At 36.1% G+C, this 144,179-nt stretch overlaps 3 protein-coding genes and 2 long non-coding RNA genes across 7 annotated transcripts; all 5 read left to right on the forward strand.

Moving 5' to 3' along the window:
• The first annotated feature begins 18,404 nt into the window (after positions 1–18,404).
• LOC105442937 lies at positions 18,405–33,409 on the forward strand. Its single transcript, XM_030977723.1, has 5 exons — positions 18,405–18,759; positions 20,641–20,778; positions 21,722–21,928; positions 31,070–31,128; positions 32,287–33,409. The coding sequence occupies exons 1-5, from the start codon at positions 18,499–18,501 to the stop codon at positions 32,468–32,470; spliced, it is 849 nt and encodes a 282-aa protein (XP_030833583.1). The 5' UTR covers positions 18,405–18,498; the 3' UTR covers positions 32,471–33,409.
• On the forward strand, positions 22,370–30,149 carry LOC105439972. Of its 2 annotated transcripts, none has more exons than XM_030977721.1 (2): positions 22,370–22,579; positions 28,650–30,149. In XM_030977721.1, the coding sequence occupies exon 2, from the start codon at positions 28,675–28,677 to the stop codon at positions 29,671–29,673; it is 999 nt and encodes a 332-aa protein (XP_030833581.1). In that variant the 5' UTR covers positions 22,370–22,579; positions 28,650–28,674; the 3' UTR covers positions 29,674–30,149. The 2 variants fall into 2 exon arrangements, with proteins under 2 accessions (XP_030833581.1, XP_011673248.2); XM_011674946.2 differs by lacking the exon at positions 22,370–22,579 and adding an exon at positions 27,811–28,430.
• Positions 33,410–37,823: 4,414 nt separating the features above from the next.
• On the forward strand, positions 37,824–46,166 carry LOC115920933. Of its 2 annotated transcripts, XR_004062618.1 has the most exons (4): positions 37,824–37,930; positions 41,733–41,812; positions 43,782–44,199; positions 46,063–46,166. It is a non-coding gene; the product is annotated as an uncharacterized LOC115920933 (long non-coding RNA). The 2 variants fall into 2 exon arrangements; XR_004062619.1 differs by lacking the exon at positions 41,733–41,812 and having other exon boundaries at positions 37,836–37,930; positions 46,063–46,165.
• Positions 46,167–47,988: 1,822 nt separating this feature from the next.
• On the forward strand, positions 47,989–50,741 carry LOC115920934. The gene is made up of 2 exons (XR_004062620.1): positions 47,989–48,513; positions 49,821–50,741. It is a non-coding gene; the product is annotated as an uncharacterized LOC115920934 (long non-coding RNA).
• A 1,599-nt stretch (positions 50,742–52,340) lies between these two features.
• Positions 52,341–65,885, forward strand: LOC105442936. The gene is made up of 4 exons (XM_030978537.1): positions 52,341–52,364; positions 53,124–55,073; positions 55,436–55,500; positions 64,550–65,885. Exons 1-3 carry the CDS (start codon positions 52,341–52,343, stop codon positions 55,460–55,462), a joined length of 2,001 nt encoding a protein of 666 aa, XP_030834397.1. The 3' UTR covers positions 55,463–55,500; positions 64,550–65,885.
• The last annotated feature ends 78,294 nt before the right edge of the window (positions 65,886–144,179 follow it).

Genomic DNA, 144,179 nt, shown 5'->3' on the forward strand with positions numbered 1-144,179 from the left:
ATGAAATATGAAATCATATCTCCGATTCATACTCTATCAAAATATGAAAAAAAACTTGGGGTCACCTTGCATCCTAAAGCACTACAATGGATTTTGTACAGGCATGTTTTTGCCCATGTATGCTATGTATTACAAAAGCTCGCGCGCACGGTAATTATCTTAAACGGACGCTCATTCCGTTATTAATGGGCAGAAAAAGTTGAACAAGGTATCAAAATGCTTGAAAAAATGTGCCAAATATGATGAAAGAAAAAATTTGGCGATTCTATGTTGGAAGATGCAATTACGCGCGAAAACGCGCGCGCATGTCCGTGCGCGCGTTTTTTTTGCAAAATGCTTAAAATGGCCTGAAACGTATGCAAAATTAATTTTAAACGAATCGGAGCATTATACAATTTTGATGCGCGCGTACGTGCGCGTCGAGGTGCGCGCGCGGAATTTGTTGACATTTTTAGTTGACCTTTGACCTGAAGTTGATGTATACTAAATATGGTTTATTTTTGATGACTCGTTATTGAGATATGATAATGACCTGATTTTTACAAAATGGCGCCTGGATGACGTCACGATGACCTAATGACCTTGAAAAAGTTGATTTGACTTGAAATCATAAGGCTTGATGACTGACAGAAATTTGAAGGAAATTGACCATGTCGATTTCGAGTGAACGTGTGTACAAAAAAGTGTACGGAAGAAATAAAAATAAATAAAGAAATAAAGAAATAAAATTCTAGCGAAATCAATAGGTGATCTGTCGTTGACAGACCACCTAATAAATAAATAAATAAATAAATAATAAAGGCAATTCTAACGAAATTATAAGGTGGTCTGTACGTTATACAGCCCACCTGATAAAGGCAATTTTAACGAAAACATAAGGTGGTCTGTATTATATACAGCCCACCTGAATAAATAAATAATAAAGGCAATTCTAACGAAATTATAAGGTGGTCTGTACGTTATACAGCCCACCTGATAATAATAATAAATAAACTAGATTTGTAATACTTGTTTGGAACAAGTAAAGGTGGGCTGGTCGAACTAAAATTTTAGACAAAATAAAGGGTACATTTGAGATAGCTTATTGTCTCAGCTACAACATACTTGAAGTTCAGCGTAAACAAAGCTAAACGACAGAGATATTGCTCGCGAAAGAATCCAGTTTTGAGAAAAACTCATGTCCCATAGAGAATACACGCAAAATGTGAAAAATTGACATGCCTTTTTTAATCGCAAAAATTCGCCCTGATGCCTTTGTCAAAATGAAAATTTGGGCCAATTTTATTTGTAGAAATTGTCTCAGCTAAAACATATCAACATTTTGAAGACAATCGATCAATATTTACAGAGAAACAATCAATTTTCCGTAAATATGTTGACGTCATAATATGCAAATTGAAATTTTGAGTTTGGAGGCCATTATGATGACGTAATGAGTTCATTGAGGGTCAAATGAGACATGAAATCATATCTCCAATTCATACTGTATCAAAATATGACCCAAAAATTGGGGTCACCTTGCATCCTAAAGGGCTACAATGGATCTTGTATAGGCATCTTTTTGCCCATATATGCTATGTATTACAAAAGCTCGCGCGCACGGAAATTTATGTTAAACGGTCGATCATTCCATTATTAATAGTCATAAAGAGACAAGCATGGTATCAATTTGTTTGTAAAAATATGTGGAATATTATGAAAGAAAAAAAATGGCGATTCTATGTTGTGTAATAGTTTTACGCGCGAAAACGCGCGCGCCGCACGCATGCGCGTGTGTGTGGGCGATTTTTTATAAAATGCTTAGAATGGCCTAAAACGTATGCAAAATGATTTTGAGACGATTTTGAGCATTTTAAATTTTTGCGCGCGTATTGACGCGCGGACGTACGCGCACGTGCGCGTTTTTTTACCTGAAATTGACCGGACCAATATTGACCTTGATCGTGCAAACTATGAATTAGAAATTACTTTCCGTTATGAAGATATGATCATAAGTTAAAATTCACAAAATGGGGCCTAGATGACGTAATCAGTCAAGGTCAAGGTTGAAAACGTTATTTTGATTTATTTATATGCCTATACATATGTGTGTCAAATTTCAAGGCATTTGATTGAGCCATTCTCAAGTTATCTTGCTAACAAAAAAGTGGTTAGAAATAAGAAAAATATTTAATAATAAATAAATAAAGGCAATTCTAACGAAATTATAAGGTGGTCTGTACGTTATACAGCCCACCTGATAATAATAATAATAAATAAATAAAGGCAATTCTAACGAAATTATAAGGTGGTCTGTACGATATACAGCCCACCTGATAATAAACTAGACATATAATACTTGTTTGGAACAAGTATAGGTGGGCTGGTCAACTAAAATTTGAAAAACAAAATAGAGCAAAAATAAGCGAGATACTGCTTAATTTTTTTTAAAAACAATATCATGTAGATTCATTACGTGAACGAAATTCACCTTCTATAGTCATGACACGCAACTAAAGAAATTTCTGATATGTGCCCTTTAATCGTAATTTTTACTCTGATGACGTCATCAAAATGAAAAATGGTTATTAAACTTGTAAGGAATTATTGTAGCTACAACATATCGAAATTTGGAAGAAAATTGATCAATATTTACAGGGATACAGTCAATTTTCCATAAATATGCTGACGTCATAATATGCAAATACGTATTTTGAGTTCCAAGGCCATTATGATGATGTCACGATACACTTAATGGGCAAATGAGACATGGAATCATATCTCCGACTCATACTCTATCTAAATATGAAAACAAATTGAAGGTCACGGTTCATTTCAAAGAGCTATAATGGATTTTGTATAGGCATGTTTTTGCCCATATATGCTATGTATTAAAAGAGCTCGCGCGCACAGACATTTATCTTGAATTGACGCTCATCTTGTTATTAAAGGTCATAAAGAGATAAACATGGTATCAAATTCCTCGAAAAAATAAGAGAAATATCATAAAAGAAAAAAATGGTGATTCTACGTTTTGTAATGGTGTTACGCGCGAAAACGCGCGCGCATGCGTGCGTGCGCGATTTTTTATAAAATGCTTAAAATGACCTGAAACGTATGCAAAATAAATTTGAGACGATTTTGAGCATTAAATTTTTTTTGCGCGCGCACTAACGCGCGGACGTACGCGCACGCGCGCGTTTTTGGACATGAAATTGAACGGACTGATATTGATCTTGATCATGATAAACATGAATGAGAAATACCTTTTGGTTTTGAAGATATGATCATGAGTAAATTTTCAGAAAATTTCACAAAATGGCGCCTAGATGACGTCATCAGTCAAGGTCAAGGTTGAAAACCTTACTGTGTTATGTCCATATGCCTATACATATGTGTGCTAAATTTCGAAGCATTTGAATGAACCATTACAAAGTTATCATGCTAACAAAAAAGTGGGTCGAAATAAGAAAAATAAACTAGATTTGTAATACTTGTTTGGAACAAGTATAGGTGGGCTGATCGAACAAAAAATTGAGACAAAATAAAGGGTTCATTTGAGATAGCTTTTTGTCTCATCTACAACATACTCGAAGTTCAGCGTAAACGAAGCTAAAACGACGTAGATATTGCTCGCGAAAGACGGGAATGTAGAATCGAGTTTTGAGAAAAAGTCATGTCCCATAGAGAATACACGCAAAATGTAAAAAATTGACATGCCTCCTTTAACCGCAAAAATACGCCATGATGCCTTTATCAAAATGAAGAATAATAGGAACTGCATTTGTAGAAAATTGTCTCAGCTAGAACATATCAAAATTTGGAAGAAAATTGATCCATATTTACAGAGATACAATCAATTTTCCATAAATATGCTGACGTCATAATATGCAAATTGGAATTTTGAGTTCGGAGGCCATTATGATGACGTCATGAGTTAATTGAGGGTCAAATGAGACATGAAACAATATCTCCGAATCATACTCTATTAAAATATGAAAAGAAATTGGGGTCACCTTGCATCCTAAAGAGCTACAATGGATTTTGTATAGGCATGTTTTTGCCCATATATGCTATGTATTACAAGACCTTGCGCGCACGGAAATTTTTGTTAAACGGTCGCTCAATCCGTTATTAATAGTCATAAAGAGACAAACGTGGTATCAATTTGTTTGTAAATATATGTAGAATATTATGAAAGAAAAAAAAGGCAATTCTATGTTGTGCAATTGTTTTACGCGCGAAAACGCGCGCGCATGCGCGTGTGCGCGATTTTTTATAAAATGCTTAGAATGGCCTAAAACGTATGCAAAATGATTTAGAGACGATTTTGAACATTTAAAAATTTTGCGCGCGCATTGACGCGCGGAAGTACGCGCACGCGCGCGTTTTTTGACCTGAAATTGACCGGACGGATATTGACCTTGATCATGGTAAATATGAATGAGAAATATCTTTTGGTTATGAAGATATGATCATGAGTTGATTTTCGTAAAATTTTACAAAATGGCGCCTAGATGACGTCATCAGTGAAGGTCAATGTTGAAAACGTTATTGTGCCTTGTACATATGCCTATACATATGTGTGCCAAATTTAAAGGCATTTGATTGAGCCATTTTTAAGTTATCTTGCCAACAAAAAAGTGGTTAGAAATAAGAAAAATATATAATAACTAGAATTTAATTCGTCACGAGGACGAATAAGGTGGTCTGCCTTCAAGTTATATAGACATGTAAACAATGATGATCATCATGATGATCATGATGATGATGATCTTGATAGTAATTGTGATGACGAATATGATGATGATGATGATCATGATGATGTTGATGATTATCATCAACAGACCATGATGACATCAGACTGAAAAAAATGAGAGAACATTGAGATAGTATATAGTCTCAGCTACAACATACTCAAAAATCAACAAAAATCAAGCCGAAATAACGGCGATATTGCTCGCAAAAGACAAGAATGTAGAATCCAGATTTGAGAAAAAGTCATCTCCCATAAGGATTACACGCAAAAAGTAATGGATCAAGTGATAATAGGGTAATAATAAAGTAAATATGGTTGTTTATTACATTATTTGCGATTGTATGTGTTTTAATATTCAAAGGAGATGGTACAGTGAAAGGTCAAAAAGAAAAAAAAGTGAAGAAAAAAAATTGTTGGAGACGCCCGGACTCGAACCAGGGACCTCGAGGTCGGAAGTCAAGTGCGTTGCCGATATACCAAAACATTTCCTATAGAGATTACACGTAAACGGAAAATGTAATTCTCAAATCCCACTTTGTAAGTGAAATATGAGCATGATCCCGGCACCTGATCGAAAAATAAAAGGCACACTTGTGATAGCTTATTGTCTCAGCTACAACATACTCAAAGCTCAGCGTAAACAAAGATAAAACGACGGAGATATTGCTCGCGAAAGACGAGAATGTAGAAACCAGTTTTGAGAAAAAGTCATGTCCCATAGAGAATACACGCAAAATGTGAAAAATTGACATGCCTCCTTTAATCGCAAAAATACGCCATGATGCCTTTGTCAAAATGAAATATCGTGGTGACTGCATTTGTAGAGAATATTCTAAGGTAGAACATATCAAAATTTGAAAGAAAATTGATCAATATTTGCAGAGATACAATCAATTTTCCAAAAATCTGCTGACGTCATAATATGAAAATTGAAATTTTGAGTTCGGAGGCCATTATGATGACGTCATGAGTTAATTGAGGGTCAAATGAAACATGAAATCATATCTCCAACTCATAATCTATTTAAATATGAAAGAAATTGGGGGGTATCTATCCATCCTGAAGAGTTACAATGAATTTTGTATAGGCATGTTTTTGCACATGTATGTTATGTATTACAAGAGCTCGCACGCACGGTAATTATCTTAAACGGACGCTCATTCCGTTATTAATGGGCAGAAAAAGTTGAACAAGGTATCAAAATGCTTGAAAAAATGTGCCAAATATGATGACAGAAAAAATTTGGCGATTCTATGTTGGAAGATGCAATTATGCGCGAAAACGCGCGCGCATGTCCGTGCGCGCGTTTTTTTGCAAAATGCTTAAAATGGCCTGAAACGTATGCAAAATTAATTTGGAACGAATTTGACCATTTTAAAATTTTAATGCGCGCGTACGTGCGCGTCGAGGTGCGCGCGCAAATTTTTTTGACATTTTTTGTTGACCTTTGACCTGAAGTTGATGTATACCAAATATGGTTGATTTTTGATGACTCGTTATCGAGATATGATACTGACCTGATTTTTACAAAATGGCGCCTGGATGACGTCACGATGACCCCATGAACTTGAAAAAGGTTTCGGGAACTTCATATCATAGGGCCTGATGACTAGCAGAAATTTGAAGGAAATTGACCAGGTCGAGTTCGAGTAAACGTATACACAAAAAAAGTGTACGGAATAAATAAAAATAAATAAAGAATAAAGAATAAAGAAAGAAAATTCTAACGAAATCAATAGGTGATCTGTCATCGACAGACCACCTAATAAATAAATAAATAAACTAGATTTGTAATACTTGTTTGGAACAAGTATAGGTGGGCTGATCCAACAAAAAATTGAGACAAAATAAAGGGTACATTTGAGATAGTTTTTTGTCTCAGCTACAACATACTCGAAGTTCAGCGTAAATGAAGCTAAAACGATGTAGAAATTGCTCGCGAAAGATAGGAATGTAGAATCGAGTTTTGAGAAAAAGTCATGTCCCATAGAGAATACACGCAAAATGTAATAAATTGACATGCCTCCTTTAATCGCAAAAATACGCCATGATGCCTTTGTCAAAATGAAAAAAAATAGTTACTACATTTGTAGCAAATTGTCTCAGCTAGAACAAATCAAAATTTGGAAAAAAATCGATCAATATTTACAGAGATACAATCAATTTTCCATAAATATGCTGACGTCATAATATGCAAATTGGAATTTTGAGTTCGGAGGCCATTATGATGACGTCATGAGTTAATTAAGGGTCAAATGAGACATGAATCAATATCTCCGAATCATACTCTATTAAAATATGAAAACAAATTGGGGTCACCTTGCATCCTAAAGAGCTACAAAGGATTTTGTATAGGCATTTTTTTGCCCATATATGCTATGTATTACAAGAGCTCGCGCGCACGGAAATTTTTGTTAAACGGTCGATTATTCCGTTATTAATAGTCATAAAGAGACAAACATGGTATCAATTTGTTTGTAAAAATATGTGGAATATTATGAAAGAAAAAAAATGGCGATTCTATGTTGTGCAATAGTTTTACGCGCGAAAACGCGCACGCATCGGCGTGTGCGCGATTTTTTTATAAAGTGCGCGATTTTTTATAAAATGCTTAGAATGGCCTAAAACGTATGCAAAATGATTTTGAGACGATTTTGAGCATTTCAAAATTTTGCGCGCGAATTGACGCGCGGACGTACGCGCACGCGCGCGTTATTTGACCTGAAATTGACCGGACAGATATTGACCTTGATCATGGTAAATATGAATGAGAAATATCTTTTGGTTATGAAGATATGATCATGAGTTGATTTTCGTAAAATTTTACAAAATGGCGCCTAGATGACGTCATCAGTAAAGGTCAATGTTGAAAACGTTATTGTGCTTTGTACATATGCCTATACATATGTGTGCCAAATTTCAAGGCTTTTTATCGAGCCATTTTTAAGTTATCCTGCCAACAAAAAAGTGGTTAGAAATAAGAAAAATAAATAATAATAAATAAACTAGAAATTAAATTCGTCATGGTGACGAATTAGGTGGTCTGTTTTCAATTTTATGATCATTGAAAAGTCAAAAAAGAAAAAAAATGAAGAAAAAAAATTGTTGGAGACGCCCGGACTCGAACCAGGGACCTCGAGGTCGGAAGTCAAGTGCGTTACCGATATACCAAAACATTTCCCATAGAGAATACACGTAAACGGAAAATGGAATTCTCAAATCCCTCTTTGCAAGTGAGATATGAGCATGATCCCGGCATCTGATCGAAAAATAAAAGGCACACTTGTGATAGCTCATTGTCTCAGCTACAACATACTCAAAGCTCAGCGAAAACAAAGCTAAAACGACGGAGATATTGCTCGTGAAAGACGGGAAATAGAATCCAGTTTTAAGAAAAAGTCATGTCCCATAGAGAATACACGCAAAATGTGAAAAATTGACATGCCTCCTTTAATCGCGAAAATACGCCATGATACCTTTGTCAAAATGAATTATTGTGGTTACTGCATTTGTAGAGAATATTCTAAGGTAGAACATATCCAAATTTGAAAGAAAATTGATTAATATTTACAGAGATACAATCAATTTTCAAAAAATCTGCTGACGTCATAATATGCAAATTAATATTTTAAGTTTGGAGGCCATTATGATGACGTCATGAGTTAATTGAGGGTCAAATGAGACATGAAATCATATCTCCAACTCATGCTTTTTCCAACCATGATATAAAAGTTGGGGTCAATTGAATATCTGAAGAGCTTTTTTGATTTTTAAAATAAGATGTTTTTGATCAAATTTGCATTATATTGCCTATAGCAGCACGCGCGGATTTTGAACTTTGACGCGCGCTCACGGCCTTATGAAAGGTCAAGAGTGACTGAAATTAATGTAAATTGTCATTTACGGTAAGAGGAATCTAAATCATGTAAAAAAAATTGAATTTGACCTTTTCCGCGCGTTGTGAGCGCGCGCACCGCGCGCGGGGACAAGTACGGACGGAAATTTTTGAAATGCTTAAAATGACCTGATTCGTACTCTCCTTTAATAGTTAAGTGATTTTGAGCATTTTTAAATTTTGACGCGCGCGTACGTGCGCGTCATGACCTTTATGTGACCTTTGATGACATGACTTGTTGACCCTTGACCTGAAGTATATGTGATATGAATATGAATGACCTTTGCTTATGCATCATGAAGATATGATGGATAATGGGATTTCACAAAATGGCGCCTGGATGACGTCACGATAACATGATGACCTTAAAAATGTTCCTGTCACGTCTCATGACAATGACCTATGACTGTGCTAAAATTGAATGAAATTGACGAAACCGAACTTGAGTTATCCTAGGCACAAAAAAGTGTAGGAAATAAAAATAAAGAAATAATAATAACTAGATTTTAATTCGTCACTTTGACGAATAAGGTGGTCTGTCTTCAAACTTATTAATTTGAATATTTACTATATAGAGAAAGGAAGAGGTAATATAGACATGTAAACAATGATGATCATAATGATGATGATGATGAACATGATGATGATCTTGATAGTAATGGTGATGACGATGATGATGATGATCATGATCATGATGATGTTGATGATTATCATCAACAGACCATAATGACATCAGACCGAACAAATGAGGGAATATTTAGATAGTATACAGTCTCAGCTACAACATACTCAAAAATCAACAAAAATCAAGCCGAAATAATGGCGATATTGCTCGCAAAAGACAAGAATGTAGAATCCAGATTTGAGAAAAAGTCATCTCCCATAAGGATTACACGCAAAAAGTAATGGATCAAGTGATAATAGGGTAATAATAAAGTAAATATGGTTGTCTATTACATTATTTGCGATTGTACGTGTTTTAATATTTAAAGGAGATGGTACAGTGAAAGGTCAAAAAGAAAAAAAAAGTGAAAAAAAAAAAATTGTTGGAGACGCCCGGACTCGAACCAGGGGTCTCGAGGTCGGAAGTCAAGTGCGTTACCGATATACCAAAACATTTCCCATAGCGATTACACGTAAACGGCAAATGGAATTGTCAAATCCCACTTTGTAAGTGAAACATGAGCATGATCCCGGTATCTGATTGAAAAATAAAGGACACACTTGTGATAGCTTATTCTCTCAGCTACAACATACTCAAAGCTCAGCGTAAACAAAGATAACACGACGGAGATATTGCTCGCGAAAGACGAGAAAGTAGAATCCAGTTTTGAGAAAAAGTCATGTCCCATAGAGAATACACGCAAAAAGTGAAAAATTGACATGCCTCCTTTAATCGCAAAAATACGCCATGATACCTTTGTCAAAATGAACAATCGTGATAACCGCATTTGTAGAGAATATTCTCGGGTAGAACATATCAAAATTTGGAAGAAAATTGATCAACATTTACAAAGATACAATCAATTTTCCAAAAATATTCTGACGGCATAATATGCAAATTGAAATTATGAGTTTGGAGGCCATTATGATGACGTCATGAGTTAATTGAGGGTCAAATGACACATGAAATCATATCTCCAACTCATGCTTTTTCCAACCATGATATAAAAGTTGGGGTCAATTGACTTTCTGAAGAGCTATTTTGATTTTTAAAATGGGATGTTTTTGATCAAATTTGCATTATATTGCCCATAGCAGCCCGCGCGGATTTTGAACTTTGACGCGCGCTCACGGCCTTATAAAAGGTCAAGAGTGACTGAAATTAATGTAAATTGTCATTTACGGTAAGAGGAATCTAAATCATGTAAAAAAAAATGAATTTGACCTTTTCCGCGCGTTGTGAGCGCGCGCAACGCGCGCGTGGACACATACGGACGGAAAATTTTGAAATGCTTAAAATGACCTAATTCGTACTCTCCTTTAATAGTAAAGTGATTTTGAGCATTTTTAAATTTTGACGCGCACGTACGCGCGCGTCATGACCTTTATGTGACCTATGATGACATGACCTTTTGACCCTTGACCTGAAATATATGTGATATGGATATGAATGACCTTTGCTTATGCATCATGAAGATATGATGGATAACGTGATTTCACAAAATGGCGCCTGGATGACGTCACGATGACGTGATGACCTTGAAAAGGTTCCTGTCACGTCTCATGACAATGACCTATGACTGTGCCAAAATTGAATGAAATTGACGAAACCGAACTTGAGTTATCCTAGGCACAAAAAAGTGTAGGAAATAAATAAAAATAAAGAATAATAATAATAATAAAGAAAATTCTGACGAAAACAATAGGTGATCTGTTTTCAACAGACCACCTAATAAAGAAAATTCTGACAAAAACAATAGGTGATCTGTCGTTTACAGACCACCTAATAATAAAGAAAGAAAATTCTGACGAAAACAATAGGTGATCTGTCGTTGACAGACCACCTAATAAAGAAAGAAAATTCTGACGAAAACAATAGGTGATCTGTCGTTGACAGACCACCTAATAATAATAATAACTAGAAATTTAATTCGTCATGGGGACGAATTAGGTGGTCTGTCTTTAATTCTTATGATCATGCTTATCTTAAATTCAATTACCCCATGAAATGATGTTAAAGTAAAATGATGTATTAAGATATTATTTGATGAATGAAGTACTGATAAACTGATGAAATGATAAATTGAACTAATGTAAAATGAACTGAATTGATGAGCTAAACGGATGAACTGATGAACTGAACTAAACTGATGAGCTCAACTGATGAACGAAATATTGAGCAATTATCATGATGATGCATAATTAAGTAATATTGACTGCCTTCTGGGCAATACGACGTATATCGCCCGAACCGAAGGTGAGGATGATATATGGCAAGTCATATTGCCCTGAATTAGGCAGTAAATATTACTAATATTAACCACATCAGACATATACAACAAACAAGAAACTCTTACTATCTTATGAATTATAAATTATAAATTACTATCTTATAAATTATGTAGCCTACACTGCCCAGGATTTCCTAGCATTAGAAGTTGCAAAAACATCGTCAAACAAGCACTGTGCACCAAGTGCTTGACGAATTTTCGATACACTGCAAACAGTGTGCCAAGGGTCTGATTGTTACGTCACAATGGAGTTCGTGCATGGTGCGCATGTTGTTATACGCGTAATATACATTGTCATTGTCACAAGCAGCTGGTGCGCGATGTTATTTACAACTGGCTCGATTATTTCTCACGAGTTTGACACGCAAAAAATTGTGGGGTCAACTTGCATTCTAAAGAGCTATAATGTATTTCGTATAGGCATGTTTTTGCCTATATGCTATGTATTACAGGAGCTCGCACGCACAGACATTTACCTTGAACGGGCGCTCATTTCGTAATTAATGGTCATAAAGAGATAAACATGGTATCAAATTGTTCGGAAAAAAATGAGCAATACTATGATAGACAAAAAACGGCGATTCTAGGTTGCGTTCGACCATTACGAACAAAAACGTGCGCGCAAATTTACGTGCGCGGAAAGGTGTGCGCACGCAAAATTCTCGAAATGCTTGAAATGGCCTAAAACGTACTCTAATTTGATCAAAAAGTGATTATGAGCATTTTTTTTTTGCGCGCACCGACGCGCGGACGGACGCGTACGCGCGCGTTTATTGACCTAAAGTTGACCGGACGGATATTGACCATAATCGTAATAAATATGAATGAGAAATGATTTACGGTTATAAAGATATGATCATGAGTTGATTCTCAGAGCACTTCACAAAATGGCGCCTGGATGACGTCACGATATTTTGATGAACTTGAAAATGTTCCTGTCACGTCTTAAGATGATGACCTATGACTGTGTTAAATTTGAAAGGAATCGGGCGGTTCAATTTTGAGTAATCGTGCACACAAAAAAGTGGTCACAAATTTATTTTAATTGAATTGTGTTTTTGTACAAATTCAATTAAAATACTAGAATTTAATTCGTCACGTAGACGAATAAGGTGGTCTGTCTAAGTCTTATGAGAGATTTGAGAATGGGACAAGTTATATAGACATGTAAACAATGATGATCATGATGAACATGGTGATGATCATGATAGTAAAGGTGATGATGATGATGATAATGATAATGTTATATGACAATAAAAACGATAAAGTTAATGATGATGATGAGCAAAAGCATGATCCTGACAACTGATTAAAAAAATTGAGGAAATATTTAGATAGCAAATAGTCTCAGCTACAACATACTAAAATTTGGAAGAAAACTATTGAATAACAATCGAGATCCTGGTCAAAACACCTTGTCATGCAGATTCATGTTTTGAAAAAAGTGACCTCCCGTAGACATAACACGTAAATATGACAAATTATGCATTGTCACCTTTAATCGAATATTTAACTATGATGACGTCATCTAAATGAAAAATAAATGATATATTTTGATAGAAAAATATCTCAGCTACAACATATCGAAATCTGGGAGAAGATCAATTACCGATAAGTGAGATAATCACCAATAAACAAAGACAAAAATGACGTCATCAACAAAATACATTTGTTTGAGTTTGGATGCCAATATGATGACTTTATTTCACTTTGTACGAGTCAGGGTGGTATGAAATCATATCTCCAACTCATGCTTTCTCCAACCATGATATAAAAATTGGGGGTCAATGGACTATCTGAAGAGCTATTTCGATTTATAAAGTAGCATGTTTTTGATCAAATTTGCATTATATTGCCCATAGCAGCACGCGCGGAATTTGAACTTTGACGCGCGCTCACGGCCTTATGAAAGGTCAAGAGTGACTGAAATTAATGTAAATTGTCATTTACGGTAAGAGGAATCTAAATCATGTAAACAAATTGAATTTGACCTTTTCCACGCGTTGTGAGCGCGCGCCCCGCGCGCGGGGACAAGTACGGACGGAAAATTTTGAAATGCTTCAAATGACCTGATTCGTACTCTCCTTTAGTAGTTAAGTGATTTTGAGCAATTTAAAATTTTGACGCGCACATACGCGCGCGCCATGACCTTTATGTGACCTTTGATGACATGACCTGTTGACCCTTGATCTGAAGTATATGTGATATGAATATGAATGAACTTTGAGTACGCATCATGAAGATATGATGGATAATGTGATTACACAAAATGGCGCCTGGATGACGTCACGATAACATGATGACCTTGAAAATGTTCCTGTCACGTGTCATGACAATGACCTATGACTGTGCTAAAATTGAATCAAATTAACACAACCGATCTTGAGTTAACCGATAAACAACAAACGGGAAGAAATAAAAATAAATAATAATAATAATAAATAAAGAAAGAAAATTCTGACGAAATCAATAGGTGGTCTGTTGACAACAGACCACCTAACTAGAAATTTAATTCGTCACGAAGACGAATAAGGTGGTCTGTCTATGTCTTATGATAGATTTGAGAATGGTAGAAGTTATATAGACATGTAAACAATGATGATCATGATGAACATGATGATGATCATGATAGTAAAGGTGATGATGATCATGATAATGATAATGTTATATGATGATAAAAACGATAATGTTACTGATGATGATGATAATGATCATGATCATGGTGATGTTGATGATCATCATCTTCAGACCATGATGATGATCATGATGGTGACATTGATGATGATGATGATGATGATAATATTGATGATGATGATGACAATGATGAATATGAGCATGATCCTGACATCTGATTGAAAAAATGAGGAAATATTTAAATAGCAAATAGTCTCAGCTACAAAATACTAAAATTTGGGAGAAAACTGTTGAATAACAACCGAGATACTGGTCAAAACACATTGTCATGCAGATTCATGTTTTGAAAAAAGTGACCTCCCATAGACATAACACGCAAATATGACAAATTATGCATTGTCGCATTTAATCGAATATTTTACTATGATGACGTCATCTAAATGAAAATAAATGCTTAATTTCTGATAGGGAAATATCTCAGCTACAACATATCGAAATCTGGGAGAAAATCGATCACTGATAAGCGAGATAATCTCAATTAAACAAAGACAAAAATGACGTCATCAACAAAATACATTTTCTTTAATTTAGATGCAAATATGAAGATTTTGTTTCACTTTGTACGAGTCAGGGTGGTATGAAATCATATCTCCAAGTCATGCTCTTTCCAACCATGATATAAAAATTGGGGGTCGATGCACTATCTGAAGAGCTATTTCGATTTATAAAGTAGCATGTTTTTGATCAAATTTACATTACATTGCCCATAGCAGCACGCGCGGAATTTGAACTTTGACGCGCGCTCACGGCCTTATGAAAGGTCAAGAGTGACTGAAATTAATGTAAATTGTCATTTACGGTAAGAGGAATCTAAATCATGTAAACAAATTGAATTTGACCTTTTCCGCGCGTTGTGAGCGCGCGCACCGCGCGCGGGGACAAGTACGGACGGAAAATTTTGAAATGCTTAAAATGACCTGATTCGTACTCTCCTTTAGTAGTTAAGTGATTTTGAGCGTTTTATAATTTTGACGCGCGCGTACGTGCGCGTCATGACCTTTATGTGACCTTTGATGACATGACTTGTTGACCCTTGACCTGAAGTATATGTGATATGAATATGAATGACCTTTGTTTATGCATCATAAAGATATGATGGATAATGTGATTTCACAAAATGGCGCCTGGATGACGTCATGATGACCTGATGACCTTGAAAAGGTTACTGTCACGTCTTATGGCAATGACCTAAGACTGTGCCAAAATTGAATGAAATTGACGGAACCGAACTTGAGTTATCTATGGCACAAAAAAGTGTAGGAAATAAAAATAAATAATAATAATAATAACTAGACATTTAATTCGTCATGGGGACGAATTAGGTGGTCTGTATCTATTTTGAAAATGTTTGCCTTTGCTCACAAAACATAAAAATTAGAACATGATCGTCTGGGAATATGGATATGGGATGATTTGATTTTGTAGTAGATGTTTAATACAAAGTTATATAACCATGAAAGTTTACATGTCATCGATAATGGAATTTCACGTAGTGGTGCATGGATGACGTCACGACGACCTTGCGACTTTGAAAACGAATTTGACCATCTCCCTATCATGATGATAATTGTAATGATTATAATGATGATAATGATGATGGTGGTAATGATAATTTTCATCATCAATATCATAATGACACTGCCATTCATCAAAATCATCCTGTTTATGAATGCGTTAGCTATATATTGAAATGTTGCCTGTTGAGATAACACGAAGATGGAAAATGGGATTCTCATATGTTGTTTCAGCTATACAACATACTCGAACCTGGGCGGAATTTGAGGATGTATGACGGAGTTCATGCATTAAGAAGACAGGAATGTACATTCAAGGTTTCAATAAAGGGCCTTTTCCATAGACAATGCGTGTAAAACGTTGCAAATTGATAAGCCCATATATATCACAAAATTAGACCATAATCGTATTATTAAACTGAAAAATAGTGAACATTAATCTTGTAGAAAATTTTCTCAGGTACAACATATCAAAGATTGGGCGAGGAATGATTGATATTCACGGAGCTAGAGTCAAATTTGCATAAATTTTATGACGTCATAACACGCAAAATAGTAAATTAATTTTGAGTTCTGACGTCATTTTGATGAGGTATTGATATTTTTTAGGGTTAAATGAGATAAGCATGAGACAGTCTGGTCAGTGGCTTTGATATGCGGACATTATTTTAAAGAATTCTTGACAATGTTTAAATCAGAAATATTATTCATATTTCATTTATACGTACAGCCTATGATCATTATTATTATCATTTTTTGTTTGGAGGGGGGGGGGGGTGGGAGGAGGTGGGATGTCTGTACTGAGATAGGGGGTTTGAATGAGATAGTGGAATGCATTGCACAGTGCTCTAGTCCAGATTTAGGGGTTTTCCAAGGCAGGTAAACCCGCGAAAAGCATGCGAGGCCGGGGTGGGTCATACATGTTGGCTGCCCTGAGATAGGGGATTGTTTGTAAAGGGAAGGAACGAGCAAGTACATACCCGAAATAATACTGAAGGGGTGCCAGAGGCAGGAATGTAAGAGACATTTCCTCCATTGGGCGAGGGTACCCTTGTACCTTTGTACCCCAAATTATATGATAATAAACTTAAGTGTAGGCATATTTAAAAAAGAACAAAGGGCGTTTTATTCCCACCCCCCCCCCCTGGGAAATTCCCTTTAAATTATTTAACATATAAGCGTACTATTTTGCGATATAGTCACAAGTATCAAAATTATGATCAAATACGAACCAATTGAAGAGCAAGAGCATTCACGATGTGATTGCGAAACTTAGAGAGAGATTAGAGAGAGGCCTGGAGGTCGAAACTCACGGTGCACCATGATCAAGCAGAATGTTGAAATGAGGTTATTAGGACTGCTCTTATTTTGTATGCGAGTGTGTAAAAATAGTTTCTAGATCAAATCCGGTCGGTTGGTTGGTTTGCTTTATTAATTTGTATGTTCTTATATTCAGGGAAGCCTTAGTTCAATTCATAATCGTTCGATATAATTGTATATCACAAATCTTAATCAACTATTGATTGAAATGAAAATGATTGCCAAATATGTATTTCTTTCTTGACATTATTGTCAATTAAGATCATCTCAATGAAAACAAGAACAAAAATATTCAAAAGGGGGGCTCACAGTCAGCAGCCCCCCCCCCCTTCAACTTGCAGCAGCCTATCCGTTCAATTTCAGGTAACTATGCACTAACGAATAATTAATATATACTTGGAATCAGAGGGGGATTATATCACGATATAGAATTCCTTTGACAGAACATATATTATATAATACCCTATAAATTTAAAAACGCATCGATAAAACTTGCACACATAAAGAACGATTATCACAAATGCTTATTATCAAAGTAATTTAAAAGCCACCATGCCATTTTATCTCCAAGTGACCTTCATCTGCTCATGCGCAAATTGTAATTACGAAATGGCTTATTGCTTTATTATTACGAGTATGTAGATATTACCGGTAAATACACCCCCCCCCAAAAAAAAAGGGGGGAGAAAAAAAAGAATAGTAATAAATAAACAAAAACACTCTTGTTTATTTCTCTTTTTCTTTTCTAAAAAAAAAGATAATAAAACGCAAACTTGTGGCAAAAAATAGTCAATTATGACTGATTGCTATATAATACCAAAACAACAACAACAACAAATACGTACCGCGTGTATTATTACGCCGGCCGCGTTATTTTTTTTATGCGGCACAGATTGGGGCATGGCGCGTGTTAAACCTATGGGAAGTACCTTCTTTCCCTTCTGAATAGTGTCTGCACGTACGTGAGACTAGTCATGTTCGCTAGCGGATTAGCGCTGCGAAGAAGTTTGTATATCCATCGCGAACTATGTGTTTAGATAACATTCCAATTCGTTTAAGTTAGTTAAGTTTCATTGACTAATTATTGTGATGTTCTCCTTATCGACGTGCTGCCTCTTCTTCAGATTTCCAATTTGATTTTAATTGTTGATGTAATGATTTTCCATGCGGTAGTGGATTACATGTAACACCATCAAAAACAGACCTCTACTACTTATACTGTCTATAGTACAGTCTGTAAATCAAGACCCCTTTAAAAAAAAAGCCCCAATCTGTGCCGCATAAAAAAATAACGCTTCCCGGCCATGTGACTCGATCTCCACCACAGGCTCTCGATCTGGTGATGGTTTGAACTTTGAGTAGGTCCTAGGCTAAGACAGCAAGATGTCGAGCATAACAAGATTATTGCTTGTTGGGCAATTTACAACGAAGAACTTACAAAGTGGACGGAGCTTCATGCATGGGACCGTTGGAGTAGAACAATGCCCAGAGAGTTTGTTTGACATATATATCAACAATTTGAATTCCATGCAAGGGGATGTGTTGAGAAAACTCGAGGACATGCCATCTCGTACTACATTTGGTGCTAAGAGGGTCGTAGTGGACAAGGTAGCACGGAAAGTAGTGGTGACTCACAATTCGAAGGTTGGTAGACCCCTAACTACAGCTATACAGGCAGCCGCTAATCGGTCTAGTAGACCCCTATGTTGTATAAGTGGTATATTTAAGAATGTTTTCAGTTTCAGGAAATCTCAATAATTGGTAGCTAACCTATCATTGTTGTCAGCATAATTGAATTCCCATTTTTAGCCATGATAATGTAGTCAAATTGTTGTTTGTTATAAATGGAAAATGGGGGGGGGGGGGGGGGGGGGCTGGGCTGATGTTTTTTTTTGAGGGGGCCGCGGACCAGATAATTTTTATCAAGGGGGCAGATTTACGGCCTATTTGAGCCCCCAGGCTCTGTCTCTGAAATCCCATTACAAAATTGTATTGATAAACACAACAAAAGTGTCATGTGTTTGCACAGATCGAGTACAACAAGTCTTCGTAGACTAGCTACTATATACTGCAGACTACAACCTGTTCCCATCTATTACCTTAGATGTTTGTATACTTTCCAGAAATGTGCATATTTTTTTTAATGGTGATTTTTTTCTGTTTTAGATTTCCAAATGTTGATATTTCTTATTTCCAAGTGAATGGATAAAATAGTGGGCCGGAAAATTCTAAGCTGCCATACAGGAGTTGTAAGATTTCAGAATGTGGAAAATAAGCACCCATTTTTTTTTGCAGTCAAGATGGATTCTCCACATCTGCCTATTGGGCCAACTCTATAACTCAATGTGGTCATACATGTCAGAAACATGTCAGAAAAATGATATGACATTGAGTTTCCTAATATAGAGCTAAGCATTGCCTATGGCTATGTCTAGGCCCTGAGAGCAGAGGGTCATCTTTCAAAAGGCCTTAATTTTCCACATTCTCAAATATTACAACTTATGCAAGTTGGCTTGGAACTTTTGTAATTCCCATTCAATCAGTCATTAAAATTTAGGTATTGAAAATAGAATGTAAAAAATCAACTTTTTAGATAATTTGCACAAATAACTTCAAATTGCAACACATGTAAAGAAGTACATGGGACCACATCAGCATGTGACCCTAGCAGACAGCATTTCCAGGTGTCGTCTGCTAGAGTCTCCCTATGGACTTCTCTACATGTGTTGCATTTCATGAAAAGTTTTTTTTTTTTACAAATTCTATTTTTAATTTTTAAATTGTAATGACTGATTGAATGGGAATATAATCATTGCCAAAGTTCCAAGCTAACTTGCATGACTGAGTTGTAATATTTGCGAATGTGGAAAACTAAGGCCTTTTTGAAAAACAAAATGGTTCTCTCCACAGGGCCTATCATAGGCAATGCTTATAGCTCACTGTTGTAGAATGATATATGTCAGAAATTGATAATGATGTACACCAACAGAGAGCTAGGTTAGCTAGAATGATATACTGTATGTCAGAAATTGATAACCAACAGAGAGCTAGCTTAGCTAGTATGACTAGATGTAGAAAGGATCTACATGTACGGGAGATTTACAGTACACACGTTAATAGAACTTGGGTGCATTGCTTTCCAGGAGTAGTTGTATCCATATAGTTATGAAAAATCATGAAATAAACCACCTCTGTTCCATAACCTCCTTGGTTTTCACAATATATGCATCAAAATGCACAGATGATTGCTTTTCTAATTTGTTCTTAGTAAATATGGTCCAACAATCATAACTTCTAATTTTCTAAACAATTTATGAAATATAACTAAAGTTCTTGAACTTTTGAAGTTTAAATCACTATCTTGTCTGGGGTGGATATGAAATCTATCTTGACAATGGACTTAAGTGTACAACTGTAATTTTGGTTGTGAATGCTTTTGACAATTTTAACTAGTTTGGGGACTGTCATTGGTGATATGATTGGGAAGCTGATTTTAATTGAAATTTTTGGATGTTTGTTTTTCAGATTTTCTACAAAGTTGCAGATTTCGAATTTCCTGAAGAGTTGGTAGAGAACTTTCTTCATCCTCCTGTAATGAGTATTTCAGAAGTGAAAGCATCTCCGTCAAAGAAGAGGGTTAGTGTGACAGGAAATGTGGGAGAGGTAAGCCTTTATTTTCTTGTGTTATTCATTTGTAAATTTCGTCATATCAAGTCGTTACTCATTTCAAGTGAGTCTATTGAAACAACAATGCCTCTATAATATAGCAGTCAATCCCTAATTCTTGTTTGTGGGGTGAATTATAATGGTATTCACAATTGTTAGATTTGGGTTGATCTTTGTAAATGGTGTTGTATTGTAGTACATGTATGTATGCTATGAAAATCAGCCCCAAAATGAGAAGGTGTTCCCCAAAAAACGATTTGGGTGAGAGGGGGTCTTTTATTTCCATATTTGGCAATCCAAGGTTGTGTTGGGGGAGGGGTGTGATAAGATATAATATGTAAATCATCAATCTGTGTGTATCTTATCAGTAATTAATTCAGAATAGATGCATATCATTGTGTACTACTGCAGGTGGATTTACAGAGTATTTCTTTTATCCCAGAGTCATGAATCATTAATGAGCCTGGGTACAACAAAAGGTTGTCATAAATTAATGGAGTAAATCACAATGGCATTGTTGCTTTCTGAATTCATTCAATTTTGACAAAACCTATGCTGCAAAATGTGTGTCTCAGTAATGAATTTAGAAAGCAACAATGTCATTGTGATTTGCACCAATAGTTCATAAAACCTTTTGTTGTACCCAGGCTCATTAATGATTCATGACTCTGGGATGAAAGAAACACTCTGTAATTCCATCTGCAGTACATAATGACATGCTTCTTTTTTTAATTAATTAATGATACATACAGATTGATGATTTACATATCCCCTTCAAAGTACATGGCATGAGATCCATTTCAAATGGAAATATCAAGAGTGTCCATATTATCTTTGGTTACATTGTATATTTTAGATGTAGGTCTGTCTACAAGTCTTTACTTGCTAGTATATTTGAGCTTTGGGTGAGTTTTGTTGTTCAAATTTTGTATTTGTGTAGATTGGTGATGTCAGAAACGTTTCAGGCGGTAAAAGGCTCAGGACAGTAACGCTTAATGACGGGGATGAGGCAATCAGACTGAGTTTGTGGGAGGAACACACTGATATTCCTTTTGCAGTCAATCAACAAATCAAGGCTGAGTGTGTGGTTATCACCGAATGGAATAACACCAAACAACTAGAGTCAACACCAGCTCTCCATGTTGAGGTTTGTACAAATGCATGCAATAGTTGTATAGCTTAATTTATCATGGATATGATATCAAAAGCATGGATTTTTCACAAAGGAATTATTATGATTAAGTTGGTTTAGTTATGATGTGCGTTTTTATTATACTTTGGTATGTTTCAAATGTTTTGACAAGAAGGGGTAATTATGATTTGATTATAACATAGTGACATATCATAACCATATAAAAACTTATAGAATATGGCTATGGTAGTGTTGCTGAGGCATTTTCCATGACAGAGATATGTTTTTGAGCAGTGGCACGTACGTACTGCAGAGTTTTCAGAAATGTGTGGTAAAAAAAAGAAATTGTGCTTGTACACTTAGGCTAATGAAATAACAATAAAATTTATATTTGCTTTTGGAGTGTCAATTATGATATACATTACGTGGTGTAAATGGAGATTATTATTATTGTTAGTGTAACGGAGTTGTTTCAACGTAGCGGGCGCATGTGGGTCAGTGCATGCGGGTGGGCAGTTAGGTATTAGGCATGAGCAAGAGAGGACGTGTTCGGGCAGGTAGCTAGGGAGGGCAGGATAAGATAGGTGAAACAGGGTGAATCGGAGTACTGCTACTAGCTGTTGAAGGGAAGTTACATTGTAAAGTTGGAGTTCTTCGTGAATAAAGGCAAGTACCTTTTGATGTAAAATGACACTGTGTTTCCGTGTATTATAGAAAAGTAGCGTGATCTGAGTGCGATCGATGATGTTGGAGTGATAGCTTCACTGTTTATGAAAGAACCGTGCGGGTGATTGGAGTCTCGTGAGATTTATTGACCGCTCGGTAAATGGTGCAGGGACCCCGGACAAAACCCGTTACATTGGTGGCAGCGGTGGGATAAACATGCTGAAGCAGGAATTAAGCAACATTAAGTGATTATCGGGAATGCTAGTTCGCCTACACCTACGCCTTCACCTACTTCTAGTTCACCTACACCTACACCTACTATAGTTCACCTACACCTACTATAGTTCACTTACGCCTTCACCTACTAGTTCACCTACGCCTACACCTACTATAGTTCACCTACGCCTACTATAGTTCACCTACGCCTTCACCTACTAGTTCACCTACGCCTACACTTACTATAGTTTACCTGAACCTACTAGTTCACCTACACCTACACCTACTATAGTTCACCTACGCCTACACTTACTATAGTTTACCTGAACCTACTAGTTCACCTACATATATAAGTGCCTATTCTCCACATCCTATGTATAGCGCCTATAATGCTCTTCGTGTTATCACCTAAATAGCGCCTACACACAGCACACTTGCCCAGCTACACAGCACACAGTTTGAAGTTGTTGGATCACCGTGTGGCAGTATGGCAACTAGCCTGCATTCGGTGGAGGAGCTAGAAAACCTGGTGGCTGAACTGCAAGAGAGTAACGAGTACCTCGAACACTCCAAAGGACAGAACAGGCTGTTGATGGAGCAAAATCGCCTCCTTCAGTTGAAACTGGATTCAGCTACTGCAGCACACGGACGGAGGGATGAAGAAGTGCAGCTTCGTGACTGGGGAAATCCCAACAAGTTCGAAGTACGATCTCCAATGAGTTATGAACTGCCTGCCACAACAGTTGAGAAGACGGGAGAAATGGATAAGGCTGAGTTTCCCAGCAGGCTGTACAGAGAGGTACAACCACAAGGCACATTAACATCAAGGCAACACTTGCACAGTGAAACAAGTGAGTACAACCTCAGAGGATCAACTACAAGGGCCGACCAAGAGGAAAAAGAGTGGGATAGGGAGCATGCGAGAGAAGGAGGCATGTCACAGGAACCAAGGATGACAAGACAGGAATTGAGTCCTGGGTTTTCTGATGAAGAAAAAACAGGAATGTCGCGCATTTCCCGACCCAGCATTGTGCCAGACAAGTTCGATGGGAAGAATCCATGGATCGACTACATCCAGCATTTTAGGGCATGCAAGTTGGCGAATGGTTGGAACGACGAGGAGGCCAAGATTTTCCTTGCCGCTAGCCTTAGGGGAGCAGCGATCAAAGTCATGGGGAGCCAGAGGCAACTCTCGAGGATAACGTACCAGGAGCTCGTTCATTTGCTCGAGAAAAGGTTCGGCCCAGGGCAGATGGCTGAAAACTACCTCCTTGAATTACGTTCAAGGCGGCAAGGACCTCAGGAGACTCTTCAGGAGTTGGGTCAGGCTGTTCGAGAATTGTCTGAATTAGCATACCCAGAACTACCAGAAGAGGCGCGTGATCGTTTGGCGCGTACACACTTTGCAGAAGCAATAGAGGAGCAGGAAATCCGTGAGGGCATTTTCAGATCACAGCCAACCACAATGGATGAGGCAATACAAGCTGCTATGACCACGGACAACTTTTTCCGCCTTGAAGACCAACGAAGTGGGAGAAGCAGGTTCCACCGCAAACTAGCCAGATCGACGGAGGAACAGCAATCACCTCTCACAGAAATATGGAAAGAGTTAAAAGAGATGAAGCTCAAACTTGAAGAACGAGACAACAAGGTAGAAACGTGGAAGAACCAATCACGTGGAGAAGTTCGGAACTGCTACAATTGCGGCGAAAAGGGGCATTTGGCTCGGAATTGTCCTCAGAAGAAAGGACAAGATCCGTCGGGAAACGAGCACGAGCCGACTCTGCAGCCCGAGGGAAGGCCACAAGAAAACAAGGGCAAAACCGGAAAGGACGAACAGTAGAGAACAACCAAAGGGGCAGAACTGATCAGGAAAGACATAATGTGTCTAGGGCATGTGTCCAGAGTGGACTCTACGTTGAAGTTGAGATTAGGGGAGTCAAGACCATGCTTTTGGTAGACACGGGAGCAACAGATACAATTCTTTCTAACACAGTATACTACCGAATTCCCAACGAGAAAAAGCCAGAATTGACAAGGTATGGAGCAAACGTTTCTAATGCTGATGGAAGCAGAATGGAGACAATGGGCAGCTCCTGTCTAGAATTAAAGGTTGGCAGGACGGTTTGTTCAATTCGTGTCATATTTGGCAATACTGGCTCAGCAGAAGGGATCCTTGGAATGGATTTTCTGATAGCAACACATGCGAAGATCGACTTACAACAACTGCAACTGGACTTGAATGGAGACAAAATCAAATGCAGTGATAAGCTGGGGCATGGATTATGCTTCAGGGTGGTGGTAGAGGAGACTACCAAGATTCCACCGGGTCATGAAGCATTGGTCCCAGGATTGATTAAGGGGAATCCTGGTGAAGCCGGTCTCGGGATCCTAGAACCTACAGAGGAAAACGAAGTAGGAAGAAAAGGGGTGATGGTTGCAAGAATCTTGGCAAAATCTACAGACAACACAGTACCTATTCGAGTGTACAACCCCGGAGACAGGGAATGCACTATCAAGCGAGGCACAATGGCAGGTCACTTTACCCCGGTGAAAAAGACTGATGTTGTAGACATGACAATGCACACATCCAACGATGAAGATACAGGTGACGTCCCTCCACATTTGGTTGATTTGTTCAAGCGGAGCAAGACAGAGGTACCCAACAGCTTTCACGATAACATTGCCGAACTTCTACGCAAGAACCAAGACGTATTTGCGAAATCTGACACAGATATTGGACGGACCAACCTTGTTCGCCATGGCATCAACACAGGGAATGCGTCAACGATAAAGGAGAGGCCACGAAGATTCCCACCAAAGGAACAGCAAGAGATTGACTCCCAGATACAGGACATGCTTCAATCTGGAAGCATAGTGCCAACAGAAAGCCCGTGGGCTTCAAACGTTGTGTTGGTACGCAAAAAGGACGGATCGAAGAGATTTTGCATAGACTATAGGCGACTCAACAACGTGACAGTGAAAGATGCATTTCCGATACCCCGCATTGATGAGACACTGGACACTCTGGGTGGATCAGAATGGTTCTCAACTCTAGATCTAGCGTCAGGATATTGGCAGGTCGAGCTAGATGAGGATGCCCAGAAGAAGTCGGCATTTGTGGTCCGTGGTGGCCTCTACTCCTGGCGGGTCATGCCGTTTGGGCTCTGTAACGCGCCGTCGACATTTGAACGTCTTATGGAGCGTGTCCTTGCAGGGTTACACTGGAAGGTTCTACTCGTGTACCTCGATGATGTGATTGTTTTTGCGAAGACTGTAGATGAAGAGTTGACAAGACTAGAGACAGTTTTCCAGCGCCTCCGGGATGCCGGGTTGAAGCTGAAACCCAGAAAGTGCCATCTCTTCAAAAGGAGTGTCTTGTACCTTGGCCACGTAGTGTCACCTGATGGCATCTCTACCGATCCTGAAAAGATCAAAGTAGTGGAGGATTGGCCAGTTCCAACTTCTGTTAAAGAAGTCCAAAGCTTCCTCGGATTGGCGTCATACTACCGACGTTTCATTGGTGGTTTTGCAAACATTGCACGTCCTCTTCACCAGCTCACCGAAAAAGGCAGGGAATTCATCTGGACTAAGGAGTGTGACTGCGCTTTCTCTGAGTTGAAGGAACATCTCCTGACGGCACCAGTCCTCGCATACCCAGACCCTGAAAAGTCATACATACTGGACACTGATGCAAGCAACGTGGGCATAGGTGCGGTACTCTCTCAAGAAGTAGGAGGAAAGGAGCGAGTCATCGCATATGCAAGCAGAGCTCTATCCAAACCCGAAAGGAACTACTGTGTGACAAGACGCGAACTTCTAGCCGTTGTTGTCTACCTCAAGCATTTCAGACAGTACTTATACGGAAGTAAAATTACTGTCAGAACCGACCACGGCGCCTTGAGATGGCTGCTGAATTTCCGTGACCCGCAGGCGCAGATGGCACGATGGCTACAGGTCATAGCAGAATATGACATAGAGATAGTACACAGGGCTGGTCGTTCTCATTCCAACGCTGACAGCCTGTCGAGAAGGCCATGTGTTGCTTGCAAGCAGTGTGGAGGAGGTGAGCCACCTCTGGAAGAGCAACAGAAAATCCCAGAAGTTCACATAGACAATGGAGTGAAAGTGAACGCCGTGACCCTCGAGCCATCAATCACCTCTGCAGACATGAGAGACAGACAACTAGATGACAGTTCCATGAGTTGGGTCATAGAGATGAAGGAGAAAGGAGAAGACCGGGCCAACTGGAGTACAATGTCTTCCTTTTCAGCTGCGAAGAAGGCATATTGGCGATGCTGGGACCAACTCGAGATCAGAAACGGCGTCCTTTGTAGAAGATGGGAGTCAAACAGAGGCGATCAGATTGAGTGGCATGTTGTGTTGCCTGAGGCCCTCAGGAAGATGATGGTCCAAGAAATACACAGCGGGCCTTCAGGCGGACATCTCGGAATGCGTAGGACTACAGCAAAGGTTCGCCAGCGATTCTACTGGCCTGGCCTGGATACAGATGTTAGGTCCACAGTACGTCAATGCAACGTATGTGCTTCTAAAAAATCACCCAACAAGACCAGGAGGGCCCCCTTGCAGCAGCACCAAGTCGGCATGCCGATGGAAAGAGTCGCTTTGGACATCATGGGCCCCCTTCCCGAGTCGGAGCGAGGGAACCGATACATAATGGTTGTGGGAGATTATTTCACCCGATGGATGGAAGCCTATGCAATACCTGACCAGAAAGCAACAACTGTGGCGACTGAGTTCGTGAACCAGTTTGTATGTCGTTTTGGAGTCCCATCAGTCTTGCATTCGGACCAGGGCCGAAATTTTGAATCAGCGGTCTTCAGAGAGATGTGTATTGTCTTGGGCATAGAGAAGACACGGACAACGCCGTACAACCCGAAATCCGATGGACTAATTGAGCGATTCAATCGTACGTTGATCACCATTGTGTCCATGGCCATCGAACCTACCAGACGGCAAAGAGATTGGGATGAGAAGTTACCCCTTGCTCTCTTCGCCTACCGTTCATCCCCTCAGGAGTCGACCGGCGAGACACCGAACATGTTGATGTTAGGGCGAGAAGTACATCTGCCAATAGACCTTTCCGCTGACTTGTGCAAGGATGATCGGGAGCTGGATCGCGGTCTGGATACAGATTATGCGGAAAACCTAAGGAACAAGATGAGGCTGGCGCACGAACGAGCGAGGGAGAACACATCAGAGAGTTCAAGGAGGCAGAAGAAGGTCTACGACAGGAAAGCACAAGCACATGAATTAACGGTCGGGCAATTTGTGTGGTGCTACAACTCAGCTAGGACAAAGGGGTTGTCTCCCAAATTGCAGCGTCGTTGGAAAGGGCCGTTCCTCATCATTCATCGATTGTCTGATGTCGTCTACAGGATACAGGCAAAGAACCGAGGAAAGAAGATGGTAGTTCATGCTGACAGGTTAAAGCCTTATTTAGGTGAACCTCTTGCCTCGTGGATTGAGGAACCTACAAGTCAGCAAGTAGACCACGCTGAAGAGGAGAGTGGAATATCACAAACAGAAGACCTTGTAGAAGATGGTGTTGGAGTCCAGGCAGAAACAGAAACTGAGCAGATACAAGACATAGCCGAAGGGGAGTTGTTGCAAAGTAAAGCGGACAGTACTGTACAGCCAAGTCCAGTTCCTAGACGAAATCCACCACGGACAAGGAATGCGCCAGGGCGACTTCTATATGAGATTTGACTTTAGCGTGATTGCATTGACATGATTATGTGACTATTTTGCTGGATTGACGGATGAAGCTTCGAATTTGTACTGAAATCATAGATTAGTAATCACTTCAATTCTTTCTTTGTTGCTTGCACAGATCGTGTTCGTGCTGAGGGATCAACATGGGAGGGGACTCCGAGAGGACAATCAAGTGCTTCACATGCCAGAAGTACTTTGCACACAAGAGGAGCTTGGATCGTCACATTGACGTCGAACACAAGGACGAACAACGCTTTGTATGTCAATATTGCAGCAGAGCATACAACAGGAAAGATAACTTAACGGCACATTGCAGAGACAGACATCCTGAGAAATCCCAAGACCGGGAGCGAAGCCAGTTGCGGGGAAGGTACCTTGAAAGGCAGAGCAAGTCTGATCATCGCCGTCGCAGTAGGAGCCCGTCGAGGTCGCCTTTGCCGAACCAGAGAGAGGAGAAGAAGAGAAAGGACAGGAAGAAACAAGTTGTTCAGGCAAAGCTTGAACGCGATGAGTTGCCCCAAGACCCGCTCCAGGTTGTCGTCTCTCCTCGCACCAGGGAAGAAGTAGAGGGGAGGAAAGACAGTCGCTCGAGAAGACTGTCTGGTAAGCCACTCGCTATGATGAGACAGCAGCAACTCACCAGTTCTGAATCAGAGGAATCTGCAGTCGCTGATGTGGCGTCGCCGGAAGATGGTTGTGGAGGCACAGCTGTTGATGTCAGGAGTGTCCAAATAGGTCGTCCGATTCCGCCCCTTGACGTGAAGAGGTTGTTGCGCAACCAGAGGGTGGAAGTTAATGAATTTTCCTCCCAGACCTCGTATAATGGGGCAGAGAAAGTTTTCCAAGAGACGAGGGAGAGGAAGTACGGCGCCATCTTCTTGCGGAATAGTGCCGACGGGAGTCAGAAGGAAGAAGGCGGGGGGACGACGAAGGTGCGTAGTGTCCAAGCTGGAGTCGTAGGTGTTCATATGTCAGATGAGCAGTTCTCGCGAGCTATCTTAGGGAGGATTCAGAGCGTGACGCAGACTACCACTAGGCAAATATTTCAAGGGGGGATCCTTGTTAGTAAAGAGGAATCAAGGAAGGAGTTTCATGTCGACATCATTGCAGGATTTGATGATTCAACCCAATCCGTTCAGTGAGATGTTAGACGCTATGCACAAGTTCATATGATGATCGCAGATAATAACCAAAGGACTTACTACGTGTAATAAAAAAAAGAAAAAGAAACGGACTCTGTATATTTTTCATGTTTTCATCAGTTATTAATTGTTCAAGTTTTGAGATGTTTTGTGACTTGCAGTTTTATAGTTAATGTTACGCACGGGATTAGTTGTTTTTAAGTTTATAAAACGAGGACGTTTTTAAATTAAGGAGGGGGCAGTGTAACGGAGTTGTTTCAACGTAGCGGGCGCATGTGGGTCAGTGCATGCGGGTGGGCAGTTAGGTATTAGGCATGAGCAAGAGAGGACGTGTTCGGGCAGGTAGCTAGGGAGGGCAGGATAAGATAGGTGAAACAGGGTGAATCGGAGTACTGCTACTAGCTGTTGAAGGGAAGTTACATTGTAAAGTTGGAGTTCTTCGTGAATAAAGGCAAGTACCTTTTGATGTAAAATGACACTGTGTTTCCGTGTATTATAGAAAAGTAGCGTGATCTGAGTGCGATCGATGATGTTGGAGTGATAGCTTCACTGTTTATGAAAGAACCGTGCGGGTGATTGGAGTCTCGTGAGATTTATTGACCGCTCGGTAAATGGTGCAGGGACCCCGGACAAAACCCGTTACATTATTATCTGCCTTGTATTAACTATGTTCCTAAATGAAATAATTGTGTACATACCAGGATCATAGTGTTGCTATATACATGTATTGACTCTAGTTCTATGAAACTGTATATTTTTCTGAGGATTTAATTTCCATAATGTTTTTCTTATGAAGTTAACAATAAATGGAGTCTGAGTGTCTCCCATACTTTTTGTTGTACTGTTTACCACTCATGCTTCTCAACAACCTGTTGTTTTTTTTTTTTTTTTTAGTATTTGTTTTTATTTTTTATTTTTGTGTGTGTGCTAATGTGCACATATTTACAGGCATGATAGAGCTTTTACTGTGCTTTCAAATGACACCAATTTCACTCCATTATAAGGGGTGCCTACTAAAGTGCTAACAGGACCAAGAAGCATTGGGGAAGCATATTGTGTGATTTCATCATGTTTTCCATGTGAGATAAAAGTGTGTGAACTATCCATTTGTGTGATAACATGATATCAATTTTAACTTCTCCTGTAGGTGCAGAAACGCTAGGTATGTTCAAAAATAATAAATGGAGTACCGGGTAACTAGAATATTTTAAAAATAATCGGAGAGGTTGCTCATTGGATAGGAAATTGCCAAATTTGCATTGCGTCTTGTGTGAAATCTGAATTGTTATTCTATGAATTACTCTGAAATGAATTGGGTCTAAATATGGTAATCTAAGATTTGTTTTGTTGTTGCACATTTTTATATATCTTTTTGTTTTTGTTTGTTGTATTGCAGACTGTGGCAAGAAATGATGAGGATATGACTGGGGAAATAGTCGCTGTTACGTCTGAAGAGTAAGTTTGTTTGCATTGAAATATAATAAGCGTTTTTAACTTTCTGTCCACCAGAGGTAAAGACAGGCATTATTGTTGGGGTTGACGTCTGTTTGTTGTCTTTGTCATTCTTGTGATATTTCAGGAACTATATGAGCTATGAATATTAAATGATATGTTAGTATAGGAAGATAATTTTATTAGTGGTCAATTTTTGTTATTTCATTTATCTGTTTTTGTTATGATTACATGTACTTCAATTATTTTATCAAGTAGGTATGTGGGAGTAGTATGTATCTTACCAACTATACTAAAGAATCCATTTAAAGTGTTCTTTTTTTGTGTTAATGGAAGGAATTCTGAGTTATTGTGCATAGATAAAATAACATATTTCAGTGGATATAATTTGGATAAAGACCTGAAGAACAGTTTCCAGACAAATTTCAGAATCTACTGCATAGCTAGTAGTGTGAAAAGGTAATAAAATATTTGCAAGCTTTTAAATTATTTTCATTTGTTTTAGAAAGAATATAATAGTAAAAAGGTCCAGTGGCAAGGATTACGCTTCAAATGCGCTCACTCATATTATGACATTTTTTTTGTTTGTTTAAATGTTTGGGCCAAACATTATATGTAGTCCCATACATGCATTTCTATGTGTAGTGCATGTGACTCTTAGCAGAATTTGAGTGAATTTCATATCAATATTATCATTTTGGCGATTCCAAAACACAACAAGTCTTAGGTGAACTACCAATCTTTCCAAATCACTTTTAGACAGTTTTTCTTTTACAATTCAATCTCATGACCACAACACTAATTTCCCTTTAAAAGTGGAAATCTATAATAGAATACTGTTGCTATGCCATAATAGTTTTTTGACCAATTTTCACAGTGATTAGCAATTTTCCCATTGTTACAAATATTCAGTTATGTACTTTCATACTATTATTAGTCTGATTTTCCTTTGGATGTATAGAATTATCTTTGAAGTCATGAAGTGATATAGGTTTGAAAAAGAAAGCCTTTTGTTTACCCAGGAGCCACACACAAATCTATACACAGGAGTACAATTAAAGGGTGTTTGGAAGAACATGGGTAATAATATTGTTTGGTATAGGAATTATTTGAATATCTATATTTAACTATATTATATTGTGTTTGTCTGTTTCCTTATAGCCTGGAAGTACCGTACGAAATGGTATTTGTAGTTGATGGAACTGAGTATGAGGTCACAGTGACGGAGCAGTCGGTGATTCAAGTAAACATGCAGACTCTCCCTGTAAGGGGAATACTGTCTACAAGGCAGGAGGGGATGGTGATGGAATGTGTAAGGTTGAGACAGATTATGGATACAGACTGAGGAAGATATAGATTGATCTTCTTTTGAGTGCTTAGTTTTATTTATTTCTTGATGTTTAAGTTTATATTTTATAGTTTATATGTAAGACTCTACCTTTAGATGTGTAGGTATTAGTTGAGGCAGGTACATAGACAGTTGGGGTCAAAAGTACCATATATTAATTATGGTATGTTGGCATGGGGCAAATCATCCAAAACTCAAATCCACAGGCTTTTTTTTGTGCAGAAGCGGGTTATTAGAATAATTTGTAAAGCAAATTATCGTGCACATACAAATCTACTTTATTATGAAAACAGTATTCTAAAACTAGAAGATCTCTATTCAATGCAACTTGGAATGCTCATGTTTAGCATTCACTCTGGAGACCTCCCTCCTGCCCTTGCTCAAATCTTTAGAAGAAATAACCAAATTCACAGCTATAATACTAGACAGGCTTCTGCTCTCCATTTACCATATGCAAGGACAACCTTCACTTTGAATACACTAATGTCCACTGGCCCCAGGTTCTGGAATTCACTTGATACTACCATAACAAATGCTTCAAGTATCTCAGTTTTTAAACGTAGACTTAAGTCATATTTTCTTGACAAGTATGTCGATGACACATGAATGTGTTATCAAGCTTTATTGTTAGTGTACTGTAGCATATTTAACTCTACTCTTGATCTTTTTTTCGTTAATTCTTGACTTTGACATATAACCCCCTTTATCCCTTTTCTTTTTTCTTTTTCTTTCTCATCTGTACATACTACATATACCATTTATTCCTACTTGACCTCTGCATTCAGAGAGCAATAACTCATTGATGTCTCGACTTGGTGTCGGCTTGGGTTTGTCCATATTAGATCATATTAGATGCAACGTTGGGTAGTTGTTCTCTGAGAGTATTTTGTAAATAGTTTTATATATTCCATATTTGTTGTTGTATTCATAAATAAGTTATCTTTGTCACATCATATGAGGGGGCCTTAACTTAACAAGCTGTGCTTCAACCAAGGTCTCCTCGTCTTCCTTTGTTCTACATTGTACTGTTATGATTATACTCTATTATATTTTGTCACATGTGTTTTCTGGAAGACAAATAAACTTGATACTTGATACTTGATACTTGAAAAGTCAACATACACATGGTATCAAGATAATTATATAACTGAGATTTTTATTATAATAACAATATTTGGCATCATTTATTTGGATGAAGATGGTCAGGTATGGTATCCATTTCATTTGGATAGAGTATATTTTCATAAAATGTATTTAGCAACATATATCTGGTTGATATTACTTTAATTTGGATAAATTCATACACCAACCAAAATAATTGGTGATGCTGCCTGCATTGTGCTTTATTTTTATTATTTTTTCTTGTGGAAGCTTTGAACAAGCTTCTTCCATACATCTAAGATAATTCCTCCAGCAAGATTGCAGAAATTCAGTCACTCTGGTAGGTTTCTTTCTGCAAATTATGTTTTTGAGGTCTGTTCATAGGGTCTCTATAGGATTTAAGTCTCTGCATGTGACAATTACTCCATAATCTCAACTTTTTCTCTGTAGTCTATTTTACCTACTTACTGACTCTTGGACTGGTGTTAATGACTGTTTGGGTCATTGTGATAATTAAAGACCAAATTCCAGTATGGTTCAGAGTTCAGGCTGACCTATTGATATGATGCTACATATGCTCCAGTATCACACTTTATATTTGGATTTATCTATGGGCTGTATTTAAAGTGTGGTGTTAGAGCATGTAGCATTAATCAATATGTCAGCCTGAAACATGAAACCATATTAAAGTAGGTTCTTTAATCATCACAATGACTTCAACAATTATTAAAATTAATTTCAGGGTGGGTAAAAGAGAGCAAAGTAAGAAATTATGAAGTGATTGTCACATGCCTAGACCAGAACCCTACAGAAAACCTATGGCCAGACCTAAAAAGTGGTATTTGTTAAATGGAACTTTCAAAAGGAACTGCATTGTTGCAATCTTGGTGGAGAGGAATGGAGAATAATCTCAGGAGAGGTATGTAAAAAGCTTGTTGATAGCTTCCACAAGTCAAAAAAACAAAAAATAAAGCAAATAACAGGCAGTGCCACCAATTGTTTTAGATGGTGTACTTTTTACCCATTGAGTTCATGAAGTAACATCAATTATGTTGCTAAATATATGAAAACATATTCTATGAAAATAAAGTATAAGTAGATACCATTCTGAACTATTTTCATCAAAACAAATGATGCGTAATGTTCTTATCGTGGTAACAATCTTAGTTCAACATTTTCTATCATTTGTATGGAAACTTTTGACCCCAACTATAAATGTAAATGTGATTTTGTTGTTCTTGATGAGGTTATACATAGTTGTTGGTTATAACTTATTTTTGTTAGCAATATCATGGAGTTCTGAAGGTGAATTTTGAGGGTTAGTTTTGGAAAGTGATAACCCTTTTGGGGGAAGGGGGTTACGAAGGAGATTATCCATGATGTTGGTTATACTTCATCTACTTTATGAACTTCTGTCAGTTTGTTAGTTTGCCTTTTGGTTTGTTTGAAAGCGTTCAGTTTGAAAGTTATCTCGATTCTTTAAAATATGTTACCATTACTGTGCTGTATGGATATGTCTGTTAGGTCAAGTGTAAAGTTGTATTTGAATGATTGCTTGCCTAAAATGTGTTAATTGCACATCAAAGAGTAAGGAAATAACACAATTGTTATTTGATAACTTTAGAATGTTACAAGAAATACAATTTTGGTTAATGGAAATGTTTGACAATAGAAGCAGTCCACACAAATATGGGGTAGAGGAAATTTGTAATGTGTTTACTTGTTTGTGAAGGATTGAACACTTATTTGCACAAAATGTGATTATACAGTGCATGTGATCAAGAAAAAAAGTATAATCTACCTTGATTTCCATATATTAAAAATTATAACTTATGTGGCATTAATATTTATTTCATATAACTCATATTCTGTCCAAATGTATACCTGTGCTGTCATGGATAATTGAGCAATTTGGGTTTACTTTTTTATGGGATGCACTGTAGTGTTTGAACACATACAATTGCAACAAACGTTTTTATCATCAAGATAAGAGCATACATTTTCTTTTAATTACTTGACAGTGGAACTTGTACTACCTGAGACTATAAATTGATTGCATGTGCATTGAAGCACCTATACAACAACGAACAGTTACAACTATTTGTTTTGGGTTTCGAGAGACTAAGGTTATATTTAAAGTGAAGTAAGTACTGTAAGTATGTGGTTTAATTATAAAGGATAATTTCAGATATTCTGTAGCTAGATCATTTAAAATTTTAAACATCATGAGATGCATACATGTTCTTTTTGTTGTGTACTCAATTTCTTCCAATTGAAAATATCATGTAAAGTCGATGTATGAGATTGTGGGTTGATCCTCGATACAATGATACAGATGAAAGTTGCTCAATATATTGTTATTGGTGTTTATATTTGTATTAAAGTATTTTTATATTTTCATGAATAACTGTTTAAATCTATTTATGTGATTGAAATACATGTACTCATCAAGATTGGGGGGGGGGGGGGGGTGTTGTCCATACATTAATTATTTTATGAGCCATGTTTGTAGTTTGTGCATTGTTATGTAATATGTGATTCTTATTTCTTTGAGGAGTGAGTGGATAGGTTTCAAGTTGTAATAGTGTTATAATAATATTAATAACTATATTGATATACAGTCTACTCCCGTTATAATGAGCTCAGATACAATTAATCTTATGCAGTTCTTCCAGTGTTGATTTCATATGTATGGGAGTGCACATGTGTTTATGTTTTAGTGAGAAATGATCAGTAAATCAAGACTTTTTTATAACGGGAATGGACTGTATTGAATTGTGCTTCAAGAGGTCTAAGACAACTGTTATACATACATTGTAGGTTGAAAGTGGACTGAAGCTGCCGATCTAGATAACGTATAAAACCATGAAACCTAGATTGAGTGAAAACATTTGACACCAGCCTTGGTCCTGGAATTGGTATGTGAAACACTAAAGTGGTCTTGGGCTGGCTTACAAAAGCAAAACTGACGTATATGTGAAAAATATGATTTTTTTTTTTCACAGCACGTAATTTACAAGGCGGCCTGAGTCCACTTTGGTGTTTAATGACGATAATGATGGTGATGATGTAGATGTCGATAATGATGATGATTATGATGATGATTATGATGATGATTATGATGATGATTATGATGTTGATTATGATAAGGATGTAGATGTCGATAATGATGATTGTGATGATGTCGATGATGATGTAGATGTCGATAATGATGATGATTATGATGGTGTAGACTCTGTGTCAATGATGATGATGTAGATGATGATGTAGATGTTGATTATGATGATGTCGTTAATGATGACGGTCATCATAAGGATGATTATCAGTATGATTGTTATGATCATGATGATGATTGTGATAATCGCTAATGATGATAATGATGATCATAAAGATCATGATGATGGATATATGAGATAAATTAACAGGGTATACTGAGCTATATGAGGTTTGATTTGATGATTCTATTATGGATTATTCGCATGAAATTTCACTGCGGATAAATGGTATGGTTTAGGCAGTGCGCCCTCTTGTGTTATGGACACTGCAAAAATGCTGGTGTTAAATATGCAACACTGAGCTGGTGTTAAGCTTGCAGTGCATGTTAGATTGGTATCGATATTAAATTATATTATCGATACTAAATATTTTTTAACAGCAAAAAATGGTGTTATTTAACACTAGCCTAGCATCTATATGCATCCACACCCACTAGTGTTGAATTAACACCATGCAAAGTGTCAAATTAACACCACCATATGGTGTTAAGATACACCCAGCAGTTTAATTAAGTGATGCATTTTAATTAACACCAAAGAATGATGTTAATTGAAAATCAGTGGGTGTAGATGCATATTATATGTAGATTCTGGACCGGTCTTAGATTTAACACGCGTTGTGATAAATTTAACACCCTGGTTTTTGCAGTGTAGGTCTACTGAGTTGACTTTGGGAATGGAGATCACTAGAATAGAAACATTATATAAAGGGCAATTAATTGGTTTGAATGACCCCATAAATCGAAGGACCACCTAATTATCGGTAGTATGTACCATATCATCATAATGTGAAAAATGATATGCCTCCTTTTAATTGCAAATTTAGACCATGATGTCGTTGTCAAAATAAAAAAATAAAAATCAATATTTTTAGAGTTTAGTTACAATATACAGGTAGTATTGCACAAAAAAAAAATCACTTTTTTCAATTATTTTTTGTGTTTTTGAGGATACCGTGAATTGCATTTAATATTATTAAGCAACGTCGCTTCGACACTTCGAACATGCAACGTACGTTTCTCTTTGACTTCGACAATATCTTGATATTAGATCATCTAGACATCGTGTAACATATTAACAGGTTAGTTGATTATCCGAGATTTCCCTCTCATTTTTATGCGGCATTCAATGCAATATCAATCATGGTGTGCAGCGACACGTTATTCTGTATGTAACTCGAAATCACGGCAAAGCGTGCATGATAGTGAATGCAGTGCACCGCCAATATAATACAAGGTCAATCAATTCATTGAATTTACCTTGTACAGGTAGGGTGTCTGATCGCGCACCAAGTTTTGTGTGTTAAAACTCTTCCCATTGACATTGCACACATCCCTATAGAGTCTATGTGCATTGCAAAATTGGTCAAGTTTTTAAAAATAAATTTAGATTCAAACCTGGCTTAATCTGTTGTGATCCTGAAGTGAAGGTGATACTCAATAAATGAGGTGTCATATGAAAGAGCAGGTGAATCCCCATATTTCCAAAGGGGCTGCATCTCAGCATTCTAAAAATATCTTGGTCAAAACAGCGATTTAAATCTGTTTCCATGGCAACTCGGGAGATTTCCAACTTTTGAGATATGCAGCCCCGAGGGATAATTAGTTCAAGTCGTAAGGAATATGTCAGTATGTTAGTGTTCTTTTTTTTTGCTAGCCCCAAGGGATCACGTACTAGGATTTAAGTTTGAAAATACCCTTCCCCCACTTTTTGCATAGATCTAGACCCTAGAGTATATAGCCTAATGCATTGGAATGCAGCTGTTGAGCAAAAAATGATAACTCGGCGTGAACTACTTTTTTGTCCATTCTGACCAAAATGCTATGAATATTGCAGAGTTTTTGAGGTGCTGTATCTTTTGATAGAAACATCGGTGAGTCTTGAAATTTGAAATGTATTATTCTGATTACATTTTTTATTCAAATATCCAACAAAAATGGTGAAAAACGATCCCAAATTGAAAATTGAATATCGTTCAGACACCCTAGTACAGGGAACTGCTGTACAGTGGTGATTTCCTACTAATGGAAAGTGCATGCACCAAGATTGGATTGTATCTCCCAAGCCCAAGGAGGCATGTTCCAAAAAAGGGTCTGAAAATTCCACTAAACAAGATTTAAAATATCTAATTAAAGAATTATAGATCTAATGCAATAATACCCTAGATTACCCTTCTTTATTTTGAGGTAGGTTTATACGTGGTTTCGCTAATTATTCTTGAGATATTTTCTCAGCAACCAAGAGGGCAGCATGCAGCCATTTTTAACACAACCTGACATACAGATGGTTCTGTATCATGGTATGTGGTGCACCTCGAGATATCTTTAGATAGGTGCCGCACTGCACACGAGACGCTTGGCTTTGCGGAGAGTTTGCAGTGAGCACCATCTGAAGATGTCGAGCGATCACTGCATTTACATTTGATCGCACAACAGGGCAAGTGTGTTATCAGTTTTATAAAATTGCAACACAATCAAAACAAACGACAGTCTAACTTAGATCTAGAAAATTGAATATAGATCTAGACCTAATACGTCGGTGAATACCCACGTCGGTTGAATACTTACCAGAAAGTCAAGGCCCACGCCCATGGACTTTTTGGTATTAAAGTTTTAACAATGTTTTAGATCTACTTTGATGGCTGGGATGAGTACGGGAGTCTTTGTGAACACAACTGTAAATGTAATCGACAGCTCCACAGCTAACAATTACAGTCAAAGCTGAAGAAATTGTAGATCTAACATTAAATCACAAAATGTTGAGAGCTCCACAAGTGTGCAAAAACGGCAAAAAAAAAGTCATCGCACGCTGGTGCGCGTTGCACTAAAATTCTTAAATGCCACGTGACGCGTATTGACCAATCACGATGCATAAAATAACAGCAATTTTATAATTAGTGTTAGTGCTAGTCAAAACACCCATTGCTTTGCCTTTGGGCGTAAATTGTAGATCTATTGGATGAGTGTCTGCACGTAGATTAGACTGAGAGATCTGTCTATGAATTAATTCGTTCCTAGTATAGTCCTCTCATAATACACATCTACGTGGCACTTACACTAATACAAGGTCATTCATTGAATTGACCTTGTACAGGGAACTGCTGTACATGTAAGTGGGGAGTTCCTACTAATAATTAGACCGACCAGCCACTCACAATACGTACGGATCGCATTTAAAACAGTTGTGCGCACATACAAACAATAGTAGGGAGGCCAATGCCCAAATCTAACTTTTTAATTACTGATTTGTTTATAAATAAAACAAACATTAAAAGAAAGCATTTTCTTTCACTAAGAAAACTCACCCATCTGCTGACTCCAGAAGTTCCATAAAATAGGAGATATCCAGCTAGTTCCTATGAGATTCCTTCTACGCCTGACCGTACGTAAGAGCCTTGAAACAATCAATTTGATGGTCCCAAAAATTACGTTGAGAATTAGACAGGCCCGAGGGAATGGGCGTGTCATCATGGTCATTGCCCGGACAACAAGTTCAAAACTTCGCGCGAAAGTACATTCATCATCACCGGCTAGCCTTGAATTAGTCGCACACACCGACACAGTACTACAGGCCGGCCAGGTATGGTAATTGCATGCAAGCCGCAATCGAGCCATGTTAGCATGCCATGGCATGGAGGGTCAAAACATAATGAGAGAAAGCTTGAAAGCCACTCATTGTAAATTAAGAAAGTGATTGAAATAAATAAATAGGCCTACCTTAGTTTTGAGACGTATTCCAATTACTATTTCCTCATGAGTAAAGATCAATCTGACATTGCATTATCAGCTATACAACTATTGCATGCATTCATACAAACCTCAACATGGAGAGCTGGTGTTGACTCTAGTTGTTTGGTGTTATTCCATTCGGTGATAACCACACACTCAGCCTTGATTCGTTGATTGACTGCAAAAGGAATATCAGTGTGTTAGGCTTTAGCATAAATCAGTAAGGAAACTGAAATCCTGGTCATGAGCACACATAGGGTCCAGGATAGCCCCGGAACGCTCCCGTGAAGCGGGAGCGTCCTAAACGGGACCCTGCAATTTTTGTGTTGTGGCGATCAGACAGCTAGCTGCAGCTGGTGTAAAATTGATCCGTGTAAGTTAATAAACAATTAATAAAGTGAAAATTGATAATACTTGCCAAGTATGTCCCCTTATTATTACAACACACAAACTTGAACAACTTATCAAAATGTTGAACAAAGGTAGATTTTCCTCTCCATTCGTTCCCCTACAGAGAGTTGTTTTCTTCGTCCTTTTGCAACGCGATTTGCTTCGATTAGAGCAGCCAAGTTTATGCCTGACAATACACCATTTTGTTTACTATGAAACCCAATGCTGCAATGCTTTGCATGCGTTATATACGCCATTGTGTAATTCTCACAGTTTGGAGTAATCCTAGAAAACGTCACAATTACTCACAAGTCATTGCGAAGCTCATGAATATGGGCGCTGCCAGTGCTAGCAGACGACGCTGAAAATAGGGAATTTGATGTCTCTAGATATATTTTAGTGTAATTTGGGACTCGGGTTCTGGTTATTTATAGGGAAAGAACCATTAGTAATTACCATAGTAACATTGCTCGATAGCTTATCAAAATCAAGAAATCATTGGTATTTACCATAGTTTGCAGAGATAGCATTAATTGTAAAGATATCATAGTTTTATGCAATGGGGCTGTGATGGTTGATATGTATGACATACTGAATTGTTATAATGAGGTTGCACTGTATTATGAAATGTTTGAGTGACATCAAAGTATGCAAATTAGTTGTTACCAAATTTAAATTTGTGATGGAATCTAAATTGGTTTTATCACTTTTGTATATTTTTTGGTTATGTTTTACGTGTAGTGTTTTATTTTGTTTTGACGACAGGTGGAATCTGTGCCAGGGTAAACTGCATTTCTGCCACCTTTGTGTTGCTATTCTGTTTACATCGCGAGGGTTTGCGGGAGGTAGGTGTTAACACCATATTCAATCTCCAGTCATCGTAAATTATTTGCAGTGATATGTGAAGACCGCGGGGAACTGCCAAAAAAAATAAACGGTCAACAGGGTTGTGAAATGTGAATGCAAATGAACACGGTCCATTTGAAATTACCATGACCGCCACAACAATTTCAACATGTTTAATTTTTGAAGCAGTTCCCGGCAGTATGCACGGATCACTCCGGATTAGGGCTGTAGTATTCCAGTTATTCCAAAAACGGTTATCCTCCCTCCGAATCCGTTTGGTTTTCGGTTAACCTATACCGAATTGTGAGACATCATTTTAATCTGATATGTATCAATTTGCTTGGATTAAACACCAAAGTGTTTATTTTCTTTAGTGGTACAAGGGTTTTGTAGTACTATCAGCCTAATTTCATTCATTTCCTTTGAAAATGTGATTGAACAATAATGATTTTCATCAATTTGATGTTGGTCTTGATAAGTTTTACCCATGTTTTTAAAGTATTCAACATTATTTCTGCTTGATCTAGGGCTAAAACCTAAAAATGGTTTCAAATTGAAAACTGGTTTTGACTTTAGACGGTCGGTTTCAGTTTGGTTAACTTTTGACAACAGCTTTACTGCGGATGAGTGACGGATCACTGGGGATTGAATACGGTGTTAATGCCTAAAGCCCCATTTACACATTGACAATTGAAACGGCTATTTATGGCAGTTTTACATTCCGCCATTGTCAACGAGCAATGCGTAAAGCCCCATTTACACATTGACAATTGAAACTGTAATTTATGGCAGTTGTACATTCCGCCATTGTCAACGAGCAATGCGCAAAGCCCGATTTACACATTGACAATTCAAATTGCAATTTATGGCAGTTGTACATTCCGTCATGGTCAACAAGCAACGTGTTGACACATTAGTTGGGTTGACACTTGCTAAACTTAAGAATTAGGTTGAAATCTTAATCATCTACGCTCAATTCACGAGCAGCGGGGGGTCCGCAGTCTATCATTATCCCATGTGGACGCAATTTAATCAATGAGCCCCACGATTAGCGTGACCTCTCCGTCAACACCAAAAGAGGATACTTTTTTTTCTTTCTTTTGTGGTCTCAAAATATGAAAATTTGACATTTTGCTCCGTTGGAGGGGGGGGGGGGGTGGTAAGGTCACCTTTTTTAGGTCAGCCATAAGAATATATATACACCTGTATATATATATTTTTTTTTAATAATTTAAAAAAAAAAAAAAAATATCCAAAGGGGGGTGTTTTTTTTTGGGGGGGGGGGGGGGTTTACACACTTAAAAATACCAAAGGGGGGGGGGGGGTTTAGTGTCTCAGTACAATCTACACATCGTTAGTGTTTGTTGATGCTGCCCCCAGTGTTCCGTCTTCTATAGGGTAAAAAGCCATATTTTATTCTTGTGTGCACACTAACTACCACATTTGTTGACAGATTTGTGACACCATAGGAAGATGATCTTATCAGATTTTTGAGAATGTAGGTCAAAGGTCAAGAGTCACAGAGGTCAACTTGTGAAATTACAGGTATTGAGCTCGTTATCATGATGTCTCAAGAACCAATCGAGGTGTGAACTTTAAACTTGAGGATAGAATGTATTTCCATAGGAAGACGATCTGATTATATTTTGGAGTCGGTAGGTCAAAGTTCAGGGCGAGACACAACATCGCTAATGCCTTGTTTAAACTGAAAAGTCATCCACAAAGTAGATGAGGTTTAGACATTGGTCAGTTAAAAATTTATGTTGTGCCACCACCCATGATAATGTCATTACAGAAATGGTACAATTTGAAACAGGAAAAGAGCTTAAAATGAAAATGCATTGAAGTACCTAAACAAAATATTGATATTAACATTATTTCTGAACTGTTGGTTCTTACAAAAGTTATTGATTTCGGTCTAAGTTGCAGTTTGGGATGTAATGTGGTGTTTGAATCTTTCCATTTCAGATTTGATAGATCTACTCTTACTGTTGGACAGTTACTGAGAGAGAAGCAAGGAGGCAGAGGTAAATTCAGCTCTTACTGTTGGACAGTTAGTGAGAGGGAAGCAGGGAGGAAGAGGTGAATAGAGCTCTTATTGTTGAACATTTACTGAGAGAGAAGCAAGGAGGCAGAGGTGAATAGAGCTCTTACTGTTGGACAGTTATTTAGAGAGAAGCAAGGAGGCAGAGGTAAATAGAGTTGTTACTGTTGGACAGTTATTGAGAGACAAGCAAGGAGGAAGAGGTGAATAGAGCTGTTACTGTTGGACAGTTACTGAGACAGAAGCAAGGAGGCAGAGGTGAATAGAGCTCTTACTGTTGGACAGTTAATGAGAAAGAAGCAAGGAGGGACAGCGAAAACAACGAAACTAGCGAAATTACAGGTATTAGTCTTGTAATCGCATTATCTCAAGAACAGTTTGAGATATGTACTTCAAATATAATGATAGTATGTATCACCATAGGAAGATGATCTTATCAGATTTTTGAGAATGTAGGTCAAAGGTCAAGAGTCACAGAGGTCAACTTGTGAAATTACAGGTTTTGAGCTCGTTATCGTGATGTCTCAAGAACCAATCGAGGTGTGAACTTTAAACTTGAGGATAGAATGTATTTCCATAGGAAGACGATCTGATTATATTTTGGAGTCGGTAGGTCAAAGTTCAAGGGTCACAGAGGTCACCTTATGAAATTCCATGTATTGAGTTCGTTATCGTGATATCTGAAGAACCACTTGAGATATAAACTTCCAACTTGAGGATAGAATGTATCATCATAGGAAGACGATCTGATTAGATTTTGGAGAAGCTAGGTCAAAGGTCAAGGGTCACAGAGGTCAACTTATGAAATTCCATGTGTAGAGCTCATCGCAATATCTCAAGACTCACTTGAGATATGAACTTCAAACTTATGAGGTCTTCATAGGAAGACATTTTTTTTGTAGCAATGAGGTCAAAAGTCGAGGTCATAGTGGTCAATTTCTGAAATTATTCATTTTAAGGGCGGAGTCATATAGGAGACGCAGTCACATTTGTTTTGTTAATGAGTATTTGGAAGGTTTGTGACAAGTAAATGATTTCTGTTAACAATGACCTTCAACTTACGACCTTCGAAATCATGAAAAACGTTTTCTACCGATACACCAAAAATATCATATTGCAAGCCATCATTAATACTTGATTATTTCCCGAATTCAAGCTTTTTTTGGTGATTCTGTATCATTTATGAAAACTTGGAAGTTTATGACATTTGCTCTGGCAACAATTGCCCTGCAGTCAATCCCAAATATTGATCGAATCACTAACTTAAGTCCTGGACTTATACTATACCTAACCTGGAGCAATTCTTGCCAGAGAAAATGTTGTGTTACTGATATATGACTGTCATAAGATTTTTGTTGGCAGTGACCTTGAATTTATAACCATCAAATTAATGAAAACACAACATTTTTGTATTGAAATCTTACTGCAAATGATTTAGTCCATGTATAAGTCACTAATCTCAAATATATACAGTATCGGATTAGAGGGTCGCTATTCATAATAGTAGAAGAGGGCCGCTATTCATAATGGAAGAAAAGGTTTGTGATTTACAGAAATAACAATAAAAAAGATGTTGAAATATAATTTTTATGCATAGGCTCTGATAGAAGCTGAAACTGCATTCTAGACTGTACACAACAAAAAATGTTATTTTAAACATTTACATGTAATTGTAAAGTGATCAGAGCTCAACCAAAAAAGAAGATATGTTATGTCATTATGTTACATCTCACCTCTTCTGCACCATGTACCATCATCACCCCATCCTGACTCCCACAAACACACCTATGAGTCTATCAGGGAAGTTACAATGCTATAATAATAAATGCAATACCTGTTCACTTATGCATAAAATATCAATCCCATAAACCACAAATTTCACTCGGCAAACCCAAACTCATCACATTTGATCCTAATTTTTTCATATAATCCTCAATTCCGTAAGCTCCAAAGGACTTTTCTCTCACAAAAAGGCCCATTCCTGTGCACCCTAATTTCCATACCCTTTACAAATATGAGCAGTGCTCATCCAAGCATGAATCATACATACACAGTTTTTCCCCCAAAACCATATATTTTTTATTTGGCAGCCTTTTCAAAAGTGTATATTCTTTTTTGAGATGCACTGTATATGTATTAAAATTGTGTATTTTTCTTTTTGTGATGTTTTACCCATATGTTTGTCTTCTGTTTTGTTTTTTGAAGACAGCTGACATCAGTTGACATCAAGATTTGTGGTCAAGGAGCAAAGTTTGTGGTGGGAGAGAGCAAGTTATTCCTGTGTAGGTATATTGGTAAGTGGGTCATTTCATCAGGTTGGGATGCAGAGGTGTGACATGGCATTGTATCATCAGAAGTATCACTTATTTTGATACAGTTATTTTACAGAAAAAGCACCTTCAATTGTGCAAGAAATTTACAAATATTCAAAATATACCCTTGTTTGTCGTCCGAGATATGATCAAAAACTTAGTGGAAGATGTAACATTACACCGCCGTAATGTTACGTCGTACTTTCACACACATTCAAGATATTCTGACATTTACAACATGAATTTGTCCAAATGATTTTGTTTACTAATGAGAGGGCATAAAAGTCAACACCAAAAAGATTAATTACGTTAGTTTGTCATCAAATAAACCAAATATTACCAGATATGCTGTTTGATGTGTAAATGTTCCATTCTGCATGCTGTAAATGTCTGAAAAACTTGAATGTGTATTCTATCATATCTTGGACAAGACACCTGCATATGTCTTAAAACTTTGTCCATTTCTTGGACACCCAAAGGTGCTTCTTCTATTAACTGTATCAAAAGTAGTGATACCTGTGATGATACAGAGCCATTTCACACCTTTAAGTCCTAGTGTGTTCCAACCTGATGAAATGACCCAAGTAGTTTTGTGCTCATTTAACATAAAGAAAAATAATTTATGCAAGAGGTCACCGACATCCAAATCAATAGGTGTTTCTTTTTCATGAGTTAGGATAGGTAGTTAAACTAATTTACATGTATGACCAGCAAACTGCATAATTGTACAGACAACCAAAGCATGAGCTCATTATAGCAAATTCTTTTCCCCTGGTCTTGGAGGAGGATGCTATGCAGATTCATGGTTTATAGATTTTGGTCCATTCTAAAAGAATGTTGCTTCACATTTGTTGTGCAATTAATAAAAAAAAGGAAATTGATATGTTCTTTTAAGTTGAAGGAAATCTGATCTAATTAATATTAATGCTAAATTGTTAAGTGAACTCTGACACATATCGTTTTTTTTTTGTTACGTTGAGTTAAAGGGGAAGTCTACTTTGAAGCAACAGTGGTTTTAATAAAAGCAGAATAGTCTACTCATCAATGTGACAATCGCCATTAGGATGTTATCTTCCCATCCACATTGACAATACTGCATGCCTCTATTTTGAATAATGACCATGTCTCAGTCGAAGGAAAATCATGCATATGTTTATTATTAGGCACGGAACCATTTCTATAGAATACCATTAGGAATAAGGTTTTTCCTTCATCATATAGGCGTGTAGTTACAGAAGTAATAATTTTTGAAAAGATACTGCCTCAGGCAATAGGCTCTAACATCTCAATTGTTTAGCTAAAATGTGTAATCTTGGTTTCATTGTATTGGAAAACTTAATTGTATGACGTACAATTATAGGTAGTATATACTAGTATGTAAAATGTGAAGTTATGAATTTACAGCTAATGGCCTCTTTATCGCGATATCTTAACCCTAAAAAGAATGGGCTATTTCGGAGGTGTTGAGGACTGGGGGGGGGGGGCATGATGGGCCCCCCCCCCCAAGATCTCGGCCATTGAATGTCTGATCATCGCGAAATTTTGCACGCATCTCCTTATTCACGTAAAGAACAAGATTGCATTGTTAATTTATTTGAAAATATTTGATTTTGTTATTAAAATTTTCATTGATAATTCAGTTTATAGTGATTATTTTGAGCAAATTTTTGTATGAAATGTTTCTGATTAAGCTTAGAAGCAATCATCCACTAACAAAACATTTGATTCAATTTCTATTATGTATTTTATTTTATGAATTTCTTATGTATTGTAATGTTTTCAATTTTTATTTATTTCTTTGGTTTTTTTATAGTTTTTTCCATCAGGATCAATATTGAGACAAAAAAGAGGATAATTGATTGTGAATTGGGAAATGATGGCTGATTTACTAAGCAAATGAGAGATACAGTTTCCCATTCGTTTTGTACACAAAATCAATAAATCCTCCAATTTTAGGCTGATATGAGGTCAGAAAAGGTCACATGACTTAGCAGTGGTACGCCCGATTTTCGCAAAGTTGGTGTCAAAAGATGCGTAAGATTTAAATGAAAAAACTCATGAAAGCGTGCTGCAAAATTTTCACGCGATTTCGGAGTATGTAAATCATTGGAAATGAAACATGATAGATTTGATGAGTTTGAGATGTACATGATCAAAACAGTTATGTGAATAGTGGGTAATTAGTTAACATTATAAACCACAATGTGATAGTGTTGGTATTAATCACTTTTAGTGATAGTTATTTATTTCTTACTTTTTAGTTTTTAGTTTTCTTTTGTTTTTCTTCTTTTCAATGTAGGACGTACGAGTGTTAGAGTTACTGGAAGGAGGTAGTGGTGTTTAAGTAAGTATTAGGGGACTTAAGTTGATCGTGTTTAGCATACGGCCATAGTAGTAACTTTTCAAAAAGGATTAATTATGTTATGCCATGTAGTGGCACTGATTTAATCTTACTTATGTTTTGACTTTAAGGTCAGTTGAGCTGATTCTATAGGAAGGCACAAAATGAACAATTGTCAAAGCAAATACTATGATTTTGATTGCACATGCAGCAATTTAAAAAAAATGAGATTACATTGTGAAATAAGCCTACAATGAGATCAAATAAATCTGTTGGCATATTGGGTGAAAAAGTTTTAAACCATGGGATTGTTTAAGGCCAAAATTTGGATGAGTCATTCATTGGAAACCTCCATGTTGTGTTGAGATCATGGGTCAATTATGTAGGTCAAAGTTTAAATTAGGTCAAATGTTATGGCATACCTGCAAGACTAAAGAATAAAAAACATTTTACACATTGAAAAACCTTATTTGTCAAACCTGTATTGCACATTCTGTGTATACCTCTGTCCGAATAGGGGAAAGTGGTTAGACTATTGTGACAATTAACCTTGTAGCTTTCATATCCTGTCCAAAATGATTTTTACTAAAAGGATTACTTGGTATTCTGCTATTAGCCATAATGGCTGGAATTCACAAAGGTGGTTTAGATTTAGACCACGGTTAATGCTTTTTATGGCTATATTACATTGCACTGTTTACATTTTTAATGTGCAATAGTACCTGTGTTTTCAAGATCTTCACACTTCGTACAAAAATAAGGAAGAATAGTTTTTGGTGTTATATATCAAGGTTATGTTTACATAGACATTTTCTGCTTGACAAGTCAAATAATTATATTGAGGGCTACGGCAATACTGTGGTTCATGGGAAGAAGGAGGCATACCAGTAGACTGCACACAGTCTAATTAAATGAAACATGTCTCAGCCATCATATTAAGCCCATCAATTGTAGACTCTTCCATTGGGTGTTGCCAAAATTTGAATAGAACCCATCAAACATGTAAGGAGTTGGTCAAGATGAAAAAAAAGGGGGGGGGGTGGTTGTTAAACACATAGTACAAACATGCACAAATGTCTTGATTTTAGTCTAATGCAATACATATTGTACATGTGACCTTGCCTAAGTTGAACTTGGATAAGTCAAAACTTGCCAAAGTCGAAGGTCTACACAGAACCCAACCTGTTTTGTCCTATTGTTTTATGACCCCTCAGTCTCTCAGAAAGCTATTTTATGGATCCCAAGACATTTGAGTTACTGTATGTAAGGTTGATTATGTATTCAATTTTCTGTCTCTGTTCTTTTGGCAGGTACTGGTTGCTTTGGAAGGCAATTTGTGTTTGTATTGTCAAATCATCTTCATTTTTCAAAACATTACATACCATACCATTCCATCTTCACCCTCAGAACTCGTGATCTTGAGTTTTTGAGAAAAGCAGTACTCATTCAGAAGTTCATTTGAAGTTTCATCCAGAATCCCATTCCCATTCCAGATATCATATTCAAATCATTACATACCATACCATACCATTCCATCTTCACCCTCGGAACTCGCTATCTGAGTTTTTGAGAAAAGCAGTACTCATTCAGAAGTTCATTTGAAATTTCATCCAGAATCCCATCCTAAAGTCTGTTTATACACAATTCACGACAATAGCCCTAGCACTTATAAGCTAGGTGTGAGTCAATTCGAATTGTGGTACACAGCAATTCTCAAGTCTGTTTATACACAATTCACGACAATAGCCCTAGCACTTATAAGCTAGGTGTGAGTCAATTCGAATTGTGGTACACAGCATATCAATATCTGAATATATCTGAATATACTTATCTGAATATACTTATCTGAATATATCTGAATATACTTACCTACTTACCTACTTACATACTTACCTACTTATATCTTATACCTTACATCTTATACCTTATACTTGATACTTTATCCTTGATCCTAAAGTCTGTTTACTCTGTCTACTCAATCTGAATCTTCATTATCTTACTCTATCTACTCAATCTGAATCTTCATTATCTTACTCTGTCTTACTGAAATTCAATCTTGATCTTACTCTGTCTTTCTGAAATTGAATCTTCAATTTCTGTGTTGTGTTGCTCAAACTGTGTGAAATTGTGTGAAAACAAGAAAATAAGATACGAAGCGAGATTTGACAAGAGTGTTAATAAACAATAAAGAGAAGAAAATTTCTTTTTGAGTTGATTTTTAGTGAAAGAAATAAAACTGACTGGTTGATTGCTTGTTTAAGATATTGGAGAAAATTGTTAGTGTATAGAGAAAAAAAAGTGAATTGATTGAATAACTGAATTGTTAGAAATTGATTGTGAGAGATAGAGATATTTTTGATTGGTTGATTGAGTGATTTGATAAAAAGTGAAATTCGTGAATATTACCTTTAGCATATAAGGTTGAATATAGAAACGTAACTTTAAGACCAACAAGAGTGTTAATAAACAATAAATAAAAGAAAATTTCTTTTTTAAGTTGATTTTTAGTGAAAGAAATAAAGTTGACTGGTTGATTGCTTGTTTAAGATATTGGAGAAAATTGTTAGTGTACAGAGAAAAAAAAGTGAATTGATTGATAAAGAAAGAAATTTGTGTCTGGATATAGGCTCCTGTAGTGTTCATAGCTTTAGTATTATAAGTAAGCCGATTGCAGAGAGGTTGAGAACGAACATTGTATCAGGATATATATATAGTTTTATAAATATTAATCGGCTTGATTGATTAGAAAGATAATAAGAAAAATATTTAAATTGGGATATAAAGTGGACTTTTTTTACACAGAGTTTTAATACAGGTTGTTAATAGAGCGCCATCACAAGGCAATAATTAAGAGAAATTCCGTCACGATCAATACCTTCTAGATTAATATTTAACACAATTGCTGAAGAGCGCCATCTTTTGTCGAAAGCTATATATTTTTCTAGGCATTAATTTTCATTTTTGTTAAAAGGAAATAATTCCAAGAAGGAATACAGTATCGACAAGATATTGCATTGTCTATTATACAAAATACAACATACATTGACCTATAATCCATACATTTAACTTTAAAAAATAAAGAAATCCCCCCCAAAAGCAAACACTTTGAACAGCAAATCAAAGACCATTATATAAGGCAATTTGAGGTGATCAAGACATTACAGCTCGAATAGAAGGCTTCCTCTAAAGGAGTTTTTATCTTGAAACAAAAACATAATAGTCTGTAGTTCAGGCTTTGATATACACTGAATTTCGGTAAAGATTTTGAATTGATATTGACAACAGTGATACTTCAAATTACAATTGTGCATCATAATTTGAAGACAGATACACTGTATAAGATAATTTGGAACGGAAAACCTTGTCTTGGCAAAGAAGCAAAAGGGCAGTTGTAATCTTATAGTCCAAAGCTTTGTACGAGATATTTTGTGATGGAGGAATACACTGATACATGTTGTGTTTGTAAGAATTTAATTGTAGAGGATGAGATTACTGTAACTTGCAAGTCATGTACTGGTCCCTATCATGTTACTTGTATGGGTTTTCCATGTAAGGAGACAATCAATGACACAAATGATAGAAGATTGATAGACACTACATTCAAGACAGTTGTTGATGAAATCTTAGATGTACTGTCTACTTGTGCACCGCTGATGAATTCAGAGTTTGATGCATGCTGCATATGTGAAAGTGAGATCGGAAATGAAATAAGTTCAATTTGTGAGTTTTGCAATAGTCATTTTCATGTTTCATGTATGCAACTGCCCTGTGAAGACAAACTGAATGATAGGAGATTGATTTGGATTTGTTCTTTGTGTGGAAATAACAACATGGCTCATCGCATGTTTGATCAAGTATGTATCCCTTCTCATTTCAATAGATACGAACTTCTTGGTGATCATGATGAACACTGTCACTTGGATTTGAACCAATCAAGGACCCTATCAAGTACGACCAACAAAAGAAAATGTGGCAGATCAAAGAAGAGGTATGGTAAAAAGGGAAACAAAACCAATCGATTGAGAGGAACACAACATCATATAACTGACAGGAAAACAAATGAGTCTGATAGACATAATCCTTTGGCTATGGAAAATCCATCCCAAATAGAACACGAAGAGATGCAAAATGAAAAATTTGAGGATGACTGGGTAATTGTGAAATCAAGGAAGACGAAATGGGTGGAGAAACTAAAATCAAGAAAATTGTATCCCAAATCAATAGATGATCATCAAACAGACAGGAAAATCAGAAGAAAATCAGTGAATGGTGTAGTCTTGAAACCAGGTGTGACTTACATTGGCAAAGCAATAAAGACATTCTATGAAAGTCATGAGAAAAAAAATGGAAACCGAAAGAAAAATGTATGTAAGGAAAACAAGAATGTGAAAAGAGAAGATGTCAGTTTGCAGTCTTATGTAGAAACTTTTTTGGCTATATATGCATACAGTGTGCAATCCCCATGTTCAATGAAATTGTACAGTGAGACCTGTGTGCAAATTGAAACGATGCAGACACGATCTTGGGCTGACGTAGCAGGTTATTTGCCATCTCAATCAAGAACAGATTCATGTGTTGATATTCATGCCTGCACTCGTAATCTTTTTGAACAGATCAAGGATTTCCGAATGTACAAAGTTCATGCTGGTGGCAAGAAAAAAGAAGCAAAGAACAAGAAAGGTCGAGCAAGGAACAAAAAAGGTCAGTCTTCCAAAGCCGGGAAAAAAGGCACTGATGGAAATCACTCTTCTGATAAATCAGAGATTAGATTTGACAAAGATGAAGGAATAGAATTAGCAGTAAAGAATGAGAAGCTGGATACAAAGAAATCTATGAATGCAAGTGACCAAGGACTTGATCCAAATACATGTAAAAATGATGAACACTCAGACCAGCATATTTGCAATATGAAAGACAACAAAGGTTCAGATGGAGTTGTGCAGGACGATTCAAAGAATAATCTGTTGAAATCAAATTTTGATGAAAATAGGGAAATTGAAACGGACGATGATAGTGGCAGTGATGTTCATATACCAGTGAAACGTTCGTGTGCAAGAAATTGTATAGAATCTGATAGTGATACAGACACAAGTCCTGGATGTGATTTATTCGATAGAAGTGTTTTACCAGAACGCAATATGCCTTTGAATGTTTGTGATAGACCAAAAGATATGCCCAGAAATGAACCAGTAGACAATGTCTGTGAATCGGTATTGGAAAATGATGATATGATGAAAAATGATTTTTCAGATGTTTCAGATGGTGTACAAGAAGATGCAGTGTTTGACAATGACCTGGAGAATAGAAGCTTTGATACAGTAAAAGATGGTACAGACAATGATACTGATATGTCATTTAATGATCATGCTCATTCAAGGAATCCTTTAGAATCTTCTTCAGATTCAAATATCAAAGATGAAGACATTGAAAAGGCAATAGATGCTAATATGTACACATGTACTGATGAAACAGAAGTTGAATTTGTAGCAGATCTTGGATTACGTGATAGACCAGATAAAGATTTCAAATTTGTACCCCTCCAGAATAATGACAAACAGAACATTTGTTCAAAACTGAATATCAGATATATAGGCAAAGGCTGTGATTCAAGGTTAGATAGAAATAGCTGTATTGGAGTTCCTTTACAGAGTAAACAAATTACTGGTGATGGCAATTGTTTCTTTCGTGCAATTTCCTATGTAATTTCTGGAACTGAGCGTAATCATGCAATTTTAAGAAATGCCACTGTGAAACATTTATTGCAAACCAAGGACATGTTTAGTAATACATTGAGGCAAGAATATAGAACAGTCAGAGAATATGTTTTGAAACGTAGAATAAAGGAAGACGGAACGTGGGCTACAGACACTGAAATTAGCGCTTTAGCAAATTTAATCGATACTGATATTTATTCATACAATGACCAAGTACCATGTTGGCAATCGTTCTCTGCAAAGAAACCTGGAAGAATAAATATTGTAACATCTGATAAGGGAATTTATATACTGTACACAGGAAATGTTCATTTTAATGTTGTTGAATCTGTAGATTTTGTCAATTTCAATTCATTGGAACAGACAAGAACAACTAAAGAAGATAGAACGTCAAAGAGAACTTTGCCATGTCCATCAATTCAGGCTGATGTTAAAATAAAGCATGTGTTGAAGAAGTGTAGATCCAAGTCGCAGATAGAGGAAGAAATTGATGAAGTAGTGGATAAGTCTCCTGAAACATTTCAAAACCATGTTGATCCAAAGGGAAAAAAACGTAGGCTCACGTTGGAGACTGGTACGATAAATCACGATGAGAGGAAAGGTACTGCAAATCTTTTGGACATGACATATGAACAGTGTGCAAGTAATCAGTCTGAATCAGTCGTTCACAACGAACGTAACACCAAGGACGAAACCCTTGAAAGTGATCACAAAGACAAATGCACGAGAGTCGATACACAAATAACGCTTGTTGCCCAAGGGACATTCAATCAAGGTGATACAAGATTTGGTGACTTAAGTGGAAAGCAGTGTGTTACCAATTCACTTTCTGCACTGTTGTATAGCAAGGTAAAAAATGCCAATGATTGGAAAAGTACAGATCTAGACCGGATTTTGAATAACGGTAATGAATTATACTGTTACATACGGCGATCCACTTCACTCGACAACCAATACTTATTGATATCTGATCTATTTGAATATTTGGATGCGTACAATGAATTGTTTAACATAGTATGCCGTGAACCAGTCACTGGATTGTTAGATGGAGATGAATTGATATTGGCCCAGTCTCTTTCGATGACATTGAAGCAAGCACTCGAAAAAGAACTCTGTACTGATTCTGATGCATGTTTTGTGACATTTGCTAGAAGTACTTTCATTGTATTATCTGGTCAAGATGGTTTCTTTATATTTGATTCACATTCCAGAAGCAGTCGAGGTTTCCTGAGTTGTAACGGACACAGTGTTGTACTTCGTACTCAAAGCTGGCAAGGTGTGTACAAGCATTGCATGAGGTTAGCAAAATCAATGGGATGCCCCCTGCACACCGAATATGAAGTAACTAGTGTATGTGCTAAAGCAACTTCCGGTAAGAATGAAACCTTGAAAAGCTATCCACAGTTACAGGATTTTGTTTGTAATCCAATTCCTTTGTCAAATACGCACAGTGAGAGTCAGTCTGGAAGCTCTGGATGTTCCATACATTATGAAAGCTTTGATGAAGTTCAAATATTGGAAGAGAGTGTTTCCCCACAAAAGATGATTGATAACCCAAATGTATTTCTCTTCCCTGAAAAAGTAAATGAAACAATCATTCATGATGTACATTATAACGGTCAGCAATTAAAACTGAAGAGTGTGACAATTGGCATAACCAAATTAAATGAATCACAGCTAAATAATAGTTGTCTTCTGAAAAGAAATGACTCTATAAAAACAGAAAATGAACAAAAAGGAGACTCCAACAATTGTACTAAACGTGAAAATGACTCTGATAAATTGAATTTAGTGAACAAAGTTCAGAATTCCAACTCTATCTTAAGCAGAAAACGAAAATGGAGTAACCTCGAAAGTGATGCGAAAGTTGATGTTGACCTTGGCAAGGAAATTCGAAAAACCAAATTGGTGAAAATGAATGAGAACGACAGCTTAAAAATTGATGCCTGCGAATGTGCTAATAGTAATGACGAATTAATAATAATTGGAGAAGTTGATGTTAGAAATGTTGACCATGGAGAAAAAAAACGTAAACACAGACAAAGTTCTAATCAAAGAAGGAAGCGCAGTAGACAGCGAATGAGAGAAAAACGAGCCTTGAACAAAGATGAAATCATTAAGAAAAAGAAAAAGTGTTTTCACAATGAGCAAATGAGAAAAATGAAAATTGCGATTAAAATGAAAAATAAATATCAAAATGATTTAACCTACAAAATGGAAAAAATAAATGAAGTAAAACAAAGACAAAAAGAGATTTACAACACTGATTTATCACACAAATTAAAACAAGGAGCGTATGTCAAACAAAGGCAAAAAAAAATGTATAAAGAGGATTCAAATTTTAGAAAAATACAGCTAAATATTATGAAAACCAAATATCGTTCTGATTTACATTATAAAAAGGAAATTTTGTATAGAAATAAACAAAAATATTTGAGAAATGAAGGATTCAAAGAAAATGTTAAAACGGCTATGAGGACTAAAATGAAAAATAAATATTGGAATGATGAACAATTTAAACAAATGCATAAAAGCAAAATAAGAAGTAAATACCAGCATGATGAACAATTTAAACGAATGCACAGAAGTAAAATAAGAAGTAAATACCAGCATGATGGACAATTCAGGGAAAAACAACAAGATACCATGAAAAAACGAATAAAGGAATTATATCGCAATGATAAAAATTTCAAAGAAAAACAACGAGATACCATGAAAAAACGAATAAAGGAATTATATTGCAATGATAAAAATTTCAAGGAGAAACAACGAGATACCATGAAAAAACGAATAAAGGAATTATATCGCAATGATAAAAATTTCACAAAAAACAACGAGATACCATGAAAAAACGAATAAAGGAATTATATCGCAATGATAACAATTTTAAGGAAAAACAACGAAATACCATGAAAAAACAAATGAAGGAATTATATCGTAACGATCAACAATTCAAACATACAAAAAAGGCAAATATGAAAACATTGTCCAAAATTAGATATAAAGGCAAACAATATAAGGAAAAGAAATTGATGAGCTTAAAAATGAAATATAAAAGAATTGAAAAATATAGGCAAAATGTAATAAAACAAAATCGAAAAAGGTCTGTACTTCGAACAGTAAAATTGTCCGAGTTTGATATTGTACTTGAAGAATTTAGAAAGATAATTTCTCATGGCCCAGAATATGTGTGCTGTGTATGCTTAAAACTTCTCTTTGAGAACCAAGTATTGAAATGTAAAAAGAGTAATTATAAAATTCAGACATGCATAAGTGAAGAATATTTGCATGTTTGCAATTCAGAATGCCGGTCAAAATGTTTAATAGGCCAGTCAGCCAGATCGTCACTTTGGATATGCTTCACCTGTCATAGAAAACTGAAAGCTGAAAAAGTACCTGCAGAAGCAAATATGAACAATTTACAACTACATGAAGTTCCAGAAGAACTTGCCATTCTGAACAATTTAGAACAGCATTTGATTGCATTGAATATCCCTTTCATGAAGTTAATGGCCTTGCCTAAAGGTGGTCAAAATGGAGTCCATGGCCCAGTTGTGTGCGTGCCTTCAAACACTTATGAAACGGTAGATATGTTGCCAAGACCACAGACTGAAGATCAATTGATCCGTGTTAAACTCAAACGAAAATTGTCGTACAAAAGCTATTATGAGTACAAATTTGTAGATAAATCTAACTTGCTTAATGCTCTGCAGTATTTAAAAGCAAATAATAAGTGGTATTTTGATGTTACAGTAAATGATAAATGGGAAAACTCACTTGAACGAAATGAAAAAGATAATGAAAAGGAAGAAGCAGTGGAAGTTGGTGGTAAAGCTCGTTTAGCAAAATATTGGAAGGAAATGGAAGAACAAATTGATTACATTTTGTCCAAAGACAAAAATGCTAATGAAAACATGCAAGACAACAGTAAACTACACAAAAAAACAGATGACAATGACACTGAAGACGATATGGAAGAACGATTACGCGGTATTCAGTTAGACTCGTGTCTCCAGCCAGTAGATATTGGACAGGAAATATTAGATCAGTATTTTGAAGACATAATATGTTGTGCTCCTTGTGAAGGAAGAAGCCCTGTATCAATTCTACAAGATGAAAGCAATGAGGCCAAATGTTTCCCAGTATTATTTCCTAAAGGTCAACCAACATTCCATGATAGAAGAGATGAAAAAATAACATTGGGACGTTATCTGCACAACCGGTTGATGCACGTGGACAACAGATTTGCTCAGAATACAGATTACATCTTTTATGCACAATATATTTATGAAATTCAATAGGTTATATCACAAGTTTCTATCGCATTAAGGCAAAGTCCAAACAAAAAAGATGATTCATCTTCAATAACTGCCTCAGATTTGAAAGATGCAGAGAAAGTTAAAAAATTACTAAAATCAGACAAGGGCTATAAATTTTTAAAGCAAATTCGTGGAACACCTCCATTCTGGCAAAAGACACAAAAAGATGTTCTCGCAATGGTAAGACAGCTTGGAAAGCCCACATGGTTTGCTTCTTTCTCATCTGCCGATATGAGATGGCCAGAATTAATGAATACATTGCTTAGACAAAAAGGAGACACCAGGGAATCGAGTGAATTAGACTATACAGAAAAATGTAATCTTTTAAGATCAAATCCAGTAACAGTTGCCAGAATGTTTGATAAAAGATTTCACACTTTTATGAAGAAAGTTATTTTATCTCCCGCTGCACCGATTGGTAAAGTAGTTGATTCATTTTGGAGAGTAGAGTATCAAGCTCGTGGTTCCCCTCACATTCATGCCTTGTTCTGGGTTCAAAATGCTCCACAGTTGGGTATCGATAATGATGATGATGTCGTACAATTCGTAGATAAATACATTTCTTGCCAGAAACAAGATGAAAAGGAAGATCAAGAACTACATGAAATAGTAAGCAAGGTCCAACAACACAGTAAAAAACATTCTAAATCTTGCACAAAAACAGGGAAGGCGTGTAGATTTAATTTCCCGAGACCACCATCTGGAAAAACATTCATTGTAACACCCGTTGAAGAGATTCCAGCTAAAGATTGTGGGAAAGTGCAAAATAAGGAAAATGACAATGATCAAGTTAAAGCTTCTGAAAAGACTAAAGATGATGCAGAGAAATTGTTGAATTCAGTTAAAGATGCATTATCCAATGGAATCGAGTACAACAGTGTAAACCATCTCTTTGAAAAGCTTGGCATTACACAAAATCAATTTGAGAATGCACATAATGAATTAGCATCACAACAAAGTATAATCATCAAAAGAGAAATACAAGATGTATGGGTAAATCAGTTTAATCCAAGTCTACTAAGAAGCTGGAATGCCAACATGGATTTGCAGTTTGTAACAAATGTATTTGCATGCGTGGCTTATATTGTATCCTACATGTCAAAAGCTGAACGAGAAATCGGATTGCTATTGAGTCATACACTATCAGAAATTAAAGAGGGAAATGATAACGCAAAGGAAAGCATGAAAAAACTTGGCCAGGTGTACATGCAAAATCGTGAAGTGTCTGCTCAAGAAAGCGTCTATCGTGTTTGCAGTCTCAGATTGAAAGAATGTTCTAGGAAAGTGGAATTTATTCCTGTTGGACCCAACCCTGTCAGAATGAGTTTACCATTAAGCGTTTTAAAAAGCAGACCAGATAACGATAATGATGATGATGAGAATGTTTGGATGCCTAGCAAGCTTGACAGATACAAAGCTCGACCTAGAAACACAGAATTCAGTGATATGTGTCTTGCAACGTTTTGTTCTCAGTACAGAATCTTAACTGCATCCCAAACGCCAAGTACAAGAAGTAAAAATGTCTTTAAATTAGATAACGATCTGGGGTATATTCAGAAGCGTACTCGTACGGAAGATGCAGTTGTAAGATATCCCCGATTCTCACCCATCATCTCACCAGAAAAATATTATTTGAGCATTTTGCAACTCTTTCTGCCATATTTTGAAGATGGACAATTAAAGCCGCCAACATTTGAAACACATGAAGAGTTCTACGAGACAGGTTCTGTGAAAATATGTGGACGTGAATTGGAGAAAGTCTGGTCAATTGTCTGTACTAACCGAAAGAAATTTGAAATGAATGCCGATGCAATTGATCATGCACAGGAGCAGCTTGACAAATTTGGTCCACACGAAGATGCATGGGGTCTTTTATGTCCGGAAAAGGAAGTAGAGCGACTTGAACATCCCAAAGAAAATGTAGATGTCGAAGACTGTGATGGAGATCTTGATATCCCTGATTTAAAGAATGAACCGAAAAAAGAGGACTATAGCATCGAACTACGTTCTGTAAAAATTTCCAAACAAGATGGACATTCTTTGATGAGGTCTTTGAATGAGAAGCAACAGTGTGTTTTTTACAAAATACGACAGTGGTGTTTAGATAGAGTAAATGGAAAATCGGTCGAACCGTTTCATATGTTTCTAACTGGAGGTGCTGGCACTGGAAAGAGTCATTTGATCAAATGTCTTTACTATGAAGCAACACGTATACTAGCCCGAATGTTGCCACATCCTGATGATGTCTCAGTATTGAAAATGGCTCCAACCGGAGTAGCTGCATACAATATCAATGGCCATACTATACATAGTATTCTTTCTATTCCGATCAATGCACAAGTACTGTATCAACCGCTGAGTGATGAGAAAATAAGTGTCCTTCGAAATAAGCTGGCTGAATTGCAAATTTTAATCATAGATGAAGTATCAATGGTAGATCAAAAGTTAATGTCTTACATTCACGGCCGCCTACGACAAATAAAACAATCACGCGATCAAACTGCTTTTGCTGGTGTTTCAGTTATTGCTGTGGGAGACATGTATCAGTTACCTCCAGTCTTAGGAACTCCTTTGTATAAAGACACACTCAATGGTGCATTGTGGAATGCTAATTTCAAGAAAGTAGAACTTGAAGACATTATGAGACAAAAAGACGATACCCAATTCGCTCTTCTCTTAAATAGATTACGTGTAAAACAAGGTGATGAGATTCTCTGTGATGAAGACCTAGCAATGCTCAAGTCCTGTGAGACTGGTGAAGAATGTGAAAATGCTCTGCATATCTATGCATGTAACAAGGAAGTAGATGCTTGGAACAAGAAATTATTGCATACAAAATGTGGAGATGTGATATGCGTAAAAGCACAAGACATGGACAAAGATGTTAAAAAGGGAAATCAAATACGGGAAAAACCTTATACAAAGATGAAAACCCAGTTGCCTCCTTATCTGTGGATTGCAGTTAATGCTAGAGTGATGTTGCTCAAAAACATTGATGTTAGTAAAGGCCTGACAAATGGATGTTTCGGAAATGTAACAGAAATAATAACGGATCATACAAATTTGAATCCAGTTTGCATCAAAGTTAATTTTGAGAAGGCCGATATTGGTATTCATTCAATCGAAATGTCTCAAGAATCCATTGGCAAGAAATATGTGAGAAAACAATTTCCACTTAAGCTTGCTTATGCTTGCACAATTCATAAAGTACAAGGTTCGACATTAGACAAAGCTGTTGTATCATTAAAAGATGTATTTCAATCTGGACAGGCATATGTTGGGCTTAGTCGCGTTACTTCGTTATCTGGACTTGTGATAGAACATTTCGATCCTAAACGTATATATTGTAATCCAGAAATTAAAGAATGCATTGAGATTATGAAGCCGTTTATCGAGAATGAAACTTCTGAAGATATTCACGATTATAACTTTTCTTTGGTAATGCAAAATGTACAAGGATTAAAACAGCATTTTACTGATTTCAAATCCCAGTGCCAATTTGTGAATGTAGATTGTATTTGCTTGACCGAAACATGGATTAATGATGATGATCTCTGTGACGTTATTTTAGATAACTTTCGATTTTATCATCAGCCACGACATCTGTCATACTGTAATTCTGGAGTTGGAAATGTACTCAAAGAACAATCGCACGGAGGTGTTGGAATGTATATCAAGAATACATATTCAAGTAGATTAGACATATCTGTCGACAACTTAGAGTTTATCGCAATTCTTGTCACCAAACCAGTTTCTGTTGTGATTTCAGTTGTTTATCGACCTCCATCATATAGTATCAAATCATTCTGCGAATCATTAGACAATTTGCTAGATGCATTACACAAAAGAAGCATTAGATGTATTGTGATGGGAGATTTTAATGAGGATTTGTTTAAAGGTTCTTCACAGGTAAACAAGCTAATATGTAATAAAGGTTACAAACAGCATGTTGTTAATGCTACTACTGAGAAGGGAACAATGATAGATCATGTGTACAGCAAAGGACTAGATTTATTGGAAACAGAGGTCATCCCTACATATTATAGTTACCACGAAGCTGTTAAGATTGCATTTTGATATTTATTGTAAAACGAGAGTGATAACAAGAGTAAATTTCATAATTTCTTGCGAAATAACATTTTTATTTATCGTGTTTTTATTCTTACAAAAATGAATATGAGTAAATTACGTGGAATCTTTAAAAGGCATAATAGTTGTGTATACTTTTTGGATTGCCTTACACTTATCAATGACACCATCTGCGATGGACATCACATTGAAAGCATGATGTAAACTTGGTAAAACAATTTTCTCAGTTGGTTTTTCAAAAATTTGTTTAAATATGACATTACTATTTTCATCAAACTGGTAACTCCCACAAAAGGACGTCTAATAAGGCAAGGGTAAACTTTAGAGAAATTGTATTCCGTACTAAGTTATCAAATAGGTGCAACATGCTCACAATTCTGTATCAAATTTTTGGAGTAATGCAGTGTGCATCTCGTTCTTCTTTAAGGTGATGTGTGTGATTTGTATGTTGTCAATCCTTGCCTTTTACCCCACAGTAACTTTAAATTTACTGGCATCATGACATATACATGTATTTTCAAATTTTAGATAGCAATAAAAAAGAGTGGTACACATTAATATATTGGATTCATAAACAAATAAAAAGATAATAAATTCATGTGTTTTTTTCCCAGGATAAAGATAATAAACCTGATCAGAATTTGAAAGTTGGAACATTCTACATGTATGAATTTGCACAGTGCTCCTTCCCGACTGGGTTGGAGTAGGAGACGGGGTGGAAACCATTCAACTCTGAGGAAGACATTCAACTCAGAGTTCAAGCTTGCATGACAAGGAGACATGCAAAGATAAGTAAAGACAAAATATATTATTATAGTTCTGGAATATCCAAATGGGAAGGTTCCTGATTATAAATAAATGTTATCATTGGGATGCAATGCTGAATAATCTGTGAAAGACGAATTGTTTGCTAGTGATATGTAGGATGTTTGTTGAGAAAAGTATTCACTATGATTTCAATTATGTTGTACAGTCACATATATATATATATATTAAAGTATTGGATTCATAAATAAATAACAAGATGATCAATTCATGGTTTTTCTTCCCAGGAAAATGATTGTAAACCTGATCAGAATTTCAAAGTTGGAACATTCTACATGTATGAATTTGCAAAGTGCTCCTTCCTGACTGGGTTGGAATGGGAGACGGGGTGGAAACCATTACTCTGAGGAAGACATTCAACTCAGAGTCAAATGCGTTCATAAATAAGGTTAACATTTTTAAGAAAGAAAAATTCAATACTGTTCATATTCCTAATCTTCAAATGATTTTTTTTAATTTCACTTCTTCAGATAACTTCTTCAGATGACTGCAAAGGGCAACATTGCAAAGCTCATTTCTACAACCCTAGTCACCAATGACAGTGCACCACCATATCCCTTTGCTCACCAGTTTAAACAAACTACCGCCCTCGAGTCAGAAGGCTGTCCTCATCGTCCAACACACAGCAGTAACATCACCCCAGGACTTCAGCCCTCCGGTGATACCTGGTTCAGCGAAGACTAGGCCTTGGGGAATGTTTACGGCTCTGTCATCATAACAGCATTGTGGCAGAACACCAGCATATACATGTAATGTATCGAGACCTTCACAGGGTAAGGAAAGATTGCCAAACTAAAATGTTTGAAAAAGCCTAACCCGGCCTACTGTACTGAGTTATTTCAAGCTCCTCTAGATAGATGGCTGACCTCGGCCACTACACTGTTGATTCCCACAAAATTGGCACACCTGGAGTAAATTGGCAATTCTATGACATATCTTTTTGCTTTGAAAATGTTACATTGGGGTTGCATAGACAGAACAATTTTTATGTCAAATGCGTTCATTAATAAGGTTAACACTTTTAAGAAAACAAAATTCAGTACTGTTCATATTCCTAATCTTCGAATGATTTTTGTTTATTCACTTCTTTAGATAACTTCTTCAGATGACTGCAAAGCGCAACGTTGCAAAGCTCATTTCTACAACCCTAATCACCAATGACAGTGCACCACCATATCCCTTTTCTCACCAGTTCAAACAAACTACCGCCCTCGAGTCAGAAGGCTGTCCTCATCGTCCAACACACAGCAGTAACATCACCCCAGTACTTCAGCCCTCCGGTGATATCATCCTGTCTTTAGATAAGGGACGACTGCTCTACCCTCCTTACTTGTACAGCAGTTCAGCATTTCTTGTCTACTGGATCAGACACCCCATCTGCAGTCCCACTGCAATCGTTTCAGTCAGGACTGACACTGGCGCAGTCAGCTTCTTCAAACGTGATGGCCGGTCCCAGACCCTGCCATTCCTACGTCGCAAAGATTTGGCGTCATCCTGGTCAGCAATCCTGCCTTTGTCAACAATCATGACGATAACTATGCCTAGCCTCTTGACCAAGACTTTTTGAATGCCACTCTGTATGGCTCAGCATACTTTTTTTTTCTTTATTCATACTAACATGTGTTCATGTCCATTTTTCCACCTCTGATTCTTACATTTATTTTCTGATACCATGTTTCTGTGTGATTTTAGTCTTATTTTTACTGGTATAATGTAAACATATACTTTTGTTCCACACAAGATATTTTTTGGATTTTGTGTCCACTTCCATGTAACTACATGTATTTTTATACGATAGTTTTTGTTTGTGATGGTTCAATTCCTTTTACGCTCTCATCCCTTTCTTGTTGTATCATATTTCAGGTGATAGCATGGAACAGCTTGTGGAAAGTCATATTGTGATTAGAGAAAGTTTTCTTTTTTTGTTTCACCTAAATACTTATGTTTTCTGCAAAGAGGAATTTCATTTTTGGTTAGTAATGTTTTCTATTTTGCGAACATCTGATCTTGGTTTTTAACACATTCCTAGGTGTGCCATTTACACTGCTATTGTCATCATAGTTTTGTGACAGATCAGAACTCAATTGTTTAATCAAGGCTTCCAAATATATTCATTTTTTATGATTATAATGTCAGTTTATTTGCAGCATTTACCCCATATATAGTGGTAACGTACGATCAACTGTCAATTTCTACTGCATTCATTATACATAGCAGTGTGTTGCTCGTTGTAACAAAAAGGTATAGGGCTGTTAGGGATTATCCATAATATACATTGTTTTTAGTTTTATTGTGTATATCTGAGCTTATATTTCACTTGCTATGTAGGGTGCCTATCATAAAGTCAGTAAGTATCTCTGTTTATGTACCTGTGTTATATATGTATTCCATATCTGTTATATATATATACATGTTAGAATGCGCTTTTCAGGGATTTGAACAAGGCTTCTTTTTTTTAGTATGTGCTTTTATTTAGTATATCAAATTTTATTGGATATGCTGTTTTTAAATTTATTTCTTTTAAAATGTGTTTGAAGATGATAGGCGATTACCATTTGTAATATTGCATTGCTGTTGTTTTTTACATAGCCAAGGAAGTAGCGTGATGTTAAGTTTGGTGCAGAATGTCATTTACATGCATGTAGATAGGTCTATGCAATTTAACTTTGGTTTAATAAGCTTTGTTTAGTGTTTTGAACATGATTTTAACAATTAATAGACCTGTTTACTAATGTACTTCATTTCAAGTTTCTCTCTATAGTACATGGTAGGGGTGAAACAAGAATACAAAGGTTAAGAGGAAAAGTTAAAGAAGATTAGAAAACACTGTGAGACATAATAGAGGGAAAACAAGAGCCAGAGGCGTGAAAGGGAGAGGGTCCCCCCCCCCCCCCACTCCGTGAACAGAGGGATACCATGCGTGTTGCCAAAATGTCCAGTAAAGGGGTACCTGTCACGTACCAAAGTCCGGCTCGTATTGACTTTACACACCGGACTTAGGGGGGTGTTTTCAAAAGGAGGGAACATGCATTATGCGTACCCTAAATAACACTGAGTGAGGGGGGAGGGAGAGGGTGAGAGAGTATTAAAAAAAGAGAAGGGCAGAGATAGAGACATCGCAAGAGAGGAAGAGGGAGGCAAGGAAGAAGTGACACAGAGAGGGGGAGGGTGAAGAGTAAAGAGAGAGAGAGAGGGATGCAGAGACAAAGCAAGAGAGAGGGGCAAAACAAGAAAGGAGAAGGGGAACATGGCAATAGAGAGGAGAAAGAGATACAATTGATAACGAGGCACTCAATACTTCTAGCATAAATAGATTTGAATATTTAGTATACAGTACGTTCCAGAAAAAACGAAAGCGAGAACTATCGATGTTTTTTATCATAACTTAGTCACATTTAATAAACGACACATATTTGGAAAGCTTAGACCCTCTTCTTTCATTTGATGCAACTCATGTGATGCATATTTCAAGCATGAGTGATTATAATTAATTTGAAAAGAGGAAACCAAAAAGTCATTTGGCGGACGGTATCTGAATTTCAACGGAAAAAAAAAATCACATTTCTAAAAAGTGAGTTTCTGTCCTTTCATATGACACCTCAATCAGGACAAATGAGCAAGGAACGACAAAGTTCTGTTTGTTTAAAGTAGTGCTTGCATTTCCATAATTTTATCAAACGAATTCGTTTTCACTGGCTGCCTGCAGTAGCAACAAGCAAAATTGACAAAAGACTTCACTCCATTTCGTTGACAATCAGCCGTAGACGAAAAACTTCATGCATGGCTGATTGTTAACGAAACGGAGTTAGGTCTTTTGTTAATTCCGTTTGTTGCTACGGCAGTCAGCAAGTGAAAACGAATTTGTGTCATACTCATAGGAAAGGGCAGATCGATACTCAACTTTCTGGAAATGTGATTTTCTCATTGAAATTCGGATACCGTCCGCCAAATGACTTTTTTGTTTCCTCTCTTCAAGTTGATTTTAATCACTCATGCGTGAAATATGCATACGACTAGTATCAAAATGAAAGACGATGATCTTACCTTTACATATATGTGTCATTTAACAATTATAATTATAATTGTGATTAAGTTAAGATAAAACATCGATAATTCTCGGTTTCGTTTTTTGGGGAACACGTACACTGTATAGAGAAAGGGAGAATTTATATAGACATGTAAACGATGATGATGATGGTAATGATAATGTTAGATGATCATGATAATTGTAATGATATGTATATCTCATTAGTCTAAAGTTAATAGCGCCACCGTGTGGTGAGATATGTCATATAGACAACAACGATGCATGGATGCTACCGTGCGAGTCTCACGTACCGATAAGTATGTATCAAGTAATAAAGTTACATTTGAGCTTAACTAGATGAACATGATTATTACAATAATGTTGATAATATTGATGATTATCATGGGCGTGATCCTGACATTTGATTGAAAAAAGAGGGGACAATTAGAAAGCATATAGTCAGCTACAACATACTCAAACAAAAACAAAAACCAAGCAGAAATAACGGCGATATTGCTCGCAAAAGACAGGAATGTAGAATCCACATTTTAAAAAAAGTCATCTCCCATAGGGATTACACGCAAAGTGGATCAAGTGATAATAGGGTAATGATAAAGTATAACTTATGATAGATTTAAATATTTACTAATAGAGAAAGGGATCGAGAAGTTATATAGACATGTAAACACAATGATGATGATGATGATGATGAACATATGATGGTGATCATGATAGTATATGGTGATGATGATGATGTTGATAATGATGATAATGATATCGTTAATGATGATGATGATAATGATTATGACGATGATGATCATGATCATGGTCAAGATCATGTTGATCATGATGATGTTGATCATGATCATCATCAGACCATGATGATGATAATGATCATCATCATCATCATCATGATCATTATCGTGATCCTGAAAATGAGGGGACATTCAGATAGCGTATAGTCTCAGCTACAACATACTCAAAAATCAACAAAAATCAAGCTGAAATAACGGCGATATTGCTCGCAAAAGACATGAATAGAATCCAGATTTGAGAAAAAGTCATCTCCCATAAGGATTATACACACAAAAAGTAATGGATCAAGTGATAATAGGGTAATGATAAAGTAAATATGGATGTTTATTACATTATTTGCGATTCTACATGTTTTAATATTCAAAGGAGAGAAAGGTCAAAAAGAAAAAAAAGTGAAGAAAAAAAATTGTTGGAGACGCCCGGACTCGAACCAGGGACCTCGAAGTCGGAAGTCAAGTGCGTTACCGATATACCAAGACATTTCCCATAGAGATTACACGTAAACGGCAAATGGAATTGTCAAATCCCACTTTGTAAGTGAAACATGAGCATGATCCCGGTATCTGATTGAAAAATAAAGGATGTACTTGTGATAGCTTATTCTCTCAGCTACAACATACTCAAAGCTCAGCGTAAACAAAGATAACACGACGGAGATATTGCTCGCGAAAGACGAGAAAGTAGAATCCAGTTTTGAGAAAAAGTCATGTCCCTTAGAGAATACACGCAAAATGTGAAAAATTGACATGCCTCCATTAATCGCAAAAATACGCCATGATGCAATTGTCAAACTGAAATATCGTGGTGACTGCATTTGTAGAGAATATTCTCAGGTAGAACATATCAAAATTTGAAAGAAAATTGATCAATATTTACAGAGATAAAATCAATTTTCCAAAAATCTGCTGACGTCATAATATGCAAATTGAAATTTCGTGTTCGGAGGCCATTATGATGACGTCATGAGTTAATTGAGGGTCAAATGAGACATGAAATCATATCTCCGACTCATAATCTATCCAAATATGAAAAAAATGGGGGGGTATCTATCCATTCTGAAGAGTTACAATGAATTTTGTATAGGCATGTTTTTGCGCATGTATGTTATGTATGACAAGAGCTCGCACGCACGGATGCGTATCTTAACGGACGCTCATTCCGTTATTAATGGTCAGAAAAAGGTGAACAAGGTATCAAAATGCTTGAAAAAATGTGCCAAATATGTTGACAGAGAAAATTTGGCGATTCCACGTTGCAAAATGCAAGTACGCGCGAAAACGCGCACGCATGCGCGAGTGCGCGTTTTTTTGCAAAATGCTTAAAATGGCCTAAAACGTATGCAAAATTAATTTGATATGATTTTGAGCATTTTGAAATTTTGCGCGCGGGCTGACGCGCGGACGTACGCATGCGCGCGCGTTTTTTGACCTGAAATTGACCGGACGGATATTGACCTTAATCATGATGAATATGAATGAGAAATGCCTTTCCGTTATGAAGATATGATCATGAGTAAAAAGTACCAAAAAAAACACAAAATGGCGCCTGGATGACGTCATGAAAATTTGATGACCTTGAAAATGTTACTGTCACGTCTCATGACAATGGCCTATGACTGTGCCAAAATTGAAGGAAATTGATTGAACCGATCTTGAGTTATCCTGTGAACAAAAAAGTGTGAAGAAATAAATAAAAATAAAGAATAATAAATAAATAAATAAATAAAGAAAGAAAATTCTGACGAAAACAATAGGTGATCTGTCGTTGACAGACCACCTAATAACTAGAATTTAATTCGTCACGAAGACGAATAAGGTGGTCTGTCTAAGTCTTATGATAGATTTGAGAATGGGAGAAGTTATATAGACATGTAAACAATATTGATCATGATGAACATGGTGATGATCATGATAGTAAAGGTGATGATGATGATGATGATAATGATAATGTTATATGACGATAAAAACGATAATGTTAATGATGATGATGAGCATAAGCATGATCCTGACAACTGATTAAAAAAATGAGGAAATATTTAGATAGCAAATAGTCTCAGCTACAACATACTAAATTTGTGAGAAAACTGTTGAATAACAACCGAGACACTGGTCAAAACACATTGTCATGCAGATTCATGTTTTGAAAAAAATGACCTCCCATAGACAAAACACGCAAGTATGATAAATTATGCATTGTCGCCTTTAATCGAATATTTAACTATGATGACGTCATTAAAATGAAAAATAAATGGCATATTTCTGATAGAGAATTATCTCAGCTACAACATATCAAAATCTGGGAGAAGATCGATGACCGATAAGTGAGATAATCTCAATTAAACAAAGACAAAAATGACGTCATCAACAAAATACATTTTGTTGAGTTTAGATGTCAATATGTTGACTTTGTTACACTTTGTACGAGTCAGGGTGGTATGAAATCATATCTCCAACTCATGCTTTCTCCAACCATGATATAAAAATCGGGGGTCGATGGACTATCTGAAGAGCTATTTCGATTTTTAAAATGGCATGTTTTTGATGAAATTTGCATTATATTGCCCATAGCAGCACGCGCGGAATTTGAACTTTGACGCACGCTCACGGCCTTATTAAAGGTTAAGAGTGACTGAAATTAATGTAAATTGTCAATTACGTCAAGAGGAATCCAAATCATGTAAACATTTTGAATTTGACGTTTTCCGCGCGCTGTGAGCGCGCGCAACGCCCGCGGGGACACGTACGGACAGAAAATTTTGAAATGCTTAAAATGACCTGATTCGTACTCTCGTTTAATAGTTTAGTGATTTTGAGCTTTTTAAAATTTTGACGCAAACGTACGCGCGCGTCATGACCTTTGTGTGACCTTTGATGACATGAGTTGTTGACCCTTGACCTGAAGTATATGTGATATGAATATGAATGACCTTTGCTTATGCATCATGAAGATATGATGGATAACGTGATTTCACAAAATGGCGCCTGGATGACGTCACGATGATTTGATGACCTTGAAAATGTTAATGAAAATGTTAATGTTAAATGAAAATGAAAATAAAATTGACGAAACCGAACTTGAGTTATCCTAGGCACAAAAAAGTGTAGGAAATAAATAAAAATAAATAAATAAATAATAACTAGAAATTGAATTCGTCATGGTGACGAATTAGGTGGTCTGTTTTCAATTTTATGATCATTGAAAAGTCAAAAAAGAAAAAAAATGAAGAAAAAAAATTGTTGGAGACGCCCGGACTCGAACCAGGGACCTCGAGGTCGGAAGTCAAGTGCGTTACCGATATACCAAAACATTTCCCATAGAGAATACACGTAAACGGAAAATGAAATTCTCAAATCCCTCTTTGCAAGTGAGATATGAGCATGATCCCGGCATCTGGTCGAAAAATAAAGGGCCCACTTGTGATAGCTCATTGTCTCAGCTACAACATACTCAAAGCTCAGCGAAAACAAAGCTAAAACGACGGAGATATTGCTCGTGAAAGACGGGAAATAGAATCCAGTTTTAAGAAAAAGTCATGTCCCATAGAGAATACACGCAAAATGTGAAAAATTGACATGCCTCCTTTAATCGCGAAAATACGCCATGATACCATTGTCAAAATGAATTATTGTGGTAACTGCATTTGTAGAGAATATTCTAAGGTAGAACATATCCAAATTTGAAAGAAAATTGATTAATATTTACAGAGATACAATCAATTTTCAAAAAATCTGCTGACGTCATAATATGCAAATTAATATTTTAAGTTTGGAGGCCATTATGATGACGTCATGAGTTAATTGAGGGTCAAATGAGACATGAAATCATATCTCCAACTCATGCTTTTTCCAACCATGATATAAAAGTTGGGGTCAATTGACTATCTGAAGAGCTATTTTGATTTTTAAAATAAGATGTTTTTGATCAAATTTGCATTATATTGCCTATAGCAGCACGCGCGGATTTTGAACTTTGACGCGCGCTCACGGCCTTATGAAAGGTCAAGAGTGACTGAAATTAATGTAAATTGTCATTTACGGTAAGAGGAATCTAAATCATGTAAAAAAAAATTGAATTTGACCTTTTCCGCGCGTTGTGAGCGCGCGCACCGCGCGCGGGGACAAGTACGGACGGAAATTTTTGAAATGCTTAAAATGACCTGATTCGTACTCTCCTTTAATAGTTAAGTGATTTTGAGCATTTTTAAATTTTGACGCGCGCGTACGTGCGCGTCATGACCTTTATGTGACTTTTGATGACATGACTTGTTGACCCTTGACCTGAAGTATATGTGATATGAATATGAATGACCTTTGCTTATGCATCATGAAGATATGATGGATAATGGGATTTCACAAAATGGCGCCTGGATGACGTCACGATAACATGATGACCTTAAAAATGTTCCTGTCACGTCTCATGACAATGACCTATGACTGTGCCAAAATTGAATGAAATTGACGAAACCGAACTTGAGTTATCCTAGGCACAAAAAAGTGTAGGAAATAAAAATAAAGAAATAATAATAATAAAGAAAATTCTGACAAAAACAATAGGTGATCTGTCGTTGACAGACCACCTAATAAAGAAAATTCTGACGAAAACAATAGGTGGTCTGTTGATAAAAGACCACCTAATAATAATAATAAAGAAAGAAAATTCTGACGAAAACAATAGGTGATCTGTCGTTGACAGACCACCTAATAATAATAATAAATAAATAAAGAAAGAAAATTCTGACGAAAACAATAGGTGATCTGTTTTCAACAGACCACCTAATAAACTAGAAATGTAATTCGTCACGAAGACGAATAAGGTGGTCTGTCTTCAAGTCTTATAATAGATTGTAATATTTACTGTATTGAAAAAGGGATAAGTTATATAGACATGTACACAATGATGATTATGATGATGATCTTGATAGTAATGATTATGATGATGATGATCATGATGATGTTGATGAGGATGATGATCACGATCATAAGCGTGATTCTGACATCTTATCGAAAAAATGAGGAGTGATTTAGATAACATATAGTCTCAGCGACAACATACTAAAATTTGGGAGAAAACTGTTGAATAATAACCGAGATACTGGTCAAAACACATTGTCATGCACATTCATGTTTTGAAAAAAGTGACCTCCCATAGACATAACACGGAAATATGACAAATTATGCATTGTCGCCTTTAATCGAATATTTAACTATGATAACGTCATCCAAATGAAAGATAAGTAGCATATTTTTGATAGAGAATTATCTCAGCTACAACATATTAAAATCTGGGAGAAAATCGATCATCGATAAGTGAGATAATCTCAATTAAACAAAGACAAAAATGACGTCATCAATAAAATACATTTGTTTGAGTTTAGATGCCAATATGATGACTTTGTTTCACTTTGTACGAGTCAGGGTGGTATGAAATCATATCTACAACTCATGCTTTTTCCAACTTTGATATAAAAATTGGGGGTCAATGGACTATCTGAAGAGCTATTTCGATTTTTAAAATGGCATGTTTTTGATCAAATTTGCATTATATCGCCCATAGCAGTACGCGCGGATTTTGAACTTTGACGCACACTCACGGCCTTATGAAATATGAAGAGTGACTGAAATTAATGTAAATTGTCAATTACGTTAAGAGGAATCCAAATCATGTAAACATTTTGAATTTGACTTTTTCCGCGCGTCATGAGCGCGCGCAACGCGCGCGGGGACATGTACGGACGGAAAATTTTGAAATGCTTAAAATGACCAGATTCGTACTCTCCTTTAGTAGTTAAGTGATTTTGAGCTTTTTAAAATTTTGACGCACACGTACGCGCGTGTCATGACCTTTATGTGACCTTTGATGCCATTACCTGTTGACCCTTGACCTGAAATATATGTGATATGAATATGAATCACCTTTGCTTATGCATCATGAAGATATGATGGATAATGTGATTTCACAAAATGGCGCCTGGATGACGTCACGATGACTTGATGACCTTGAAAATCTTCAAGGTCATAGGTAATGACAATGACCTATGACTGTGCTAAAATTGAATCAAATTGACCAAACCAAACTGTGAGTTATCCTGGGCACAAAAAACGGGAAGAAATAAAAATAAATAATAAATAAAGAAAATTCTGACGAAATCAATAGGTGGTCTGTTGATAACAGACCACCTAATAACTAGAATTTAATTCGTCACGAAGACGAATAAGGTGGTCTGTCTAAGTCTTATGATAGATTTGAGAATGGGACAAGTTATATAGACATGTAAACAATGATGATCATGATGAACATGGTGATGATCATGATAGTAAAGGTGATGATGATAATGATAATGTTATATGACGATAAAAACGATAAAGTTAATGATGATGAGCAAAAGCATGATTCTGACAACTGATTAAAAAAATTGAGGAAATATTTAGATAGCAAATAGTCTCAGCTACAACATACTAAAATTTGGAAGAAAACTATTGAATAACAATCGAGATCCTGGTCAAAACACCTTGTCATGCAGATTCATGTTTTGAAAAAAGTGACCTCCCGTAGACATAACACGTAAATATGACAAATTATGCATAGTCACCTTTAATCGAATATTTAACTATGATGACGTCATCTAAATGAAAAATAAATGATATATTTTGATAGAGAAATATCTCAGCTACAACATTTAGAAATCTGGGAGAAGATTAATCACCGATAAGTGAGATAATCCTAAATAAACAAAGACAAAAATGACGTCATCAACAAAATACATTTGTTTGAGTTTGGATGCCAATATGATGACTTTATTTCACTTTGTACGAGTCAGGGTGGTATGAAATCATATCTCCAACTCATGCTTTCTCCAACCATGATATAAAAATTGGGGGTCAATGGACTATCTGAAGAGCTATTTCGATTTATAAAGTAGCATGTTTTTGATCAAATTTACATTATATTGCCCATAGCAGCACGCGCGGAATTTGAACTTTGACGCGTGCTCACGGTTTTATGAAAGGTCAAGAGTGACTGAAATTAATGTAAATTGTCATTTACGGTAAGAGGAATCTAAATCATGTACACAAATTAAATTTGACCTTTTCCGCGCGTTGTGAGCGCGCGCACCGCGCGCGGGGACAAGTACGGACGGAGAATTTTGAAATGCTTAAAATGACCTAATTCGTACTCTCGTTTAATAGTTAAGTGATTTTGAGCATTTTAAAATTTTGACGCGCGCGTACGTGCGCGTCATGACCTTTATGTGACCTTTGATGACATGACTTGTTGACCCTTGACCTGAAGTATATGTGATATGAATATGAATGACCTTTGCTCATGCATCATGAAGATATGATGGATAACGTGATTTCACAAAATGGCGCCTGGATGACGTCACGATGACCTGATGACCTTGAAAAGGTTACTGTCACGTCTCATGACAATGACCTATGACTGTGTCAAAATTGAAAGAAATTAACACAACCGATCTTGAGTTAACCGATGAACAAAAAACGGGGAGAAATAAAAATAAATAATAATAATAACTAGAAATTTAATTCGTCATGGGGACGAATTAGGTGGTCTGTTTTCAATTTTCATGATCATGCTCATCTTTAATTCAATGATCCAATATAATGATGTTAATGCAAAATGATGTATTAAGATATGAATTGATGAATGAAGTATCGATGAACTGATGAACTGATAGATTGAACTGATGTGAAATGAACTGAATTGATGAGCTAAACTGATGAACTGATGAACTGTGACCTGAACTGAAGTTAATAACTTAACCGATAAACAAAATATTGAGAAATGATTATGATCAAAATCATGATCATAATGAACTTTAATCAAACAAGACCGGAATGTAGAATGCATATTTCAGAAAAAGTCACCTCCTAAAGATATGCCACGTAAATTAAGAAAATTCTGACATGTCGCATTTAAACGAAGTTTTCACTATGATGACGTCATCAAAATGAAAAATGGTGAGATATAGATAAAGAGAAGGAGAGCAGGAGACGGGTTATAGTCATGTAAACATACATGAGCTGGACAGAGGGATGAAAGAGGAATCAGAATGCACCTGGAAGGAGAGAGTATAGTATAAGAAAACATTTTAGGGGTGAAATAAGAATACTAAGGGCAAAGGAAAGAGCTAGAGAAAATTAAGGAATATCACAAGACATATTAGAGGGAGAACAGGAGCCAGAGCCGGAAAAGGGAGAGGGCGATAGGGATGAGAGACTAGAGAAAGAGAGAGGCAGAGACAGATGGAAACAGAGCAAGTGAAGAAGAGTGAGGCAGAGCAAGAGAGGGAGACAGAGAGAGGGAGAAGGTGAAAGAGTAGAGAGAAAGAGAGATAGTAGTCGAAAAAGATGATAACATCAAATAAGAAACGAAAGCAAAAATATATATATTTTTTAAATTGACCCACCAGGAATCGAACCTTGGTCACCGGAATGGAAGTAAAGTGCGTTACCGATATACCAAAACATTTCTATTCAATCTTTCATTATTCCAAGGAGTTTTTTCCAGATCGGCTAAAGAAAGCTTAAACACCAGTCTTTAAATGTGGTGACAAGTGTGATTTTACAAACTATAGACCAATTTCTGTACTGTCAGTCTTCTCTAAATTATTCGAGCGCATTGTTTATAAAAGAACTATTGAATTACTTGACAAACATTCTATTGTCAATAAACATCAATATGGTTTTCGTAGGGATTATTCAACATGTATGGCTCTAACCAGTCTTTCTAGTAAAGTCATAGATGCATTTGAAGCAAATGAATTTGCAATTTGAGTTTTAATAGATCTGTCAAAAGCCTTTGACACAATTAATCACAATATTTTGCTATCTATATTCGTTATGGAATACGCGGTGTAGCTCATAAATGGTTCACCAGCTTTCTTAACAATCGATTACAATGTACTAAGCATCAATCCCCTAATTTTGGAGTTTAGGACAGTAAAATGCGGAATTCCACATGGTAGCCTGCTTGGGCCACTGTTATTTATATTATATGTGAATGATATTTATAAATCTGCTAATGTATTGTCTTTTATACTGTATGCAGAAGACACAAACATATTTGAAAGAGATTCAAACTTGAAGTCTCTTATGGACACAGTAAATCCAGGTCTTATATTTATATATATATATATATATGTAAATGGTTCAAATCTAATAAATTATCTGTAAATGTAAATAAATGTAGTTATATGATTTTTCACAATGGAACAAATGCAGATTTAAATGATCTCAACATTGTTCTTGATAATGTCATATTGCCAAGGGAAGATAAAGTCAAATTTCTTGGCGTTTATTTAGATAGTTCCTTGTAATGGAAATACCGTGTTTAAATAATCAAAGGAGATGGTACAGTGAAGGTCAAAAGGAAAAAAAAGTGGGAAAAAAAAGTGTTGGAGACACCCGGACTCGAACCAGGGATCTCGAGGTTTGAAGTCAAGTGCGTTACCGATATACCAAAACATCTCCCATAGCGATTACACGTAAACGGGAAATGGAATTCAGAAATCCTACTTTGCAAGTGAAATATGAGCATGATCCCGGCATCTAATCGAATAATAAAAGACACACTTTTGATAGCTCATTGTCTCAGCTACAACATATCCAAAGCTCAGTGAAAACAAAGCTAAAACAACGGAGATCTTGCTCGCGAAAGACAGGAGTGTAGAATCCAGTTTTGAGAAAAAGTCATGTCCCATAGAGAATACAAGCAAAATGCGAAAAATTGACATGCCTCCTTTAATCGCAAAAATACACCATGATACTTTTGTCAAAAATAAAAATTGTGAATACTATATTTGTAGAAAATTGTCTCAGCTAGAACATATCAAAATTAAAAAGAAAATTGATCCATATTTACAGAGATACAATCAATTTTCCAAAAATATGCTGACGTCATAATATGCAAATTGAAATTTTGAGTTTGGAGGCCATTAAAATGAGACATGAAATCATATCTCCATTTCATAATCTATCCAAATATGAAAAAATATTAGGAGTTTCTATCTATTCTAAAGAGTTAAAATGAAATTTATATAGGCATGTTTTTGCCCATGTATTGTGGATAAAGATAACGCAGATCCGCGCGCGCTGTCAACTTTGACGGACGCTCATTGCGTTATTAAAAGGTGAACAAATTATCAAAATGCTTGGAAAAATGTGCCACATATGATGACAGAGAAAATTCGGCGATTCTACGTTGCAAAATGCCAGTACGCGCGGAAACGCGCACGCATGCGCGTGTGCGCGATTTTTTGCGAAATGCTTTAAATGGCCTGAAACGTATGCAAAAAAAATTTGGGATGATTCGGAGCATTTTAAATTTTTGCGCGCGCGTAAACGCGCGGACGAACGCGCACGCGCGCATTTGCGCACTTTTATTGACCTCAACTTGACCGGACGGATATTGATCTTAATCATGATAATTATGAATAGGAAATAACTTTCCGTTACGAAGATATGATCATAAGTTGATTTTCACAATATGGCGCATGGATGACGTCACGATCAATTTGACTCTCTAAAAAGTCACGCAGTTCTAAGTTAGACTAAGATCTATCATCATGGCAAGTTTCATGATAATGGCTTTATTCAGTCTTGAGATATCCTGCGAACAAATTCGAGGAAAAATAATAATAAACTAGATTTGTAATACTTGTTTGTAACAAGTATAGGTGGGCTGATCCAACAAAAAATTGAGACAAAATAAAGGGTACATTTGAGATAGCTTTTTGTCTCAGCTACAACATACTCGAAGTTCAGCGTAAATGAAGCTAAAACGACGTAGATATTGCTCGCGAAAGACGGGAATGTAGAATCGAGTTTTGAGAAAAAATCATGTCCCATAGAGAATACACGCAAAATGTGAAAATTGACATGCCTCCTTTAATCACAAAAATACGCCATGATGCTTTTGTCAAAATTAACAATTGTGATCAATTCATATGTAGAAAATTGTCTCAGCTAGAACATATCAAAATTTTGAAGAAAATCGATCAATTTTTACAAAGATACAATCAACTTTCCAAAAATATGCTGACGTCATAATATGCAAATTGAAATTTTGAGTTCGGAGGCCATTATGATGACGTCATGAGTTAATTGAGGGTCAATTGAGACATGAAATCATATCTTCGATTCATACTCAATCAAAATATGAAAAAATAATTGGGGTCACCTTGCATCCTAAAGAGCTACAATGGATTTTGCATAGGCATGTTTTTGCCCATATACGCTATGTATTACAAGAGCTCGCGCGCACGGAAATTTATGTTAAACGGTCGATCATTCCGTTATTAATAGTCATAAAGAGACAAACAAGGAATCAATTTGTTTGTAAATATATGTGAAATATTATGAAAGAAAAAAATGGCGATTCTATGTTGTGCAATAGTTTTACGCGCGAAAACGCGCACGCATGTGCGTGTGTGCGATTTTTTATAAAATGCTTAGAATGGCCTAAAACGTATACAAAATGATTTTGAGACGATTTTGAGCATTTAAAAATTTTACGCCGCGCGCGTCATTTGACCTGCAATTGACCGGAAGGATATTGACCTTGATCATGATAAATATAAATGAGAAATACTTTTTGGTTATGAAGATATGATCATGAATTGATTTTCGTAAAATTTTACAAAATGGCACCTAGATGACGTCATCAGTCAAGGTCAAGGTTGAAAAAAATTCTGTGCTTTGTACATATCCCTATACATATGTGTGCCAAATTTCAAGGCATTTCTTTGAGCCATTTTCAAGTTATTTTGCTAACAAAAAAGTGGTTAGAAATAAGAAAAATATTTAATAACTAGACATATAATACTTGTTTGGAACAAGTATAGGTGGGCTGGTCAACTTAAATTTGAAAACAAAATAGAGCAAAAATAAGCGAGATACTGCTTTATTTTTTTTTAAAAACAATATCATGTAGATTCATTACGTGAACGAAATTCACCTTCTATAGTCATGACACGCAACTTAAGAAATTTCTGATATGTGCCCTTTAGTCGTAATTTTTACTCTGATGACGTCATCAAAATGAAAAATAGTTATTTTTAAACTTGTAGAGAATTATCTTAGCTACAACATTTCAAAATTTGGAAGAAAATCGATCAATATTTACAGAGATACAGTCAATTTTCCATAAATATGCTGACGTCATAATATGCAAATACGTATTTTGAGTTCCAAGGCCATTATGATGATGTCACGATACACTTAATGGCCAAATGAGACGTGGAATCATATCTCCGACTCATACTCTATCTAAATATGAAAACAAATTGAAGGTCACGGTTCATTTCAAAGAGCTATAATGGATTTTGTATAGGCATGTTTTTGTCCATATATGCTATGTATTAAAAGAGCTCGCGCGCACAGACATTTATCTTGAATTGACGCTCATCTTGTTATTAAAGGTCATAAAGAGATAAACATGGTATCAAATTCCTCGAAAAAAATATGAGAAATATCATAAAAGAAAAAAATTGGCGATTCTATGTTTTGTAATGGTGTTACGCGCGAAAACGCGCGCGCGATTTTTTTATAAAATGCTTAAAATGACCTGAAACGTATGCAAAATAAATTTGAGACGATTTTGAGCATTTAAATTTTTTGCGCGCGCACTGACGCGCAGACGTTCTCGCACGCGCGCGTTTTTGGACATGAAATAGACCGGACTGATATTGACCTTGATCATGATAAATATGAATGAGAAATACCTTTTGGTTATGAAGATATGATCATGAGTAAATTTTCAGAAAATTTCACAAAATGGCGCCTAGATGACGTCATCAGTCAAGGTCAAGGTTGAAAACCTTACTGTGTTATGTCCATATGCCTATACATATGTGTGCTAAATTTCAAAGCATTTGAATGAACCATTACAAAGTTATCATGCTAACAAAAAAGTGGGTCGAAATAAGAAAAATAAACTAGATTTGTAATACTTGTTTGGAACAAGTATAGGTGGGCTGGTCGAACCAAAATTTGAGACAAAATGAAGGGTACATTTGAGATAGCTTATTGTCTCAGCTACAACATACTCGAAGTTCAGCGTAAACGAAGCTAAACGACAGAGATATTGCTCGCGAAAGAATCCAGTTTTGAGAAAAACTCATGTCCCATAGAGAATACACTCAAAATGTGAAAAATTGACATGTCTTTTTTAATTGCGAAAATACGCCCTGATGCCTTTGTCAAAATGAAAATTAGGGCCAATTTTATTTGTAGACAATTGTCTCAGCTAAAACATATCAAAATTTTGAAGACAATCGATCAATATTTACAGAGAAACAATCAATTTTCCGTAAATATGCTGACGTCATAATATGCAAATTGAAATTTTGAGTTTGGAGGCCATTATGATGACGTCATGAGTTAATTGAGGGTCAAATGAGACATGAAATCATATCTCCAATTCATACTGTATCAAAATATGACCCAAAAATTGGGGTCACCTTGCATCCTAAAGGGCTACAATGGATCTTGTATAGGCATGTTTTTGCCCATATATGCTATGTATTACAAGAGCTCGCGCGCACGGAAATTTATGTTAAACGGTCGATCATTCCATTATTAATAGTCATAAAGAGACAAGCATGGTATCAATTTGTTTGTAAAAATATGTGGAATATTATGAAAGAAAAAAAATGGCGATTCTATGTTGTGTAATAGTTTTACGCGCGAAAACGCGCGCGCCGCGCGCATGCGCGTGTGTGTGGGCGATTTTTTATAAAATGCTTAGAATGGCCTAAAACGTATGTAAAATGATTTTGAGATGATTTTGAGCATTCAAAAATTTTGCGCGCGCATTAACGCGCGGACGTACGCGCACGCGCGCGTTTTTTGACCTGAAGTTGACCGGACGGATATTGACCTCGATCATGATAAATATGAATGAGAAATAGCTTTTGGTTATGAAGATATGATCATGAGTTGATTTTTACAAAATGGCGCCTAGATGACGTCATCAGTGAAGGTCAATGTTGAAAACGTTATTGTGCTTTGTACATATGCCTATACATATGTGTGCCAAATTTCAAGGCATTTCATTGAGCCATTTTCAAGTTATCTTGCTAACAAAAAAGTGGTTAGAAATAAGAAAAATATTTAATAAATAAATAAATAAATAAATAAATAATAAAGGCAATTCTAACGAAATTATAAGGTGGTCTGTACGTTATACAGCCCACCTGATAAATAACTAGACATAATACTTGTTTAGAACAAGTATAGGTGGGCTGGTCAACTTAAATTTGAAAACAAAATAGAGCAAAGTTAAGCGAGATACTGCTTGAAAATTCTTAAAAAATACTATCATGTAGATTCATTACGTGAACGAAATTCACCTTCTATAGTCATAACACGCAAATTATGAAATTTCTGTCATGAGGCCTTTAATCAAAATTTTCACTCTGATGACGTCATCAAAATGAAAAAGGGTTATTATTGAACTTGTAGAAAATTATCTTAGCTACAACATATTGAAATTTTGAATAAAATCAATCAATATATACAGAGATACAATCATTTTTCCATAAATATGCTGACGTCATAATATGCAAATTCGTATTTTGAGTTCCAAGGCCATTAAGATGATGTCACGATACACTTAATGGCCAAATGAGACATGAAATCATATCTCTGACTCATACTCTTTTCAAATATTAAAACAGAATTGGGGTCCAGGTGCATCCCAAAGAGCTATAATAGATTGTGTATAGGCATGTTTTTGCCCATGTATGTTATGTATTACAAGAGCTCGCGCGCACGGACATTTATGTTAAGCGAACGCTCATTCCCTTAATAATAGTCATAAAGAGATAAAAATGGTATCAATTTGTTTGTAAAAATATGGGAAATATCATAAAAGAAAAAAAATGACGATTCTATGTTTTGTAATGGTGTTACGCGCGAAAACGCGCGCGCATGCGCGTGTGCGCGATTTTTTATAAAATGCTTAAAATGGCCTTAAACGTATGCAAAAAAAATTTGAGAAGATTTTCAGCATTATAAAATTTTGCGCGCGCACTGACGCGCGGACGTACGCGCACGCGCGCGTTTTTTGACATGAAATTGACCGGACTGATATTGACCTTGATCATGATAAATATGAATGAGAAATGATTTACCGTTATGAAAATATGACCATGAGTAAATCTTCAGAAAATTTCACAAAATGGCGCCTAGATGACGTCATCAGTCAAGGTCAAGGTTGAAAACCTTTACGTGTTTTCTTTATATGCCTATACATATGTGTACTAAATTTCAAGGCATTTGATTCAGCCATTTTCAACTTAACTTGCTAACAAAAAAGTGGGTCGAAATAAGAAAAATAAACTAGATTTGTAATACTTGTTTGGAACAAGTATAGGTGGGCTGGTCGAACCAAAATTTGAGACAAAATGAAGGGTACATTTGAGATAGCTTATTGTCTCAGCTACAACATACTCGAAGTTCAGCGTAAACGAAGCTAAACGACAGAGATATTGCTCGCGAAAGAATCCAGTTTTGAGAAAAACTCATGTCCCATAGAGAATACACTCAAAATGTGAAAAATTGACATGTCTTTTTTAATCGCGAAAATACGCCCTGATGCCTTTGTCAAAATGAAAATTAGGGCCAATTTTATTTGTAGAGAATTGTCTCAGCTAAAACATATCAAAATTTTGAAGACAATCGATCAATATTTACAGAGAAACAATCAATTTTCCGTAAATATGCTGACGTCATAATATGCAAATTGAAATTTTGAGTTTGGAGGCCATTATGATGACGTCATGAGTTAATTGAGGGTCAAATGAGACATGAAATCATATCTCCAATTCATACTGTATCAAAATATGACCCAAAAATTGGGGTCACCTTGCATCCTAAAGGGCTACAATGGATCTTGTATAGGCATGTTTTTGCCCATATATGCTATGTATTACAAAAATCGCGCGTACGGACGGTTATCTTGAACGGACGCTCATTCAGTTTTTAATAGTGATAAAGAGCTAAACATGGTATCAAATTTTCCGGAAAAATATGAGGAATATTCGGTCAAAAGCTTTTGCGGAGAAATTATTTTTCGTTCGGCCGTGACGAACGAAAACGTGCAAAAATGCGTGTTTTGCGTGATTTTTTATGAAATGCTTATAATGGCCTAAAACGTATGCCAAAAAAATTTAGGACGATTTTGAGCAATTTAAAATTTTACGCGCGCATTTGCGCGCGCACCTACGCGTACGCGCATTTTTGAGCGCATTTATTGACCTGAAATTGACCCGACAAATATTGACCTTGATCATGACAAATATGAATGAGAAATGGCTTTCTGTTATGAAGATATGATCGTAAGTTGATTTTCACAAAATGGCGTCTAGATGACGTCACGATGATTTTGGGTCTCTAAAAATTCACGCAGTTCTAAGTTAGACTAAGATCTATCATCATTAACAGTTTCATGATAATGGCGTTATTGAGTCTTGAGATATCCTGCGAACAAATTCGAGGAAGAATAAATAAATAATAAAGAAAAATCTTGACGAAATCAATAGGTGATACGTAGACTTCGTTACGTATCACCTAATGATACGTATACGTCGTACGTATCACCTAATAATTCCTTCAAAATTTGCAATTTCAACTTTCGGTCGAAAATTTCGACATGATCCCAACATCTGAATAAAAAACAAAGTACACCGTTTTTATAGCACATGTTCTCAGCTATAACATACCCGAATTTGGGAGAGAACAGAGCAGAAATAAGACTACACTAATTTTTGCATAAATATAATGACGTCATAATATGCATTTTTGTATTTTGACTTCCAAGGCCATTATGATGACGTCAGGATAGACTTAATGGCCAAATGAGATATGAAATCATATCTACGACTCATACTCTATCTAAATATGGAAAAAAAATGGCAGTCCTTATTCATATCAATGGACTTTTTTATGGGCATGTTTTTGCCCATATATGCTATGTATTACAAAAATCGCGCGTACGGACGGTTATCTTGAACGGACGCTCATTCCGTTTTTAATAGCGATAAAGAGCTAAACATGGTATCAAATTTTCCGGAAAAATATGAGGAATATTCGGTCAAAAGCTTTTGCGGAGAAATTATTTTTCGTTCGGCCGTGACGAACGAAAACGTGCAAAAATGCGTGTTTTGCGTGATTTTTTATGAAATGCTTATAATGGCCTAAAACGTATGCCAAAAAAATTTAGGACGATTTTGAGCAATTTAAAATTTTACGCGCGCATTTGCGCGCGCACCTACGCGTACGCGCATTTTTGAGCGCATTTATTGACCTGAAATTGACCCGACAAATATTGACCTTGATCATGACAAATATGAATGAGAAATGGCTTTCTGTTATGAAGATATGATCGTAAGTTGATTTTCACAAAATGGCGTCTAGATGACGTCACGATGATTTTGGGTCTCTAAAAATTCACGCAGTTCTAAGTTAGACTAAGATCTATCATCATTAACAGTTTCATGATAATGGCGTTATTGAGTCTTGAGATATCCTGCGAACAAATTCGAGGAAGAATAAATAAATAATAAAGAAAAATCTTGACGAAATCAATAGGTGATACGTAAACTTCGTTACGTATCACCTAACTAGACTTTAATTCGTCACTTAGACGAATTAGGTGATACGTATGATAGTGGTTTACATAGCGAATAATGCATTACACGATATATTATTTTGTAAAATGCTTCTCCCATTTATATGCTTCTCCCATTATGATCTATTCATATCTCAAGATTAAATTGTGTCTCCTTGATCATCATGGATCTAGGGAAGATAGATTGAAACAATATATGACCTTTGACCCTGTGCAGTAACCAGTTACACATTTGACTCTAATTTACATCATGAAGAACACCTTTTGACGATTTTTATCTTATTCAAAGAAATGAAAATGTAATTGATAAATGATTATCATCATTATGATAATGATGATCATGATGATCATGATCATGATCATAAGCGCGATTTTGACATTTTATTGAAAAAAAGAGGGTTGATTTAGATAGCATATAGTCTCAGCTACAACATACTCAAAAATCAACAAAATCCGAGCCGAAATAACGGCGATATTGCTCGCAAAAGACAGGAATGTAGAATCCAGATTTGAAAAAAAAAGTCATCTCCCATAGGGATTACACGCAAAAAGTAATGGATTAAGTGAAAATAGGGTAATAATAAAGTAAAAAGGGTTATTTATGACATTATTTGCGAATCTACGTGTTTAAATAATCAAAGGAGATGGTACAGTGAAGGTCAAAAGGAAAAGAAAAGTGAAAAAAAAAGTGTTGGAGACACCCGGAATCGAACCAGGGATCTCGAGGTTGGAAGTCAAGTGCGTTACCGATATAACAAAACATCTCCCATAGCGATTAATTACACGTAAACGGGAAATGGAATTCAGAAATCCTACTTTGCAAGTGAAATATGAGCATAATCCCGGCATCTGATCGAAATATAAAAGGCACACGTGTGATAGCTTATTGTCTCAGCTACAACATATTCGAAGCTCAGCGAAAACAAAGCTAAAATATGGGAGATTTCGCTCGCAAAAGACAGGAGTGTAGAATCCAGTTTTGAGAAAAAGTCATGTCCCATAGAGAATACACGCAAAATGTGAAAAATTGACATGCCTCCTTTAATCACAAAAGTACGCCTTGATGCCTTAGTCAAAATGAAAAATTGTGGCAACTATACTTGTAGCAAATTGTCTCAGCTAGAACATATCAAAATTTAAAAGAAAATTGATCCATATTTACAGAGATACAATTAATTTTCCAAAAATATGCTGACGTCATAATATGCAAATTGAAATTTTGAGTTTGGAGGCCATTATGATCACATCATGAGTTAATTGAGGGTCAAATGAGACATGAAATCATATCTCCAACTCATAATCTATCTAAATATGAAAACATATTGGGAGTTCCCATCCATTCTGAACAGTTACAATGAATTTTGTATAGGCATGTTTTTGCCAATGTATGGTGAATAAAGATAACGCAGATCTGCGCGTGCTGTCAACTTTGACGGACGCTCATTGCGTTATTAAAAGGTGAACAAGTTATCAAAATGCTTGGAAAAATGTATCAAATATAATGACAGAAAAAATTCGGCGATTCTATATTGCAAAATGCCAGTACGTGCGAAAATGCGCGCGCATGCGCGTGTGCGTAATTTTTTTATCAAATGCTCCATATGGCCTGAAACGGATGTAAACAAAAATTGGGATGATTTGGAGCATTTTAATTTTTTTCGCGCGCGTAAACGCGCGGACATAAGCGTACGCGCATTTTTGCGCGCATTTATTGACTTGAAATTGACCGGACGGATATTGAGTTTAATCATGATAAATATGAATGAAAAATGGCTTTCCTTTATGAAGATATGATCATAAGTTGATTTTCACAAAATGGCGCCTGGATGACGTCACGATGACCTTGACTGTCTGAAAAGTCACACAGTTCTAAGTTAGACTAAGATCTATCATCATTGAAAGTTTCATGATAATGGCTTTATTCAGTCTTGAGATATCCTGCGAACAAATTCGAGGAAGAATAATAAAAATAAACTAGACTTTAATTCGTCACTTTGACGAATTAGGTAATACGTATGCTCATGTGTAACATAATAAAGAACGTATTTTCACGATTTCATATTTCGTTTACTACTCCCATTATGGTCTATCCATGAGTCAAGTTTCAACTGTAGAGGGAGACAGACCAAGAGAATAAGAGGGACGCAAGGCAAGACAGAAAGAGAGAGAGAGAGGGAGAGGGTGAAAGAGAAGAGAGATAGATGCAGAGACAGACCAAAAAAGGAGAGGGGCAGAACATGAGAGGAGAAGTAAAAGAGCAATTGAGAACAATGCCTTCCAGATGACCATGATTGAAAGTGGTATAGCGCCCCCTTTAGGTATCCGATTGAGGATTGTTATATATGATAATTGACATGTCACCTATGATTGAATTTTTTACTATGATAACGTCATTATAATGCTAGATAGTCTACATAAATCTCGTGGGAACTTGTCTCAGCTACAACATACTAAAAAATCAACAAAATCCAAGCAGAAATATTGGCGATATTGCTCAAAACACAGGAATGTAGAATCCAGATTTGAGAAAAAGTAATCTCCCATAGGGATTAAACGCAAAAAGTAATGGATTAAGTGAAAATAGGGTAATAATAAAGAAAATAGGGTTGTTTATTACATTATTTGCGATTCTACGTGTTTTAATACTCAAAGGAGATGGTACAGTGGAAGGTCAAAAGATAAAGTGAAGACAAATATTGTTGGAGACACCCGGACTCGAACCATGGATCTCGAGGATGGAAGTCAAGTGGGTTACCGATATACCAAAACATTTCCCATGGCGATTACACGTAAACGGGAAATGGAATTCTAAAATCCTACTTTGCAAGTAAAATATGAGCATGATCCCGGCATCTGATCGAAAAATGAAATGCACACGTGTGATAGATTATTGTCTCAGCTACAAATCGAAGCTCAGCACAAACTAAGCTAAGACAACGGAGATTTTGTTCGTGAAAGACAGGAGTGTAGAATCCAGTTTTGAGAAAAAGTCATGTCCGAAAAGAGAATACACGCAAAATGTGAAAAATTGACAAGCCTCCTTAAATCGCAAAAATACGCCATAATGCTATTGTCAAAATGAAAAATTGTGGACAGTATATTTGTAGAGAAATGTTTCAGCTAGAACATTTTGAAATTCGAAAGAAAATCAATCAATATTTACAGAGATACAATCAATTTTCAAAAAATATGCTGACGTCATAACATGCAAATTAAATTTTGAGTTTGGAGGCCATTATGATGACGTCATGAGTTAATTGAGGGTCAAATGAGACATAAAATCATAGTTACGGCTCATAATCTATTTAAATATGAAAAAACATTGGGAGTTCCTATCTATTCTGAAGGGTTACAAAGAATTTTGTATAGGCATGTTTTTGCTCATGTATTGTGGATAAAGATAACGCAGGTCCGCGCGCACTGTCAACTTTGACGGACGCTAATTGCGTTATTAAAAGATGAACAAGTTATCAAAATGCTTGGAAAAGTGTGCCAAATAAGATGATAGAGAAAATTTGGCGATTCTATGTTGCAAAATGCTAGTACGCGCAAAAAACGCGCGCGCATGCGCGTGAGCGTGATTTTTTGTCAAATGCTCCATATGGCCTGAAACGTATGCAAAAAAAATTTGGGATGATTCAGAGCATTTTAAATTTTTGCGCGCGCGTAAACGCGCGGACGAACGCGCACGCACACATTTGCGCACGTTTATTGACCTGAAATTGACCGGACGGATATTGATCTTATTCATGATAAATATTAATGAAAAATTCCTTTCGGTTATGAAGATATGATCATAAGTTGATTTTCACAAAATGGCGCCTGGATGACGTCACGATAATTTTGAGTCTTTGAAAAGTCACGCAGTTCTAAGTTAGACTAAGATCTATCATCATTGAAAGTTTCATGACAATGGCTTTATTCAGTCTTGAAATATCCTGCGAACAAAATCGAGGAAGAATAATAGGAAGAAGAATAAATAAAAATCTTGACGAAATCAATAGGTGATACGTAGACTTCGTTACGTATCACCTAATAATAATAATAATAATAATAAAGAAAAATCTTGACGAAATCAAAAGGTGATACGTTGACTTCGTTACGTATCACCTAATAATGAAACTCCTAAAATCGACAGAAAGTGCGACCCAGAGAGCACTGATCCGCTTTGTTCGTAGAACGAGGCGTTTTGAGTGTTACTATAGATCTACTTGATTATATATATATATATATATATATGGATTTTTGTCTTCTTTTTTTTTCATCCACATATCGCACGACAACCAAATGCTCTAATAATAATAATAGCTCACATTTATAATGCGCCTAATACTTTGTTTCTAGGCGCAGAACATATTATTACCCCGGTCATCGGATTCAGGCTTACCCGCACACAAGGTCATATGGAAACGTAAGATATAAAATATTTGTTCTGATATCACTGAAGTTTTGGGTTTTAATTAATGAGTAATTTTAAAATAAGAGCCATTTTACTGTTTTTATCTACTGGATCGTACCATTAAAGTCGCAGGGTAGAAAGATGCATTTTTCCAACCGCGCCAAATTTAATTTACGTTCCGACATTCTGTTAAATGGGTTCGTGTTGTTAAGAATCCACTGCTTTCTGCTCCAACAAACGTCCACATGCGGAGTCGTTTATCAACTAAATTATTCAAATGTATGGATGCTTCCTAGCTTCCCAGGTGTTTGTGTTGCTGTTAAAGCATTTTATTTACCTGCTATCATTCTTTGTACTCCAATTGCCAGAACGCAAATTTCAATTTGTTTTTTTAGTTTCATCGGAGTCGTTTATCAACTATATGTATTCAAATTTATGAATGCTTCCTCCCCAGGTGTTTGTGGTGTTTAATGCATTTCATTCACCCTTTATTATTCTTTGTACTCCAATTGTTAGAATACAAAATGCATTTTGGTTTTATAGTTTCATGCAATAAGTAAGTCAATAAAAGAGTATCTTCTGCACAATAAAAACAATGTGTGTCCCTATTGTACAATGTAATGTGTCCCCATTGTACAATGTTATGTGTCCCCTCATTTTGTAATAGTTAATTTATCCATTCACATAATGGAACTACCTGCCCAATGAAGCTAGTGGCCTGTGACCCCTGATCACTCAACAACTTGTGAAAGTCAGTTGTGGTCAAATTCTTTTATGAGAAAAATACAAGCAAACGTTTCCATATGTGCACATTCTCCACTCCCTGGGGAGCATTCCAGCCAGTCGCAATTTTACAAGCGCCATTGCTAATCAAACCACATTAGCTTTCGCATCCTACCATTTTAACACCTGGGTGGAGAGTGGCAAATGTAGATCAATGTCTTACCAAAGGACATTAATGCCGCGGCGGGACTTGAAACGCGGACCTTGTGATCCACAGTCCGGTGACATATCCACTCGACCACGACACCTCTACTAAGATGTTGATACCTACTTTGTTAGAAAAATAAGGTTTTACAAAAAAGAAAAATACTAGAAGAGAAAAGGAAAGAAAGAGTAAAGACGGATTGAGGAAGGTAAACCCCAAAGAAGAGACTTTGAAGATCTCCCCCAAAATCCTCTCATCTCTTCAAGGGATACATTTTATAGGATTTTGTGAAAGAAACGTTACAATTTTTTTCTTTCCAATCTTCATTTGTGGCTGACGGCTGTGTGACAATTTTGTAAACAAAGCATATAATGATATACATTAAATATATCATACCAAAATAAATTGCAGGGGTGCTGCGCTCCCCCTGGAAAAATTCCGGGGATGCTGGAGCACCCCCAGCGCCCCCGCATCCCAGCAGGGCCATGCAGGAGACTACGGTTTGCTTCTTTCAAATCCTCACAAATGCGGATACCTGTATTCTTTAGTTTCTTTCTGTTTCTAAGGGTTTGTTGTCGATGTTGGTAGGAGGTCAACTTCACGATAATCGTTTGCGGCTTGGTGTCCTTCGGTTTGTGTTCTGAAGTTGCGCCTATGTGTCCAGGTCGTCGCTTTTACACGATGCAATCGGTGTCTTCCGACTTTAGACCACCAACCCCAAGCCTCTCTCTGGCGATCTGACATACAGATGTGGTGGTGGTATTATTTGGAGGCTCTCTTACATGTGGTCATTTTGACTCTCCACATAAGTTTCCTGCTATACTTATATCTACTTTGGTTTCCAATACATAGATCTTGCCTTCCTGTTTTTGTACCCTCAAATAACCCCTGAAATTCCTGAAACTTAGCCGTCTTGATGACTGCAACTTTCACAGCAACAAGGACAAATTCGTCTTGAACAATATCCATTGAACGCCTGGTTTCAGGCATTGTAATAATATGACAGGTTGCTCAGCTTTACAGTACAAAAGTCCAGGATCGTATCAATAGGCAGATTAAGGGAAAGATAAAAAGATTTACTGGTCAAGTGAACATGAAGACTGTACTGTAGAGGTTGAATGTCCAAATACAAAAACTACTTACATGTAAAACACAGCATGATCCTCCAAAACGTTTCTCTAGACAAAGTATCCCAAAGTGAATGATATAACATATTACAAATTGAAGAGTACAATATCAAAAAAGAAAAAATAATACCGAAGTTCGGAGCGGGGTAAGAAGTGTGCGCATCCAGACATGCATCATACATGGATACACAAGTTTGACAACCGACACACGGCCAGCCGCTGATCTCCGAATAACGGAGGAATAAGAAAAACAAAAAGGGTCGAGGACTAGACCCCCGCCAAGTCGCGGGCTGGCCTATATCGTCCGAAAAAAAAAGACAAACATCCAACACAAAAGTGAAGAATCGGACTGTATAAAAACGCTTGCTGCGGAAAAAAATAGAATCACGTTCGATTCTATCCTGCATTCGGCCACACACGATGTGATAGACTTTAATTTCAATAATTTCGTCTATGATTTTTGTTCAATAATTTCACCGCCAATGTCAAGAAACATCATATGAGGTCGTTTTTGAGCACGCGCGGGTTTTTTCAGGCATCCTAAAGAGCAGACTAAAATCAAAACCAAATTATGACGTAGAATGACGTACCACCCCCTAGTTTAAACCTCCTCGATCCTGTATAATATGTGGGCTCTACCGTGATATTATATCAACGTGTACTGGAAAGACGTTTCTATATTTTAATAGATCATGCACCATGTATTAACCATAGTTAAATAAAATGACTAGTGGTCTTCAGTTTGAGTTAGATAGCGCCAGCTATAAAATAATATACGCAATGTACGATTGTGGTAAAGGACGATTGTTTGCCACTTAGTTGCATTTGTGTCTTGTAGACGTCTAGACAAACAGCTTACTTCTCCAATTAAAATATTATTTCTGTGTGCATTTGTCAACCGGAGTATAAAAACAACAACCAAGAACTATGTGGCAGTTATTCTTCTTCCTGATCGGATTCGTATTCTGTTCCTCTCGTAAGTATGACAAATGATAGGATCAAATTTGTCCTTGTACAGCGCTTCATTAGTCATTGGTATGTTTCATACGAACTGATGTTGGTAATGATGGATGTCTAAACTCTAAATACCTGAAATACCCCAGCCATGTCTTCAATTCTTCCCCTAATTTCTTATGCTTTAATATCTTAAACTTTAAACAAATTATCGTAGTAAATGTTGGTGATTTAATGATTTCCCCTCCAAGGCCCTAGTGACGCAAAATGACTAATACACATAGCTACTATTCGTTAACGGTGATTAACGGAAGGACTGAGTGTTATATTTTCAATTTTATCTGAACAAAAATACGTTATACATGGAAAACATAAACAATAAGTCGTGTTTTTCTTTGTATACCTCTTGTTTTTCCTTCAAAAACAACGGAACACGATGAGATAGATTCTGCACTTATATGATGCACCTGTTTATACCAGAACAGCTTGTACCAATATTAATTTTTATTCAAACAAGCATTGCTTCTCTTTATTTGAGAATATTGCTGTGTTCGAGATATACCCAGATTATATAAACATTTGCTAAAATTAAAGTTGAAAATGGAGAAATAAAACTAGCAGTACACATTTTATTGTTAGGCTTGTAATACATGATTTTTTTGCATTAAAGGTAAAACCGATGTGGAAACAATCGCTGGGGTGGATGTGAACTTGGAGTGCCTTGGGATCAGCACAACCGACCAAAAAGTGACGATAACCTGGTTGCACAGTGATGGGACGATATTATTCAATTGCAGTAGTCGTACTACTACTAATACGTGTGAAACAAATACTACAATACACATATTTGGAAGAAACGATACGTTTATCAGCAGCACTGTGACAATTCGGAACGTTTCGTTGGATTATCAAGATGAATATGACATCATTATTGTTTCTCCAATCAGTAAAGAAAGTTGTAAAATCAACCTGACAGTAAATGGTATGTATTTAACACAATTGTTTTCAAAATTAACAACAACAGCATCCAGGTCGCTTTTGCTATTAAACCACCATGTGTTTTTCAAAATACGTTTTAGAGCAATTAACAAAATAAAATGAAAGGTTAAATTTATAACGATAAAAGCATCAAGTCATTATTCGTGCGAATCCTGAAAAGATATCTTAATACATCCCAGATTTTAAAAGAAAGAAATGCATGAGATGGTGTTTAAAAAAACAATACTGCAAATGAGCTTCTATAAATGGAATTAGGCCACACTAAGGAGTTTAATTAAAATCCATGTCATTTATGCAGCAGGGGGAGGAGAGTGGCTAAATTCATGAATTTATGTATTCATCTATTTTTCGGGGATCGCATGTAATATTCTAAAAGTTCGAAGTCAACAAAATAATCACTATAAACTAAACCATTCTGTAAATAATCGTTTCTGTTAAATGGCATTATAGTAGCAGCACTTTTCCTTCCTTTGAATTAATTTCAAGTTCCACCGAAGGTGCTGATCCTGATAGAAAAGGCTGACGATACCATTCTACACAATCAAGGATCACTCACGGTTGCAAAAGGGGAAAACAAGACACTACTCTGTACGACCGACATATCGGTGAAACCATCCGTCGATTTGGAGTGGGTGTATCCACCCGGGTTAACTGCTGTTGTTGAAGCTCAGAACGTTGTTAATGATGAACATAATGAACGTCTTCTTGTGCCTACAAGGAGAATAAACTTTACACCGACATACGCAGATGATAATGAGTTTGTGCTTATCTGCAAGGTGGCTCGTAACTCATATTTGGATCACATTCAAACATCAATCCGTATTAAAAACGAAGGTAAGCAATTGAAAAACTTTCCTTATCTCGGAACACTAAATACAGGTTAGTTCTTGTTTATTATTGTAAAAACGGGTCACTGGTGAAATTATCCATGACCCAGTAATCATAGTAACATTCTAAAACGGATACGACAAATGTATTTTTGCTTGAAATCAAATTAGAAATGACGGAGTGTTAAGTAACGATTTTTCTTATTCAATGAGATGAAAAGTTACTAATCAGTATATAACATGTCCATCTTTTATTTATTCAGATCCTGCTAATTGTATATAGCAGCTTCTCATTTATCTTCATTCAATTATGTATTCGTTAAAAACAGGGCGACAAACCCATTACAAGTGACATCCATATTTGACTTTTGTCTGCTATTCTTAAAGAGCTGGTAATGCTGACTTCATTTTTGGTAGCCCATTTGTTCAGGATTTTGGAAATTTATGAGAGCGTGCCTTCCCCAGCTCCTCTTTCCAGCAATTTTCCCTGTAATTTTTTTCAGGATGATCTTGTATGTATATGTGACCAACATATTGCAATTGCCTCTTTCTCATTATGCTGATGAGTGATTGTTTTACTCTTGCTTTCCTGACCACGTTTGGTTTTATTAGTTATCTTTTTTGTCCACAATAAGAAAAAACAAATATATAAAGAGCGTATGACTAAAGTGCAAGTCGGACTAAAAGATTTTACCACACGCTATCAAGGGTATATGATATACCCAGCGTAATAAATCATTGCAACTTCCTGGCGAAGTATACTTTAGCCTAAAAGTATTTTAGAGGATCTGTAAACGTACAGTATTACATTACTGGCAGAAATTCCACTGAATGTCATTTTGATTAAGAAATGGAAAGCTAAATGATTCAAGGCCGTTGGTGGACGCCACTAAAGCTTTGAGAATGTGAAAGGGATCCGCCAAATTTAGAAAACACCCCGAAAGAAGAAAACGAGAAGAAGCAAATTCTTCTCATTCGGTGGCTGACAAAAATGCATTTAAATTGTGTCGCTACAACATATATCTCTAAATGTAAGATCTTCTTGCGTCACCTTCATTAGAAATATTTACAGAATCACAAATTAGTACGGGTTAAAAATATCAAAATTATTTGTAAAAGTAAGAAGAATTTGGCAGGATGTCACCTCTTCTCTGAAATATTCGTTTGTACTTTTCTGTTATTCTTTTGTTCGTTTATATGTTAGTTTCAACGACAAACGACAAACTCAATTTCACATATTTTGATTATTCTTTATTAATAATACATTAATGATAATCGTAGACTGTATATTCTTGTTTGAATTTATATATCGACTATTTGTATACTTGAATTTTCAATAACAAATTTGTATTTGCTTCTTATTTTCTAATGGTAAATTAATATTTTCCATGATTTCAATGATGATTTTAATAATTAATTTGTACGTTATTGATTCTTTTTGTATGTACCTGAATAATTTTGAAAATAATCAAAAATTGAGGATTCTTTTTCAATAAATGGCACTTAGAGGAATTATGCAATTTGCGGTATACAAATATCTAATTATTATAATTCTATTGCAATTTATTGTGGAATGAAGGTGAACGTGTACTCTAATGGACATCAGATTTTTATATCCCCATTAACCCCTACTCCCCGTAATAGCAAAATGTTGTCCCCTCTGTACACCGTTACTGATATTTGGAAATTGTCAATGGAGCTCGTTCCTTTAATGAGCGCACGGGCATACGAAACTCCGATTTACAAATTGTATTGGAACAATGTAATCTTTAAAAAAAAATCAATCACGATAAATGACACAACAAAGAAATAGAGTATATGGTTGGTTTATGTGCTAACCTTTTTTTTTGGGGGGGGGGCTAGCGTTTCTGTAAATAGGAAAATACGTCCAAATTGTAAAACGATGTGTTTTTTGTTATTTAAAATGTATAGAAGAATGCACTACCAAACGCGAATCTCAAGAGACAGGCTCCAAGGAAAGTCATACAGTGACAGCAAGTAATGGAGATTTACAAGGTTATTCATTTTTAGTATTTTACTTATACATTCCACATACCGTTATCATGTTCAAATTCGAAAGACATTATTGATGTTGAAAAATACTGGACAAAATTGGCGATATTAGTAATCATTTCTTGAATATCACATAGACTTTATAAGGCAATCTTGCTATCATTTTTTGGGGGTACTTTTCGTTTATTTCTTTGTTTGATTCGTTTTAGTACTAATATTTTAGTAGTAGTAGTAATAATATTAGTAACAATGGTACTGAAAGTATGAGAAGTAGTAGTAGTAGTAGTAGTAGTAGTAGTAGTAGTAGTAGTAATATGAGTATTAGTAGTAGTAGTAGCAATAGGAGTATGACTAATATTAGTAGTAATAGGAGTAGTAATATCAGTATAAATAGTAGTAGTAGTAGTAGTAGTAGTAGGAGTAGAAGGAGTTAAAGAAGTATCAGTAGTAGTAATACTATTATCATTAATAGTAGTAGCAGAAGTAGTCGTAGAGGTAGTAGCAGAAGAAGAATTATTAGGAGAAGTAGTAGTAGTAGCAGAAGTAGTTGTGGCTGTAGTACAAGTAGAAGTATGATTGGGAAAGTAGGCGTAGCAATAGAAGAAGTAGTTATAGTAGTAGTAGTCGTAGTAGTAGTAGTTGTAATAGTAGTAGTATTATAATTAGTAGTAGTAGTAGTAGTAGTAGTAGTAGTAGTAGTAATAGTAATAGTAGTTGTAGTAGTAGAGCCCGTAAGTAATAGTCAGATTTTTCAGACCGTTGTACCGAATGATCGTTCGTTTTATGCTGCGCAAAGATTCAATCAGTTAAATTGTGGATATTACAGGAAGTGGGTTATTAATGTAGAAAAATGCTCATGTACCCTTTACAGCTCATTTTATGTATGTTGTTACCAAAGATGAAAAAAGTCAGTCAGTCACTTAATAGTGTCTGACAGTGAAGTCTAGGAAGTTAACGGGTTTCCTTGCATAATTTGAATATCAGGACATTGGTAATGTTTAAATTTCAGAGATAGGACATACATGACATATTCCTAATTCCTGCAAAGTTCTACAGAATTTGATGTTGGCTGCAAAAGGGACATAGTATCTTTAACGCATGGGATACCAAAATTGTTATATACATATTTACATTCAATTGCACTTTAACTAATACACTTAGGTTGTTAACAAGATAGCTGAAAATGGATACATTACATGTATGAATACATGATATAACGACAACCATGTCAACCAAATTTCATAACTTTGCAAAAATGGTTAGCTTCGCACGTAACCCCCAAAAGTTCACTTACACGTCATGTACAGATAACAGTGCTTTTAGAGCGTGTTTAAAACTGTTCAAAGTAGGTGACATTTTGACAGGAATTTTAAGTGTCCGTCCTAAATTTGGGTACACACAATGCATCCCTCACAGCATGTCTTGTGTTGTGATCATGTAGTGAACTAACATGATGTAAATGTTGTTTAAAGTATTTTGGTGCCATGTCATGCATTGATTTATACATCATCACTGCACGTCCAAACTGGAAACGTGTCTGAATATGCATCCATCCTAAGCGACTAAACATATAATTTGAAGATACTTCAAATCCTTCTCCCAGCACTACACGTTTGTCTTTGAAATCGCTCAGACCACACCGAGGAACAATAATCAAAATGGGGAAGTACGATGGCAGTATACAAAAGTTTTAGAGATCTTGTTGGAACATAACTTTGGCTCCCTTAAGTTACACTTATATTTCTTTGAGCAGTTTTAATAAATTTTTCCACATGCTCCGTCCAACGTAACTCCTCGTCAATCATGACACCGTGGCATTTTGCCACTTTTACTCTTTTCAAACAGCTGCCGTTTATTGTGACAGAAAAATCATTTACTCCGTTAAGAACTGATAGTGATCGAATAAGCATCACTTTTGTCTTATCCGCATTAAGAACTAGACGGGTTGTTGTTACCCATGAAAATATGCTTTCCATACTTTTGGTTAGCTTTTGTTCTACTTCAAGATAACCAAACGAAATTTACATGTCCTTTTTAAATATATTTTACAGGCAGTGGATCATCTTACACGACACATTTTGGCAGTACAAATCAAGGTACTTAGGATATGTAATAGAATGGATATTATTAACACTGAACAATAGCACTTATTGGAAGTAAAAACTTTGCAAGAGAAATATTGCTCAGTCAAATTAGTGAAATTTAGAAGAGCTAATTTGAAGTTAGAAGAGATCAAAAAGAAAGTGTGAATTGTAGCGCGTTTGGCGTGTGTGCGCGTGTGTGTGCGTATGTTCGTGTTTGTTAACATTAACAATAATGGTTATGTGGAGCTTTGTTAATAATACATTTTTAATATTTCTGAAATTCAAGAAACACTCCCGTTTGATGTAAACTTCATTGTCCCACACACATAACAAATCTTTTTGTCATCAGTCGTATATATTTGTTCTCAATGTATACGTTTTTTCCGGATAGGAATAACTAGCGCCTTACATTTAGTTTGACATTTCCATGTTTCTACTCTTGCTCATAACACCGCAGTTTATTTGATGTTATCATATTTCTAACCCATATAATCACTCACGAGTTATATATATATATATATATGTGGTTGTGTGTGTAATAGAAAGGAGGATCCTTGATAGTTTCATGGTTCCAGCGGATTGTTGGTATTAAGGTTAACAAATTGTTGCTAACCGTTGGAATTATAAAGCATGACACTGAATAGATTCTTCTTTCAATTCTATATATATTACAATACATGGATTTTTAAAAATCATTTTGTAGAAATTATGCACTTGTGATAACAAAATGCTGGCATCACTGCTGTAGCCAGTAAAAAACACTGATACCGTTAGATTCTCCTGCTTGTTTTGTTCCAAGCTTTCATAATTGTGATGTTTCTGTAACATACAGTTATCGTTGACATTTATCCTTACCTTTACATATTTAACTTATTGTTTTTGTCATTATATATTTTGACCCAGAAATGCTTTATAAATAGGAATAAGAAACCCTAGTGAAAGCACATTTCATTTTGGAAAATTATAAACAAGGAAGAAAAATGCAACCAATTAGTTATTTAATATTATATGTATAAGACTGTTAAATGTATATTTCTTTTTATTTCATTTGCTCTTAAGAACCTACGAAGAAACCATGGTACAAACAAGTTCGTCTCGTTATACCTGGCTTTTCCGGCCTGGTGATGCTGTTAATTGTACTGGCATTTGTTGGTGGTTTTATTCGCTCTAAGAAGAAAAAGGGTTAGTAATTTTAACGTTGTAAGAAGTCTTTGTGTATGAGAGACGAGCTCTCACTGTTGTTTTGTAAGGAAAATAAATATGAATATGACACATGGTAGGAACTTTTTTTCTCCATATAAATAATTTGTATAATGATAGTTAATCCATTGGATATCACTGGGCTACAGGCGTAGCAGCCCTGTATGTATTTTGTTGTAATCTGTCATTCTTGGAAGAAATAAAAAGACAAACTATTTTGAACTTATTTGATATGTTAGCCTGAAACTCCTGTTTTAATGTTAACCTTGTAAATTGCAATGCAATGTAAATGGTCTCGTTGTTAACAGCACAGTTAACAGGTGACGTTGTCACTAACTTTTAAAACAGCTAACAAAGAAAGAAAAAAATTAAGCTATAATGCTGACGCATATCATACAATTGAATTGATGTAGCATCTAAGGCAAATGAAACGTGGGGCGAAAGCTTAGTGAAAAACACATGCATATGTACAAAGTAACACGTATGACGCCGATATTTTCGTTCCCGTATGTAGTAAGACGCCCTGTCACCGCTGAGTCTACTGAATTCAGACCATCGCAGGGTCGACGTGCATTGCCCCCAACACCATCTGACCAGTCTTCTTTACCCGCGAATCGTCTACCCGACCAGCCGCCATTAGCCGCTCCATTGTTCAGGCCAGTGCCTTCCATCCCGCCTGATATTCCGATGCGGCCGTTGGTACCTGTGTCCGAAGACGCCACCGGAAGACAAACGGAGAGAACGGTCACACAGGCCCAAAAAGTAATATAAGTAGGCTCTATCAATTATTTAAATCCGATGTGCATCATTATACTCTTTTATTTATACTTTTATTAATTCATTTCTATAACCAAACAGAAATGTGGGACAATTAAGGATTGATTACAAGTAAATATTAAACAACAAAAAAAAAATCGCAGATTTTGTGTGTGTCAGAAATAATAGTTTTTGTGCAGATGTGTATTAGGCAGGAAATTGTTTATGATTATTTCCTTTGAAAATCAAATCAATATTGTACTTTTTACAAATCACTTAAGAAGATTAATGCAGGACTTTTTTCAACACAGAGGAGTTTTCTTTACTTCACATATTTGAAAATATAATTTTATTACGCAAGCTTAAATTATGGCAAAATTATCAAACCAATTTTTGTCAATTACAAGTTAATAATCTATGTTTTGGTGTCAGAGGCATTGCCTGTAAATAAATGGCTATCAAATTATTTTCCAGAACGACATTTTTCAATACACAATTCTTTCTTGTTTGCTGTAGGAATTAGACACTGAGATGGAATATGATTTGCTAAACATCTCACACCGCGGAGCTCCTGCAGCCGTATCACATGTCTACAGAGAAACACCGAACGGTTTGGTAAATACATCTACATATTATATAAGTCACATTATAAGTAAACACATAAATAAATTACTTTACGTATTTGTGTAGCAAAATAAAAGTACTATCAGCATGATTAAATAACTACTTAATATTCGTTTTTTATAGTATCCATAATACAGATAAATGTCTTTTCTATGTTATTTTCAGGCTGAATATGCACTCGTTAGCCGACAGAAAGTCGACAAAAAGATAGATCATCGACAACTTCATCGTTCTAAGGTTATGTGACTGTTTTTGTTGTAGAACTTAAGGGCTATACTATTTAATTTACTATTGATTGCAACATATTTGGGAATGCACCTTGCGACAAGGTATTTTTGGAACTTTCCTTAAGTAAGTTTGTGCTAGTTTCAGGCTGCGCATCGACATACTCTTTCTGTGCTGTTGAATGTAAAGGTTATATAGTATGCGGGTCCATAAACATTTTCTTTAAAAATTTCATATTAATTCAACATTGTTTGTCAATTAAATATTTTATTTGTAGGCAGTCTTTCGCAAAAACAGAATAATATGCATCTGCTTTACTCATTCGGTTTATGAACTATTTTTGTTCGTAGCAAATGGATGACGATTCAGAGTATGACCTACTGAATACATGGAATCAAGCAGAACATGGAACCGTACCACACGTCTACAAGGACACAACGAGCGGCTTGGTAAATAAAAACTTTGTTTTCAATATTTTGGACGAAATGCTATTTCCTAAATGATTCATATTGACTCATCGAATTTTGTGTATTGAAAAAGTAGCATCACAAAATGTTATAATATGACTAATCATTGATTAAACTATAGGTATTGTAAACATTCAAATTTAATTTCAAATTTTGTCCATCTGCAAGTCTGTCAGCTACTCATATTGGTCCTATTGTATTTTTTTAAAACTCATATTTAAAAATAAGTTCTAATTCTGCCCTGCCTATTGGAAACCTAAATATATAGGGACAATCTGTTAACAAACTTTATAAGGAAACATTCCGTGAAAAATTTATAGAAACTATACAGCACGTTTTTTTCGAATTGTGCTTTCTTTACAAGGGAGGTCAGGGAAACTGCGCAGAACAGCACCTAATAAAGCAGTGAAGCTTATACATTGTTAGTGATGACAAATTGCAAAACCAATGCTAGCTACTGTAATATCTGCAAGATTGTTGTGAAAGTTATGATCTTGTCATTGAATGCTATTTAAATGAAACAGGGCTCTTATCCGTCGCACTAAATGGTCTCTCCCCTGATATAGATATTGTGTCTCTTTGTATCTCTCTCATAAGGCTGAATATGCAGTTGTCAGCAAACCAGACGACAAGAAGAAACGGCAGTCATTAGGTCCTCTTACCAAGGTCATGAAGGTAATACAATTTTCCCTGTCTTTTTGGAAAGTTCCGTTTTCTTCCACTTCAAACATTAATTTGATATTGCTATCACCATTTCTAGTATTTTCTTAAACAACTGACAATGAAAACTACCCCATTTGTAAAGGGCAGTCATCCTTTTAAATAGGTTAACTAGAATAAAAAAAGAATGTTGAAAAAGCAATGGAATAGTAAAGACGCTTTAATTAGTATACTAAAGTGACGTAATGGATGAGGGCAATATTGAAATTGGTTTCACATTAAATTAAAATCTCCGTTGTATCCTAATAAATGTTTCCTCTCGGAGCTGCAATCAATGGAATAAACTGTTGTTATATGCCATTGAAAAAGCGAAACGACATATTATCCTACCCAGTCATTGTGAAGGGTATACTTTAAACATGTTGAGAGCATAATGAGAGTTCCTTAGCCCTATAATGACCAACAAAAAATACCCATTTCTTAAAAGTACTTACAATAAGAAGGAATCTAGATTTCTTTTTGTTTGTCTCAATCTTTTAATGGAAAGACATTGAAGTCAATACTATGTAAACCGATTCGCATATTACGGATACTTAAAATACAATTGATTCATCTATATCACATGAGAGAGTTTCTTCAACTTTCCCCATATTTCTTTTATCCACACCAACATTTGACTTATACATTTAAGTTGTGGTTTTGTTCTAAGATCGCAAAGAGCATTGACTCTGTCACAACTTTTGCCGTTATATGTGCATGCGCGCGCGGATGTATGTGAGCTGTGGTGAAGCTCAAGGCAAGCCTAGGTCACGGAAAATGTAAGGGTGGGGTAGGCATATCCCACTATTGCAATGTTACTCAATCTTCAGTTAAGTTTATTCAACAAACATGATACAATAATAATACTAACTGGTTTTAATACACATGTATACAACCCAGAAAAACATCATCGGCTTCAATGCTGAACGATGTGAGGGCTATCCAAGTGTTAGTACCCATTTACACCCGGATGGAGAATGGCAATTTTGGACCGATGTATTTCCAAGCAAGCATGTTCCCTTTTGACCTAACATGGGTACAATTTTCCGAACTGCTTACCTTGAATCTGTCTCTTCATTTTTACAGAATATATCAATATTTTCTTTTTTACAGACTTGTTTTTGTCTCTTTTATCATCCAGGCACCTATTGATATGGAAGCTGAGTATGCAGTAGTCGAAAAATCAAAGAAGAGGGCTAAATAGAGCATATCATTTCGTTTTTAAGTTTAAGCATCTACACATGGGTTTTAACTGATGAATAACATTTACAAGTGAAGTGATTGGTTGCAAACATTCAAGTGTTGGACTGAAATATCATGTCGTGATTCAGCGTAATATCAATCGTTCATTTAGAAGCCAGAATACGCTTTTATAAAGGGTTATTATTTGAAAGAGAGGATCCTGAATAGATTAAAGCATCAAACTTAAAGGCCTTACAAAATTTAAATCTCAACTCCTTTTTTGTTCTCTCCAAATTTAGAGAACAATATATATCTTTTAAGAGCACACTGATATTAGACTATAATAGACACAACATATAATATAGTGCTTTTGAAGAATTTAGCCAATTTCCATTTCGATTTCAAATATTAGGTAAATGCACAAGGGGTACTAAAACAGAAATTAAATAATATGAATCCGAGTTTAAAATAACAAAATTGTATGTAAATATTAAAGTTATTACTTCTGACAAGGTTAAAACAATAATCAAATACAACGATTACTATGTAGTACAGAAGCAGGCGACTGCTATTCTGTGTGTACACATCAAAGACAGGCTTTATTTAGTAAGTACCTTCGTCTGGTAACCAGGGGTATTTAATTGGGCTCTTTGTTTATATCATAGTTTTGACGACCACTATATTCACCTCAACGTTCCAAGAATTACTTTTGGTTTCGACCGACTCCCTCTCGTTGGTTATCACGTAAATAGCCATACATTTAGAACCGTAGTGTACACAATAAGAAGTAAAATATTTCTCGTTTGGTTTTACCATGTATTGTAACGTTTTACAATTTATTAATATGTTAATAGTTATATATTATATATTATGTATAAAGAATACATGATAAATAAATACATGAATAAGTTTTTATATACATTTTATATCGACATCGCAAGAACCACTTTAAATCCCACAAATGGGCATTGAACAATAAGGTAAACTGGAAAAATGAGAGATTATATATTCATACTGTTATTTCTTAATGCATTTATAATCCCATATGATTGTAAATGTTCTAGTAATAATGTTATACCACAGTCTTACCATCGAGTCCGAAAACAGACCGACAATAGACCGATCAGAAATGTACATAAAAATGAAAATGAAACCTGAAAATGCCAATAATTAATCGGTTTGGCGGTTATCATCACGTTGTATAGAAAGTCAAAAGTAATTCCGACTAGAGTCATGTTACACAAAATCAAATACAAGGTATGAATGGTATTTAGCGTATGTATATATTTCATCACTTTATTTATCACTTGATATATTTATCACTTTTCATTCCAACATATTAACTTTTGAAACGTGTCAAGACATGATTCGTCATCTGTTAAGTTGTATTGTGTGTTTTGGACTTGCATACACTGTGTATATATCACTGTTTTATTATTATGCATAATTGATGATCTTGAACTATTACATGTTTAGTCTGATTGTTCATTTTATGTCACGGGATACAGATGTTCTTCTCTCGTGAATTCAAATCGTTTAAATACTTTTCACAAACACGACAAAGAGAATATACAGAAAGTTCTCATATAATTATAATCAACTGTTGACAATATTATATTAAAATATCATGGTTATTTTAACTATGCAACTATTAAATATAATTACTTACTTATTAATAATGCACATTATCTAACAGCAAATCCTTAACATTTAAACGTTGAAAAAGAAAGCGTTTGTAATAAACTTTGTTGAAAGACTTCACGATATAATCACTTGCTCTGCTTTGTGTTTTCATTCTTTCTCTCTTGCTTTCTACCTTCGATTTAAAATCCCTTTAACAAGGAAATAAATCAAACGATTACGAAATTATAATACATGATGACAATGGTAAGAAATTCATAATTTTATCTCGACAGAGGTAGAACCCTTTCGCTTTTATATGGACCTGGTAGACCGAAGCAACACGAACATATATCCTTTTGGTTTCATGTTATTTTCTGTCATTTGTTTGTTTTAACTTTCATGACTTTAGGACAACTTGGTAGTAAAGCTGTTTTGAAATGGCGCTGGGATCAGCGCGATCCTTCCTGAATTATTTGTCATGTCATCATGTACAGTTAACAACGAAATTATTCATACCCCTTGTATTTTTGTTTGTGTTCTCGTGAATCTAGAATGAAAGGTGGAGTGGATGAATTCGGGCCTTTGTTGAATACTTCTGGAATCAAACTTTAATATGTCACATCTTCAAGGGTCACTGAGACAAATCAATTTTTTTCACATACTTAATAAAGTACAACACTTGGTAGGGGTATGACTGATTTAGTTGTTAACTGTAAGTTACTTTGGTTTTATATATTAGTAATAATACTATGAGTGGTAGAAGTGGTAGTAATAGTGGTAGTAGTGGTTGTAATAATACTAGTAGTAGTGGTAGTAGTAGTGGTATCAGTAGTGGTGGTACTAGTGGTATAATTGGTAGTAGTACTACTATTAGTAGTAGTAGTATTGGTCATAGTGGTAGTATTGCAGTTAATGATAGTAGAAGTAGTCGTGGTGGTAGATGTAATGCCAGTAGTAGTAGTAGTAGTAGTAGTAGTAGTAGTAGTAGTAGTAGTAGTAGTAGTATTAGTAGTAGTAGTAGTAGTAGTAGAAGAAGAAGTGGAATTAAGTTTGGTAGCAGTGGTGGTGGTAGTAGTTTCGGTAGCAGTACTGGTGGTACTTTTGGTAGAAGTGGTAGTAGTACTATTAATATAACTACTAGTACTACTACTACTACTACTACTAGTAGTAGTAGTAGTAGTAGTAGTAGTAGAAGTAGTAGTAATAGTAGTAGTAGTGGTAGCAGTAGTCGTAGTAGTAGTAATAGTTGTAGTAGTACTAATAGTAGTAGTAGTTATAGTAACAGTATTTCAACATCGTTAAAAAATTGAAAGAGTCATTCAACAAAGTGTATATTTTTTAATTTTCAGAAATCGACTTATCGTAATAGCATGATTTAAATCAATACAACTCTTCGAATAAATTAAGAAATGAATAAACTCTTTAATCAAATAATACAGAAATGTTATCTAAAAAAAAAAAATCACCGTGATGTGGAATGTATTTGATTTATGATAATTTTACTTCGGATATTTGCTGCAGTTGTTGTTGACAGATCTACTCAAGTCTTCACAAGTACCACGGAGCACAACATTTCAGCAACTACACTGCTGCATAAGGGTATGAAGCACATGAAGAGAGGTGGCCCATGATTGGGTGGGGGTGCTGGGGGTCTCGAACAAATCCTAGTTACGGGCCTGAAAGTTCGGTTCAGAAGCATGATATAAATGATCTTAAGTTTCGTTGATGAATCATAAAAAAGGGAATGCTAAAACATTATCTTATTTTGCATCATTTATTTGAGATTAAAGTAGGTTGTATCGTTCTGTTGTGTACTTGGTCAATACATCACTATTCAAAACGTAACAAATATGTCCGATAATTTTTGTTTAATTTTGTTGTCTTCTGTGGACGAAGCATGTTTTGGTACTTAAATCCCAAGTGGTTATTGTCTAAGATAATCTAAGGTAATCTAATCGAACATCATCTTCATGATCTTGAATCGGCTTCAAATAATTGACAGTCGCACTACTGGTCTCAAGTCACTAGATTGTGAGCCGATTTAGCTTTTAGTATTCCAAAGGAGCATGAAATCCATTGAACCGAGATTTCCTTAATCATATGAATATTTAGACCCTATTATTCAGGTTTTACATGTTATATATATATATATATATATATATATATATATATATATTCGAATGAAATGCTATCGCAAATTCCTAGGGGGCTAGATCGTAAAACGTTTTTGGTGGGCTTTAATAAGACATGATAACAAGTCCAATACTTGTTTCCAATTTCGATTTTAACTATTGTCATGTTTTTGGGTGTTATGTATTGTTATACTTTGCTTGTAATCTCCTTATTATTTTACATTGTATTATGTAGGATTTAATACAGAGATCTCCTGCAAAGTTTGAATGTACTGACGAGACTACCCTGTCTGACGAAAACATAATAAATGTCTTTTTAAATCACCTCCAGACAATGCTCTTAGTTTCCAACATCAACTTCCATATATTGTTGGAAGTGCACTGACTACATTCGTCTTAGGCCTACTTATAGTGGCTGTGAAACATATTTTGTTACGCCGCAAAAGAAAGCAAGGTAAATCTTTCGTTCATGTACATCATTAATAAGATAAGACTGACAAGTTTCACTATTGCCTATGCAGTTCCCATTCAGATTTCATTATCATATAAATCATTTAATACCCAAATAAAGTAAATGTATGGGCTTAGTGAAGAAAATCAAGGTCAAGAAGTGCAACTGTTGTTCCTTAGCAGAGTTCAACGCAAAGTATCCAGAATCTCCTTGTTTTCGAAGGTCCATCCTCAAATTGTCAACAATAAATGTTTTCACACTCCTGCAAACTTAAACTAATATATTTAGAAGGTTAAAATTGAAAAAATTACCGAAATTTTTTTCATTTCTTAAACGAAAAAATTGATTTGATGTTTCAAATCGCGTTGTCAAATATACAGACTAAAATGGTTGGTAACGATGAAATCCTCTTTCTTCGGGAACAGCACATGCTCCTTGATGTTTGCTGTAACTACTGGCACATAGTATTTGATCCCTAGTATTGTAGATAAACAAAATAATGCAAAAATTTCACATAAAGGAGTCACTTTACTTCAAGTGGTTAAACTCGCTATTAACATGAATAGGTAAAACCTCAAAGGAAATACACGAAACATCTTGTTTGATATTATGTTGTGACATGACTAATACTCACGGAAATGTACCCTCATGTATAGCTAGTAATGTTTAATTGAATAATATAATGATAAAAAATATGCACCTTTCATTTTATATTGATATGACTGATTATAAATTCAGACTTGTGGATAACAATGCAACCTAGCACCACCATACAGCAAAGTACATCGAGCCAAGGAACCTCACAAGGAATCAATATAATGGTATATAGCTCGCAATCAAATATGTTGTATTACCTTTTAAGTAAAACGAAATCATCGATTTTAAATAATAGATAAATGATAATAGTTAATTGATATCAATTCTTAATTCAGTAAATAATAATATACAATTCTTAAGCAATCAAATATTCTTTTCGAAGTTATTGTTATTGTAAATGTTTTAATTAATATTATCTTTAGCTTGTTTTCTTGTTTTGCATAAGTAAAAATTGCAGTGGCAAATGTAAAATCCAGGGCCCCATCTAATAAAGAATCGATCCGAATCTATCACAAGTACTGTAATCAATCGCTGGCCCCTAACTATTATGCTCATAGTTGCCATAAATAGTGTATATATGCAATGCAGGTGGCGTTACAAATATGTAAATATGTTTTGCTTACTTTTGCCCAAACCCCTCCCCCCTTCGGCTTTACCAGATGGAGGCTGGCAACGATGAAGATGCTGAAGTTTCCGGATCAATTGACGGGGTTGCTAAGCAACCCACCCAAACCGACGATTCCCGGTACATGAAGATGAAGCCTATATCCAGATCCAAACTTTCATCCAGTCCCGGCAGTAGCGTCAAAATGTCTGAACTCATTTCTTCTACATCCGTAATGTCCATCGAAAATCATTTACCAGCAGATCCCAGTCTTCAGGGAGAGCAGGACTATATTAATGAAGCCATAACAAGCAGTGCCTGTCAAGTAATACAAAGTGCTTGTACCGAAGTGGTAGATTCCGTGATTACAACTTATTTATAAAGTGGAGTTCTTAGAGGAGAATGACTAAATAGCCTTAACTTTTAAGCTAGTATAATCTTTATAAAAAGCTATTAATCGAAGTTTGACTTGAAAATATCATTTCATTCATTACAATAACATAGCCAGAATGATAATCGGACTTAAACAACGGAGAAAGAAGCACTAAACACGAACAATTTTAATTTTTACTTGTCTAAAAACAATTATGTCGAATAAACTGTATTTATACTAAAGTTGCCTTTGTATAATGCGATATATTGTATTTTACATCTACGTAACATATGGTAGCTTATATTTTATGTAATTAAGTTGGATGTAAAACAAAGAAATAATTACCAAAGAATGGCATACCCAAATGGCAACAATTGTTCGAGTGACATAAAATGTGTTATGGATAGAAGATATTCCTCATGTAGTTATTGGATTCGTTATTTGTTGCTTTCTTATTCCCAACGCGGACAGCATTACATCAGTATATTGTCGTACCCTAACACTGAACAATTTGTCGAGTAAATTGAAGATTTGAAAAAATTACAGTCCCTTTCTAAAATGTGTTTTTACTACTCTGTACAGGTTAAAAAGTATATTGTCAAAAGCCTGTCCTGTGCATAGCTATGCACCTTAAACTAGGCCAGACACATTACTCTACTCGATGTCACTTGTATAAACTGATGATTAATAACTTGCAAGCTGAGAATGACATTTCTTTGTTATAATATAGTTAAAACGAAATTGAAACAAGTGCACTAACTACCTGATTTGTTCTTGTCTTATTTTGACATTCAAAACGATTCATCATACTTCACGAAAATGTAATGATCGTGCTTTAAGAATTATGAAGAGATATGCATGCCATGAATTACATACCTCAATGGAATCGACCCTTTCTTTATTTTTTCATGTAGGCCTCGATTACCGATTAACTTATGAAGTATAAAATTTTCTAGACGTCAAAAGAGGTGCTTGCTTATAACACAACAAAATTACAATTATGTTTTTATATTATCTACTATATCCGCGTTTATATAAAGTGTATACGTATCGCTTAGATCATGTAGTGCTTAGTGATGCCGTACAATGTAAAACAAATACTAGTAGTATCGTTAACTTCTTTCTGATTTCTATAATAAAATTAATATACCATGTTCTCGTTTGGTAATTATTTCCAATATTTGTTTTTAAACAATTTTGTTTTATTTCTAGAATGTGTAATACAAAGAATAACATACAATTGGTAATACAAGACAGTCATTTAGCAACGCACATATTTAACTATGAGCAATACATAATGCGTTTTATAGTGTACTTGCGAGTTGTGTTCACATGCAAACTTTGCTCCCTCACCCATTTCGTGCTTTAAAAGTTGACACACTGGCATAAAATTAGATCTTGTTATCATATGTCCTCAAATTACAATATAAGATAGTCATAGTCCTCGATATTCAAGATGACGATTATGATTTCGCATCCCAACTTTGGCAAAAGTTGCCTAATCATTGATTTCCCTTCTTTTTCCATGATTATATTCTCATAAATTCAAGAACTTTCTCATATTACAACACTTTAAGTAGGTACATAAGGTATGCGACATCAAAGGTATATCACAGGGAAGACTGCTTAACTTGTAAAAAGTCCTTATCGTCATGATGTGACAAGTTTCGCTTTCTGACAGATAAAGGCTGCTTGAAAGTGATTGAGTGTCACAGTGAAGATGTTTTTTTGATGGATGTTCTATGACCTGAACACTTTGATGTTGTTAATCATGAAACTACCATAACCCCGCCCACTCGTTCATGAAGAAATGCTAAGCCGTTTATATACAACCTTGTACAGTGGCGTTGAAAAAACAATGACCAACCGCGCTGATATTAAAGTGACTCGGTAACATTTTTGAAGGTTGAGGACAAAAATTGCTTAATTTTTGTATAAAATATTACTTACTATATTTCTTCTACTATACTAACCCTCTGACATGCAAAAAATCCTGAAAAAAATTATCTATCCACGAAGATATCTATGGTTTTCTTTGAAGGCGTCAATGTATGACACCCTCTAGCAGTGATTAACAGGAAATTCTCCCAACCATTTTTGAATTTTCCCAAACGTTTTTCCATGCAAAAAAAGACATAAAACAGGCTTTACAAAAATCTGTCAACACTTAACTGTCTGGAATGGAATGTAAAGCCATTTTTATTGCTTTGTGACGATTTACATTCACCTAAATGTAAGTAAATTGTAATAATATAGTTGGGAGAATTGAGGAATCGATCAGATCAGTTTGTACCATGAATAATGGTCCGTGTTCACTCAAATTTTCAGATTATCTTTAATTGTACATCTAGCATCATAGTCACTACCTTAGCACCACTATCTCTCATCTAAACAATGTTACCAAGTCCCTTTAAAGATCAGAAACCATTTATTTTCCATATATCATACTTAGAGTACACAGTGTGTCATATTGCCGGCTGACTGTTTAGTCAATTCGTCAGTATTATGTTTTGGCTCTTCGTTACCTGAGTAACATTGACAGTTTTGGTCAATTTTCTTTGTAGATTAGTACACAGACGCCCACTCACACACAACGACACATACACACATACACATAACGAGAGAGAAAGAGGGAGAGAGAAAGTGTTGGAGTGTGTGTGTGTGTGTGTGTGTGAGGGAGAGGGAGAGAGAGAGAGAGGGGGAGAGAGAGAGAGCGAGAGAGAGGGGGAGAGGGAGATAGAGAGAGATAGGGAGGGAGGGAGAGAGAGAGAGAGAGAGCGAGAGAGAGGGGGAGAGGGAGATAGAGAGAGATAGGGAGGGAGGGAGAGAGAGACACACACACACACACACTGTTGATCTCCTCCTCCCAATGGGCTTCCTACTCTACCTGTACATTACGGGTAACTATAATCAGGCGCGTACGCAGGGGGGGGGGGGGGGTTAAACCCTCCTTTTGATTTTGTTTTGACCTAAAAAAGGTAACCTTACCCCCCCCCCCCCCAACGGAACAAAATATGAAATTTTCAAATTTCGAGACCAAAATAAGAGTGTCCTCTTAACCCCCCCCCCCCCCCCCCCCGCTAATAGCGGCTGACAGAGTCGTTGCGATTTTTTGGGGGGACCCCGTAAAAAAAATTGTCCGCTTCCCCCCAATGAACAATAAGGACATCTACACATCATATTTTTTTAGTGCAGTTACACTAGATGATTTCGAAATTACATGTAAATTTTTTTTGTATCAAAAGCATAACTTGTAGAACTTAAGTTCCTCAAAATCATTTTAAACAGTGTCATTCATAATCAGGTAAAAGTATAACGATACAAAAAAAGAAGACAAAAAAGACAAAAACAATGACATAATTTTTAAGATAGATGTCAAAAAGACAAAAAAAAAAATAGGAAGAGAAGGTAAAGAATGAGAGTCAGAAGAAGAATGAGAAGATAGAAAGGAATTTAATTGAATGTTCAGGAAAGGTCTGGAGTAACAGTCAGGAAAAATAGAATAGTAGTGCATTTCACGTTGGAATTCAATATTAACAATCTAATATGCTTTTTGAAACTGCCACATTTTTATAGCTGATTGAGATTCGGATTAATGTTCCTCCAGTCGTTTGGTCCTGTGTATGACATTTTCTTTCGGGTGAGAAATGTCCTGGTTAGAGGAAGATGAAAGTTTGCGAGTGTTTTATGTCGTGTTTGTTACGTGTATATATCGTAAATTTCTGGAGTTCTGAAATAAAACTGACAGTTTATATCTATTTTGTAGCGCCCCCTTTCGGTATTGCAAAATGTAAAAAATGTCAGATAGTGAGAAAAAACAAGGTTATAATTTTAGTGTTTTTTTTAATTTTACGTGCACAATTCAAATTTGCCTCTGTATTTATTAAATAACTAGCAATTCTGCCCCAAACTTGTTGAGAGGATTATCACTACTAGGTGTTTCATTCAAGGGGGTGTTTCACAAAGATCCTAAGTTGAACTTATCTCTAAGTTGGACTTAACATTTATGGAAAGTCATTAGCATCTTTGAAAATATTTTGTAAAAGTTATTATAAAAGGCATAAAATGTTGATTCAAAATATTTTCTATTATCAAGGAGATTATATGTTCTTGATGTGTAAATGTGAAACTCATGAAAAGTCTGAAATGGTTGAATTTTTGCTTATGAATATATTTTATCTTAATGCTACAAATGGCTTCCCGTAATGTTTGAGTCCAACGTAGAGTTAAGTTTGACTTAAGATCTTTGTGAAACACCCCCCCCCCCCTTTGTGCCTTGGTATAACTACTTATATGAATTGGAACAAAGTGCTACACTCAAAAGGAAAATTATTTAAAAAAAAGACCGATTTATTTGATTGTTTTGATTTAATGAGGTATATGGTACGTGATTGTGGTAATTTTTTAAATGTATTAAAATATTAAAGTACAATGTATAATGACAAAATGACACTCGAGGATCTAGCTGTAACTATTCGCATCGAAGCAACATCAACTAGTACTATTTTCACGAGGGGCATCGGCCCGAGGGAGAAAAGTACTAGTGGATGCTCCCGAGTGCGAAAAGTTTTAGCTTGTTCCAAGAATGACTCATTTTATATTTGTGTTATATCCCTTCCATCTGTATTATTCCTACACTTCTGTAATAATATGAACATTATAATCACATCTACATCTAACATTCAGATTGGAAAGAAATACAAGAAAATTGCATGGCTCAAATGAAACATTGAAGAATGTAAATATGTTTATATGTTTAGCTGGCGCTATTCCCCCCCCCCCCCCTCCGCCACTCAGTGTTATTTAGGGTACGCATATGCTTGTTCCCTCTTTTTGAAAGCACCCCTTATCTGAGGACTGCCAACATTTCCAGACCCCCCCCCCCCCTTTCGCGGGCTTTTCGCGGGCTTTTCCTGCCTTGGAGACCCTCCTAAATCCGGAAAAATGCTCAATGTACCCCCCTAAATTCGGAATAATTTCTCAGGAGTCCAAAGAGATGAGAGAAAGAACCAAAAATCACCCTGTTTTTAAAGAAATCTCCGGGTGAAAAGTCAAATACACCCCCCTTTTTTTTCTTACAATTCTCGGGCCGGACTTTGTCGCACGAAAAGTACCCCTCAACCAGGCATTTTGGTAACACGCATGCGGTCATTCCGACCCTGGAGTGGGGGGCCGGGGCGCTATTGCCTTATTGTAGTGCACTTATCGCACAGCGTACATTGCATGACTTGAGCGCCGTGACACCGCGGGAGTAGCCAGTGTGGAGGCATTGAATCCTGTACGTTCGCTGGGAAAACGCATATTTCAATTTTTCCCTAGGGAGAAAGGGGACTATGCGTGACATCAACAATGGAAAATGAACTATTCTGATGTAGTCGGCAGGAAACGTCTTTTACAGTAAAACTATTTTTTTCTTGTTGTGTACACTTCTAATGCAACAATCTTACGATAAGGGATATCATATCGAGTAGCTTAATTAGGCTTTACATAATAGTGTACTGCATGGAAGATCGAAATGAGGAAGTGTATAAACTGTTTGAACTGAGATTTATTTTCATACTAACACTTGAATTTACGTATAACGTCCAGGGGATGCTTATGGCAATTAAATCGCCAATAAAAAGTGTATAATAAAACAAATGTCTGTAGCAATTATTTCATCAGAGATTGGTTTGCGGAACCTAAAAATAAGTGCTCCTTTATGTAAGTAGAGTGACAGTTTTAAGCACCCTATTGTTAACTGAAAGTAGGATTTATATTTTGCGATGTCCACTTGTCTTTTAAGTGTTTAATATATTGCCTGCCCCCAAGTGGGTAGATCACGGGGGTTATATAGCATAAAACAATTTATATTCGTTGAATCTAGATTGCCATGTATATTGAAACAAACTTAGACAAAATACAACCTTACCTAACGAAAGTGAAAATAATAAAACAAATATGACGACATCGCTATAAAAAAAAAAAAAAATGAAATTTTGACCAATTATGAATTTAATTAACCAGGGTTGAATAAATGAAACAAAAATACGTACTGTATTCCCAATTTAAAATTGAGCTTTTAGTAAAAGAAGCTTATATTTGTAGTAGTAGTTGTTTAATTACTAACGGTATTATTGTTTTTATTTCTGTAAGTAATTATCATTTTTATAACCGAAGCAAACTATTACGTCGGCAAAAAGAAATATGTTTGAAGGAAAGTAGAATAAGAAACATGGATATTATCAATTCGACCCCTATTTCAATTCAGTAATGTCCGTCTAAATACTCTCATTACTCATCCTTTTCACGGAGAGATAATCCTGGTAATAGAAATGAAGATCAAAATAGATCTTTCACTAAAAGACAGAATTAAAAGAAACGAAATATTAAAGTATCGTTTATGAAAACAATAATAAGAATAAAGTAAAATGAAAGGGAGAGGGGAGGAAGAAGGAAACACAGAAAGAAGTAACAGAACAAAGAAAGAAAGATGTTAAAACAATACTTCCAGTATAATTTTATTGTCGAATTGTTTGAGACAATTTGTGATATAAGCTCTTCTGCATTGGTGTATATTATTTTGAGGATGTGGAAGATAGCAGTTGTCACTATTTCATACAAGTTTCACTTGATAACATTCACCAAAACTATAATAGCTATGGTCATACATTGGTTTCCTTGTTTCACAAAGTGTTGAAGTACTTAATTTCTATTAGTGTGTGCGTGGAAACATACGTGGATCGACGAATGGGGAGGGGGCACGACGGGCCCGGCCCCCTGGCCTTTATTGAATTAGTTACTGCTCACATCCCCCCCCCCCCCCCCCCCCCACTGAGCGAAAATAACGGTCTGCGCGATTTTCACATTTTCTGGGGGTAAATCCGAGAACAATTATGCTCACTACCCCCCCCCCCCCCCCCCACACTAATCGCAAAATTGGTCGGCGCGATTTTCACATTTTAGCCCCCCCCCCCCCCCTACCGGCAAATTTTGGATCCGCCACTGCGTGGGAATGTGTGTATCACGGGTGGCTTACCTGCGGCCGTCGAGCTCTTCCGGTGCGGCCCGCGGAGCTTTGAAAAAGAAATAATAAAAATAGCTCATGATTGGCAGCGATGGAATAGGATTAAACATTTACACACAGCTATCTCTATTTCCACAATTTGTTTTCATCATTCACAACATATTGACTTGTTACTTGATTGGTACAAAACTCCTAAAATTCCCTCTCATTACATTACATTAACGATACTAACATCAACCGCCGTGTTAATTTCAGTTTGTAAATTCCGCAAGCAGTAACTCTTTTTCCGCCGTTGAACTTTCTCATGAATCTAAATCGTGAACTGGATAGTCCTCTTCCCTTTACACCGTGTTCAATGAGATATACAGTGTACAACTAATAAAGTTAGGATATTCTTTCTTCTGTGCCTTGATTTTGTTTGAAATAACAACCAACATAGCATTGACTTCGGGACCTGCGAAGAAAAGGAAAGTTTTTGATGAAGGCAGAAACTTTAAATCAGATTAGTCTCTGAGGGTATGTCTTCATAGAAGAGAAAGGTAAACCACTTTGCCTCATTTGTCACCAGGGCACCAGAGAGTGGATGTAATAAAGGTTAATAACATAGCAAGACATTAAGCTGCATCTAGCAAATTTTAGAGAGTTACAGGGTGAGGCTAGAAAACAAAGACTTTACAAATTACAGTGACCAGTCTGACTTGCTGAAACTTGTCCATCACATGCACCCCAGAAATCACACTAACAGAAGTAAGCCTAATTTTTTTTTATTCCACTGATTGTGTTGTTTGCGTGTTTGTTTTTGCAAAATTGCAGGTGTGTACGTGTAGTGCATGGGTGCGTGTGTGGGGGGGTGGGGGGGGGGGGGGGAGAGACTACCTACGGCCCGCCAAGTTATGCCAATCGTTAGCCGTGGCCCGCGAGCTTTAAAAGGTTGGACACCCCTTTTCGTAGTATTCAGATGATTATATAGAATTCTGGCCATACCTAACCATTTGTATTATTGGCATTTACATAAGCCGTTACATTTCAATAAGCTTTAGTTTGATCAGAATCTACATAATAATGGGGAAAGGTTAAACAAGCTTTTCCAATGTTCAACATGAGGCTGGCTCCAGAAATAGTAAATAGCGTATACAAGAGAACATGTGGGGCACATGGCCCGGATGGCACTTTTAGGGGGGCTAACAAGGTTAAAAAGGAAAAAAGTGAGGGGGGGGGGGGGGTAATAGGAATTGCTTGTTCCCTCAGGAACTTGTAATAAGACGCCTCTATATAGGATATATAGGTTTCTGATGTGTTTCATAATGAAACGTGTGAGAATGAAAATGTAATATTCGTTGCTTTGTTCCCTTTAAGTTTATTCAGATTTCAGGAAAATAATGCACCCCGAATAAAGGATAGACAAAAATTTAGAAAATAAAAACAATTTGGTAGTTTTATATATAGAGAGTATGTATATAGATATTGTAGGATATTTTCAAAGTGCCCACTAGTAATCTTGTCAGTATCAATCATGTAATGTTTTAATTTTATTCATTTTCAATTTTTATTTTGGCTCCCCATGAATTAACTTAAAATTGCGTTGAGATGGCGCTCTGTAAGGATATGACAGGTTTTGGAGTCGTGACTCTCCCATGTCGACAATGTAGGACCCCTTCATCTCTACCTATTTAATTCTCAATCGTTATTCATTCAAGTATGTGTCGATTAACGGCAAACAAGACCTTCGAGGAAAAGGGTATCTACAAACTGATTTTTGTTTCTATTCTTAACGGCTCATACCATGTGCATACATTAAATACTTGATGTCACTCATTACGACAGAGGAAATAGCGCCATCTATAATTGACAAGAAGACTGCATGATACGGTTCTCAGCTGCCATATTTTAGTGTCCATGCAAACCATGAAACTTTGTATTCTTTGTTTGATAAAGTTAAATGCAAAAGCATGGTCGACTTTTTAACAATTGTAAATAATGATTTATTTCCTTATTGGTAGTACACAAAAAATTATATAGAATTCTGGTCATAACTAACTATTTTAATTATTTGTATAATTATTCAAAATGCTGAAGCCGTAAAATTGCAATAAGCTTAAGTTTGATCAGAATCTATGATGGGGAAAGGTTACAAAAGCTTTTCCAATGTTCAACATCAGGCTGGTTCCAAGAATATCAAGTATAGCGTATAAAGGGGCGCATGTTGGGCATATGCCCCGGATGGCACTTGTACGGGGCGCTAAAAGGTGAAATAGGAAAAGAGTGAGGTGTGGGGGGGGGGAGGGGGATAGGAAGATAGGTGTCAAATTCCGTCCACCTATACATTCTCAATAATATTTCGAATTGATGTTGGACAACAAAGATGACACGAATCGTCATAAATGGCCCAATAATCACAAATACCCCCAGAACGTCGTCAATTTGGTCAACAATAGTTTTAACTATATCCATTAGTTCACCAGATTTTCTTTCTGATGTTGATTCCCTAAAGAGTATGCAATTATTTTACCACTAAAATAACCAAAATGACCAAATAAAGTGTGACTTATAAGTCAATAATAAGTAATGTCAGTCTATTCAATGTTCCCCATCATTAAATTCTGAATTTGTGTTAATGGGGGTAAATTTAAACACCTTTTTCAGCATAAGGGCACATTTTGTTGGTACATACAATAGTACAATCAAATCTTCTTTGCTGATAGTACAAGTTGGAAATAAATAAATACCGTTACCAAAAGTGACTCTAATGGAAAGGTTTGGCCTAAAAGTTACAAAAGTGACCATGAGTATGGTAAGATGTGCTCACCAAACATCACGATTACTGCCCCTTAACTTCTTTTGGTTGTTGTTGTTGTTGTTGGGTTTGTTGGCGCTATCCATCGATTTCGATGATTTCCGCCAGGCTGTGTGTGAGGGCGTCTTGCTCTCACTTTTGCTGTCTACGTTTCTGTGATTTTGATACTTGCCCAGTGTGTGAGATAAAGATTTATCTTGGCCTCTTTTTGATCTAGGCTCGAAGGGGGTAGCCCCCACTCCAGAGTTAGAAAAATACGATGCGCATACATTCAACCCTTCTTAAAACCTTTACCTCATGCCAATACTGAACGAAAGTACAATGACAAAGATTTTTCTTTGTGTTGCGGTAAAACTGTTGTTACATTACTTCTTTAAACCAAAACCAAAATATTTGCTAATTAGATTTTAAAAACATATCTTTTCCTCCCACCATCGAAATGCATTGTATTGCATTGTTATATATTTGATTTATAATTACATTTGCATGTAAGGAATGCAACGCCAATTCATGAATATGTTAATGATAAACAATTTTTTTATTAAAATGGAAAAGTGCTTTACTATCGAATGCTATGTAAACGCTCTCTAATTTCTCGTAGAGGAGCAAGGGGACACATTGTCATATGCACCTAAGTCAAGAAAGTAAGTAAGTCAGTTATAAGGGCTTTAAAGTGAAAACTATCAGATAGGTCTAGTATTCCATTAGTCATAAATCTGTCTGGCCCCGAGGGACATCACAGGGGTGTCGATATTGCCAAAGTGAACGTTCCAAACCAAATCTAAGTTGTTTACCCGCGTATAATCCTACATGTATGAGTTTAACAATTTGTTTGCTCCAACAGTGGTTGGATTAGCATTTTGAATCGCAAACCCAGCTCGTTATATAAAAGAAACCCGACTTCATACGAGCTATATGCAAACCCAGTTATGGCGTTGCCTGGGGCATTGATATTTAAACATATCTATTCGTCTGAGGGAAAAATGTTATGAACGCCCGAACTTCTTATACTAATGCTTTCAATACTTTCAAACAAGGGGAATGGAGCTAATTTATAACCCTGAAAGTTTAGTTTATTGATCTGAAGGGGATCGGCGTGGGGAATGAACTTCCCATTTTTATTTCTGAATTATATTTGCCTCTACATAAATATCTCTGGCCTTCTTTTGGACCACAAAGGAGGGGGTCTTAGACCAAATAGGACCGTGACCGTACAGCTGACCATTCATTGCACTGGTTAATACCAAAATGTTTTTTAACTTCAAAGATAATGATGGATAAGAATGAGTACCCTACCCCACCCCAATGTGCCAGGCTCGTAACCATGGGGGGGGGGGGGGGAGATCGGTTTAACTTTTTTTTAGACCCCTCCCCAGGAGGTCGATCAATTACATGTATGTGCCCCCCCCCCCCCAAAAAAAAAAAAAAAAAAAAAAAAAAAAAAAAAAAAATCAAACTCTTGCTACGGCCCTGCAATGTGGACGAAACATTCGAATTAAGAACTCCCAAATATGTGTTTAGAATGTGAGCTAGAAATTTACAGATAATATATGAATACATTGCTTACCATGGAAATGGGTGTGGAATGAATGTTAGAGATTAGACTCACCAACTTTTTGTGTTAGCTGTTAAAAAAGAAAATAAAGACTGCATTTATGTAAATTAAAAGTGGCATAGTTATCAATACAAACAAGTCCCTAACATTCGAGCTTACCTACAAGATTAAATATTATTCAGTTTGAAAAAAAAATAAGAAAAAATATTACCTCTTCGGATTTTTGAATAAGTTTGTCAAATGCTGGGATAAAATGTAAATCAAACTTTTGAGTTGACGTGGTGACAATCCTTCATTTTCCCCCATCTTTCGTCTCTCTCTCTTTCTCTCTTTCTCTCTCTTTTGTACAAGGGGTTTCCACTGACAACACCCGTCATTTTTTGGAGAAAACAGAAATACACATATCCTAAGGAAACATTCAGGGGAGATTGCCCGTTGAGAGTTTGGGGAAATTCTCCCGACGAGCCGCTCTTGATTTTTTGCCCGATCAAGGTCCAGTCGATTTGAGGTCTAAAGGTTACTTTATTAACCCATTTTATATATTGAGTGGGCTGGTCGTACAAAACTTTCAAGACCTTTATTCTAAACTGATGTGTGCCAAAATACTTTGTTTAGCTGTTTAAGGGGTTAGGCTCGACTAGCACATGTGCTATTATCTGGCCCCTTTTACCAACCAATAATTTCTCTTTTTGTATATGTAAAATCATGGTTTGAAATGTATGTATTGCTGTTGGTAAATAAATCAAATCGAAAATCAAAAGCATGTGTTTCCGACTCTAATCTCTTGAATATCCTGGTTATTACTGTTTCTATTAAGTGCATTGTTAATTAGCTTCCAAGTGTTTTTGATGTCATTCCTATGAAATTCAAATTGTTTTTTTAGCGGTACCCGTTGATGCCCTTTTTCTTATGTTAATTAAGAACTGATTTGATAATATAAACACCTGTCAGTGACTTTGCAGGGAGGTCTAATCCCCTCCATTTCAAACTAGTGCAGAGAGGCTTTAACATTGCAAGTGAGTACAATTTTCTTATTTCTAGGTAGGTAGAGAATTCTAGAGTACAGGAGCGGAGAATGAAAGACTCAGTTGCCATATGTCTGTTTGTTAGTAGGCGTAACAGAAAGAATATATTGTGAGTTCTAAACGAGATCTGATATGTAGTGTGGAGAAAGGTAATTGTGAGCTTTAAAACATAAATGACTATCTTAAAATGTACACGTTTTGCAACTGGTAACAAATAGAGATTATTTAAACAATATAAGTGAAATCGGGTCTTTAGAGCGAGTACCTGTTATGAGCCTTGCTGCTGTATTCTGGAATATCTGAACACGATGCAATTGCTTTTAGGGTAGACCATAGAAGAACGCATTACAATTATCAATATTGATGTGATTAAGGATTGAAACAGATTTACGATTAAGTTAATGCCTAATCAATCCAATTGTGCAAATGGCCGTGACAGCTGATTGACAGGTCTTGATGATGTGATCTGACATTGACAGATGCCTGTCCATGATAACAACTTCAGAAACCGTTCGAAATTTAGGTGTAATATGTGACATACATTTATTACTGACTGACCAGGTAAGTATTTAAAGATTTCCCGTGCAGCCTCCTTTTCCTTAAAAAAAGAGGACAAATTAGGTGAGAAACTAACAGAACTACTAGTTCATAGCCTCGTAATGTGTCATGTCGATTGTAATGCTCTTCTCTACAATCTACCTGAAAATCAACTGAACCGAATCGAAGGAATAAAAAATTATGCCCCACGGCTTGTTAAGAGATCTCGTTCAATTGAACATATCTCTCCTATTCTGAAGAAACAACACTGTTTACCTTTCCGTGCTAGAATTGAGTTCAAGATCTTTGTTTTAACCTTTAAGTGCCTCGAAGGATTTGTTTTTTCTTATTTGACTGAATGTTTTACCCAATATGCACCAAACAGAACCCTCAGATCTTGCCAAAAGTCTCTCCTCACCAAATAAATACAAATAAATTCTAAATTCTACGGCTCTGACTCATGTCAGGTTTCATCGGTCGAACTTTGGAATAAACTAAGGGAAAATGAAGAAGAAAAAAGTGTGGTACTGATGACAAATATAAGACGCGTCTTAAAACATTTCTTTTCACAAATACTTTCCGAAGCTAACGAGAGAAAGTATGTTGAGCATACCTTACTCTTCTATGTTACTCCTTTATGTCCCACCTTTCCTTCTAACTCTTTCTTACAGCACATAGAGAAATATTGCGATATGCGCTATATAAATACGGTATATTATTATTATTAACACCAAGGTTTCGGGCTTTTTGGTCTGCAGGGATGTTAACTCCATCAACACTGACAGACAATTAAAGAATGTAGTGTATTAGGAACACATCTAGACGTGAACTGTTTCACCTCAGTCGTAGAAGCATTCACAAGTATGCATGTTCTTAGTTGACGACAATATTATATCTTTTATTACAGGCATTGGTACGACAGACAGCTATGTTCCTATACTTGAAGGGAAAGAGATATAAACCTGAATATCATCTACATATATCAGGCGGTAAAGACCATGAGCAATGATGATGTCAAAAATTGGAGCACTATACAAGGAGAACAGAATGGGCCCCATAACAGAACCCTGGTGGACATCTGAATCATCTTTACGAGAAGAATAGAGGAGAAGTCGAGGAGAAGAGAAGTCCAAGAGAGAAGAAATGCGGTCGTATACCTCCACAATGCCTGATTAATAATTGCAGAAACACATAGAAAGACATAATATAGAAATACATAATATCTAATAGAAATTTATATTCTGTGTTTAACATTTATGTACACTTGTTAAGTTGCAGTGGCACTGACACCTTTTTCTACAGGGCTGAATTTGGGTATCACACTGCGCTTTCTGGCGACATGAAACTCTTATCATTCCCTGGCTTTTGACTGCTGGGTGACGCAGAGTTGTACGCTATGGCTGTTCGTGTCCACTCTGTGTCAAGCGGTTGTCAAAGGATATGGAGAGGAGGTCTTCAACACACCCTCTACGCCAGACAATTGACACAGGCCTTTGCCGGCTGATTGAACTTTCGGAAATACTGCGGGGCTATATGTAGCAAGCACGGTTCAAGCAGGAAACCCAGGAGGAGCGGCACTTTGTACTACAATTACAAGGAGTTCTTCTCCATTGTAAAATCGGGTGGGCGCAAGTAACAAGTTCCTCTGGTCAGATGTGGGGGTCACCGAGAATGGAATCTGACGGTGGAATTTTCAATTTTCATAGGCTTTCCTGAACCCGACCTCATCCCCAATGGTGACCAAGACACTCCGTACTTCCTGGTTAGGGACGACGCTTTCCCACTGCGCAGCTATCTACTAAAGCCGTACCCCTTCCGCTACCTGGACATTGAGCAGATGATTTACAACTACCGGAGCTCAAAAACGCGTACAACTGCACAACATTTATGAGAATGTGGTACCCCAACCTTACATTACCTCGACCTGGACCAGGAGGGCAATGACCATCTGCTGGCCAATGGGGATTGGAGAGACGCGGCAGTGATGCAGGAGGTGGGAAACGAGGCTCGGTGACCACGTGATATTGCAGAAGGGAAAAGACTTCGTGCTTACTTCATGCACTTATTCAACAACAGTGACACAGGCTGTGTAGTATGGCAACTGCATGCTATATAGCAATATACCGTGATGCGTAACTTTACAACTGTAACCATTGTGTTGTTATAAGGTGACAAATAAACATTACATACAAAACAAGAAAACCCGCGGTGAACCCCCTCCCCCGTGCCACCCCCAAACAATAGTTAGTGTTTGACAAACCTTAATAACGGATCAAATTATATTATTAATATAATATTTCTTTTTTCTCGTACTACAAAGGGAGGAAATTTCTTTGTCTTCGACTTAATATTGATTGTGAACACAACATAAGCCTTATCCTAACTTATGCCTGCCTGTTGTTTTGCGTCCTGCCCCTGAGGTACTTGCGTGTAACAGCCTATGAAGGGGCCTCTGTTAAGCTGGCAGAGAACGAAATGGCGGTCGTTATCACCCTAAAATGATCGGCCGATTACCCTAGGAGGACCAGCGGACATCAGCCGATGTCCAACTGATGTCCGCCCAATGACCTGCCGATGTCCGGCCACATCGGGCGGCGTCCTGCTTATCACCACAGAAAAAGTATACACCCGTCCGATGTTCACTCCAAACATTGACCGCATGTCTGCCAATTTCCTGCCGCTTATCCTGTGGTTACCCAGCGGGCCCCTTTTAGGCATCGGGCGATGCCTATTCATTTCAAATCCATCACCTGATTTCTCCCCGACCTCTACACATCGCACGACGCCCTGAAATCGTGTACATCACCCGACGTCCGGGTTAAGTGTAAACTAGGCATCAGTCATTCATACCTTTCAACAGATCCCCGTAGATTTTACGCAGCGCTCGAAATTTGTGCATTATTCGACCAGCTACGCAGATTTTTTTTTATACCTTCCTTTTCTCTCCCTTCTCGTTCATTCCTTTTTCGTCCTATGGTCTGAACCCCCCTTTTTTAGGGGGGGGGGAGGGGTGGATAATGGGGTGTAGCCCCCAGCACCTTCACAGGTGTGCTAGTGATATCGGGATTATTTTCCTTTATTTTGTACTTGCCCACTTTACCTGAGAAGATTGGTTTTCCTTGTAAAAGGGCGCCAACTTGGAAACATATATCGATATCATAGTACGAACTATGTCAAATCATACAAATAATTCATTGGTTCATATAGCCACATATCTGTTCATAACCCCACACTGATCAGCGGTGACTATTCCTGTTTGTTTCACAATATCCTGAACAAAGATGTGGCAGCTATTTTCTTTTGTTGTAGGATGGTGTATATGTTCATATAGTAAGTCCCAGTGATTTGTATTTTGAATCTCATGTTTTCAGGGTAATTAAAGTTTGATAAAACTTAATGAGGAAATCATTCCCAATCGCAAGACTTTGATAGATAAACTCAAGGGCGATTTCATTGCCTTACGGTATGTTACACACCAATCATGTTTGGATTGAGCAATACACCTACATTTCCTAAAATGTTGGACTTTATTATTGACATAGACTTATTTTGATTTTTTTTCATGACGTTGTATTATTTTTACTCATTTTTTAGCATAGTGCTAAAATTCTAGGAGTGATCATCCAATCTGATCTGAAGTGGAATTTGTATATTGATGAGCTTATGAAAAGATGTAATAGAAAAATGTTTATATGTTGAGGAAATTTAAGAAATTTAATTTACCATTTAAATGATACGACCAGTATTAGATAATTGCGCCCCAGTGTTTCATAGTGGTTTCTAATCTGAACAAAAAACAGTCTCGAATGAACACAACGGTGGGTTTGCCAAATTATTTTAGGCTCTAATTTTATGTCATATTCACATGCATGTCAAGTATGAATTGAATTAATTTTTTGTTCTCGGTCTGTTTCCTAAATCTTTTTTTTTCTTCAGCAAATATGAAATACACAAAAGTAGGAGTACATGGTTTTTATTATAGTATTAATGACTGCTTTGAGAGAAATAGTTGTTTTTACACGCTCAAGGGAAGGTTAGAATTGTGCCCAATTGTAACCTTCCCGAGAGCGTATAAAAACAACTATTTCTCGAATATTAAAGCAGTCATTAATACTTTTATATGCCGAAAAAAAAAGAGTCAACTTATGACATCACCTTGACCTTTATCTAGTGTATCTGCACGGTTGTTTTTTATGAGTATATCTTTGAGAGTAGACTAAAAAATAAAAAAAAAATAAAAAAAACTTTTGTCGAAGATAGGATTCAAACTCTTGCGTACTAATGGTGATGTAACTAAAAATCACCGCCTTAGACCGCTCGGCCATCGTGCACTGTTACCATACTTAGCATTTTTTTTTTTATATATACATTCAAATGGATTGAAAACGGCTTCGCGTGCTGGATGCTTCGCGGCAGCTCCATTAAACGGGCCCTTCTTTTACTTTTGCAATGCTTATTGGCACGAACTTAGATCAAGATCTATCGGCAGTTTTTGGAAGTTTATTTTCGTCTTCATGTCAACAATGCAAGATAAAATTGTCGGTAAGATCGATCGAGATTCAATTGTATTGAAATTACCGACCAATTCTTCGCACACGTTAGGTATCCTTGATCGCTCAGACCATTTTTTAACATGTAAACGTATGGGTATTTCACCAAAATTGAACTATTTTCCCGGTAAACATGGTTACTGGGGTTTTAGAACTATTTTTTAGAACTATTACATGGGTTTGGAATTTTACCGGGAATTTTACAGGAATAGTTAAAGTTTATGAATGCAATTTCGACCAATCAGATGGCTGGATTTCTTAAGTGAGGTTTTATACCTATTAATGTAATTGTTATTGCTTTAAAAGTTATTTCAATAACTCGGTCCCTTTTTTTAAAGTGCAGATGGTGAAGTCTCAGTTATTGGAAAGAATGCTACCCTGGAATGCCCTGGAACTCCAAGTTCTTCGCAGATAATAAGATTATTGTGGAGATACACTAACGGTACGGAAGTATTTTACTGTAAAGGGGACAAATGTAAACAGAACACTTCTACCCATGCTTTAGCGACAGTGGATACGTTCATCAGCTTTCTAACTTTCCAAAATGTCTCATTGGATCACGAAAACGAATACATTTTCAAAATGGCTGCTTACGGTGTACTGGAGGCAAAATGCAAACGCAACTTAACAATAACAGGTATACATTTTATTTTAAATAATTCATCTTTTCATTCCAATATAATTTGGATATAATCTGGGAAGATAGAATGGGCCGTATGTTTTATACTTTATTATATATACAGGTAAATGAATTAGAAAAGTATTAAACTTTGTTTATATTTCTAATTATATGAAACGTATATTTTATAATAAGTTAAAGCTATTTTTAGTTATAGCCATGATAAGTGATTTGAATCAAATGTGTTTCATTCAACATGAAGTTCCACCGATCGGTTTGGAGTTGGTCGACGCAGACGGCAATACGCTGCTTCAGAATAACGGATCGCTTAAAATTGCTGAAGGGGAGAAAAAGACAATCGTTTGTAAGACTAATGCACCGATTAAACCATCAGTTGTTTTGGAGTGGATTATCCCAAATGGATTAAATGTCTCTGCTAATTCTTCAAGTAACGTTCAAGATGACTCAGATGGGCGTCTTTCTGTGCCAATGCTGACATTGAGCTTCGCATCATTTGTACATGATGAGGATATAGTGCTCGTCTGTAGGGTGGCTAGCAAGTCAACCTTCGATGACATCCGGGCGTCAATTTACATCAAGAACGAGGGTGAGCATTCTAATATGTCATTTGATTAATTTTCCTCTGTATTCCATATAAAATTCCAACATTTTCGTTAACTTAATTAACATAAAATAATTATTTATTTTTCTGACAACGAATCAGCAATAAGCAAATATACATAATTATTTTACAAAAGTACAAATTGTAAATTTTCATCAAACTTTACGAAGTAATTTGCTGGACGACTGCCATTGTAAGCGAATTGCTTGAAAATATGACAGCCTAAAACAAATCTTATGAAATGGTTGAACTAATTTATCACGCAGAATGGACAAATAATATGTAAAATATAAGAATAATAATCATGATGATGATAACTCTCGTTATATCAAAAGTTAGAAACCTACAAAATAAAATATATACTCTTGATTCAAAACCAGATAAAACACTACAGTGTAAAATCTCGATGTGTATGTTTTGTCATGGAGGCGTATATCAAGATTCCAAATCATATGGTCTGTACATTCTACTCCGTACCTTATAAATATAAAGATTCCGCCAATTGTACTTGCAGCTACTTATTTTACCTAGCAGTAGCAAGACTTCGTCCAATTAATGTGTCTTCTTAAACGTAAAGGGTGGTAACCCTATGAGAAAAGGGACGGCACGAGTTTTGAATATATGAAATAATACTTTTCCTATTAAAAAAAATAGTTTATTTAATTCTATCTTTAAGAAACATTATTAAAAAGGTAAAAACATGCAATTCCATGTAAAATATAGTACATAAATTGGGATAGCACATACATATACAATGAATTAATACAAAACAGAACAAGGCACAGTTGCAAATAAAACAAGTGAAGGTTTTGTCTGAACAGCTTTCTATAACATTATATTGAATAAATATAGTAAGAAACTAGTAGCAAGTAAAGTTTCGGATAGTATTATTCATAAATAGCATAACAACCGGCACAAGCCCAGTACACGAAATACAATTTTATGCAGAAAAGCGATATATATTTATTTTGTGTGACCCTAAGAAATCGGTTTTAATTTCAGTGCAGTTTCTTTTATTTCACATGAAAAAACAATACATTAAAAAAACATTTTTGTTTGTTTTTTTGTTTGATATTCACGAACAATAAAGACATCTACAAAGCAAAACTTTGTACTGCATTAACACAAGATGATTTCGGAATTACATGTGAAAAAAGAAACTTATCAAAAAGCATAGCTTGTATAGTTTAAAGATAACTTTAGTACTGGTAATGCGATTGTATTGTGAAAGAAAAGGTGTGGAAAGGATCAGAAACAGTTGATCATGTAGCATGTAAGTATTGGTGTGCACTGCAAGGTTCTGGAGTCATCAAAATCATAATAAATTTGACCGAGTCTTGGTAAAGTAACAAGCACTCACATAGAAAGCTATATATGGGACAACACACATGGTGTCGGGGCTAGTACTACCTTGATTTCCTTGTCTTTCTATGCTCATTACTCAGCCAGTATACATTTTCTTCCAAAATTGTTTGGCACATGTCATTTATTTGTAATCTTGAACATTCAGTGTAAGTTTCGTTTGATTCTGTGAGAATTAATTTGTATTTTTTTAGCAGTACTGGAGTTTATCTTTAAGTTCCTCAAAATCATTTTTAAAACAGTGTCATTCATAATCAGGTAAACGGATACTAAATTTAAAAAAAGAAAGACAAAAAAAAAAAACAAGATTTAAGTATAACAAAGTATACAGACAAAAACTCTGAAATCATATTGATGATGAAAAATGTAAGAAATATAGAAAAAGAAAGAAAAGCCAAATTAAGGGAGTCAGAAGAAGAAGGAAAATATTAAAGAGGATTTTTTTTTAGAATGGAATGTTAAGGAAAGGTCAGAAGCCACAGTCAGGAAAAAATAGAACATATTGTGTTTCATGTAGTCGTTCGATTGGCGTGCGTCATCATTCGTTACTCGTTCGTCGAGCGCGCTGGACCAACGGTGGACCAGCGCTATGCATTCGTCGTCATTCGCTGTGTGCGTCGGTTTTTTTTAGCATGCTCAAAAGTTTGCGCGGAGCTCGACGCATGAATGTACACGCCAAAGGCACGCCAGACATACGCGGAGCACACGCCCTGTATACGCACAGCGCGCTAGCTACACGCTGTGCATTTTTTGTCAGCTCACGAGCTTTTCCAAAACCATGACAAAAGTTAGGCACACAGCCTTTTCCGATTTCCAATGCGCGGGCCGTGCGTCGTAGAGCGCGCTAGCAACACGCTATGCATTTGGTGTCAGCTCGCTGAAGCTTCGACAAAAGTTGGGCGCACGACAACGCACTGGCCAAAATTTTAAATTTCTTATGCGCTGGCCGTGCGTCCTCTTTGTGTGACCGGGCCTTAACGTTTTAAAGCGTTTTTTGCATCTATGTTCACCGACAAATCGTGCGTTTGATGCGCGATCAGCGCGAGTCCTCCGTGCGATGCCCGTGTGGGGATCGTGCAATGACATCTACGACATGTCTACTAACTAAAGGCTTACGATTTTTCAAATTTGTATACATTTCTGCAAAACAAAATCGTAGAGGCCGCGTAGCCCCGCGTAGCCCGTGAATCCGTACGAAAATCTCACGGCCGCCTCCTGCCTCAGTACGGAGGCCGAACGGGTCGTGCAATGACATCTACGACATGTCTACTAACTAAAGGCTTACGATTTTTCAAATTTGTATACATTTCTGCAAAACAAAATCGTAGAGGCCGCGTAGCCCCGCGTAGCCCGTGAATCCGTACGAAAATCTCACGGCCGCCTCCTGCCTCAGTACGGAGGCCGAACGGGCAGGATACAGGCTCCGTAGACTAATCGCAGGCCAAAATGTAATGATATATATATATTTGAAAAATGTGATTATTTTATATATTTTTCATATTGCTCTGCTTTCCTTGGGCCGAGTTTTAATGTTATTCAATTAACTATGCCTAGGTTGCATTTGCTCTACGGCTAGAATGCGGCGGCCGTACGCCCCGAAATCGAAAGATACTCTACGGCGTATCCCTATCTTTACATGCCGTACGGGTCGTTGTGGGATTTAACGCGGAGTTTTAAGGTTTTTTTTTTTTAAATAAGACACTTTTGCACTACATTTGTGAATATGTAGGATTTTGTTGTTTGAAGGAGTAAATTCATACCCTTATTTGCATCCCGTTATTAAATATTTTATTGAGGTTTTCTTCAATGTTTTGGCGCACTTTGGTTCCTCCCTGGCCCACTGTGCGACGTAGCCATGCATTAGTGCGGTTCCACGCGACCATACGCCGGGCGTACGGTGGCCTTGCGTTTGCTATGTGGCTGCCCTAGGGTCTTATGAATTAAATATGACTTTTGCAGAACCCAACAAAATTGCGGCGGCCGCAGGAATCGCACGAGCGCCCAAGGGCAGCCATAAGGCGACCACGTGTCATCACTTTAAAGGCCACACGGCAACCATAGGTTTTCTGTATCCACAAATTCAAGCCAGCTACATACAATAATAATAATAATAATAATATTGGATTCTTATATAGCGCACGTATCGACCTTGCAAGGTCCTCAAGGCGCTCCAACATTACCCGGCTATGCTAGGCTGCCGATTTCGACGCTCACAGCATTTTAAGGAATTCCTTCCTACCGGTACCCAATTACACCAATTACACCAAAATATTGACCGCTTAATAAGGAGACAAAGACAAATATGGATTAAGTGCAGGTTTCAAGAAGAACTAATTTCCAAGAGAAACAATATTAAAGTCAGGTGAACAATCTTCATACAGTAACTACCCCAGGCTTTGTTGAATTTATAGTTATACTTTATTAAGATGAATGTTATATTCATAATATGATTAATTTTAAATTATAAGTACCCGAATATGACCTTTTGTTTTTATATCTAAAGCTATGCTTATTAATATCTCGCTGTGAACAAAAAAATGCCCTGCGAAAGTTGAAATGTGTTTCGTTCCTGAAACGGTTGCGTTGCTTCGGGAATGAGTCAACAATAAATGATTAAAAACATTGTAAACGATACATAGATACAAATATGTGAACAAATCGATTGCTAAACAATTCTTTCATGAGAACATTTTACTTTAGCTGGCTAAGTTAAGCCTATCATCACTTCATTTAGAGAACATGGCATCAACAGGGTACGCCGTTTTTTTTTTTTTTTTTTTGGGGGGGGGGGGGGAAACAGTTTTTCATACAGCACGCGGAATAAATCATTTATTTTTGTTGTTGAATAATTAATATTTATGTATTGAAGGACTAAATTCGAAGCGTTTTAGCGGCCAACATTAAGAACGAACTTTAAGTTTAAACGAAATAACAGTCGAAATGATTTTTTTTTTTTTTTACCATAAATGCCAAGTTTTGAAAACAATATGTGCACTGAGCAGCAACACTCGATGGGGGTAACGATACACCTATCCAAGCCTTCGCTGGCTATATGGACACTGTATATAGTCATGAAGAAGTCACATTTGATTCCAAACCCCTGTGAACTGCCAGTTCTTCCTACAGATTGAGCACAAACAAATTTTCTTTTTGCACAACTGGGCCGAATATTTGAAAATCGCGCATACCATTATTTACGGTTAATGACATTGTCACAATGGATGTATAATTTAAGCGCATCCAGTCACCTTTTTATTTATTATTAATGATGAAAGCAAATGTTATGCTGAAATGTTAATTAAGCGCTCAGAGTTGGGGTTTATAAAACATTTCAGAAAGTCTTACAATTTCATATATTACTGCCTTAGAGGAAAATTGCTGCATCCATGTTTCTTATTATTATTTCATCAAATTGTATACACTTAACTTATATATAGTGGGGATAATGGTAGAATAGATTATAACTCATGTTACTATTCAGATAAATTTATAGTGCTTTCATTTGTGTCTTATTGATACAGTTTTCACGGAGTGAAGTGAACGGAATATTTGATATATTAGAATACATGTATACCAACGCTCCCGTAGAGCCCTTTGTCTATGGTATAATTTCAAATGCAGGCATATTATATAGGCTACCATAATATTTTGCTAAATTAGAAAGCGTAAGCTTAGTTATAAATATTCTGTTGCCAGGAATGAGGATATACAAATCACGATATGAAGTTGTTTTACTACCTAATCATGCATATTTATATATTTTTCACATTATGTTTCGCATGTTTTGAATGTTTCATATTATCTTTAATAGCCTTTATAACAGACGTTCTTTTCACTGTACTCTGTATTTGAATTGAATTAAATTGATTTTTATTTCATTCATCATAAAACTTTTTAAAAAAAATGAAATACTAAATATAGCGTACAACTTAAAGAAAAAAATGTACAATGGAATACAACAACAACTACGATGTCATGTGAATGTGGAGACAGCTAAAAATAAAAAAAGCCAAATGCTTTATTGGTGCTGCCACCGAAACTGTAATACAGTATAATATTGTTGTTTAAAAAGGTGATTACAAAAAAAAAATAATTAATGCCTATATAGAGGGTTTAACAAAAAGTTCACACACTTGGAAGAAACGACACGTTTATCAGCACCACCGTGACAATTCGGAACATTTCGTTGGTTCATGAAGATGAATATGATATCACTATGTATTCTTTAAGCGACATGGAGAATTGTAAACTCAACCTGACAGTAAATGGTAATTTATAGTACAGTATTCAATTGATGATTTCGACATTAACAAATACAGCAATTATTTCATTTTTGTCAACCTCTGTGTGTTCTTTCCAAAGACGTTTTAGAGTAATCAAACAAATGGTATGAAAGGGTTTAAGTAATATCGATGAAAACTTAAATTAACTATTCGTGCTATTCTAGAGAACAAACAAATAAAAAATCCCAGACTCTACACAGAAAAGGAGCGATGCATGATATTTTGTATAACACATTATACTACAACTTTGTTATATACATGCAAATGGAATGGGTCCCACCTAGGAGTTATGAATGAAATTTACATTATGAATGCAGCAGAATGAAGAGAGTGAATACATTACATTTGTTCATCTATTATGTATTGGTGTTCCAAAAACATTGTTCTTTAAGTTAAACAAAAAGTCGCTTTAAACTAATCGCATCTGTAAATAATGACGCTTAACTAAATGCTGGAGTTTCCCTTCTTTTAATTAATTTAAAGTTCCACCAAAGGGATTGATCCTAGTCACAACTTCCAACGATGCGTGACAGGCCGTGATTGTCGTGGATGTCGGACCAGATTTTTAAACTGTTAAACAAATTTGCCATGACAGTCACGGTCAATGAGAAACCTAGTAGGCCGTAGTAAAACGGGGTTAACACAAAAAAACGTGACAATACGTAGTATGCCGTAACTAAACTTGGAGGCGGTCCGTAGTGGGACGGGAAGCCAGTATATTCCCCGGCATCTCACGGTCCTTTCAAGTTTTGCCACGTCCTGTCGCGTTTAGTGCAAGTTAAGTGTAGGTTGCTTCACGGCTGCCGCGCGTTTTGTCTCATTTTGCTACGTTTTTTCATGGTTCTCCCGGCAAGATAGGGTGTATGGTAGCCGTTTCGTCGCATTCGATCACGCCGCGTCTCGGGGTGTGACGGTTTAAGGCCCGGCGGGCTACAGCGCGTTGCGTTCTACTACCGTCTGACACGGCGCGCCATGTCTGGAAGGGATTATATAAAAGCCGGGCCTGGCAGGGGGGGGGGGTTCATTCGAGTCTAGGCAATCGAAGACACATTACTACATCTACAATACAGAGAGAGAAGACCAAGCTTTGAAAAAAAGAAGGCCAAGCTATGCAAGCGAAGAAGCCAAGACGTACGAAGCCCCCCTAACAGGTCCTGCACCGTCACCAACACCAGTAGAGGGGCAGGAGCAGTCTGAAGATCCTCGTCGTTCACCGACGCCAGATGAAGAGGATTACTATTGCTTGGGAGACCTTCTTTGTATACCGTGGGCACAAACGTGCTCCTGCGCGCCGTCCACGTTTTTTCCTCAGAAAGCCTTGCAAGAACGTGAAAAATGTGTCAGACCTTGATCAGAACGTGAGAAACGTGAGGGACCTCGTAAAACGTGATGGTCCGAGAGGGAACGTTCTGGCATCCTTGGTAGACCGCGGGCCGAACCGTAGTGCGTCTTGAAGCTTCCGGGACTCAGCACCCCCTTTCCCTCACGGCCCATCACGTATATCGTGAATGATCATGAGAAAACTTGGCAAGACCTAACACAAATGGTGGGCTAAACGGGCCATATTCATGACAACTAAATATTTATACATCCATTGAACGGATATATTGTTTTAACCAATCATAACGCAGAAAACTATACGACTATGGCTAAATGTGTCATATTCATGACAACTAAACATATATACATCCATTGAATGGATATATTTGTTAACCAATCAGAACGCAGGAAACTATACGACTGTACAACTACATGTATACTACTATACGACTTCACGGCTATGCATCTTTCGGACGCATGTATAGTTACCAGCGTGCGTGCCGAAGTGCGATAACTATTTCACTTTAAAACTATACAACTTAACGACTATACGACTATACATCCATCGAATGGGCTGATAGTTTAGCGAAGTGTAGCAAAATAAACCAAAACCTTTATCAGGAGTTTTATCTCTGCACGAGCAACATAAAAAAAAAAACCTGATCAGGGGTGTCAGTCTGCACGTGCAGCATTTTCTCTCTGCTCGTGCAAAGAGACCCTCCCCCCTTGATAATGGGTTGTAACTACTGCACGTGCAGTAGTTTCTCTCTGAGCAGCAGATAATCCCCTGATCAGGGTGTTTAACTACTGCGCGTGCGGTATATGTCTCTGAGCAGCAGAGAATCACGTGATTAGGGGTTTTACTACTGCACGTCCAGCTGCTTGAAGGGGACACATATTATGGTAGCCAGAACTTTCAGTATCCATATGGTAGGCCTAATGGGAGGTATAGATGTATAGTTGTATAGTCGTACAGTTGTGACAGAATTATTGCACTTTGGCCCGAACGCTGGAAACTAGACATGTGTTCGATTAATGCATAGCCGTTTAGGCGTATGGTTGTGTAGTTGTATAGTTGTTTAGTTTCCTGCGTTCTAATTGGCTGAAACTATCCGTCTACTCGATGGATGTAAAGTTGTAGATTTTTCATATTTATGGCACGTTTGGCCCGCCATATACACGGGCATTACATTTTACACCAATTTATGTGGATGACGAATATATTGTGCTTGTCTGCAAGGTGGCTAGGTGGCTAGCAACTCATTTGTTGATTATATTCATACATCAGTTCTTATTAAAATGAAGGTGAGCATTGTAATAACATCGTGATGTAGGAGACAATACATACAGGTACATATCATTAACAAAATAGTTCGATTGATAAAATAAAATATATAGAAGAAGATAGCCACCGTAATTATATTTTGCACATGAGCCAATGTAGTTCATCACAGTCGACAAGTACAGTCCCAAATTGCATTTCTGTTTATTCGATATAACGACTTTTAAGGGAAGTGATTCAAACTTATCTGGTCAGAAACTTACACTCCGTACTTGTGATCTATTTAAATTCCGCAAAATACACGACTTCATCTAATTTACCGTATCTTCTATATTAAATATAGTTCCGATTGTGAAGTAAAAGTATTTCAACATTGATTTCATGTCAAAATGCAGTGGCCTTCTATTGTATGATATATACTTTTGTTGTTTGTGTTGTTGTTCTAATTTTGTGGTCTCCTCTTTTGTTGTTTGTATTTCGTAGGTGTTTGCCTATAGTATTTTGAATTAAGAATACGCTTTAGAAATATGAAGACCTTCATTTTGTAGATATCAATAAGGATAATTGAATTGATTTTTATTGCAGCATTGTTACCAAGATTTTCAAACAATAACATGAAACTATGCGACAGTTTACATTGAATTGTATGTGAAAGAAAAGGGAAATTGATTTATATTCTTTGAATTCCAGATGATTCCCCGAATCTTCCCGATGCAATTTCCAGCCAATTTGGATATTGTGTACAGTAGCAGCTTGTGGCTTTATTCAGGTGTGGATAACGATGCCCTTTTACCACATTGTAAAGGAGGAAGAAGGTATGTTGCAGATTACTACTGATATATTAATTTGTTTCTTTTTCTTTCTTCAAATAGTTATGATAGTAATGACTCATGTATGGACACAAATTAATCATTTGTACAAGTCATGTTTGCATGAAGAAAGGCTCATGCTCACACAACTGCGATTAAACTTATATTAAGCATGCATAAGATAGTATTCGCCTCTTGATTCCTTTCATGAAACTATAATAATAGAAACAACATGATTAAGTGTAGGTTATTCCTACAAATTCCTTAAACACATGGCAATTCTTGAGCCGTAGATGTATCGCGAAAGAAAAAAAGTAGGACAACACGAAATAAATGTTGTTTAGATGATGGAAAACGATTGATTCTATGCCAACACATATTTTATGGTAACGGAATAAACAAGGACCTTATCGACACCTCAAATAAATTTACTCTTTGTGATAAACTAGGAGGAGGATCAGCAGCTCCAGCAGTACAGACCTTATGTAATCACCAAGGTGATGATATATTTCACACCAACAATCAAACATCAAAAGCAGCGATGAAGTGAACTAATCTCATCGATAACCTTTAGACATTCATATTTATTTTTTTTCTGAGCAAAATACTATTAAATTTTATTTTAGAATGAAGCCCCATTTGGGACATTTCTAAACTCTGTTCATACAGATGAATAAATCTAGACATTCCATTAATTGATTTCTTTCACAGTGTTTGATCGTTTCTATTATTTATGTGTATTATGTTTAATGTATTTAATGTTCATTCGTTTCTATTTTTGTTTTGACTGATTTGAAAGGATGATAAGAATAATCCTAGCAATCTTCCGCTTGTTCACATTATCGTGCTATATATTTCTCTTTAGGTTAACAGTTCTTGAACCTTTAACTCCGACCAATCAGACCTCAGAAATGCAGTTCCTGATGCTCCCGAAGTACCCCCAAACCTACATGGCAATGAATCATATAAAGAGGTGCGAATCCCCAGCTAGTACTAGCATGGACCTTCTTAGTAGGTCCATGGTACAAGCCAACAAGTTACCAATCCCACCACCTCAGTTGACGATCATGGTGATACTGTACTTTACGTTAGCCCCACTCTCGTCGGCAAGCAAGTAAAGGCACACTCCAATCTGCAATGTGACCCAAATTTGAGATATCAACGATAATTGCCTACTGAAACAAAATGTTAATACCGAGGGTACGTCAACTTATTGTGAACATAGACAAACTTTTCCAAAGATTGTTCAGGATCACACTGATGGCCCTGATGATGTGTTTACAACTCACCTCTAAAGAATGGAAATTGAAATTGTCATTAGTTAAACGAAGTTTACTTGCAGAGTCTTTATTATTTTCAATATGTTCCCTAGCCTTTTCCTGTAAGGAACACTATTTAATTGTTGTGTCTTAATCAGATTGTTCATTCCCCTCTCCTTTCGTTGTATTTTTGTTCCATTGTATGTTTTTCATGGTTTCTCTAAATTTATAATGATGTGTATTATTTGTCCGGCTTATAATGTCCTGTGTATTTAGTCTGTTGCATAGGCTTAAATGTTTCTTTGTACATGCTTTCTCTTGTTATATTCAATAGATTAAGTACATTGTATGTGCTAAACAAAGATTGTACAGATTTTAGGAATATATTACAAATATTCGAAAGGTTGTTCAAGATAACACTGGTGCCCACGGTGATGTGTTTCAAGAAAATAATTTCAACAATAGATTGAATAGATTTAACAAGAATATTGTAAGTAGACATTTTACTATACTGTTCCTTTCTCTGCATCCAAAAAAGTCTTTAACCATATACAATGATTATGGATTGAACAAAATTGAGTTTTGTTTGTGTTAATATTTCTATTTTTCGCATCCTTTATCTGCGATTAATTACCAAACACACTAAATTTCTAATAATTATAGTAACGAGGAAAATAGTATGAGCGTAAAGTGTTAATGCATCTAAAACAAGTGTATGATTTTTTTGGGATGTGTGTGTGTAAATTTGGATTTCATGTTTGTTACACTCTTCTCTGAATCTGATAATATTTCAGCATTGCAAAACAAATCATAACCAATAACGACGAAAATGATTACATTCCTTTCAATTTATTCTTCAGCTTAAGCAATTATAATGAGATGGAAAGGAATATTGCATTCATCTGAAATATCTTAGATAAAAAGCAAGTCTAATTCACAGATCCGATATATTTTTAAAAATGTGATAATATGTGGTTATTGCAAAGATATGATAAAACCAGAAAGCGGTATATGATACGTCATTGCAATTTCATGGTAAATTTATTTAATAGACAATTATAGTACGATGTATATATCAAAAGATGAATACAATAATCCATGTACAGTATCGAGTAGCCTGAAAAGGCGTAACTCAATAGTGTACTGTTATGGAAGATTAACATGAGGAAATCAATCAAATTTTTTAATTATGTTTTTTATATATATTTTGTTAAAAATATTTTGTTTACTTACACTTGCATTCACTTATGAATTCCAGGATAGGCGTTTGACAAGTAAATTGCTAATTTGTAGTTATTACGAAACTGGTTTGTGCAACCAAATGATTAGTATCACTTTATAGAACTAAAGTGATAATTTTAAGGACCTTATTGTGTACTGAAATTAAAATTGAGATTTTGATATGTCCACTTGTCTGTTAAGTATTTGAAATAACGCCTGCTCCCACGGGAATAGATCAAAGGGGTAGGGTAAACATACTCTCAAAATACTTTCGTTTGTAATAACATATTCAAGAATATTACTCCTATATAGTTATTCGTTTGTTCGCGGAAGAAATATGGGGGCCTTTCTAATATTGCAATTTCCCCGCGCCCCCTGCTCGTTACATATAAGTGTGGCACTGCAATTCGCTGTATTCACGAATGTGGGCTGTTAGATTTTAATATATTGACAATAAAAGCGAAAGCAACAATAACTGAGAAGTTCAAATATTGTCAAATCCTGCTTAAAGATAAGTTATGTTATCGATAATGACCATCAATAATTCAGAACACAAAGAGGTATATCTCATTATCATTTTTATCATTACTCACTCTTTTTAGGTTAGTTCTCATCTAACTCGTCCCTCCTTTGTTCAATAGACGTTGAAAACATCCCGTCACTTGGATAGGATATTTAAATAGTTGCACAGTTAAGTATGTTTAGAGGAGATTCATAACTGTTGCACGTTGAGAACTAAATGCACTCTCTGTATAAACGAAATTCGGGGTTGTTTCGGTGTTTGCAGTGGTAAACCCGAACGCGGAAAAGAACAAAGGGTCTTGATGATAATTTTTTCATCCTCTCCAAGGAACTAGAGACGCGAAGTCATTACTGATAATGGCTGTAATTATTCAGTAGATTAAGGGAAGGGCCGACTGATATTGTTAGTTTACTTCCGTCTGAGCACAAAGTAATTTTAAATAGAAAACATGAATATAATTTGGATATAAATATATATTTTGTTGGAAGTAATTTTTGGAATATGCTTTTTACTCATCTAGGAATAACTTACAATACTACTCTTAGATGAAAACCACGAATTATAACCTTTTAATTATATAGTTATATATAACAAGTCTCTTTTTCTTATTGTATTATTATACACAAATCTTATGTATATGATTTGGAAACCAATCGTGTATTTTTCAATATAATTTATTTTAGGCTTTAGATAACGAGAGTTAGACTCGATTAGTATACGTGCTATTTTTTTTACTCTATTTTAGCATCGATCACAAACACATTGTAAATAGTTATTTATTTGTTTTTATCTTGACACTAAATTTACTTATAACTATTTTAATTTTTACAATGTAAATGTATATCGCTGTAAAACATGTATTTCGTATAATTCATGTCATGTGTTTATGTTATATTGACATTGTCATTGTACATTTATATATATCTTTTGTTTCAATGTTATAATGGTGGTGAACAAATAAATTAATTCAATTCAATTCAATTCAACATGAATTTAAATATCAAGATTTAAAAAAAGAGAACAGTATAAACCATCATCAGGTTTTATTAAAACAAATATTTATTTTGTGCAAAAGAAAAGATTTATTCAAATAGAAAATGAAACATGAAATAATGAATTATAATAATAATAATATGTCTTGTTTACCCAGGGTAGCCTCATCAGTATTCATACTGTTCTCCCTGAGGGCCCTGCAATCATATTATTACCAGTAAGAACAATTAAGCTGTTAGGCTTGTAATATGTGATCTGTTTGCTTTACAGATGCAACTGATGTGCAAACACTTGCTGGAAAAAACGTTAACATGCAATGCCTCGGAACGATTAAAGCCGATGGAATATTGGCGATAACTTCTACACAAAGTGATGGCACGATATTATTCGGCTGCAACAGAATTACTATTCCATGTGAAACGAATACTACAATTCACACACTTGGAAGAAACGATGAGTTTATTAGCAGCACCTTGACAATTCGGAACGTTTCGTTGGTTCATGAAGATGAATATGATATCCTTATGATTTCAGCAAGCTACAGACACACTTGTAAAATCAACCTGACTGTAAATGGTATTTATTTTTACAGATTATTTTCAAAATAACGATTTCCTCCTTTAAAAATACAGCAACCCTATCGTTCTTGCCAACCACTGTGTGCTTTTCCAAACATATTTTATAGTAATTCAGAAAAGTCATGAGAAAGGTAAAAGTAATGTCGATAAAAAGAATCCAAAGTCCCAGTCTTAAACAAAGAAAATAATGCATGTTATATTGTTTAACAAATGATACTACAACTGTGCTTTTAAAGATGGAATGGGTCCCACCAAGGAGTTATCTTATGATGAAGATGGAGGAGAGGGGTTAAATTCCATTTGTACATCTAATATTTTTCGGTGATATAATAGAACTATTCTCTAAGTTAAAGTTTAAAAAAAATTATATAAATTAATCGCATCTTTGAGTTATCACCTTTTATCAAATGACACTATAATGGCAGACGTTTATCTTCTTTTAAATTAATTTCAAGTTCCACCGAAGGGGTTAATCCTGGTCGAAAAAGTAGACGGAACCTTTTTACCGAATCAAGGATCACTCACGGTTGCGGAAGGGGAAAACAAGACACTACTATGTAAAACCAATACATCGGTGAAACCATCCGTCGATTTGGAGTGGGAAATTCCAAACGGGTTAAATGCTTATGTTGATTCTCAAAAATATACCAATGATGAACATGATACCCGTCTTCTTTTGCCTACACGGACAATACACTTTACACCAACATATGTAGATGGTGAGGATATTGTGCTCGTCTGCAAGGTGGCTAGCAACCCACCTTGTTATAACATTCATACATCAGTCCTCATTAACAATGAAGGTGAGTATTCCAATAACGATATTTGGTAAACGATAGAGTTGTGCTACTAGTGTCTCTAAAATGGAAAGTAAACACTACATTTTTCTTCAAACGTACTCTTCGTTAAAAGCACAGACAAACAAACGATTGTATATAAATTATAGTGCACATATTTATTTATAACGTGAGGCGATAGTATATAAATATATATATATATATATATATATATATATATATATATGTATATATATATGTGTGTGTGTGTGTGTGTGTGCGCGTGTTGGGGGGGGTGGGGGGCTGTGTTATGAACCAAAACTTTTTTTGTTCATCATACATTATAGGAGGGCGTTATGACCCAATGAGATTGATTTTCTTGTTCCTGTATTATTTCATTGATGAACATTTGTTTCATAATTTGTTTCACAATATGTGTAATTGTCTTTGTACACTCCTATCTTATGTCTAATTTGTTTGCTGCATGGCCTGTGGTATTGTCAAACCAATGGAAAAAAGACTTTCTGTTTTAATGACGGATGAATCAATCCAATCAATTCAACTAAATTAAGATTTGCATTTCAAAATCTCTAAAACGGTTTTAAAGAGGGCTTTTGTAGATATTGAAAATTATCTGTTGAGTAAACAAGACGTCGCCCATTTTTATAACTGAGCTTGCCTGATACAACTTTTTAAAGTAGTCCATAACTATCTACAATTCCAGTTAATGTGAAATCTTCAATATCCGGGGCGGCGATCCACATTTGATCCCCAGACATTCTTGGTCGCTTTGGATATCAGACGTCTTCACAAAAACCCGTTGCCCCCGTTCAACAATACTGAAATTGA

Source organism: Strongylocentrotus purpuratus, unplaced genomic scaffold (genome assembly GCF_000002235.5).
Source record: "Strongylocentrotus purpuratus isolate Spur 01 unplaced genomic scaffold, Spur_5.0 spur5_scaffold_1, whole genome shotgun sequence".
NCBI lineage: Eukaryota > Metazoa > Echinodermata > Echinoidea > Camarodonta > Strongylocentrotidae > Strongylocentrotus > Strongylocentrotus purpuratus.

Bases quoted from the DNA above. Each gene is read 5' to 3' on its own strand.
- LOC105439972 (XM_030977721.1), top strand. From the start codon at position 28,675: ATGGGAGGGGACTCCGAGAGGACAATCAAGTGCTTCACATGCCAGAAG.
- LOC105442937 (XM_030977723.1), top strand. From the start codon at position 18,499: ATGTCGAGCATAACAAGATTATTGCTTGTTGGGCAATTTACAACGAAG. The intron at 18,760-20,640 runs GTTGGTAGACCC...TTTGTTTTTCAG, and splicing joins TGGTGACTCACAATTCGAAG to ATTTTCTACAAAGTTGCAGA. The intron at 20,779-21,721 runs GTAAGCCTTTAT...GTATTTGTGTAG, and splicing joins TGACAGGAAATGTGGGAGAG to ATTGGTGATGTCAGAAACGT.
- LOC105442936 (XM_030978537.1), top strand. From the start codon at position 52,341: ATGGCTCATCGCATGTTTGATCAA. The intron at 52,365-53,123 runs GTATGTATCCCT...CTTTTTGAACAG, and splicing joins CTCATCGCATGTTTGATCAA to ATCAAGGATTTCCGAATGTA. The intron at 55,074-55,435 runs GTAAAAAATGCC...TTCACATTCCAG, and splicing joins CTGCACTGTTGTATAGCAAG to AAGCAGTCGAGGTTTCCTGA.